General features: G+C 46.7%; 1 protein-coding gene and 1 pseudogene across 3 annotated transcripts; both read right to left on the bottom strand.

The window, feature by feature from the left end:
- Positions 1–33785: 33785 nt before the first annotated feature.
- Positions 33786–102339, bottom strand: Capn8 (calpain 8). 3 transcript variants are annotated; one of them, XM_051148056.1, is made up of 20 exons: positions 102011–102339; positions 95014–95083; positions 68749–68867; positions 68095–68228; positions 66950–67118; positions 66214–66297; positions 63622–63707; positions 61949–62023; positions 61070–61230; positions 58010–58185; positions 54410–54421; positions 52341–52552; positions 51064–51100; positions 45572–45640; positions 43173–43230; positions 41801–41865; positions 38474–38542; positions 37974–38052; positions 37323–37439; positions 33786–34414 (listed from the first exon to the last, which is right to left on the bottom strand). In XM_051148056.1, exons 1-20 carry the CDS (start codon positions 102245–102247, stop codon positions 34299–34301), a joined length of 2145 nt encoding a protein of 714 aa, XP_051004013.1. In that variant the 5' UTR covers positions 102248–102339; the 3' UTR covers positions 33786–34298. The 3 variants fall into 3 exon arrangements, with proteins under 3 accessions (XP_051004013.1, XP_051004012.1, XP_051004011.1); XM_051148055.1 differs by lacking the exons at positions 33786–34414; positions 37323–37439; positions 37974–38052; ... (6 more) ...; positions 54410–54421; positions 58010–58185 and adding an exon at positions 60214–60463 and having other exon boundaries at positions 102011–102335; XM_051148054.1 differs by lacking the exons at positions 33786–34414; positions 37323–37439; positions 37974–38052; ... (6 more) ...; positions 54410–54421; positions 58010–58185 and adding an exon at positions 60214–60452 and having other exon boundaries at positions 102011–102335.
- A 17802-nt stretch (positions 102340–120141) lies between these two features.
- LOC127191163 (guanine nucleotide-binding protein G(s) subunit alpha-like) lies at positions 120142–120590 on the bottom strand (annotated as a pseudogene).
- Between the last annotated feature and the right edge of the window lie 23589 nt (positions 120591–144179).

Raw genomic sequence — 144179 nt, 5'->3', positions numbered from 1 at the left:
GTGAATTAGAAGTTCCTCTGAGGGCTGGTTAGCTGGGTGGTCCCTCCCATGGTCCTACTCCTTGAGTTAATTCCTTCTGTTTGTAGATGCCTGTGCTTTTCAGAACATTCACCTCTACTCCAGACGGCTCTGATGTCAATCACCCTGCTTCCAGGCTGGGAAACCCCAGGTACCATACCTGCTCTGCCTCTTGCCCTGCCCTTTCCCACTCCTCTCTGGTGATGCTAAGACTCCTGCTGGGTTCACTCAGGCAGCCCTTTGCAGAAGAATTGCAGGTTCGGGTCTGCTTCCAGCAAACCTAAGACACTGGAAAGACAGTGCCTGTCACATGTTAGGTATGCAGGTCAAGAAAGTCAATGTGATCACCATTCCTACAAGAGCCAGTACATTGTTAGGCCTGCTGCAGATGTGCTAATGTTTACAGCTTCATTCACCACCCCTGACCCTGAGTGGCTCACTCAAGCCAGGAAGTTCATTGGTAAAAGGTCCATGAGACTTCATCCATAGTGGCTCCACTGTGGGAACTCTGCCCTGATGGTTCTAAGGAGCCTTGAGTTCATCTTTATGGTAAATATTCTGCAAGAAGAAAAATAAACTCCTGAAACCCTGTGTCTGCAAACAGAATTGATCACACAAATAAACAACCGACTATGTCTGGAGGGTTCCTCCCCCCCCCCCCCCCCCCCCCCGCCAAACTGTCCACTCTTCCAACCCAGAGTCCCTGTCTCTTCCCTCACACAGCTCTGGAGATGACTCTATTCCAGTTTAATTCCTTAGCGTTTAGAGCACAGGGTGAGGGTCCAGGTCAGCTTTGGTTCTACAGTCTACAATGGGAGAGGCAGCCACAGCACGGCTGTTGCATATGAGCCTGAGACTGTCCTCCCTTGTTTTCTGTTGCTGTGACAAACACTAACTTAGAGCAACTTGGAGAGGAAACGGTTTTGTTTACAGGTTGTATGTAGCCCATAATCAGGGGAGGCCAGACCAGGAACCTGGAAGCAAGACCTGCCGAGGAGGCTGCTGGGGACACTGCCTACGGTGTTATTCATCAGGGCTTATTCAGCTTGCTTTCCTCATACAATCCAGGATCACCTACTCAGGGTTCACACTGCCCACAGTGGGCAATACCCTCTCACATCCTTCATTAATCAAGAAAATACCCCCACAGGCTTACCCACTGGCCCAATCTGGTGGAGGCATTTTCTTAAGTGAGGTTCTATTTTTCCAAGGGACCCCAGTTTCTGTCAAATTGACAAGAAAATAGCCAACAAGGGGTGCTATGGGGGTTCTGTGTGTACCCTGAGCTTGGCTCATACTGTACCTAAGTACATTTTGAAATAATTGCTATAGAACCATAAAGACAGGAAAACAGGATGCTGATGTGTGTGTGTGGTGGGGGAGGGGAGGTGACAGTGTTTTAGAGAAGCGAGGTGATTATGATTGGGTAGTGATGAGTGCATATTCATGTCACTGAACTGTATGAACACTTTCAAATGGTTAATAGCCAATAAGGAGAGAGAGAGAGACAGAAAGAGAGACAGGGAGAGAGACAGAGAGACAGAGACAGACAGACACACACACACACAATAATAAGCCAAAGGCAGGGCTGCTTTGATGTCACAGGCCTTGTCACAGGGCCAGACATCTTCCCAGTGTCCTATCCCAGTACCCTAAAGGCACTGATCTCAGACCTGATCACTCTACAGCAGGGAAGGGAGAAGGACCAGCCTTGAGGATCTGGGGTTTCTGCCACCTGTTTCCCAAACTCCACATTCCAGAGGAAACGAAACTTCCCAAAGGAAGCTGTGGCGGGGGGCGAGGGGGTGAAAAGGAAAAGATCCAGGCTCAGTTTCCTGCTTTTCTCCTGAGGGCTTGGCCTGGATCAGCCTGGGTTCCGCAGGCAGATAGCAAGCAGGTATTCATCCACCCCAACAGGTCGTGAGGCTACAAAAAGCAGTGAGTTCTTGCCCTGCCCTGGATCCCAGCAGAGAGGATGATGGGAGCAAGAAGAAATGTAGCAATGGCTCAGGGTTGGAAGGACCCGATAGAGAGGTATTACAGGCAGAGTGGAAGAGCTTCCACGGAAAGCTGCCTGGAGGAGGCAGCCCCCACTGAGGGTCCAGGCAGGAGTTGAAATTCTTGGTGAGTGGGTTAGAAAGCAGTAGGCGTGCGGGTCAGCAAGGGGTCTACAAAAGCCATCTCGTGCTCTGTTACTAACTTCCCTTTCCCCCACTTTCTGGGAGTCCTGCTGACAGCTAGACAAGTTACACAAAGACCCTTCCCCTAAGACCTACCCACTTAAGGATTCACCAACCCCATGTTTCTTAAACTGACTGAGGGAAAATTAACCATCTCCTGGGGGAAGCCAAGCCACTAGTGCCGTGAAAACTGTGCCCTTGCTTGCCTTTGTGAGCGGAGCTGCTGAAGCAGGAACACACGGTGGCCATGAACAACGCTGGGCGCCTTTGTTTCTCAGACAAGTAGTTTCCTGAGAGACCAGAGCGTGCTACTTTCAGTAAACATACCACCCGCATCCTCAGAGCAACGTCCTGCCATAGACACTTCAATTCCATGCAGTCATGCAGCAACCACTGTTACTCCCCGAAAGGACACAGATAATACTGTTGCCAAGTCATGCAGGGTGTGGCCAGAGGGAGGGCCATGTTCCAGGTCAGAAGCTGGCTTCTCGGTGGATGAGTTTAGGCATTCACCGGCATTGGTTTGGTTTCTCCAGGAGTGGGCTTTATAGCCAGAAACTAGCCAACTGAAAAGCAAACACTCAGAGGACACAGCCCCAAAAGCCAAACAAGAGAGGCCAGAAGCAGATTGAGGAATGCAGGGAGGACAGACAGATAGACATTCACGGCCAATGAGAGACCTCCCTCTGCAGCAACAAATAGGGAAATTCCTATGTCTCCTTTCTTTTCCATAGACAGTCTACTGTGGTTTCCTTTGTGGTGGAAAGCAAATTCCCCTTTTCTAGGGACTTCAGAGTGCTTGCCAGATATCAGACCTGATAAGTAGCTGCTGGGTAAATAAATGAACAAGACGTGGACTCCTCTCCTCTCTTTTCCTCAGAAGAGGTAGCCATCATGTCTGGGCACACAGCATCGAGGGCTGGGCAAGGCAGGTGCCTGGGATTTCATGGTGAACAAAATGACAGTGGTCATGGCTACCCTTGACTCAGGACTAAATGAAATGGCTGCCCGGGGCTGTGGCTTCCTTGTTGACAGTGTGGCAGTCCTGATGCTCTTTGGTAAACGTTGAATTTACAAGGGATGAGGACGCGACCTGTAAACTGAAGGGCGCATCCCACAGTGGGGGGATTCTCACCTTGATTTTGCCTGGTCCAGGGCGTTGTTCATGTGTACAGTTGAAAAGAGAATTCTACGGATGCATCGTCATCTGTGCTTTGCCAGGCAGGTAGACACGGTGCTAGGTACCACCCTGCCTCCAGCCTGCCCTGACCATGCGGTGCAAGCGTCCTGTCTCTAGGATTTTGCACATACATTTAATCAACCATTTTCGCTGCTTGGCAAATATTTCACCTCAGGTGCCTTGCTCGGCTTCTTCTAGAGCACCCGTGTGCTCCTCCACGGCTGACAGCTGAGGACGAGCAGGTTCAGTAAGATTAATGGCCGGGAGCAGAATGCGGTGTAAACACTCCTTCCCACTTAAACGCCAGAAAACCCTACGAGGTAGTGTTGGTAGAACTCCCATTTTAAAGATGAGCAGACTGAAAAAGAGTTAAACCATGCACCAAGCCCAGCCACTGAGTAAATTAATGAGGGAAAAAAAAGTGGCACAAAGAAAGACCATCGAAGTCACTGGACGGGGGAGAGGCTGGAGAGCCACGTGCATGGACTGATCCCTACAGCAGAGGATGTGGACAGGGTGGGCTCCTGCGTGTCCTCCTGACTCCTCCAGAAGGAATCTTGATTGTGTCCTGCGCCATGTCCCCTGCCGTGGGCACAGCCACCCTCCCACGCAGAACTGCAGCTCTGCAGCTGATGAAGGGCTCCTGGAAGGGGAGGACAACTAATTAGTTACCAGCAAATAGAGCCGGGGCCTGATTACTCCCACTGCAGGGAGCTGGTGGCTTGTGGTAGAGACTATGTTGGCCCCAGAAAGTTCTATCCTCCATAGCTACACAGAGACAGGGATCGGAGGGGTCCCTTAAAGGCGCTCCTGGACAATCCTGTTCTCCTAGTGGCTGGATTACAAGGTGACCCACACCCACTCCCAAAGGTCCCGGCCTCACCCACCACCACTAGAGTCAGAAGCTGGGTTATCAGTCAAGGCACTGAGCTGCTCAGACCTGTTTGACTGACTCCACACCAGAAAAATTCACCTGGCATTTCTTGGGTCTCAGGAAGTGTCATCTTCACAGGACAGGGTGAATACTAGGTCCAGAGGACATCAGTTCAAGTTCAAATCCCTCTCTTTTCATTCAGCAGCTGTGTTTGACCGACCTTGGCTGTATTTTTTAACCTCTCTAAGCACTGTTTTCTTTTTCCTTTAAATTATATTTATTTATTTTCACATATGCACGTATGTCTATATGTGAGGGAGGGTGCCTATCTGCCATGGCATGTGTGTGGAGGACATAGGACACTTGTGGGAGTTGTTTCTCTTTCCCTTGTGTGGGTCCCAGAGTTGAACCCAAGCCAGGTTCCAGATACAGCCATGGTAGCATGATCTGTGATCACATAGCCCATTGACAGACCTCTGGCTATGAAAACAGAGCTGTGCTTAGAGCTAGTGACAAGGTAGGGTCCGGGAAGAGGGCCAGTCACCAAGCACAAAAGAGAACTCGGGCAGACAGCTGCCAATGCAGTTCCCACAGTGTCTCACACAGCCTGCACTATGACCTTGGGCAAAGACATCCAATCCTCCCTGTGCTGTCTCCTCATTAGAAAGCCCAAGAAAAATAGTAATTATCTGCTTCAGTCTCAGAAAGTCTTTAAATAATTAACATTTATAGGACAGCTTTGAATTCCTTAGATATGAGCTGTGGTGAAAATATTATTATTGTTTTTAAAAAAATAATATATCTCCAATCCCAGGCTACTGTGGAAAGGTCTGTTATCTTCCCCCTGTGGGTAGCTGTTTGCAAGTTGATTAATTAAAACTCAGTTTTTCTGACTTTTTAATTTAGATGTTAATAAATTCAATAATTTGATCCATTTGCTGTTCTAGATAAGGTCCTTTGGGAATAACTTCTCATTTATGACAGTGACCCAGTGAGGAAGCTCTTAAGCTGTACTATAAATGCTTTAGATACAAAATAGCAAAAATGGGAGTATGACTATGGCAGTCCCACAGGTCCCCAAGGATCCAGACCCTCCCAGCTCAACCATCACCAGTGAGACAAAGTGAGATTTCCGGAAGGAATGTGATGCATGTTTTGTCTGGTTTTTCTGTTTAATTTCTCAACCCAACCATTCACATTTAATTGACTTTGCCTCAATCTTTATTCAAAGGAAAGGAGTTACAGAGGGAAGCAGCTTCAGTTCTGTCTCTTCCCCTTTCTCTGGGCTAGTTCTTCTTTCAGGAGCAAAAGGCAGGCCTTGTGAAAGAGAGAGTCAAGTCTGACTGTTGTGTGGAGAGAGATACCTGGGTGCCCGGAGTGGGTAAAGACTCGGGGAAGGGGTATGCATCTGTCATGTCCAGGATACCTAACTGTAGCCCCAGGCCCAGCAGCCAACTCAGGACTAGCTTAGTCATGGGACCAGCTAGCAACTCAGATTCCTATCAGACATCTTATTACAGGACACACATTTTCTCAAAGACCCCAATTTCCTTCAGAGAGGACTCCAGCTCTCCTCGATATGTGCCTGTTGCTACAGTTTTTATCTTAAATTTCTCCCGGAAAGCACACGTGTTAAAACTTGGTCCCCTCTCCCCTTGGTGTTGGTGGAAGGCTGTTGAACATTTAAGAGGCTCCAGTGGGAGGTCTTTCATGCTGCTACTCCCTGGGTCCAAAGTGACAGTGCTCCTCCGATACCTCCAAAAATGAGGGCCAAAATAAACAATTCTTTCTTCAAGCTGTGTAGCTAAGGTATTTGTCAGAATAGAGAAAAGCCAGTCAACACAACCATTCTGGTTTAAAACCTGTCCGAAGTTGGGAGCTTTAGCTTTTCCTCCAGAGGACCCGCATTAGATCCCTAGCAGCCACATGGTGCTTGAGGCCATCTGTGACTCCAGTTTCAAGGGATCCAATGACCTCCTTTAGCCTCTGAGGACACCAGGCATGAATGTGGTGCATAGATATCCGTGTAGGAAGAACACCCATACACATAAAAGTAAGTAAGTAAGCCTTAGACTAGACTTTCATCCCTGTGTTCCAGCCTGTCTTCCTCCACACCAGCCTGCTCTTCCCATCCTGTTGACTGGACACTGCAGCCCAGCTGCCCAGAGATGGCACTGGCCAGTGAGTAGAACTTCCTGGGGAGGGGGGACCTATGTTGGCTAGAGCTTCCAAGTTGTTAATTATGATGGGGGAAAGAAGGATTTAATTTGCATCGTGGTTTCCACATTCAGTTCCAGGATATATTTTTGACAGGAGTGAACTGTAACCAGAGCTCTGTAAACAAAAGGGTTAGAAGCAGATTCTGGAATCCCTGAGCAAGAGAACAGATGTGTTAGGCCAGTCCACTGATGGACCATGAGGGCCAGTCCTTAACATTCCACTTTCTAATTTTCATCTGCCACCTGCCTACTATGGAGGAGGGTTTGGGACACGTGGCCAGGTTGGGAGGCACTGAGTGATAAATTCTGCACAGGGGTTCCTTCCTCTGAGCGATGTGAGTGTGCTTCATGTTTCAGCCCTGGGGGGTTCTGGCATTTGAACACCTGGCTCCAGGTTGGCAGACCTGTTTAGGGAGTTTTGGTGGCACAGGCTTGCTGGCAGAAGTACATCACTAGGAGATTCCTGCTGTGACTGTCACATCTGCTGCTTGTTGCCATTCCTCCCCACCATGATTGGCCCATAAGCCCAAATAACCTCCCCCTTCTGTGAGTTCCCTTGGTCATGGTGCTTCATCACAGCAACAGGGAAAACAAAACAAAAAACTAACGCACGTCCCAAATACTTGTTTATATCGCATTAGATCTGTGATAACCAAGGCAACCACAAACACCCCAGAATAATGAAGACATGATAGAATCCGTATTTTACTCCCAATTTTGTCTTTGAGGATAAAAAACGTGATTGCAGACCCTGATATTCAGGTAGGTCCACAGGTGAGGCCTCCCTTTAATACTCCTATTTACAAAATCTGAAATAGCTAGAGCAATCAATGAAAAGATAAATATTCATATGGTTAGAAGATACCTGGCTTACGCAATAAGTTAATGGTAGAAATTTCTGTATGTTTACCACTTGTCAAAACAGAAGACAGAGATTCCAAAGTATTAGGAGCAATTGTTAGTTGAATGCCAATTAGAACGCTACCTCAGAAACATTTGGAGAAATCTCTGGAGAATTGTAATTTGCTTTACACGCTGTTTCTATGAATGTCTATTTTTTTTTTTTTTTTTTTACAATAAGAGTGGGGTGGGCTGTAAATTATGAGTATACCATGGCTTCGTGAATTTTCTGCAGGGCCTGACAGGAGCATTTCCTGTCTTCTTCAGATGCTGATCTCCCTGGAAGATTCTGTTTCCTGCATTTATTGCTTCTCTCTTAGTATGGAATATCCTAACTGAATAGCCTTGAACAATAAAGATATTGATCACCTGTCCCATCAAGAAGTCTGCAGACAGCAAGTGCTCAGCTTGCTTAATTTCATGTGATGAAATCACCAAGGGCCAGCTGCCTTATGCTCCTCTCTGCTGTCCGCAGCATCAGTGGGGAATCCTGCAAAGTGGAAGATGGGTGTGAACCCCCAGGCTAAAAATTAAGGCACCTGAGAACCAGCAGGAGCCGGTGCTGACTCGGCCACACCTCAGTTTCCCAGGGAGTTATTTCTGACTTTGGTGGAGAAGTCTCCTCAGATCAAGAACCAGGCCTTATTTTCCTAGTAGCTGGTGATGCTGAACCGGAAGCATTTCCAGGTCTGCTTCTTGTTCACAAGCGATTCCAGAGACCGACTTGCCCAGGCAGGAGAAGCCCAGAGATCCCTGCAGAAGAGCTCCAACACACCAAAGCTGACCCCACGGAGATAAGAGCCTTGACCTCAGATCTGGAAATAGAAGGGCTTTGTTAGCGGCGTTGCGGGGACATGGAGGAGACTGCTCTGAAGTTAAAACAGGTGCTTCGCACAGGCCCTTTGCAAGAGCTAAATCCAAATGGCTTTCAAAAGGAGAGAACAGTAGTTCAGAGGCAAGTTAGTCAGAGAGCCTCCTCTCCCGCAGAGACACAAAGATAAGGGACACTCCCTTGCCCCTCAAGATGTCCGTAGGGGTTCGCCAAAAAACGGCTCAGCCTCTCCAACTTGCAGTGGTTAAAAGTCTCGTTTAACTGAGGAGCCCTGTGGCCTTTGACAAGCATTCTTCCCCGTGCACTTCCAACATCTTCCAAGAAGCCAGAGAGACGGTGGGTCTTCACCAGGAACCTCGTCAAAGGAGGAGATCAAAAAGGAGTTTTTGTCCTCCACACTCTTGGGTAAATGTCCGGGGGCGGCAGGGGGCCGGGGGGGGGGGATGGGGGGAGGCGCGAGGTGTGCCCCTGGGGGGGGGGGCAGCAGACTATTTGAGCTGAAGGGATTAAAATGATAGTTGCTTTAAATCCAAGGAACCCGAAGCCTCAGAGAGACACACACAGGTTCTGCGGCTCATAGGAGACTCGAAGGAGCCCACTCTCCACTCCTAATTAGCTGCATCATCTTAGGCAGGTTGATAAGCAAGCGTTTGAAACCCAGGCTCTTCAGCAGTAAAACGGAAGGAATAGCGTTGAGTACGCGGGGCTGCTGAGAGCATCAGACCAGAAGAGGTGTGTCCAGGTGGTACTTCCGGGAACTGGAAGTCTGTGCAGCTCCTCCCCTCGTGTATTTCCCTTGAGGGTCCCTGGGGCGGCAGGGATCTTGGCGCATTCATCCGTGCCTGTGTGAGTTCTCTCTTCTTTCCCTAGTGCAACTTAGGGCGAAGAGCTAGGCAAGGCTTTCCACCTATGAATGCTGACTTTCAGACAGTGACATCAGCCAGGCTCTGGATATGGGGTGGGGTGTCGTGTAGACCCCTTTGAGGACACATGGCTGCCCCATTCCACCCTGTTCCTCCCACCTGCTTTCTTTGAGCTATCCATTCTTTGTCACTATAAAGAGGCCACATGGTGAATACTGTTTGGGATTCATTTTCCATCGCTTCTTTCCAGTCACACACTGGACCTGCCCTGAAAAGGCTATGTGACTGCTTCCAGATTCAGTCATTGTTTGATCAGTTCTGGCCCTCCACACAAAGGCCACCACCTCTAACTCCCTCAGAGGATCTGAATGAACCACACCATGGTTCCAAAGGTGCTGCTCAATTTCTCTCTGGTCCTAAGTAGAACACTGGGTCTCAGCAATAGAGTTTATTCACAACATATATGAGACCCTGGCTTTAATCCACAGCACTACCAAAACTCAAGAATAAACAAGTAAAGCAAGGGCCCACATGGACCATTCTAGAAGACTGCTCTTGGGGCCCTAGAGAGGAATCCTTCTGTCCTGGTCCTCTGGGTTCCTGCTACCTCTATGGTCATCCTGCAGATTTTCTGAAAATCTTCTCTCTGAACTGGAAGTGTGCCCTGCAGAGGAAGGAAGCTTCACACACAGGTAGAGACATCCAGGGCCTGTGGGAAACTCTGGGGTGGCAGCTTGGATTCCCGCTCATCCCGTGGCACCATGGCAAGCAGCATTCGCCTCCATGTCTTCAGAGTTTGATGTGAAGATGTGATCGCCTCATGAGAGGCTTGTAAGAAACATCCGAACAGCCATTGTATTCCTAAGGTATTCACAAAGTGCCACACAAGTAAGTCTACACACTAGTGATCACCATGTGTATAAAATCCTGTGGGCGGCAGGGAGAAGACTGGCTACAAGCGGAGCCTTGCGTCTCCGTGCCAGGAAGATGAAGCCCCGGGAGTGAGATGGCTGCAGTGTGCTGTGAATTAAATGTCAGCCAAGGCTTTGTCCCGTTCTTCATGCCCCATCACCACATGCAGGCAGCGAGACATGCATAGATGTGTCCTGAAAGCCACCAGCAGCTAAATCCACTTCAGATAGTCAAATAACCCTAATGTGGGGCATTCATGGAGACTTTGATTCTACTGGCTGCTACCTTTAAGTATTCTGAAAAGTGAAGAGAATAAGGCTTGAACATTAATTTTCAATCACGTCTTTGGTTGTTAAGTTCTCACTCACTGGTTACCAAGAGAGACTTCTAAAGGAGGCCTCTGCCTTCACCTTACATCACAGGGTTTAGGTTAACTAGATGTCATTTGCAGCCAGGCGTGTGGTACACACTTATACTCCCAGCGCTCGAGAGGCCAAGGCAGGAGGATCTGTAGGTGAGGGCCAGCCAGGGTAGTACAGTCAGAACAGTCAGAATCTTCGAACAAACAAACAGGCCGGTCATGCTGGTGCATGCCCTTAATCCCAGAACTCAGGAGGCAGAGGCAGGCGGATATCTGCGAGTTCGAGGCCAGCCTGGTCTACAAAAAGAGTCCAGAGAAACCAAGACTACACAGAGAAACCCTGTCTCGAAAAAACAAACGAATGAACAAAAAAAAATAATCACACAAAGAAAAACAAAAAGAGGGCGTTCATAAAGATAGTTCAAAGCCCCTCCACTCCTAATACACATCTACACACACACACATACACACACATGCACATGCACACACACATGCGCGCACTTCCATTTTTAATAGAATAATGTTGAAACAGCTTTATTCTAGGAGGGGAAAATCAGTAGCATGTGATTGTGTAAAGCCACACAGTCTTAGGTGGCAACTTAAATATTGTATCTCTGAGCTGAAAGCAGAGGTAACACAAAGTGCCATTCTGATGTCACAAGAAAAATAAATGGACCATCCTGTACCAATAAAGTTAAAAACTTAGATGAATTCAATCATTTGCTAAACGATTTAATTTACTCCCAGAAACAAAGAGTGGGCTTCTGGGTTAGGGCAGCATGTGGTAAAGCATATCTACTATTCTTCTCTTCATAAATATCATTAAGGCTATATCAGAGATTTTTTTTAATTTAAAATTTAAAAAAGCTGGAAAAGATAAACATATGGTGACCAAGTTAAAAGTCCTGAGAGAATGGAATCTGTGGGTCTCTGTGCACTGTTTCACATGCACCCAGGCACAGCTGTCCTGCCCTGTTCCCCCCAGACACCCTCCCTCTGGGGACCATGGTTGAAAGACATGTGAGGGCGGCATCTCACTGTGATCCTGGCCAGTTGGGTCTGCCGTCCCCGTGAGAGAGCTGGATGTCCACCTCTCTCTGCAGGTGATCTCCACACCCAGAGCACCGACAGAGTGACCCTGCGCATTCTTACCAAGTCTCTGACCAGGAACCTTCTGCTTCTTTGCTCATTCCCTGTGACAATGGCATATTGTCCCTTCTACGGGCAGAATGGGGTCAAAGAGGGTGCCAGAACTGTCTCACCCTCATTATAGCAATGTCAACCCCAGTGCCCTGTGTTCCTTTCTTCCTTGGCAGAAATGTCAGACAAATTGATGCTCAAAGCATCAAAACATCTCTGGCATCTCCCAACACACACACACACACACACACACACACACACACACACAGAGAGAGAGAGAGAGAGAGAGAGAGAGAGAGAGAGAGAGAGAGAGAGAGAGAGAGACTAACACAGAGAGAGACACACACAAACACTAACACACAGAGAGAGACAAACACCAAGCACACACACTCAGAGAGAGAGGCCGAGACAGAGACATACACAAACACTAACACACACAGAGAGAAACACACACACACAAATATATACACATAGACACACAAACACTAACACACATAGAGATACACACAAACATACACACATACAGACACACACAAACACTAACATACACACACCGGGTGGCGGAGGGGAAGACGCATCAGCTAAACCTCTCACTCTGTGTTTCAGGTTCTACTGTTGGCTCTTTCTACTCAGGCAAGTCCTGACTTTTAAATCTTCTACAAAAAATAGACAATATTTAATTTGTAATTAATTTGTGATCGCACTTGATAGCTTCGATGTAAATGATTCGCTCCTCACACACAGTATTTAAGAAGTGTAATCAAACCTTCTCTGAAACATTTTAAATTCTCATTTCAAGCAGAGCACTCAGCCACTGACCCCTTCAGCAACCTTCTCTTCCACTGGACTCGGTTCTGAGAAACTGAGCCAAGGGCCTAGCAGAAGTCACCTGTATTTACCATGGCAAAGAAACTTGTCATATGGTCCAGAGTAAGTGCCTTCTGCTGTCAAGAAGGCAGAAAGAGAATGTAGGCTTCATAGGATGAGCACCTTCCCAGGCTCTCTGAGCCTTACTTGTAATACTGAGAAGAGGGAATGCTCCAGAGTATGTTGTGTGTCTGTCCCCAGTCCTAGGCTGAATGCTCACATATGTGTCCACCCAGTTCACAACACCCCAGGTCAGCAGATGCCACTGGTATCCACTTTACAAATGACAAAAATTCTTTCTCTTTCTGCTACCACTAATATTTCCTTTCTATCAAGCTCGAGAGAGCCAGGCTTTTACTCAGCCTAAGAAAGAGGTTTTGTTTTTGTTTTGTTTTGTTTTGTTGTACCTTCCCTGCACCTCTGCCCTTCATTCCTTGGGTCAGGCTGCAGACTTCCAGCCAAGGTGAATCAAAATCCCAGGGACTCAATGCTCTCTGGCCAAGGGTATCAGGACCAAAGACCAAGGGACACTCTGGCCATGTCAGGCACACCTTCCAGTCAAGCTTATCCTAACATTTTTGGTTTGGTGAAGGCTCAATTTTTTTTAACAAATATATTTTATTACGAACTTATTAACTGAGCATACATCACGTATAACTCAACTAACTGAAACAATAGAAGAGGATTAAAGAACACAATAACAAAACCATAAGGATATCAAATCTGAGGAATGATTCTTCTGGCATAATCAGCAGGATTTCTTCTGCTGGAACCTGGAGTAACCAGAACCCGGAACCTCAGCAGGAGCCTGGAGGCCCAAAGCCTTCCCTTGAGCGGTTCTCTCTAGGAGCGACTGGAAATGGAGCCATGAACAGCCAAAACTATCCCAAGTCTCCAAAGGCCCCCTCTCCAGTTCCAGGCTCACTTATATACCTCCTCCCACAGTCTGTTCATGGATCTTTTCAGCTGGCAACAATCAAGCTCCCACACGAGGTGTTTCGTCTTCTAGTGGATTAACCTCACCTGTTCTCTCATAAGACCGTTCCCCATCCCACACTTGGGATCATAACAAAAACAGGGTTATCTCTCCTTCATCTCCCCATTTCTATCTAATACAATAAGCTATATACAACAAAATAAGAATTATCTATTAAGTCAACATTTACAAGGACCAATCCATTTGTCATTAACAATTTTTAAGAAATTATTCTACTATCTGTCCTATGTTACTGATTGTTATCCTAATGTCTAAAATTTTTCCTTTTTTGTTTTTGTTTTTAACTAAACTTATATCAATACTGTGCCTATCTAGTCTTCAACCCCATCAGAGACCCCAGAAGGAAAAACTATCTAATATGAAGGAAGTGCAGGCAAGCAACTTCCAAAAGTATTGACAGGACAGAGAGCTGACTGTCTGTACAGTCACAAGTTCCTCTCCATTGTCAGGGCATCCAGTCTTTAGCCAGTTGGCCAAAGGCATCTGATAGACTGCTTCTGGACTGTCAGAAGTTTCTTTCCATCGTAGGTGTGTCCCACCTTCAGCCAGCCAGCCCAAAGCATCTCACAGTCTGCTCTGAAGCAGGAATCCTGAAGGACTGGCCCACCTAATCTCTGCAAGGCTGGGCAGCCAATTTTTCAGTATCAGGCTTCATCATTGTGGATGGTCACTCTGTCATCAGCAGTAGAGATAAGCAAAGTTCATTAGACCAGTGGCTATCTGCCACTATCGTTTCTTGATCCCCGCATAGACTTGGAGGTGCTGTCGGGAACGGATGTGTCTCTCTGTCAAAACAGCCCTTTATTATTAAATGCCATTTTCTGTGGCTCTCTGAAGTGTTTGATGACCATCTACCTATCTACTCTATCCATCATCTATCTATTCTTTTGAAAACATATACAAAAACTAAATAAAACTTATTTTATAATTAAGTAATTTAATATCTAGAGTAAGATTTATAAGTGACCACCTACCAATTTCTGTCTCTGACCATCCTGAACAAGTTATAACAGTTAATTTTTTACCTTTTCAAATAAGTTGTACATGTATAATACATTAAATAAATGTTGAACAAAATGATCTTAAGTTTCTACCAACAGTTTGGTTAATGTTACTGAAAAGAGATTGCTGAACCTCAATTGTGCTGGCTCCTGGACTCTGTAAAAAGAGAGACCATCATGACCTATGGGGTAAAGATTGCCCTTCTAGGTTGGTTATTAACTCAACCATACCAAGGCAGCCTTTTCTGGTCCTTTTTGGGCACACAGCAACATCTCAGATGTCTGTGTGCTATAGTTACAAATCCAGTCACAGATAAGTCACTGCCCCTTATGGTACCCACATGCTTTACAAAAGACATCTCCATCATTAGTTCTATAGCTCCAGATCCACTGCAGCCTGTATCATTTACCCACAGCCACACACCTGAGCCCCAAACTCACCAACTCCAACCGTTATGGCAGACTGTGCTCTTTCTATCTGACTCCATGGTGTCCAGCTTCTATCCATCTCAACTCTCGTCTCTGTTTCCTTTTTGGTCATTGGCTAACATTCCCTTACTCCTCACATTACTCCCCTAAAGATTCCCAGCCCTCCATATGGACCCCCCTCCAAACCTAGACTGGGAAGAAGACATGGGCTTCTACAACAGAGAAAGGAATAGTACAGGGTAGACTTTGGGCAACTGCCAATCTTTACAACATGTGACTTGTTGACCCCACATTTTATCCCAAAAACAGATGACAGCACCCCCGTGAGATCGCATAAAAGACCAAGTTATTGCGAGTGAAGAGTAGAAGCTGGAAAAGAAAAGGAGACAGCAAGACACAGAAACTAAAATTCAAGAGCAAAATGTGCTGTATAAATTCTTCATTAGGTGTAAGCCATCATGACATCTCTAACGTCCCCTGTACATAGAGGGAAAGAGAGCCTTGGAGCTTACAGGAGGCTGCCATTGCCATTTTCAGCTGGAGTAAAGAAATGACCAGAAATTGACCAGCTCATCATAAGCACTACTAAGAGGTGGAAGGAAAGGTGTGAAATCCAATGTCATATTTAGACTCTGAGAACTAACTCCACTGTCAACTAGGGACACGGCCTCTTCCTGAATTCCTGGTCCATCGGCATCCAACAGTTGTCATGGTCACCATGGTCAAATGGAAAGGACAGAGCTCTTTATTGAAACATAGAGTTGGCGAGGTTTGAGTCAGTGGGCAAATGGCTATATTTGCAACAGCTCTTGGGCTAGTGATGAAGCTGGCTTTTCGTGGGCTGTGGGGTTGCTTTAAATAAAAGTGATTGACCTCTCCCAAATGAAGCACAAAGAGAACAGATGGCCAGTGTGGTCCTGTCTCTCCTGAGACTGAGGGAAGCAAGCTCTGGCTGTCATTCTATCCTGGAGGCAGAACCCGATTCACCTCCCACTCAAGGCAAATCCAACAGGCTGAGGAAGAGAAAGCCCTCCAAGATGCCCTTCCCTCCTGTTCCCTGCTTCACCTCAAAGGTAGGTAGACAGCTAATGGGCTCATCATCTGGGGAGGTAGCATTAGCCTCGCCATTACATCTTGCTAAATAAGTCACTTTCAACTAATTACCTGGAATTTCTAGTTGCTCTAGAAAGGATGGGTTTCAAAGCACTGAGTAGAGATGAGCTTACTCCCTCTCACAAAGGATTGCTGCTGGAGGCCTCAGTACACCGGAACAAGCAAGTCTGAGGAAGATCCAGCCTGCCATGAGCAACATGACTCAGGGAATATGGCTGACCTCACATGCAAGATCCTCCTCAGCCTAAGTGAGCAGTGAGGGCAGATAGCTTCCTCATTGCTTTGCCCTTTGCTCCTCTAGGGCTCCTGTGGGAAAACTGTCAATTAGCATGTCAATCCTTTCCCTCTGGACCCAAGAGTGTCCAAGGATAACAGAAAGGATGCTCTGAGCAGAGGGACATAGCTCTCAGAGTGAGCCCTAAATAGGACAACGAGCTGAAGGGTGCTGTGCCAGGGCAATGGGTAGGATGATTAGAGCAGGGTGGACAGCCACAAGCTTGATGTCTACCCTCTCCTTGATCTCACTAAGCCTCGGTACCTCTAAGCACCAGAAACTAAATTCCATGGACTGTCTGCTCTATTCTGGGGACTGATATGAACACAGGGGACACTGGCATCATCCTGACCACCCAACTTTATGAACTCGCTGCAGTTCTTATTTTTAGATAAGAAAACACAGGGACAGTGTGGATGGTTTGAATGAAACAGCCCCCATAGGCTTATAGGGAATGGCATTATTTGAAAGGCATAGGAGGTGTGATTTTGTTGGGGGAAAGTGTGTCGCTGGTGGTGGGCTTTAAGGTTTCATATCCTCAAGCCAGGTCCAGTGACTCATCTTCCAGCACCTGCCTATCTGGATGTAGAACTCTCAGCTCCTTCTCCAGCATCATGTCTGCCTGTGTGCCACCAGATTGCTGCCGTGATGTTAGTGGACTAAGCTATCCCCCAATTCACTGTTTTTCTTATAAGGGTTGCTATGGTCATGGTTTCTCTTCACAGCAATAGGACACTGACTAAGATAGAAGTTGGAACCAGGAGTTGGGTGTTGCTGTGATAGGCCTGACTGTGCTCCTGTTTGGAGGAATGTGGACTTTGGGACTTTGGATTAGGAAATCAGTGGAAGTCTTTAAGTCGGGCTTAATGGACCATATTTGTAGAGGATAGAAGACAGTGTGCTGAGGGCTATTTGAACTGTGGGGGCATGGCCCAAGAGGTTTCAGAGGAGAAGAATATTTGTATGTGGCCTGCAGACTGATCTTGTGATATTTTGGCAAAGAATGTAGCAGCTTTCTGCCTTGTCCAAAAAATCTGCCTGAGGCTAAATTGAAGAGTCATGGATCAACAGCTTTGGTAGAGGAGATTTCAAGACAGCCTAGTATTGACTGTGTCCTGTGGTTATTGGTGGTCACTCTTATGCAGATCTATAATGAAAAGGAGCAAGCTGAGCAAGGAAAAGTACAGAATGTACATTTTGGGGAGAAAGGGGGAGCAAGGAAGTTTAATGGAGCTAAGCCCTGTGCTCAAGGAGACAAACAGATTAAAGAAAATCTTGATGCTAAATGGAATAAACAGACTGATAATGACCTAAGAACAAGATCCAACCCAGCTAAGCTTGTGAGTAGGAATTAAAGAAAATCTTAAGGCTAGGCTTGTTTCACATCCCTTTAATCCCAGACTTTGGATCCAAGACCAGCCTGGTTACAGGACAGCTAAGCTTAGGCAGTGAAGGAAACCACTTAACACAGAAATTTGGTAATTGAACAAGGAGGCCATGTTCCAGCCCCTCTAAGTAGCATAACTTGTGTTTCTGACTTTAGAGTCAAGGATACAATAAAAAAAGAGGAGTTGTGGACTCTCCCTCCACAACTAAGGAAAGCCACTGAAGCCAGGTATGTGGCAGAAGTGTCCCTGCATGGAACCCCAGAAAGACCATTATATGAAACTGAGAAGGTGAGGCCTGGATTTCACTGGAGACTCCAAGATGTTGAAAACGCCAAAGCTGTGGGACATCTGCCAAGGAAAGATGCTAACAGGGAGTAGAACCAGCCTGAGAGAAAGAAGGTAAACCCAAGGCCTGTGTGTGCTGGGCACAACGTCCTCACGGCGCGGTGCATTCCATACATTTGCAAGTTGGTCTCTAACGATTCCACAGGCAAAACAAAACAAAACAGAATTCATGGATGCTGGATTCAAAACTAAATAACCAGTACCCCTGAAGTGCATAAGGGAGCCACATCCACATGAAGGGGCGCCAAGAGCCTGGGAAGAGAAGAAGGAGCACAGGATGGGGTGGTATACCATGAGTCTGTACACCACTTGTTCCAAGGGCAGACAGCGTTGGTACATAAACACATCTCGAGGCATATCCCTGAAGCAGGTACTCTCCAATTTTGGTCTGATTGGAGAAAAAGCAGGGCATACAGAAAGCGGACAAGCATCTTAAACCCACAAAGGAAGTGATACCAGGACGTGGGGCCCAGAAAGACTCAACTCTGTCCCCAAAAGCTCAAACAGGATCAGGGAGAAGAGAAAATGAGCTCAGGGCAGCTGGACCTGGTCCCCTGGTGAAAGAGACTAATGATGGGAGTTCCGAGAGAGGCAGTTAAAGAGAGAGTGGCCCGGGGATGCCAGGGCATGCAGAACTCAGTGGAAAGTAAATGCTGAGGTAAGACAGCAGAGGGGATAGTCCTTCAGACTGCAGAGGCCTGCCTTCCAGAAGCCTGGCCACATACAGGAGACTTCTGGATGCTTCCATGAAAGGTCTTGCCCCATTCCAGACTTCAGGGAAGTCTGCCTTCTCTGGGCCAGGAGAAACAGGCTGATAACCTGAGTTGCAGCTATGGGAAGGAAAAAATGTTAGAAGAAGGAAAGTTGACAAGGCGCCGTGTTGAGCTAGCCCTGAGGATGAGGAAAAGAAATAATCAAAGATGGCCACACGTTGTGGCAGGTTGGTAGTATTAAGAGGTATCTCAGATGGGGGAACAAAAAGAGGACTAGGTTCAGCTAGGGACATGGAAAATCCCATCCCATTCCCACAAACCCTTTCTGTCTTGTCAAATCTTCTCTTTCTTCCAGGCTGAAGAACAACAATTAGGGGCTTTCAAAGGTAGATTAAAACTTAAGAGCATAAAACAGAAAGGGGCAGGAAATGACGTGGTGATGGGAGTGTGTCAAGGAGCCTGACAACAGAAGCCTGAGCTGGTCTGGTCTGTGAGTTACTTCTCTTCCTGCTGCAGCTTGGGAGAGGAGGGGTGTATTTTGGTTAATGGTTTGAGGGGATTTAATCTGTAATGGCAAGGAAGGCATGACAGCAGGTGGCTCCATGGCAGCGGGTGGCTCCCTGGCAGCGGGTGGCTCCGTGGCAGCAGTGGCTCCGTGGCAGCAGGCGGCCCCGTGGCAGCAGGGCCAGGAGGCTGCTTGCTCACATCTCCCGCAATGAGAAAGTAAGGAAGGGAGAACACTGATGCTCAGCTGGTGTTCTCATTACCCCGCTTTGATTTGGTCCCCAGCAAACAATCAGGATGGCTCTTCTTCAGAGAGTTCATCTTTTTTTTTTTTTTTTTTTTTCTGGATATGCCCTCAAGACCTCACTGATGGAGTTGGCATGGATACTAACTATCACTGAAAAGCAGAGAGAAGCTGAAGGCTAGGAAAATCATGATGGAGAAAAATGAGGCTGAATACGGCCCTGGCAGCTCACAGTGGGGCAGTCACCCACGGGTAAATGGGCTCAACAAATAACTCTGGAAGGGGTGAGCGAGAAATGGAGGCAAGGGTGGTAAGAAAGTGGTGACCCAGGGTTCCCAAGGTCACACACGGAAAATAAGAATTTCTGTCCCCACTGGAGTACTAAAAATGCAAATATTTTGAGTTATTAAAACATAATTTATATACCTCAGATTATTATGCCTGCATTCTTCAGGTTATTTCTCTTCTAATGAACTAAAATAAAGTCTGTATCATCATGTTATAATCACAGATTACTGAAATATTAAAAATTCTCAGTTAATAGCAGGTCCACCCTTCAGTTGTTCCAGCTGAAAGCATTGCCGTCCTATTATTCCTCTGTATTCAGCATGGCAGGAGGCGTTAACCAGTTCTCCTTCACAAGCATGTCCAGAGTCTGACCCTATCTCAACAGGTACAGACTGTCCCCTCCCATTGTCCCCTTTCACCTGGGTTGTGACCTCAGCCTCCTCCCAGTGTCTCTGCTACTCCTCAACTCATTTCTCAAGTCACGAGGCAGCCCATGCGGATAAAGGACAAACGGAGCTTTGTCTCTCTAGCTTAACCCCTCCAAAGACTTCTGCCTTTGCCTCTTTGTGCTGTGACAAAGCACGTGGAACAAAGTAATTTATTATAGAAACTTCTCATGGAGGCTAAAAACTCCAAGACCACAACATCAAGCAAGCTTAGTGTCTGGTGAGGGCTTTCCTGCAGTGTCCTCCCATGGTGGGAAGACACAAAGCCATTCACAAGGGCACAGCCTATGGCTTCGACACTCTCCCAAAGGTCTTCATCTCAAGTAGCACCATAAGGAGATTTCGGTTTCCACGTGAATTCTGACAGGACATTCGACCATTCGTTGCTCTGTCATTCAAACCAGAGCAAAGGCCGGAGATGATCTTGCTCCCTGTCCCCATTTCCCTCTTTACTGTTCTTCAGACTTGCTACACCGGTGGTTCTTATGCTGCCTCAGCCTGCAGCACTCGTCTGAACAGCAAGCAGCAGATTCCTTCTGTTTTTCACATCTTTATTCAAATGCCATCATCTCAAGAGTTACCTTTCCAGAACTTTCCATTTAAAAGAGAACACACACACACACACACACTCCTTATCTTCTTTCCCACCCATGTTTTATTTCTCTTCTGATGTGACGTGGTGTGGTATGGTGGTGTGTGTGTGTATGTGTGTATGTGTGTGTGTGTGTGTGAGAGAGAGAGAGAGAGAGAGAGACAGAGACAGAGACAGAGACAGAGAGACAGAGAGAGAAACGCATTTGCTGTCTGTTCCCAAAACTTGAATGTGACTCTCCAGAGACAGGGCCTCTGGGGCTAGAAATTGCCTAACACCCTGGCAGCAGATTGAATTTCAAACTCAGTGAGAGGCACTGACTCCTGAAGCCTCTGCTGAGATGGAACTCCACCACAGGAGACCTGGCTGCACATGAGGCTGTCAGTAGGGGACACTAGCAACAGTGAAATTCACTGCAACTTCCTCAGGAATTTGCAGCTCCCACCTCCTTCCCACCGCCTCCTTAGCTGCATAGCTGCTCCTCCTCAAGTGGCTCCTTAGGGGCCTGACGTTCAACTTACTGGGATCTTCCCGATGTGTTTCTAAGTTTTAGTAACCCAGGCGATGGCCGGGCAGTGGTGTGTGCCTGTGCTCCCAGCTAACCAGGAGCAACGCTGCACTGTAGACCACATAGCAAGACCCAGTCAACAGGAATATTTGCAACCTCGTGCCTTTGTTCATGGACCTTCCTGCAGCAGGTACCTCCGTGCAACCTCGAAGCTCTAATTATATCCATTCGGCTTCTACTTATAGCTTCCCAGCCCGTTTACATGTATTCTATTCCGTTTCTTCTATGCAAATAACTGCTGTGGTTTCTGCCCCTTTCAAAGGACAGGGAGGAGGCAGCCCACACTCAGGATGTCACCCACCGCTTTCCTGCCTAAGCTTCTGCCAGGAGCCTGGGTCTAGAAGATCAGCTATGGCTCCCCTGGTCTTCAGTCTCCACTGTTCTCTGGAGACCCATCCAAGCCCTGAGACAAAGCTGGGGTTCCCCCACGCCCTCAGGCCTCCTTGCCTATGTGTCCTTCTGCATTCTTTTCATTGCTTGAGCCTACTTTTTTTGAAATCTCTCGCCCCTGGGGACACATCCCAAACCAGGCTCCCACCGTATTCTATTCATGGCCCTGTTGCCTAGAATCTGTCCTGGCACACAGTAGGCACTCAGTAATGCTGAGTTTATGAGCTTCAGTAAGGTCCCCGGGCCTAATAAACACTTGATAGCCCAGATGTTACCATATGACACGAAACTCCTCGTTTTTGTATGCTGTCCAAACTGGTGTAAATTAAAAAGAAAAGACAAAAAAAATTCAGGAGGCAGTGAAAAGAAAAAACAAAAACCAGAGAGAAGCCCAGAGTCTCTGCTTTAATCACCACCGTGCAAATTGGGACTTTCAGATGTGAAGACACGCCGGTCCCCAGTGAGTCTCCTTCCTCCTAATGCTGGGCTATAATTATGTTTGCATTGAGTCTGCATGTTATTATTTACATTTCTGTGCTGACGTTTGCACATTTGGCACCGTTCCCCAGGAAGCCTTCCTGTCTGAGCCCAGAGGGTGATGCTGAGGTCCTCAGGGGGATGACGCCTGGCTCCAGGGCTAGAAGGGTTGCCTCAGCCCGGGGTCTTCTTCCCTGGCTCCATGTTTGTCTCCTCTCCTCTCTCGCCCGCCCTGGCCCCCTTCTCTTACCCTCCCCACCCTCAACATGGTACCACCTATTAGTATCATGTGCGCAGTAGATATGGACCAGTTATACCTGCCCTTGCTTCCCCCTGTGTAATTAGGAAGTGCATTGCTGTGCAGTTCAGAAATTAATTAGCAGGAAATGCGTCGGGAATGCAGGTAGAAGGTAGATGTGGGAACCCACTGTGCTCCATCAGCCATGCAGCTGGGTTGCTTTCTAGCTCCTGGGGACCCTTTCTAATACATACTCTATAAAGGAGCACTACTTGGCCCACTGAGTTACTGGGGGGTGCTCTCCTGCTCGCCCGCAGTGGGTGGGAGGGAGCAACTGTAAACACAAGCTGGCCACACATCAAGGGACTTCCGCCCCGTTGACTGACAGCAACTATAAAAGGTGTTTCTCAGCTACACGGAAGGCTCCTGGGGTTCTAGCCAAGGTAATAGAGGCGTAGGTTGGGGGAAGGGGGGAGGAGGGAGGGACAGACATGACCAAGCAACCTGAGGCTTCGAGAGTCCTGAAGTGGCTGCAATAACTTTGCACTGATGGAGAGGGGAAATACCAGGTGGTTTAGCATAGGTTAGTCCGTGCACAAAGACAGGCCTAAGGGGGAAGCAGTTGCTTTCTGGTCCAAGCTGTGCAGCTGGACTACAGCGGCAAGCCCAGAGACTCCTAGACACTGTGAGTCCTCCGGAAGCATGGGAATTTCCAAGCAGACATGTCATTCTGGCCCCTTACCTTCCCTGTGCTGTTCTTCCTTACGGAATACAGTCCCTCTCACCATTGTTTCAAACGTACCTATGAATGCTTGAGGTTACTGAATGAAGTCCCATCTATCAGCTTTCTGCCTATCCTGCGTGAAGCTAGCCTCCCTTTCTATTGGCTGTCCTTTTCTGTACCTTCCTACAGTGCGGGTGTTAATGACTGCCACTCCTGTACCAGTGTCTCCCCCCACTGGATGGTGGACATACTTGTCCTGTGAACCTCCCTGGGCAAAGGCTGAGCCTGACACACATGGCCGCTGTTTAAGAAGCAATTATTGATTGAATGGTTGAGGTGATGACTGGCTTCTTCTGCTCCAGGAGACCTGGAGGAGATGGAACTGGGAACAGAAGTTGGAGGTGGGGTAGGCAAGTCCAAGGTGCAGAACAACAGTGGTAGCCATGTCTGAGAAGAAACTCCTCAACAGCCCTCTCATGAGCTAAGGGGACTCGGACAGGATGGTTTGGACTGGAATTTGAACCGCAGGTCATGGCTCGCATCTTACTCCACTCAACAAGCCTGAGATGAAGTGACCCCGCAGCACTGTAGGAACGTCCTGAAGCATTCCCTTCCGCCCCCTCTCTTAGCTGCCATTCCCTCCAGAGCACGCAGACACTGCTGAGCCTTAGCAGTGCTCCTCCAGAGCCTCAGATGGGATCGGGGGTCGGGGGAGATGGAGGGGAAGGACGCAGGACACAGGGCAGGGACAGCTCTGCCTGTGCCACTCATAGGAGCATTTGATGAGACACCAGCCAAGAAGCCTGCTGAACCACAGGCTCCTCAGGCTTGGAATTAACTGTGAAAGGCAGGCAAGCCTCAAAATCAGCGGGAGACGGAAGCTCTACTGCTAGGCAGCAGCAACAACTGAGCTCTCAAGGCCGGCATCTTAGGGCCCGAGCTTCCTGGCTGTGTCCACAGACCCATAAAGCATGTGTCTGTTATTGGCCCATTTCACAGACAAAAAGGCACAAAACGAATGGCAAGATGTGGCATGTCTGCTTGGATAAGTTTGACTCAATGAAGGAATTCGTCACAGGAAATTTCAGCCCAGGGAGAACCTTTTGGGCTCCTTTGCTTTGCTTCCACATGCCGAATAGTCCACTGTTTTTTATTATGTCCCTTCCTGTGTGTCCTCTGATAGCCAGCCTTGTGCGCTCTGGCCTCGGAGATGACTGCAGCATACAAGCAGTGGGGGGAGTACGGCTTCTGGGCTTTCATGTTTATAGTGCTGGAGATGCAACCCATACCCAAGCATGGTAGCGAGGTGAGCATGCCACCCTGAACGCTACCCAGCTCAGGCTTTTCTTGTCTGAAAGCTTGGAGAGAGAGAGAGAGAGAGAGAGAGAGAGAGAGAGAGAGAGAGAGAGAGAGAGAGAGAGAGAGAGAGAGTGTGTGTGTAGGGGAGTGCAAAAGGTAGGGTGGAAAGAGGGGTTTTTAGAAGCCAGGAAAGACATTCTCCTAGCAGGACCTCTTTTTCTTCCCTGGGAGACCCTCAGAGAAAGAAAGACTGAGAAAGGGAGACTGAGAGTGCATGCTAGCCAAGGGCTTTTACCCCCGGATAGTCCCTAGTCATTAGGTCCAGGAGACAGAGGCCCCCTGCGGGCATAGGCAGGCTTGGACAGCGTCCCTGTCAAAGTGAAAATGAGACACCCTTTCCCACTCTGCTGTGCCCTGTAAAGCACACTGCATGGCCCTGGGGGGCAGATAGAACCCTGTGTGAGATTTAATTAGACCGAGAAACAAACATGTAGAACAAATTCGCATCACCAGGCTTCTCTTTTAAAACTCCAGTTATTCCTTCCTCAGTCGATGGCGCGGAGAAAGGAAGATGGCTGCAGATCAGTATCCGAGTCTGCGATAGTACGGGACGCACATGCTACAATGCAAAGACTCAAAGAAGATCGGTAACAAGGAGGACCCAAAGGAGGATTCTTACATCTCACTCAGAAAAGGGAGATAGAGAAGAAGGAAGCAGTGGCTGAAGAGAGAGCACAAGGTAGGAGAGGGAGAGCAGAGAGGAGGGTGGCAATCAGACCTGAAGAGAGCGGGGACAGGAGGACAGAAGGCCTGGAGATAAAAGAGGAGCTATGGGTGGGGGCATCTCTGTGACCAGCTGGAGATGTAAGTCAGGATAGGCTTCTGGGAGGATATGAGGGGGACTCTAGCTGAGACTCCTAGTAACAGGGGCCATAGAAACTGAAGAGGACACCCTCTAACTAGACAAGCCTTCTAGTGGAGCGAGAAGAACACCAGCTCACAGAAACTTTGATCCAAAATTCACCTTACCTACAAGTCGTGCAGAGATAAAGATAGAGCAGAGATGGAGGGAATGTCCAACCAATGCCTGGCCCAACCCAAGACCCATCCTATGGAAGAAAGCCAACCCTTGACACTATTAATACTCTGCTATGCTTGCAGACGGGAGCCTAGCAGAGCTGTCCATCCGAATAAGCCAACTATAAAAATGAAATAGATGTTGACATCAATCAATGAAATTTGAATGGCGATTGGTTGCTAAACATCATTAAAGGGTTATCATTAATTTTGCTGTGTGGGACCAAGGGCTCTGGCTGTATAATAAAGTGTCTTTTCACAGGGATGTGGACGATAAAGTAGGAAGTCAGCTACCTGGCATGATAGCTGACTTTTAACCTTAGCAAGAATGTCTTCAAAACTAGGAAAAAAGCAGATATGGCAAAATATTAAAACTTGTTCAGTGTATTTGGTAATATATGCAACATTGGTACACTGCTGTTTCAATTTTATTTATATTAGACTTGTATAAATGTAAGAATGATGGCATTTTATACGCTCTAATTGCTTCTACAGAAAGTATTGTGTAGAGAGTTGGTGGAACACACGCATCATCCTGGCACTTGGGGTTTGGAGGGGGGATGCATGAGTGAGGTCGAAGCCACTTTGGCTACAGGGGGAGATCTTGCCTCAAAAGAAATGTCTAGGGATGCAAGCAACGAGAGCACTTGCCCAGCATGAGGAACCATCCCAAGAAACCATAAATAAAGGGAAGAAGAGGGGGGAGAGGAGGGAGGCAGAGGGTAACAGGAAGAGGAAGAGGAGAGTGAGAAGAGAGGGAGGAAGGGAGATGGCTTGGTGGCATAACAGAGCAGGAGCCTGTCCAGAGAGAGGCTTTGAAGCATTGAGTTTGATTTCTGGCATCATAAAAGTATTGAATTTGCAAAGAATAAGTTTACGTTTGTGTGTGTGTGTGTGTGTGTGTGTGTGTGTGTGTGTGTGTGTGTGTGTGTGTGTGTGTGTGTGTTTACACAGTATCCAGTAACTCAAGAGCCTCTTGCATCCTACTACACTACAATTGAACTGTGTCCCAATGCTTCCTTTACTTTTAATTGCCACTGCAGGTCTTGAACTTATGATCTCCTGCCTCGTCCTCCTCAGTAGATGGAATTACAGGCCTGCACCAGCAGTCTTGGCAGAATATAATTGTTTGAAGTATCAGTAGTTGGCAGTTAATTGCAGGCTCTTGTAGTCCCCAGATCTGACACAGAAAGCAGAGACACTTCCTCAGCTTTAAATAGCCCTATGGAGGGGACAGTGCCTGTGCTTTGTTTCCACTCCTCCATAAGGCTCTCCTTGGTAACTTGTGAACCAAGACAGGCCTCCTCAAGTTGTGAGGAGCCAACATCTGTCTACACAAAATGCAAACTCCTCATTATCACCTTGTCCCCCGCTGGTGAGCCATCCTTCTCCATGCAGCTGCCATCAGCATACAGTTACTGTGCTCATTGCCAGAGACCTAAAGCCCTGGCAGGAAGCCCAGCTAGCCACCAAACAGACACTTCTCTCTGTCCTTGCTCTCTTAGTTGGTCCATACAGCAATGCTGTAGAAGCCACAGTTCAGTAACAGCAGATATTTATCCCTCACAGTTCTGGAGTCTGGGAAGTCCACGGTGATGGTGCTGGCAGATTTGGTGTCTGGTGAGAATGTACGTCCTGTCTCCTAGAGATCTGACTTTCTACTCCCCTCACATGGTGGGTGAAACCAGGGAGCTCTCTGGGGTCTCCTTATGAGACCGCCAAACCCAGTGTGTATGTTGCACAGTCACGCTAAAATTAGTTCTAATAATGCTACATCTAATAAATGAATTTGGGGAGGAGACACAGACTCTAGTCTGTAGCATCTGTTATGCTATTGACGCACTAAAGAATAAAGTAACGATGACAGGTAAGTCCCCTTAAATGAGTCCTGTGGATGCAGAAGATGCGGCCACTCCCCATCTGTTTCTCGAGTCATCAGGTCACCCACATCTCTGACTAGAGTACACGATTAAGGTACAGAAGGGACATAGACAACTCATCTATGACTCAAGACTCTTGCGGGAGGAGAGTAGACAGACAGTGGACTAGGAGGACAGCCGTGTCCTGGGGCAGAGCTACAAGTGCGTGGGACTCACAAGAATTGCAACATGTAAAGATGATGGACCCCTGAGGACCCCGTCAGAAAAAAGTCAAGCCGGTTAGGCCTGGCTAAGCAGAGACTGTGCAGCTGACTGAACAAAGAAGGTTTGTCCCAGAGGCACACTGAAGAGCAACTGGCATTGAAGGGAGCCAGGAGCCAGAGAGGGACCACCCAAGTGAGGTGGAGAACCTCCTGGCCAGTTGAATTGGATATAGGTGCAACTCTGCAGAGCCAGCCTGGCAGAACCTCCCATGGCTCGTAGGTGGACTGTGTCTGATTCTCCTCAGCCTCATTTCAAGCTGCTTCTCTGGTTATAGACGTAATTACAATAAGCTCTGCCTGGGCCCGAGGATGTGAGGAGAAGCCAGCTCATAAGACTGTGATGTTTTGCTGCTATGAAATTACACAGAATCCAAGGTGCACTGGAAATGCCTCCCACCTAAATGCCAGCTTCGCAGTTCCTGAAGGGCTCCATTGAGTCTGGGGTTCATGTGTGGCCTTTGCTTCTTCCTGTTAGCTAATGAGTAATAAACTGTGCCTGTAAGAAGTGAAGTAAATGGCTGAGTGACACAGGAGGATTAGTTACAGCAAGGACAGGCAACCCCACCCCCCCCAACCCTGATGTCCCTCCAAGCTGAGTTCAGCACCCACTAAATTGCTTTGCTCTCCTCATGGGATGTGGGGGGAATCCAGGAGCTCTCAGAAAATAAGTGCACAGATCAAAAACCTATTGGTTTGCAGGTCAGCCCACGAGGACACAACTTCGTCTGCTTCTGGCATTGGGGGTGGAATGGCGAGAGAAGCACTCATCAGGAATCCTGCAGGTATCACATATGCCCTTGACGCATGTCGACTGTATCCAGGCTGGGCTCCTGGTGCTGTAAACTCCTGAATCATCTGTGTGGGACCAGTGAAAACCCATCCTCACTGGCAAGGATGTCATCTCATTTATTTCCCTCTGTGTGCCAGGCACGGCACTAAGCTCTGGGGGTGGGATGAGGACGGGGGACCAGGAAAACACCATTTCTGCACCCACAGACTATCCAGCGGGAACATGCAGGGCCAGCAGGACAACATGCTAATTCCATAGCGTGGCATGGGCTCTGATGGGGACATGTAGGATGCTGTGGAGGCAATATGTTTCCTGAGGTGCAGGAGGCTTTTGAGTGGATATGGGTATAGCCCTCAATGGCCCACAGCTTAGACTTGGTTCCCAAGATGGTGCGTTGAGAGGGTGGTAGAAACTGTAGGAGGCAAGGTCTTAGGAGAGACCCTTAAGGGTGTGTCTTTAAAGGGGATCTGGAACTCCCCCAGTGCCCTCCCTCTCTGTTTCCTGGCATATGACGTAACTTGTAACTCCATTGCATGTTCCTGCCACCACATGCCGCTGCCGCTGGGAGCCTAAAAGTATGAGACTGCCTGATCTTGGATAAGAACCTCCAAACTACAAAGAAAATAAATTTTTTTCTTTATAAATATATTGTCTCGGTATTTCATTATAGTGACAGAAAGCCAGCTAAAGCAAGGAGCAAGGGAGCGGCCATGCCTAAGAGCAACATTTCTAATGCCTTCATCTGGGAGAAGAGCAGAGAAAGGAAGCCTGCAGCAAGCTCTCGAGAGTTATAGCACTGGGATCCTCAGCCCGTGCCGTGGTGGGATGTAAGACATCAAAGCAAATGCCACTTTTATAATGAGACGGTTTTATTACCAATCCATTCCCCAAAGTAAGTGAAGCCTTCAGGCTTAAAACAAAACACTCACAAGTTGATTATAATGCAGCCACGTAAAACTACGGCACATTTTCTAAACAGTCTACACACTTAGTAGATTCCATACATTGAGCTCAGAATTTTGACCTATTTCCAGTCTAGAGATACATGGTGTGGCTGTCTCCCACAGCACTGCACAATGACAGAAAACCATAGCTCTGGATTGGGGACTTAGTCACAAGGAAGACATGAGGAGATGCCACCGTGCACTGCTGCCAGGGCATCTGAGCACAGGCCTTCAGATGATACCAACAGTAGTCAACACTGTTGTCTTAGCTTGCTTTCTATGACTGTGTGAGACACCATGACCAAAAATAACTTAGGGAGGACAGGTTTATTTCACTTTACAGCTTACAGTCCACCATGAAAGGAAGTCAGGACAGGAACTCAAAGCAGGAACTGATGAAAGCAGAGGCCGTAGGAGGACACTACTTCCTGTCTTGCTCTCCAAGACTCACTCATCTTGATTTCTTACACAGCCTGGGACCACCTGCCCAGAATGGCACTGTGCACAATGACCAGACCCTCCCATGTCAAACATTAATGAAGAAAATGCCCACAGGCCAGTCTGATGGAGTCACTACCTCAGTTGAGGTTCCCTCTTCCCACGTAACTCTAGTTTGTGTGCAGACGTCACTAATCAGCACACTGAACCCTAATCAACTTGACATATAAACATATCATTATTAAACCATAACCTTTTCTTACTTGTTTATCCCCAATATTTCTAGCTAATACCACAATATAAAATATAATCTAACTTTAAAATCTAAAGTTTGTTTTAAAACAATCTTTAAAAAGTTGAAATACTTTTTAACAGTTAAGTCTCTTTAAAACATCCAAAATCTCTTAATTGTGGACTCCCTCACAATCTAAAAATAGAAGGAAGAACCAGGGAACAGTTATAATCAGATCAAATAGAAAATCAAGCCTCAATGATAGTGGTCTCTTATTAACCACAGCTGATTTTCCAGCTTCAGCTAACTAGCTTTGCTTGTTCCGGTATAGCAAATATTTCACTTCAGTGTTGTTGGTCTTTTATTAATATAGCTTATTCTTGACTCTAAGTTTTCCAGCAATCACAAATTCTTAACTAAAAATGTTAGCTGGACACCATGGCACATGTCTGTAATGCCAGCACTTAGAGAAGGCAAAGGTAGGAGGATTTCTCTGTGAGTTCAAGGCCAGCCTAGTCTAAAAACAGAGTCCAGGACCACCAAGGCTACACAGAGAAACCCTCTGGGGGGGGGGGGTGTTATACAAACAACCCTGATAGGACCTTTGCTTCCTGCTGAAACTTCACTAGTCAGGCCTCTATTGTCTGCATTTCTCTCAGTATTCTCTCCCAAACCCCACAGGACATCCCAGTAAGCCATGAGCGCTAACGGCTCTTCTAGCCCAGGTCACACGCATTCCATAACCCTCCCTCAAAACAACATAGTGAGGTCTCTCACCACAACAGCCCCACTCTGTAAGACTAGTTTCCACCCTACTCTGCTTTCTATTGCTCTGATAAGCATCATGCCCCAAAGCAACTTAAGAAGGAAGGGACTTATTTGAGCTTACAGTTTACAGTCAATCCCGAAGGGGAGTCAGGGCAGGAACCTGGAGGCAGGAACCGAAACAGTAGCCATGAAGGAACGCTGCTGACTGGCTCGCCTTCCTTCCATGGCTTACTCAGTCAGTTTTCTTACATCACCCAGGACCACCTCCCCAGGCGTGGCACCTTATCCTGATGATGCACTGCTAGCTGAAATAAACCCAGTCTTCCCCAAGATGCTTTCTGTCGTGGTGTTTATCACAGCCACACACAGTGTAGTAGTACAACCCTCCACAGGTTCATGTTTGCACATCCGGTCACCTGTCTGGTGCTGCTCCCTTCTCCTTTCTTTCAGTGCTGGGGAGCTCTCCTACATGCCAGGTAACATGAGTTATCATCTCAGGGGTTTTCTTACTTTGCAGTTCTTCTGTTTTATCATCTGAGTAGTTGGGGTTTCAGGCCTGTACCATCGGGAATCCATGGCACTGTTTTGAGAGCTGTGGAACCTTTAGGATGTGGGCCTTGGCTAGGAGAAAGAGTCACATTGGGCAGGCCTTTGAAGGCCACATGCTTCCGGTTCCAGACTGTTTGTCCCGTTTCCTTTCTGATGCTGGTGTGAGGAGCCCAGGTCATGTGTCCCCATCACTGCAAACTCTGTTGCGTCTTATCCACAAGAATGGATGGACACTTGTGGCATCATGAGCCAAATAAAGCTTTTCTCTTTAAGTTGCTGTCAGGGATCTTGCGGTAGTTTTGAGAAAAGCCACTGTGGGCCACTGCTGTGATAAGCCTGACCACGTGGTTCTCAGGCTGCTGGAACTGGTTTGTAGGTGACATTTGGAAGAATCTAGAAATGCAGGGTAGAGAGTGGCTAGGATGGTTTAAGTTCTGCTAAATGGCAGGTCCTGGTGGAAGCGGAAGATGAGAATGCCGGCAGGAAATGGGCAGTAAGGGTTGTGTTCCACATGGATGTGAAGACCTCAGCGGGATCAGAACTCAAGGTTAGTCATACATCCTGCCCCAGCATCTGGGTTGACATTACCCATGTTGTGGGTTCGTTTATTTGGTAGAGGAGATATCAAGCCAGAATGGCAAGGTTATCACTGGCTGTTTTTAGCCAGATTTACAGCGAGAGCCACTAAGAGCAAAGAGTAGACCCAAGGATTTGTTTAAGTATTCAGCAAAGGATTCCGAATAGAGTTAGAGCAAGGAGGAGCCAAGTGAATGCTGCAGGCAAGGCCATGGTAGTCGTAAAAGACAAATCAAGGGCTTTGCCTTGGTTCAAGAGCAAAAGGGCCTCAAGGCAAGGATCCCACCTATGGGAGGCTGGAGGGCATAAGCAGTCACTTGGAAGACTTGCAGTTGAAATGAGAGTGCCTACAAAAAAGAGTGCCTGAAGGGCTGCTCAGGAGCTGTGTCGGCAGGCCAGGCCTTTTGGGTGTGCAGAACCCACTGCAGCCACAGCCTTTGGAATCCTGGCTACATCCTCAGAGGGAAGCAATTGGTGTTGCCTGTGGGGTGCTGTGTTTTCAAGCACAAAGCATGCAAGTGGTGGAGATCCACCACTTTGCTATTAGATCCAGAGGAAAGTCTAAGGCCAGGAAACGTGTAGCAGGGTTGTGTTCCCCACAAGGACCCCCTGACTGGGGGTGTAATGGAGCTGAGATTTCAGTGGAGACTCCATCCAGGATACAGGAAACACCAAGAGCAGGTGACATAGGCTCTTAAAAGCAGTTGTTAGAGGTAGCCCTAAAAACAGCTCAGAGTACTACAGGCAGCAGGGATGAAAAGAGGAGGGGCTACCCCAGCCCCTTGAAGCTCAAATGAAGTTCATCATATGCCAGACACTGAGCTAAGTGATTTAGGGTTTTCCCTGCTTGTCCCTGGTCTTGCTTTGGTCTAATCTTACTGGCCTCTCATTCCTCCCTCTGTGCTATTGTATATTTTTGTAGAAGTTCAAAGCTCAGACGTTGCCTCAAGTCTCAGGAGAAATGTTAAAACTTTGAACAGCGTTGGGACTACTGTGACTACACAATCTTTTGAAATTGGACCGAATGTATTTTGTATTATGAGATGGTGTGAACTTCGGGTGCCAGGGGCAGAGTATTTTGATTTGAGTGTGAAATGTAAAGCTCATGTATGAATGTCTAGTCTGCAGCTTGTGGCAATATTTTAAGGAAAGTTATAGAACCTTTGTGAGATGGACAGGCTAGTGGATGTGAGTCACCAGGGAGGTTCCATCTGCTTCCGGTGCTGGCTGATTTGTTGGGCTTCCTGTCTATGGCCTTGCTGTATGGAGCTCCCACTATGCTTTCCCTGCTGGGACAGTCTAGAACCTTCTGACATTGTGAACCAAAATAAGCCCTTTCCCCCCTTGAATTGCCTCCATCATATTTTTCAGCACTGTGAAAAGAAACTAGCGCACCGCTCCCCTCCCCACCAAGTCTGGAAGATTTGACATCAGTGTGAAAGCTTACTGGTGGGTCACCGCACTTCCCGGTTATAACCCTACAAGGAACACGCATCAAACACGCCTTCTAGAAACAGAAGACTAACACAGGAGTCAAGGTGCGCATGAGTGTTGTTTCCCTTACACTTCGTTTGAAGGCTGTTTGGAATGCACAGCGCTACCCTGCTGTAGTGGCTTAAACAAAATGCTCCCCAGTGTCCCAGGCATTTGAATGCTTAGTCCCTGGTGGGTGGCACTGTTTTGGTAGGTTTCAGGGGTGTAACCTTTCCGGAGAATGTACATCACTGGGGGTGGGCTTTGAGCGCTTAAACCCTGTTTGTGGTTCAAGATGTGAACCCTCGGCTTCCTGCTCCAGCCGCCACAGCGTCACGCCATCATCGTTGACTCTTTCTGGAGCCACAAGCCCAAATCAGCTTGTTCTCTAAGTTGCCTTGGTCACGCTGCTTCATCACCAGAAAAGTAACTAATGCATCAGCAGACAGCCCTGTGTTCACTTGTAAGCAAAACTCACCTGAACTGCACTAGCCCTCTAGCTGCTTTTCCGCTAAGAACATTCTGTCTCTAAGGAGAGAAGCGATGGTATTCCCTACGTCCAGCCCGTGCCCTTTCTTGGAGGAGCTGAAACTCTACCTCTTTCTCCCAAGAACTCTCAGAAGCAGCCCAGCTCCCAGCAGGTCTCCCCTCCAAGAAACTATCCATCTTCTCAGCCTTCTGGCAGCTTACAGTCCTATCTTTTCCCATAGCATGAAAAGCCCAGGTTGCCCCTCGCGGTTACACATCTCTAGAGGAAGGCAGACACCACGCTGGCCCACAACTTTAATTGATTGCTTTCCTTCTGCTGGGCCCTGGGATCAGCTCAAATAGCTCATAGTTCTGTGCTGCTGAGAGATCTGGGGCTCCCCAGCCAGCTCTGTTGGGAAAGGCCAGTATCTCAGGAACAATGATTAGCTGGAACAATGCGACAATCAGTCAGTAAATACCACTTGAGGATACATGTTCATAAGATTGCAAAGAGACAAGCAGGAGGCAGTGAGTTGCTGATGTCCAAAACACCAGGTCAGACCAGCACACAGCACAGCCACTGCAAAAGAGGAGACAAATTAGTGCATAGCTCCTAGGGAGTCTGTTGTGGCTCTGGCCACAGATCTCCTCCTTCATGTATCACCACTTGTTACAGATCCGTCTTGCAGCAAGTGCCTGCCTCACTCACTCACTCATAGGAATCCATTAACAAAGTCCCTAACTCCCAACACAGAATACTATAGAAAATGTGCCCTAAGAAAGAAAACCCAAAAGGAACCTCCAAAAGTAGGTGAGTACAGTGGGCCTTGCCTTTCTGTGAGTTCCACATCCATGATTTAACCAAGGGTAGATTAAAAATATTCAGGAAAAGAATGGAATCTATGTTGAATATGACCAAATTTATTTCCCTGTCACTCACTCCCTAATCAAGACAGTGAAACAGCTCTTTACCCAGCATCAGCACTATTATATTATATTTAGCATATTATACTAGGCATTATATTTATATTGCTTATATTTATTATCTTAGGCATCACAACTAGTCTAGAGAGGATTTAGAGTGAGTAAGAGGATGTACCTAGGTCCTATGCAAACAGTATGCCATTTTATACAAAGGTCTGGTGCATCCAAGTATCTTAGAAAGGTTCTGGGATAAAGCCCAGCAAAGGACAATTATTCATATACATATATATTCTTACAGACATACATATATCCTTACGTATGTGTTCTTGTATCCTTATGTCTATATTTTTACATATGTATATATACCCCTACATTCATATTTATATTTCACACATATGGATAAACATTCCATATGTATGTGTAGATATTCCTACATTTATATCTGTATGTGCATATACTCCTGCATATGCAATTTATTTTAGGTCATACACGAGTACCCATGTGTCTATAGGAACCCACAGATGTGCTCCAAAGGAAGTATTTTCTGTATCATAGAAAGTAATCAATACCACTTCCATTCACAAGAAGAATAAAAAGCAGTTGGACTCAGAACATGTCAGGATGGTAATAACCATCCTCTAACACGGTAGGACAGTGATAACCCAGTCCTCTCCTCTAACACGGCAGGACAGTGATAACCCAGTCCTCTAACATGGCAGGACAGTGATAACCCAGGCCTCTAACATGGCAGGAGGGTGATAACCCAGTCCTCTAACATGGCAGTAGGGTGATAACCCAGTCCTCTAACATGGCAGGAGGGTGATAACCCAGTCCTCTAACATGGCAGGAGGGTGATAACCCAGTCCTCTAACATGGCAGGAGGGTGATAACCCAGTCCTCTAACATGGCAGGAGGGTGATAACCCAGTCCTCTAACATGGCAGGAGGGTGATAACCCAGTCCTCTAACATGGCAGGAGGGTGATAACCCAGGCCTCTAACTCCGCTGCCTCAGAAGCAGGTGATAGGCCAATACTGCCTCCTCCCTTGGACCCTTGAGCCAAGTCCACACTTTCTGTTCCCCCTGTCCTGTGACAGGGCAGCCAGTGACAGACTCTCTTATGCCCCTTACAGGCAGTGACTAGCACTTTGTGCGTAAAGCATGATGTGTCTTATGCAGAGTCACATTTATTTTACACCTTCATTCTACTTTGCAGGAAATTCAATTTTGGTTTCCAGTGCCCTCCTATATGTCAATTCAGATATCCCAGAAGTCAGGCCTACTTTCCCCACCCCACCAGACACACATGCACATACAAGTCCATCCCAATTAACAAAAGTTTGCATCTTTGAAATGATTTTAGATACAGCTATATAACTTTATCTTTAAGATAAAGGAAGAGGTGAAGAAGCAAGAGGAAGCACCTGATTAAATTCTTTAATTACTTGATTTAAATGTTTGACTGACTTCTTAAGATACTATCTATTCCTTCTCCTGGTGTCCAGCACAGGATGTGCAGGGGATTTCCATGGCAACGAGCTTCTTGGTAGGAAGATACACAGCATAGCACTATCCTGCCCAGGGATTTCAAAGTTCTGTCTATGAGGAGTTCCTCAAACCAAGGGCCATTTACCTCAGCCAGGGAAAGCTGGACAATGCCATTCTGGTCCTTATCCAAAAGCCTGAAAAGTTCTGAAACACAAGAGAAGGAAGGAAATTAGTCAGGTCTGTTCCCGGGCTTTGGAGCATCAGAGAGAGAGCTGCCTCTGTTCAGAGCATGCCAAGATGCAACTCTTTCTGTTGCCCATTTCTTTCCCGTACCCTGCCCACTCCAGCTCTCATCCAACCCTGGGACCAGCTATCAGGGTAGGCTTTCCTGGTAGCAGATGTCTCCCAGCCTGAATGGATGAGCTAAGTTGTTAGCAGAGACGGCCTCTGGAGCTGCACCCTCAGAAGATCAGTCAAGAAGCTGGCCGTTTGGGGTGAGAGGGCTGAAAATGGTGCAGCCCCTCTCCTCTATCTCTAGCCCACTGATAATTTGCTCCTAAGACTTCCTATTTTGCCCTCACCCAGTGGAGGGAAGATCTACCTTAAAAAGACATCCCACTGATTATAAGATAAGAGCACCCCACTGCCTAAGGTGAAAGGAATACAGCTATCGCCTTTTAGGGAGAACCCACTCTCTTCCTGGAAGGTGGCACAGCCTCTCAAATGACCCTCATGGTGGCATACAGGTGACTAAACACTAGAAGCTCATAACACAGGAGCCCTAAGAGATTCAGCACGTTGGCCTAGCGACTTGGTATAACCCAGTCAGGATGGCAGAGCTCCAGATCTCCAAGGAAAGGCAGCCTTGGCCCTTGGGTATGACCAGCTCACACACTCGTAAGCCCTAAAGTGTCTAATCCCCTCCCCCTCTGAGTACCACAGTTACACAAATCTCATCCGTACTTTCTTAGTCCCCAGGCTCCAAAGGCACTGTCAGGCCTCACCTCCTGGCCTGTCCCCTTCAATGCTCTGTGTCTCTGAAGAAAAGAAGTGGGGCTAAAGAAAACTGAGGCTTACTGAACAGGGTCTCCAGGCGGATCATACAAGCCACAAATCCATCAAAGTCAACGCCAAGCCTGCTGCATGCATAGCGCAGTGCAATGGCCTGCTGCACCTGGTTGTTGAGAGTGAAACCTGGGGGCCAAGAGAGACCGTGTCACGGGTTGTGTAGCCGTCTTAGCGTTTTCCTGATAGACTTCAAGGGGCTGACGGTCACAGGGGCCCTCCTTGATCCTGTGTAAGTCTCTAAATCAGAACTAGTCTTCCTTTCCCGGGAAGTCCCGGGAGATGCCCTGCCAACAAGTCTCTCCACTTTTAGGGATGTCTCACTGGCCCCTTCCCTGGTCCAATACCAGCTCAGTGCTGGGGTAGTCATGGCTACACAACCACAGTAAGTGAAAGTAGAACGGGCAAGGGGCTTTGTGTCTGTGTTCCTCTGCAGAGCCCTGCACCTTGTGACTGCTGTCACTGCCTCGCTAACAGGCAGAGAACCAAACCCTGAGCATCTCCTCCCTCATAGGAAGGGTCCTCAGCAAGGCTTTGTCGTCACACTGGCATCCAATGTAAGAAAGCTCTCAGGAATGACCTTGGCCCCAACCGTCAAGAGAACAACTATTTCCAGTGGGCACATCTGAGTCCTAAGACCTCTTCTACAGGATGGGTCCTCACCTGCTTTCGTGAGGGCTGTCCTCATCTCATGGGCATCAATGGTCCCCACATGGTTGTGGTCCAGTTCCTGGTAGATCTCCTGAAGCCAGAGAAATTCCATGTGAGAACAGCTTAGCCCTAGCACTGACAATCTCCTCTCAGTCTACTCCTCTCTTGGGAAGCCAAGGACGCACTCAAGAGAGATTGTATTGACGTCCCCAAAGAAGTTTCAGAACAGATAGAAATGGGGCTAAGTGTCAGAGTAGTGCTTTGTCCTCTGAACGGGCCTTTTCCTGTAGGGAGTTCTGGCTCCTTTCTGAATGGTGCACCCATGTTTGGATGGTTTTGGCCAGAGTCTGGTCAGACAGACTAGGATCTAGAATATCCCAGAAACAAGTGTTGTAGAAGATCAGAAGGAAGGAAAGGGGCCAGGTCCCAAACAAATGCCCTTCTCTCCAAAGAGAGAGACAGAGAGGAAGGGAGCAAGGAGAGAGATGGGGAGGGGCAGGGGGAGAAGTTACCAGATACTTGTGAATCTTCAGCCAGAGTGTCTTGAACTCCATGGGTCCCAGGCTTCCAGTCCCATCGCTCTAAAGCTTGTTAAAGGACAATGTGGACAAGTCCTCAGTGAGTTTCTTCCTCTTGTGAGCCCACATGAGTGCCTGAAGCCATAGTAAACCTTTCCTGTCTGCAGCAGACACCATGGGGTGACGGTGGGAAGCAAACTCAAACTAAAATTAAAAGGTCCAATACTCATTGCAGAGGAAGGGTACAGAAGTAGGAACAAGAAACCAACCTTCGGCAGCCTAAAACCTCCTAGTGCCAACACAAATGGGCATTGTAACCTCGTTATCCTGGGTGGCAGTGGATGGAGCTGTATGGCCTTTATACTCACTTCCAGACTAAAATTTCTATGATTGGTTCAACTTCTTGTTCAAACCATGTTAGTCTTGTCAGAATGTCAAAAATAATCACCCGGTGTGGTAACCACAGCGTCTTCTCAAAGGCCATAAGAAAACCAGAAGAAGCATGCTTGTTGGGGAGGTCTTGAGGGATTTTCTATATCCGACCTCTCTTCTTCCATGAGTACTTACTGGGTACTGAGCTAGAGATGGGTGTTTGGTGTTAAATTATGCTTACCCTCATGAATCTCAGTCTCTTTTCTCACCAGTCACAACAAATTAATAAACCCAAGAGTGCAAAACTTTCCAGTCTAGAATCTGAAGTGACTGTCAAAGGCCCATGAGATAAAGGCTCAGTCCCCAGAGTGGCACTTTTGGGAGGTGGTGGGACATGACAGGTCATCAGAGGCATGACCCTGAAGAGGATGCTGGACCCTGTCCCTTCCTTACCCACCGTCCCTCTCTCCCTCACACACACACTTCCTGGACACCATGAAGTAGGAGGCTCTTCTCATTTCCACCTTTATATCTGCCTCATCATAGGTCAAAACAGCCAAAATCACACACACCCAGATAAGTGCTCATCATCTCAAGTATTCTGTTAAAATTGTGGGATGCTGACTGACATCCCCATCCTTTCAGAGCATCCGGTCTCAGGCTGTATTTCTGATTGGCACTGAAGGATGTTGGCTGGACTACAGCTCACATCCTTTCTACAACACAGACAGCTAGTCTCCGCAGAGTGTGGGCTCAGGGAAATCGCACCCCCGAGGGGTGGCACTTTCTATGCTTGCATCTCATTTCACTGCCATAACGGCTGCACAAACCAGGCGTTCTTATCCCATTCTCCACGATAAGACCCCAACTGTTCAAGCATTTAGTAACTTCTCTAAATGTATAAACTTCATTAGTAATAAATATAAAATTTGAACCTTTGCTTGTTCCAAAATCCAGATAGACCTGTTGAGTCAGGGCCTCCAGGACTGGAATGTAAGCAATGGCATTTTCAAGTTTCCATGGGTGAGGGAACCCTGACAGGCGCCCTGGCACATGAATCAGTATGCTACTGGAAGCACCGCCTGCTGTAGGATTCCATGGATTCAGATGATGTCCCCAATAGGCAGACTTACATAGGTAGACAACCTAGCAGTGGCTGCCATGGAATGGAGGTCATGCAAATAAAGAGCGACTGCTAATATGAGTGCAGGATTTGGGTGGGGAGAGGGGGAGCGGTGTGTGTGTGACCAAAGTGTCCTAAACCAAATGGTGATGGCTACACATCTCCAACCCTAACCAGATCCACGGAATGAACTGTGCATCCTGACTAAGCATATTTTTGACACATAAACTACATCTTAATAGATGTCCTTTTCCTAAATCTTCACAGGCACCTTCACTGCACATAGAAATTAAAGCACTACTCCATACTGGAGCAAAGACTCCAAAAGAAGACAAAGTCTTTATCCTTCGTAGCAATAGGAGATACAGGGCTGCTAGGACCAATGGTGGGTAATTACAACAAAATCTGTGTCTGAATTGAAATCAACAGAAAACTCTGATGAGAATGTTTCCGAAATCAAGTTCTGGTTCACAGCATAGTGAGTCGAACTTAGTTTTCTGTGAGGACGAGTTGAACTGCTAACCATACACACATGGAAGGACACAGGGCAGAAGAGCTCCAGCACTATTCAGCTAGTGCCCACTTGGGGCTCTGGGGTCACTAGACAGCACCACCTCTCCATCACTAATGCAGCAATTGGCACACACTCCATGACCATGACTCTGCACAACCCCTGCCATGTGCGAAGGACAGTCCCTCTTCCTGGCCTTCCTAAAGATGGTGAAGGGGTCCTGTAGTAAAGTTGCCAGATCTCATCAAGAACAAGGCCCTAAGAACTGAGGAGGGCCTTCCTAGGTTAAAGAATTATCCCTCACCACCACTAGGTAGAGAAGGTCACCCTGGACCGGTCCCAGGCAAAGCTTAAGGAAATGCTGTCAAGCCTCCAGCACCCTGTACCTTTCTCTAGAATGACCCTGACATGTAGGACGCCCTTTCTCTACCCTTCATGACAACTCCACCGCATCTATAATAGGTTTCATGTTTATGAACCCCAAATCCATGTGTAGAAATCTAACCCCAGTGTGAGGGTAGCAAGAAATGGGGCCTCTGGAAAGTAACTGGGTTACAAAGGAGGAACGCTTCATGAATGCCATTGTGCTGTTGTAAATGGTAATTCCAAAGAAATCTCTTTCCACCTTGTGAAGTTACAGCCAGGAGCCCAGAGACAAACGCTCAGGCAGATAGACAGGTCTGCCATTTCTTGGCCTAGCTTTCCCAGCATCTCAAACTGTAAGAAATGTCTATTATTTATAAGCCACACAGTCTAAGGGCTTGTGTAATACTATTCTGGAAAACACTGGAAAGACTGTTCTTCCATAGGAGATGGGGGTTAAATCAGGTCACAGAGAACAAATAGGTTTTCTCTTGGATTATAATCGTAAGCTATAGATAGTGTATGTCCAAGGACCATAATAAGTGTCTGAAACAAAGATCATTTAATGACAGGGAGCGCCAAGGAGGGGGTTAGATAAGCAGGGGGGGGACACTCTGGTCAGCACAGTGTGGAGGAAGAAGGGGGACAAATGTCCCACGTATTATCTCTAAATTCAGGTATGGAATATCTTGGGGGGTTTTTTTTTTATGGATAAATGGGAGATAGTTTCACATGTGGTAAAGACAGTCAACAAAAATGATACACTTTTCTTTAAAACTCAAAACACAATCCATGGCGCACGCTCAGTAAATAGGTTTCCTTCTTTTTTTTTTTTTTTTTTTTTTTCATTTTCTCCCCTGTCCTCCCTCCTTCCTGAAAAAAAAAGGGGGGGGGCAGGAGTTAGAAGAGTCTGTAAAATAGAAAAAAAAATGATGTGACATTTAAAGGATACATCCAGCAGGCTGATCATTTCTCTGCAAGTGTTGATGTTGAAGCCATCAAATTTCATATCTGTTCCTAAATATTTTAAAAGAAAAGAAGGTGGGAGCCAGCATTGTTTGAAGACAGAGAAAATAAATGATCTAGACAGGAGGAAGCCATCAAAGAGAGTACAGTTTCCATGGAAAAGATGAGAGCACCATGGGAGCTCAGGACAGATACCCCCAGCCTCCAGATACCCCGGGATATGGTGTTGACCAACACTGGCATTGATCGTCAACCTCTGAACCTCAGCTTTGGTACCCAGAGATTTATGTTCCGTCATCAAAGGGAAGCGTCCAAGAACTAGTTGAGCATTGCAATAAGGTAGGGGAGGCTTTGTTACCAGGATATTGGTGTGAGGCCATCCTACCCTCCACCCTCACCCCAGCCCTCTTGGCTTTCCCTGTCACTATATGATCTAGCCAAGAACAATCCCCCCTGGCAGATGTTGCTATCATCTTCATTTTATAAACAGGGATGCTGATGCCCAGGGAGCTTATACAGTTTGCTCAGAGTCAGGGAACAGAGCTGGGACTTCATCACTTGCTACTTGGCTCCATAGAAACCTCTCTCTACCTTCACTTGAGAGCCAAAACAGGTGTTAAAGACCCTGTAGCCCCCTCCTCCACTTTGTTCTGAGCTTTAGAAGGAGCGAGAGCAGAGCGTAGAAGGGCTATGCTAAGCTATGGCAGAGCTCTGAGTCCCAGGACACTGCTCAGGGCCCTGTCTGTCTCTGGGCTAGCATGAGAGCCCATCACCCAAGCAGCTGAAGGACTTAACCCTGCCCATACCTAGACCACAACAGAAGGTAGCTAACTCCATGCTGGCCCTGAGGACACTGAGACATGAAGTGGGGGTACAATGTCCTCCTAGGGGGACAGTTTGACACTTGGGCAGTCCATGCTTACAGAAGTCTAAGGCTTTGAGTAACTGAGCACAGGCAAGGACAGGCAGAGTCACATGCGGTGCAGTAGGGGATCTTCAGGCAATGCTAATTTCATAGGAAAGTATCACATAAATCAAGCACAGCCCAGCTTTCTTTCTTTCAAGACTTACAAATAATTGCATTTGGTGTCAGGATTCTTGGTCCTGCAGGGTCTGCTTGCTTGCCAGTGTGGATCTCACCTCTCCCAGTGCCATCTCCTCCCCAGCCTCTTCTATCTGCCAGATACGGCCTCACTGCCCAGTCAGGATCTCTAAAGTCAGAGGCAGCCTGAACCCCTCCTCTCTACCTGAGGTGTTTCTAGCCAACCTCTGCCTGCCCACTCTTAGTCCCGCCTCTCACCTCTCACCACAGGAGGGTGCCTGTGGGCTCCCTGAATAGGCCCCAGGGGAAAACTCACGTTTAGAAAACACTCCATTCAGGGCCCTCTTGAGCTGATTGGCACTGATCTCAGAATCCTAGAACAAGCCCAAAAGTGAATTGTTTCAGACTCAACAAGCTGTTTCATGGCACTCAGGGGGAGCTCCCTCCCCAGGCAGACTCCAGCTCCACTGGCCCAGTGATTTTTCAAAGCGGGAGGTAGGTATCTTTAGAAACTCAACTTCCCCATTTCCTCTGAGGCCCAACAGCCTGGAAGGTCACCGGAGGGTTAGTAAGAGAGAGCGAGAGCTGGTGAAGGCACGAGCTTGGCACCAAACTCCACAGATGGCTGCCAGCCCAGCCTCTGGCTGTGTTTCATGGGCTTGCTTAGTCGGAGAACAGAGTGTGACAAGTAGCAACAGTGGGAACTAGCGCTGATATACCACACGCCCTACGTGCAGCAAAACCGCAACCACGCTACAGTTAAAGAGCCGTGACTGTAGAAACTGCCAATCGCTGCGCACAGGCACACACAAATGTGTACACACACAGTGTCGTCTGTCATTATGCTGTCATGGCTTGGGGTCACAGACACCAAGTGCCAGATTTCCCATGTGTGGGGGGCTGCTGCTATTACACGCAGGAACACATTTTAGGCTGGGGTTCAGGCTCAGGGATTGAAGCATCCTATGTGTATTTGGTGTGAACGCTGAGCCAGAGAGAAGACGCATGCCTGAACTCCCAGACAGAAGATACACCTAAGGCAGGGAGAGGTGTAGTAGAAGCAATGGGCTGGGAGCTGGCTTCCAATCTGGACTCTGCCCATTTTTCATGCTGTGACCTTAGTCCAATCACTCTGGACCGCCTAGACTCCCCCCACACAGGCCCCAGCATCAGAAAGGTTAAGATCAAAGCTGCACAAAGCAATGTCTCGGGGCGGCCTCCCCAGAATATATGTTTTAATGTAACACCAGAGAACCCTCTGGAAAACCTCTGGGTAGAAAGGCTCCGTCATCTACCAGGAAATAAATGGGGTGCTCAGAGTCCATATTGGACCTGGGCTGCGACCTTCATTTGGCCTTGTGAGCTTGGACCAGCTCCTTAATCCTCCGTCATTTTATCAGCAGAGGGAGGGGATGGTGGCCTGTGTGCCTGTCCCTTCCCCCTCAGGAGAGGGGAATGTAAGAGAAGCTTGGGAAGAAATCTACAGACAATAGTGTTTCTTCTCTAGTGTTTTCAATGTGCTAAATAAAACATGGTCCCTTGGCAGCTGAGGAAACAAGCCTCTGTTGGGAAACGCACTGGCCTGAGCCACGGGGTAAAGCAAATTGGTGTATTCTGCGGGAATATGCTGGACAGTGGCAACACACAGGGGCTGCTTGTGGGTTTGTCTTGCTTTGTTACGTTGTTACAAGGCTTCTTTCCTGGCATATTTTGTTTTTCCATTCCTCCTTCATATTCATTCCCTCCCTCCCTCCCCCCTCCTTGTCTCTCCTCCTTTGGTTTTTTGGTTTGGTTTGGTTTGGTTTGGTTTTCCGAGACAGGGTCTCTCTGTGTACCCTTGGCTGTCCTACACTCACTTTGTAGACCAGGCTGGCCTGGAACTCACAGTGATTCGCCTACTTCTGCCTCCCTGAGGGCTGGGATTAAAGCACTTCATGACCCACCATGGGTCCTCAATCACTATGGGGCCAGTAGGGACACGCTGAATCTTTGGTGAGTTCAGATTTATGACCTCTAACTGACTGGGGCTAAAATGAACTCTGGACATCAGGGCAGAGGAAGAAAGAATGAGAGACAGCTGTATATACCCTGATCACACTCAAACACACACACACACACACACACACACACACACACACACACACACACACTCTCTGTCTCTCTCTGTCTCTCTCTCTCTCTCTCTCTCTCTCTCTCTCTCTCTCTCTCTCTCTCTCTCTCTCTCTCTCTCTCTTCTCATTCCATTCCACAGGGCAGGTGTTGCTGGTCTCCGAAGTCAGTGGGCCAGGTTGTGTCTTCAATCCCTGGGCAGGTTAACAGAGTGACCTCCTGCTGTGGCTGGGCAGTTCCACTTCTGAAGGCTTTCGATTTAGAGAGGTCACACCACCCTGGCTTTCTAGCCAGAGGCCCCGTCTGATGGGACCAATTTACTAACTGAAAGGCTTTTGGCAAGACCCTAAGATTGAACTTTTCTATTTTCTCAAGTCAGTCAATGCAGGAAGAAAAGTGGCCTCCGGACAATAGTTACTCTCTCTTCCAGAAACACAGGAAACACCTGCCAGCCTCAGACAGGATGAAGTGACAAGAGACAGGCACAGGCTGGAAACTCAGAGAATGCTTCTTCACCCTCCTATAGACCCAAGGGAGTGCACGCAAACATGACATGAGCCGTGAGCCTGCTGCTGTCCAGCCTGGAAGCACCTGCCCTCCGCTCACCTTGCCTGCAAACTCCTCAAACAGGCTCCAGAAATGTCCATCCTCTCGATCCACCTCACAGGGCTGTGGCTGAAAGAGAGGGCAGTGACGACGTTAGAGCAGGAATTGTGGGGTGAAATATGGAGAATCCCCATTAGCATCTACTGTGAGTCTGTGTTCGGGCCTGGCTTTGGGCTAAGTGAAGACATATGGTGCTTGGGAGGTGTGGCCTTGCTGGAGGGTGTGTCCCTGGAGATAGGCTTTGGGATTAAAAAAAAAAAAAACTCATTCCAGGTGTGTTTCTGCCCTCTTGCTTGGACTTGCATTTGAAAATGAGAGCTCTCAGCCTCCTATTCCTGCTACTCTGCCTGCTATTAGCTGCTAGGCCTCGCTGTCGTGATGACGTCTTAACTCTCTGGAACCATAAGCCGGGACAAACTGTCTTAACTCTCTGGAACCGTAACCCCGGACAAACTCATCCGTAAGTTGCCTTGGTCACGGTGTAACTAACACAGCTGGCAAGGAATAGAGCCACCCAGGGGGTTGGCAATCCGGCAGGGTGCCATGTCAGATGCAGAGCTCCTTTGTGTGCTCTGCACCCCTGAATTTCTCCTCTTAGGACCTATTTTAATGTCGATTGTCTATATGTGTGGGGAGGGGATGTGCGCATGTGAGCACAGGTGCCCATAGCGGCCAGAGGCATTGGATACCCAGGAGCTGGGGTTACAGGCAGTTGTGAGCTGCCCTACCTGGGTCCTGGGAACCACACTTGGTTCACTCTCAACCGATGGACCGTCTCTCCAGGCCCTCCAAGCCTCGCATGCTGGGTTTCAACCCTGAATCTCTTTAAGAACAACAAAAACAAATGCAGGGAAATCTCAGGCTGGGTCTGCCACCTCCCAGGAGGCTGAACTCCAGAAATCATATGAAAACACATAGGGCTGTTTGTGTATGTTTTCCTAGATTTTGCAGGGCCTCCAAAAAAAAAAAGAGAGTGAAAAGTATTTAATCAGCCTGGTAGATACAGTGGATCTAAAAACCAGACTGGAGCTGACATACAAATCGGCTGCTTACTGGAGCTAGTCTCTCGGCACGCTTAGCATCCACTTCCTAATGCTAATATTAAACTACCTAAGACTGTTTCATAGGCTCATGTTGAAAAGCAAATGAGAGCTAACGTGTGCCATCCTATGAGTGCCTTTACCCGAATACTTTGAAAATGATCTCCGGCTGTCATCACCAGAGAGAATGGAGAAGAGGAAGCTGCCCAGATAGCCCGAAGAGTTTCCAGGAACCAGGTTGATTTCGTCCAAAACCATTGCTAGGATAAGCACACAAAGCCCAGGGTAGCCTAATGATGCTGTAATCGGAAGTCATGGTGGTAGGAGTGGTATTTTCCTTACTTACTGCCCGTGAGGCTCATTAAGAGAATCATCTCACTTAGTGGGACCATGCTGTGAGGTCGGCGCATTAGTAAACACTATTCACATATGGGGAAATTGAGGTTTAGAGAATTAAGGAACAACGCAGAAAGTGGGGGAGTGGGTTGCTAGAAAGATGGTAACAGCCAGAGCAAAGTGGCATCTTCTAGACATGAGAAGGCTGGTGCATTCATGAACTCGCAGTAGCTATGGCTACGGAGACAAGCCTGCACAAGATGGAGCCAGTCAGCTTGCCAGTATGGGTAGGCAAGAGGCACATGAGACCCTTCCCCCAACTGAAGAGCTTTGGGCAGGTGCTGATGGAGAGAAGGTTGAGTTTCTTCAGCTGTGGGGCCATGGTAGAGTGCCCGTGCTTCAGTGTCCGGCCCTCCTCCCACATGCGTGTGTTGTACTAATTGTGCTAATTGTACAACTGCACTAGTTGGACTCGGTGGGTTATGAAGGAGGGGGAGTAGGAAGAGGAGAAAAAGAATGAAGCCGAGGTTGGGGAAGGTTGGAGAGGGGAAATGGGTGTGGTTATAATCTAAATATGTTGCTAAGGAATACAGAATTAACACGCACACACACACGTAAATAGTAAGTGGCAGGCCAGGATCATGAAGCTAATATGTGAAGGAACCAAGATACAGACACCCCCACACCCCCACCTGTGCCTCCTTCCATCCTCTGGTGTGACAACCAGAGATTGCTGAGTGAACGAACAACCCATGACTTGGCAATTTGTACACCCACTCTGGAAGGCTGTGAGACTTCCTGTATCGTATATCCTGTGCTCTCAACCGCCTCTTTCCTTATCTCTACCACAAGGCCACTGACACATACCATCACATACAAGGCCACTGACACATACCATCACATACAAGGCCACTGACACATACCATCACATACAAGGCCACTGACACATACCATCACATACAAGGCCACTGACACATACCATCACATACAAGATGCACAGATCCGGAACCACACATTCCTTCTTTAGAGGAAAAAGTGATATTTGTCACACATGCAATTTAAGTTGGTTTGTTTTTTTTTTTGTTGTTTTTTTTTTTTTTTCAGAAGAGAAAGACGTCATATTGTTCATGCAGTGTACTGTAAAATCTAGTGGCAAGCCCGCAGATTCTAGGGCGGATATGATATTCTATTATTCTAGGGAGAAAAGGTGTGAAATTGTATTTTAAAGGTCAGAGCCAAACTCAAAGAAAGAATAAGCAGGCTACCAAGATGAGACTTGATAGTCTATGACCATATAGTGGGGGAGGAGGTCCCCCTCAGTCATAGACCTAGGGGAGGGGAATAGGGTGAAAGTGGGAGGGAAGGAGGGAGCGAGGGAGGGAGGGAGGGAAGGAGGGAGGAATGAATGGGAGGATATAAGTGATGGGATAACAATTTAGTTGTAATCTGAATAAATTAATACAACTAAAATTAAATTAAAAAAAAAAAAGTCAGAGCCAAGTAAGCCGGTACACCCTTGAATCCCAGCCCCTGCAAGGCATAGGCAAGAGGGATGAGCACTCAAAGCCAGCCTGTGCTACATAGGAACACTGTGTCTCAGACACATCCACAGCAAGCCAGTGTACACATACAGACAGTGCTGTCTGCAGCAGGCAGTCTGCCCGTGAGGGGGAACCATAGCACTGGGCGTGGGAACCTTGATACCCAAGGAGTGGGGAGGATATATTTATACAGTGAGAACGTACCGCCAACGTGTTCGTTCGCTCACCTGGCGAATTGGAGGCTGTCCTAGGTCTATGAGTTGATGGGGTGGTGAGCAAGATTCTGCCCTTATCGCAAACAATGTGTTGCTGAAGGAGTGTCTACTGTCCTGGTAGGGTGTACGTAGAACGCGTGGCAACGATGTGGCAGCCAGAGGACGGCAAGGAAGGAGTGATGACATCATCTTAGCAGCCCTGCCCGAAGGCATACATCTGCACCCCGGGAGTTGCTGGTTCACAGTGTGTCTCCCTCACTCCAAGCAAGGCAGTCAGGCCCTTTAAAATGTCTATCAGTGACTTGGAGGTGAGGGCACAGGAGTTCCAGGAGGCCAAAGCTCTGCCTATTTCCTGTAAATTCCTGAGTTCAACAAAGGCAATACCGCTGCTGTGTGTGTGCTGTGCATACATTGGGGGTATGGTATGCGTATTTGTGTGGCAAGTGCAAATGCATGTGAGTAGTGTGTGTGTGTGTGTGTGCGTGCGTGTGTGTGTGATAAATCTGCTTATGTGCACATTATACACGCAGGGTTTGTGTAATGTTATGATGGCTATGTATGAAATACAGTATATATGATAGTGTGATAGTACGTATGGGTAGAGCGTATGTGGAAGTGTACATTCTGTACGGTAGGTATGTGTGAGAATGCATGTGTGATATGTTTTATGATAGGTATACGGTAAAAAGCATGCATTGTTACATGTGTATAACATGTATATAGCATGCATGTATGGTGTATGTATGTGGTGATTATGTGGCGTGTGTGGTACATGAGTGTGGTTGCTTTATGGTGGTATAGTACGCACATGTGGCATGTTTTATGGTAGGAATGTGATGAAGAATGGTGAATGCACATGTATGTGTATAAAGTTTGCTGTGTGTGTGGTGTGTTGAGTACATATGTTGGGACAGAAGTGACCATATGAGAGAATCAGAGTTTCTGTGAGTTGGAATATGCTGGAAATCCCAGACTCCCCTATACGGCTCCATTGCTACTCTGGAGGTCACAGAAGGCTCTCTTCCTGAAGGCTAGCACGTTACCAAGCTATGGGCCAAATTCAGCAGCCTGTGAACTTGTAGCCCATGTTGTAATTGGTGCATGTATTGTGTGTGTACATGTGTGACATGATCACGGGATGGCCAAGGCCGAACCATGAGCAGAAGAGACTTTGTGTTACTCTGGGGCTTTGGAAAACCCTAAGACCATGGGTGATGGAGACAGGGAGCCCCATGATAACTAGGATTGCACTTCTGCCAGCCTGGGTCAGTAGGGTGTGGAGTCAGTTTTAAGTCATTTAGCAGAAACCAAAACAGTTTTGTAATTCTGTACAGTCGACACCAACACACTGTGGCTCATCTATTATTCCTGTGCCCCCACAGTGAGAATAAGCCCCTTGGGAGCGGTGAGGCTGAGCCACCATCTGCAGGTAATGCTCAATTACCAAGAGTCAAGCCCAGGAGGGGCCTGGCACTGCAGGGAGGGGGCTAACAAGTGGGGCTGCACACACTAGGCGCAGTCACACTGAATAGAGACTGAAGTAAGATAAAGCAGATGACAGGGCAATCCCTGCCAGATGAACTCGTACCCAAGCCCCAGGTAGATGGATCCTCAGGTGGTGTGTTCCCACTCAACTGTAGAAACATGAACTTACATGTTTGATTATTTCCAATAATAAAACATGTCTATCCCACTGCTGTTCCTGCCAGGACAGCAAGCTCAGCCACTAGAGGGCACTTTGAGTAGCAGCTGCATACAGATACTCGGTCCATTTGGGCGAACAGCAGAGGAATGCAGTATAGTGAAAACTTCCGAGGGGGGTTGTGGGTCAGGCAGTAATGGGGAAAGGATTCCTTTAAGGGGTTCAGCCATGCCGTGGTAGTGGAAGTGTACGGGGGGTGTCTGGAACTTCCAGCATGTTCTGGAAGTTCAGTCACCTGTGGCATGTGAAGATATCCCACACCCCTGGGTCCTTCCCCATGGAACAGAATGATCACACACACACACACACACACACACACACACACACACACACACCATGTGGAGTGAACAAGAAACTGAACTCCTGCTTCAAATCCTGCACATTTCTTTGTGTGTATGCATATGCACATGTACATGTTCATGTACATGAGTGCATGCCTGTGGAGGGTACCTGTACACATATGTGATTGTGTGTGTGTGTGTGTGTGTGTGTGTGTGTGTGTGTATAGACTAGTGGACAGCTTCTGGTGTCATTCCTTAGACACTATAGTACTACGTCTCAGAGAAATAAAATGTTAAAAGGACTGTGTCAAATCGACAAGAAACTCGAATGCCTGCTATGCAGTAGTGTGAGAGATTGGCACAATAGGATTGCATACCTCATGTGGGTTTCCAGCTACGGCATCCCCAATTTCCCTGAAATCCAGACAGAAATGAATTAAACATGAAAAAGCCAGTTCAGATAACGGCTGGGTTTTTTTTTTTTTTTTTAAGGGAGAATTTCTTATTATGGGGGGTTTGATACCCAGGATTTTTAGTGCCTGCTCAAAAATATTGTATGACTGAACCCCTAAAAGGAACCCTTCCCCATTACTCCCCAACCCACAGCCCACCCTGAGATTTTCATGAGGTAAGGGCTTCCCTGCTCTCCCACAGGTTCTAGGATGCTGAACACAGTCAGCTCTGAGACACTGCCCCATTCACCCCAGTGGCTACTCTCCTCTCATGACTGAAGACCTCACTGCCAGAGCCTCATAGAGAGCGTGGAGCATGAGGGGTGAGTACATGGCAGGGGATACACAGTGTGTGTGTGTGTGTGTGTGTGTGTGTGTGTGTGTGTGGTAAGGATTTGTGGCATGACATATGTGTATGTGGTGCACATGGCACGTGGTACGTGAGACGTGTATATAGTTTCTGGGTGTCTATGTGGATACTCTGTGTACGATGTGTAGTGAGTAAGCGTAGTGGGTGTGTGTGTGTGTGTGTGTGTTATGTATCAGGGGTGTGTGTGCATACTGTGGTATGTGGTCTTGAAATGTATGCTGTGTGTTATGTGTGTAGTGTGTGTGTGTGCATGTCATGTGTGTATATGTGATGGAGTATATATAATGTGTGTGTTTTGTGTGCTGTAATCGATGCATGTATTGTGTGTGTACATGATACATGTGGCGTGCACGCTATACATATATGTACGCCTATAGTGTATATATGCTATGTACATACATTATATATAGTGGAAGGTTATAGATGCACACATTTAGTATGTATGACTAGTGTATTTCACACATGTATATACTATGTAGGTGGTGTGTGGTGTATATAATTGGTTTGCGTGTGTATGGCATATGTACTGAGGATGTGGGTAGTGTGTGCACACCCCTGGCCCAGATCTCATGAGCCTCACTGCTGTTGTTAGTGGCCTTTCTCCCCAGCCTTGATTTTTCTGCATGAGGAAATTCCTAGTCACATAGATCAAAACGGAGGCAGCAAGAGGCACACCTAGGGAGGGTCCCTGGGAGGTGTCATGCTTTCCAGACTTCCTCTAGAAGCATCAATCAAGATCTAGGGGCAGACCGCTCAGCAACGGGTGCCTCCCCATGCTGCACCACCACCTGTGGCCTGACTCAGAAAGCATCTCCCCACAAAGCAGACATACAGAGCCTTGGCTTTTTTCTCTGAGAACACCCTCAAGCAGAAGTCACCGTCCTTGAAGGGCTCAAAGGTGGACGGCACCACCAGGTACTGTCCTGGGGGGAGTCGGATCCTGCTGGACACCTCCCGAAGGTTCATGTAGGTGCTGGAGCGGGCAGAGGGCTGGTGGCCCAGGAAGAAGTCCTGGCCCAGGTGAGCATCCGTGTGACTCTCCAGCTGCACAAAGCAATGGACAGAGTCAGTTTCTCCTTGGAGCTCAGCCTGACCCTGATTTGGGATTGTTCACTGGAGCTAATCTCTAAGAAGCTGGAGGCTTTCGGTTCAGTCATGAGCTAGCTCACTGTGTCTCAACCATCAAGTGGATTTAGGGTGCCTACTGGGTGTCAAGCCCGATGAGGCTGTGGCCTTAATTGTGTGATGTTGGCCATCTCCTATGCCCTCTAGGCCTCCCCAGTTAAATGAAGGGCAGGACTCAGGGTATCTAGGGTGGGCCTTGCATAGTCTCCTTCATAATCCCAGAAGCAGCACTCCACAGCTGTCTCTGCAGGAAGAATGGCATTGACTCTCACAGCCCAGAGTAGAGGCTGAAGATGGAAATTTCAACCCTGGTCCTCAAGCAAAGCAGTCCGTGAGGTGACTAAAGCGACCATTCTCTGCAGAAGACAGACAGAGGAGACAGCTATCCGGGCCTGACTCTGGGTCCCTCCTGGCTTCATAGGAATCAGGACTCTGCTTCTGCAGAGAGGATGAGATAATCCTATGAATTTGCTGCAAGGCTGCTGTGTGACACGGGTTAATTACTGACTGCAGAGTGCTCCAGAATCACAGGTGCTGGCGTTGTTAGCACTGTATTTAACCCTCCCCAGAGCCCTGTATCTTTACAATCAATCTTTATACGATGCCTGTGACAGATGCAAGTGCAGGCAAGCTGCAAAAGCTGAAACATCCACCCTGGAGTGGTCAGTGTCCACGCATGCTCACCAGACCTTCCCTGGGTCTCAGTTCTGCTGATCGGGGGAAGGAAGTAGGACCACCTGTCCCTCTGTCACTGCCCTGGCTAGGACTCCTCAGGGATCCTCCCAGGTGGCAACTGGGGCAGCCATGGTGCTTGGGATTCCCTCTGAAAATGTTTACTCAGGTTCAGTTTCCATTCTTTATAGTGAACGTAGTGTGCACCAAACCATGCACCCTGGCTCTCCCCTCCATGATAAATAGCGTGAATCTGTGATCCAAGGGCAGAGAGGACCAGTAGTCTGCAACCTGGAAACACAGCCTGGTGCCTATGCCTATGAATCTGGCCTCTGTTGCTCTACCTACACCCCTGGTCAAGCTGAGAACCTGGGAGAAGAAAAGAGGCTGCAGCCTGGGACCCCACTGCATCATTAGTGCAACTGACTCCAGGTCAAAGCCCAGCTGTGGCTACACATTGGAGTCAAGGGGTGTCTATAAACCTACCATGCCTGTACTCTGCTGGCTCCAAGATGCAGCTATAACTTGCTTGGATGTAGTCTGTACATTAAGATTTTTAAGGCTCCCTAGGCTGCAGCTGAGATGATGCTTGGCCAGCAGACTCTGAGGAGGGGGGGCTTGCTTTGTGCTGACTGTGCTTTCCTGTGGGGCCATGCAAGTCCCCTCTCAGGAATCTTCAACTAGCTGAGGTATGTGATCCAGGGGAGCAAGACCCAGGAGGTCAAAGGCACCTCAAACTGTAAGGGCGCTGCTGATAGGATTCCCTAAGCCAGCTGTGAACGACTGAAGAGCGTGAGACAGGTTGGAGCAGAGAGGCTGGAGTCGGCACTTCCCTTTCTAATTAGCCATCAGGACATTTGTTTCTGCTGGCCAGACAGGAAGGAACCTACAGCATGCTGCAATCACCTTATTGAAACCAGGCCACCATGCACACAGGGGCAAGGGTCACCCCTGCTCCCTTCCTGAAGGGCCTGACAGGTGGGGTATAAGCTTGTTTTCACTGCCTCTCAAGAGAGCCTGTTTCCACTGCAGGAAGGAGCCAAAGGCAGCCATGCCCCTTCTTACCAGATGAAGACTGCCTCTGTCCAGGCAATACTCACGTACCTCCTTGGGAATCTGTAGAGCAAAAGACAGGAAGAGGTCACCTGAGAACTCACTCCCTTCGCGCATCTCTCCCTACACCTTGCAGACAGATCAGACACACAGGGAAGGAGTTCGTACTAAAATCAAAGTGTGGTGGGCATTGCTGAACTGGGAGGTGATCAGTGGACTCAAGGCCATATGCAGGCTGCTGAGCCCTAGAAATCTGGGGTGGGCTCCTACCCTTTACTTTGTTTCTAATTGTGTAATCTACCAGGCTCTCCCAAATACTTCAGAAGTAATAACATTTGAGTTTAAATTGAAGAGACTTCCTACACTGGCCTGTCAGATCAAACAGTTGGCTGGGAAAAAAAAATTCCGCTCAACCTGAGTCATAATTGATCTTGTCTTTGGTCATAGTGACCCAAATTGGGCCTGTAGGAGACTCCTCCAGGGTTTTTAATCCGGAACTAAAGAAAAGGCCCCTTCCTTTATGCTGGTAATGACATAGGCAATGTAGAAAGCTAGACTGGGCGAATGGCACTGGCGTCAGAGGAATGACAGCATCCTAACGGCCTCTGACCCCCTCGTCCCGAGCATCCTTTGCCTTGGCTTCATGAGATGGTGAATTCTTTGTCACCAGCACAGCTGCAGCTCTCTCGGGCACAACTGAAGAAGCGCACTATGGAGATGAGCTCTCAAACCCAGAGAGGGAGCCCTGTTATGCCCAGCCCTCCTGTGCCAGGCTAGAAAAGAGGACTCCGATCCTCCTGTGTCCTCCTCCTGCTGCCACTGCCCCTCAGGCTGTTTAAACCAGAAGAGCATCCTGGCTGTTCAGGCTCATTGCACAACTGCCTCCCTTCCATCCTGAGGGGAAGTAAGGGTGTCTGGCATCCTCTCAGCAGAGCCACTGTGGCCAAGGGACACTGGCACACCTCTAGTTTGGAGTTAAAAACACAATCAGTGGCACAGAGGCCTCCCCACCCCTGCCACGAGCTTTCCTAATTACCTTGGCTAACTTTCCCTCAACAACCTGGATGCTTCTGGCAATATGCTCTAAATCCACCTGGCCCCGAGTCTCCTGGGCCAGACAGGAACAGCCACTGCCCACACAGTGACTGGAAGGGCAGCCATCTGTGGAATGCCAGACCAGGAGTGAGTGGCAGGAGGAGGGCTCTTTAGCCTTCGGAATGCCTGGCGGCTTCTCCTGGCCACAGGTTTTCAACCTCAGGCTAGAGTCCTGTTTCAGATTGTTACAGGCAGAGAAGGCAGACAAAGGGGTGAAAATATGATATTCCTACTAGCCAAGCTATGCCCCACACTTTAGTTGCTCCCTGTAGCCCAGCTAATCCCCACATCCCAGCTCCTCCCCTCGCCCAGGCTGCTCCCCTTTACTCCAGTTGCTTCCTACATCCATCTCTTCAATTTAACTTTAAAACTGATCTGTTCACAGACTGTAAGCTGTAAATTATATGCCTCAAGCGACAAGAAGTAGGACCACAGATCACACACCCTGGAGTATTTTATTAACAGCTATAATTTGATACATGAAACTGACGTGCTGTGTGTATTATTTATTGATGCAAGCACCACACTATACACAGCTATTGGGGAAAAAAATGCTTTGTTGATCTGGCACAATGAGGGAGGCCTGAAGGATGAAGCACTGGCCACCGCCCCTGTGTGTTCACCCTGTAATTGCACCTGCCAACTGTGGGTTCTTTAAAACAGCCCCTAAATTTTAAGCTGTCAGGGAATACACGGCATCCCTTAAGGCTAGAATGTGCTTTCTTTTCCACCTTTGAAATATAGGACATCTTTTGAAGACCTGATCAAAGTCTCCACCCTCACCATGAAGAGCCCAGATCACTATGGTGGTACCACCATCACAGATCCCTCCTGCCTGTCACCAGCTGCATGTGCTGAGTTTCCATGCCTGATTGTGAGCGCCCTGAGGACAGGAGCTGTGTGCTGTTCCCTGGTGTTCCCAGCTTCTACATTGCACAGAGTAGGCACTCAGGCAAGTTTGCTGGGTTGGGATATGCATGCATCTAGATGGATATGGATTGGGCTGTTACCTCTGTAGGCAGTGGGGATAGGTTTGCAGTATTTATGTCTAGACAGAGCTAAGTCTAAGTAACAAGGTGCTTAGTTACTTTCAGTTCTTTTCTCTTGCTATTAAGTAGCAATTATTTTCCAATCTTCATTCTTCCAGTTACACACACACACACACACACACACACACACACACACACACACACGCACACACACGCACATGCACACGCACATTGTTAGTGTTGATTGCTAACTTGATAGACGGAGAATCACTTGGCAGATAGGACTGTGGACTTGTGGAAGATTACTAATTGAGGTAGAAGAGCCATCCACTGTTGCTGACACCATTCCTATCTGGGATCTTAGAATGTGTAAGTGCAGAAAGGGAGCTGGCTAGTGTGTAGGGACCGCCCTCCTTGTGTTTGCACACACAGTGTGACCAGCTGCCTCGAGGCCCCGCTCCCTCGACTTCTTCCTTCCATAGTGCATTATGGGATGATCTGTAAGATAAACCCTTCCTTAAGTTGTTTTGGTCGGGATATTTGACCATAGTCATAGGAAAGGAAACACACACACCATGCACACGCGCACACACACACACACACACACACACACACACACACACACACACACACACACACACCTGAAACCCTAAGTTTAAGAATAATAAATAGGGCTGAAGGAGGATGATATGGTATGAGCTTGGGAACGGAATTTTTCCTTGTTACAAAATATATTACTTCTTATTACAATGCTTATTTTATGTGCATTAATTTCTACTCATATGTTGGCCCTCCAAACAGCTCTGGGCCTTCCTGATTAGAACTGTATTTCCACCAAGAAATTTATCTGTAATAAAAACCATACCCAGAACCAAACAAACAAAAACTGTCCCCCTGTAGGATGCAGTGTATGGAGTCTTTGCTTGAGTAAAGAAGGGGACTGCAGCACGGTCCTGCCGAGATGGTCAAGACCTGAAGACTTGACTTACTGTATCTGGGAAATGAAGTCTACAGGAGGGTAGTTACTGGAGAATCCTGGCACTCTGAGCCAGGGACTGACCCCTGAGACAAGAACCAACTGTGTTCCTCAATCCACAGACTCTAGAACCAAACCAGGTTGTGTGGTTCTCTCAGCCAAGCTAGGGCCTTTTGTGTTCTAAGTGTCTCCCTGTGGCAGGGAGAAGGGACTGGGTACATTTGGCTTCTGTATCCAACCACCTTCCACAACTCTGAAGTTTCTTTGCCCCTCATGCTCTGGGCTCCTGTCCCTAGAGATGCCTCTTCTTGGATAAGAGCCTAATACACGCATTTACACTGAGTTCTCACTGACAGGCAATGTAATCAATTGCATGTATCGGTGTTAACAGAAGAAATTCCAACCACAGGGATGAATAACTATAGGACCCAGGACTCAGTACTCAGGAAGAGCTCTAGGATGTAAGAGAAGACAGACAACGTCTTATTGAGAGTACTTGAACAATAAGAAAGAAGTGCTCCGATTACTGACCAAAGCATTCCAATCAAAGACATCAGTACACTGTGACAGAGGAACCAGACTTAGTGTTACCTGGTAGATGGCGTAGCCTATGCTCAGCATGCCCTGGCCGATCCTCTTTTGACGCCTGCGATTCTTCTGCATCAGACCCAGGAGCACTGTACAGCAGGGTTCACTGGTGCCCTCCTCCTGGTCCTCATCCACCTTGTCCAAGTGGATTTTAAACTGGGGATTGGTCCAGTAAGTGGCTGGAAATCATCCAGGGATGGTGGTCCAACAGGGGTGAGGAGATGAAGAAGGAAAAATAAAAAAGAAAGACCCTCCATCATCCCAGTGAAAGATTAACGCTGGCCAGACTGCCTGGCACAGCAGAACAGGAAATAGGTCCTCCCACCTCCCTGTCCCACCCCCCAGCTAACCACTTAGAATGTCTGTCTTGTCTGAGTGGCAAACTCTGTGATCCTGTCATCCCAGGCTGCTCTGGACTGCCCCCAGGAAGCAATATCTTGCCTGCCTGGAAGTCTCTCTTTCTATTTTGTTCTTAGCTGAAGACTCTGCCTGGAAGGGATGCTCTAGGGAGATGTGTATCTCTGGGATGGATGAAGATAGAGTTCCAGATGAACCAAGGAAGCCTCTGCCTGAGAGCCAGAAAGCCACCGGACTGCCATGTGCTCCAGGAGAAGCCCCCACTTTGAATTTCAACCCCATGTGGCCCTGAGACCTATGCTCTGTCCCTCAGCCCAAGGAGCTTCCTGTGGTGCTCAGGGTTGCAGCATACTGAGGAGGAGACACATGCCCTTCCAGACAAGCCATTTAACAACGTAGGAGAAATCACAGTGTCATTAGGCACTCCTGCTGCACCACCTTTGGATGCTTTAAAAAGGCTTTCCTGAGCCCGGGGTTGGGGGAGTCAGGTGGCTAAGTGGGTAGAGGGTCTTGCTGTGCAAGCAAGAGGACCTGAGTTTAGATCCGTGTCAAAATGTCAGTGTGGCTATGCATCTGCCTGTAAATCCAGTGCTGTTGGGGAAGAGAAACAGGGGGATTGCTGGCCTTGCTGGCATAGCTCCAGGATCAGTGAGAGAGCCTGTCCCAAAGGAATAAGACACAGGATGATAGAGCCAGGTGGTAAGCAATACAGCTAGACACCTGATGTCTTCTGCAAGTGCACACACACACACGCACGCACGCACGTACGCACAAACCATCACCCCATACACACCCATGACACCTTTAGTCCAAAACACCTTTTGAAAAAGAACTCCTAACTTAGTAGCTACCCAAGCTGGACACAGGGACATTTAAGGGACCAGCCACAGACGCACAACCGTTCTATGACGGAGCTGACCAAGAGTATAATTGAAGAAGACGGGCCTGACAGATCCCACCATGCTAGGTGTTCAATTGGAAAGGAGTGTTTGTTGTAGGGAGAGGAACGGTTGTGGGTGTTTTCACAATCTCTACACGATGCTGCAATTCTATAAACCGGCACAGCATTCACATAGGTCCAAGGCTCATTCATTATTTCCTGCCCTAACAATGGGAGTACTTATTCAGTCTCTCTTTCCCAGAACCTCCATCTCTAGATTTTTTTTTTCACTCAAGGCACAGGTGTATATAGATTTTAAGATCATGTGTCTGTGGATTCCAGGGGAGACAGAAAATTTGGTAATTGTCTGTACTTACTTCATTACCAAGAGGCAAGAACAATCCATTTCCTCCTGACAGCTAGCTGGCAGCACAGACGGGATTATGATTTGATGTGTGCACATACCTTGGGCACCCCCTATGGTTCTGAGCTTCCAGAGTGAGCCACGTGAATTTCCTATGTCTTTTCTGAGAGCTTGTTAATGGCGAGCATATTTTAATTTCTCCCAAATGTAGCATTGCCGCAATCCCTACATTTTTTGTTTACTCCTTAACAGTACTAGAGGAAGAGAATGGGCCATAAAAATAATACATCCCATTTGTATAACACTGCACAGTTTACAAAGCGCTTCCCCGTGCACTCCGAGTTACAATGCTCACTGGGCCCCGGTGAGTCGGAAGGTGGGAATTATGAACTGTGGTGAGCACTGAGGAACTGATGTTCTAGAAAAAGGGATGTCCCCCAGGTCTCACAGTCATCAAGCTGACTGATGAGGGCAGGCCACCAGCTCCCCCTTCAGGTCTGTCAGCAGCTGCTCTCTGCAGCCAGATGAAGATGGATGGGAATGGAAGTAGGACCTTGTGCTCCCAGTCTGTGCCCACATCAGGGTGGGGGTAGGGGTAGGGGGTTACAATGCTGCTATTTCTACAGCATGCAGTGCTCTGACTGGAGAGAGAGTGGCTGCCCCTGGCTCCTGCACAGAGATGCAGAGTCAATCAACACAAATCAACAGAGCCACAGCAAGCCAGAGAAGCGTGAAGGTAAGGGAACTAGCAAGCAGGGTGCGCATTTTTCTTTCCTTTGTTTCTCCTGAGAGCTGTGGGGTCATTTCTCGGTTGTTTCTTCAGCCGCTGCCTCTGTGGACTCGACCTAGGAGGAGCCTTACACAAGGACATGTTAGTCATCTTGTAGAAACCAAGGAGGCCACCCTCACCTAGAGCAAGGTGAGGAACCAGAGGTAAGTCAGGGGTGGTGGTTTATAGAAGGACAGCTCCACCAGGGATAGCTCCCTGATGACCCCCCACAGAATGGAATATGACCCACACATAGCGCGTGTATGTCCATCTGTGACCCCCACAGCCTTACCCCTTAACTCTAACTCGGGTAATACAAAGCAAAGTGGCTGCCCTTCTGAGTGCAGCCCACAAGCAGTAGATTGTCTTCTGGTGTCATTAACTACTCTGTCCCCAAGATCAGTGGGGTGGTGTCAGCCACCTGCACTGGGTAGGGAAGGCACAAGCTCAACAGAAGAGCAGGAGGCCTTAGTGAGGTAGGGAGGGGGCCTGTCGAGGGGAGGCTGAAGCAAGGATGAGCTGAAGCGAGGCCTCAGATGGACAGCTGCAAAGCCACTGTCCACCCTTGCCGGCCTGACCTCTGAGCCAGAAGAGAAACAGGGTATCAGCTCCAAGGGCATTAATTATCCAGAGATCCATGTTAAAAGCCACGAAGCCTGGGGGGGGGGGGGAGGAAGAGCCGGGCGGCCTTACCTGGGTAGTTCTGGCAGCCCCCAGCTGTGGAGCCTCGTGTCCAGCGGCCGTTGAAGAGCACCAGGTTCCATTTGTGCACCTCTTCAGTGCTCAGAGAGTCCAGGGACAGGTTGCATATCTCCAGTCGGGAGAACTGCTTCAAGAAATCCAGAAAGGACATCCTGAAGAACAGAAGAACCAGAGGAGAGTGAGTCAAGTGGGCTGGACTGGAAGAGAGCTTAAAGGCCCAGGAAAGAGCTCTGTCTTCCAACAGCTGTGCGCTGACGGAATTCCCTTCCTACAGTCCAGTGACACAAACAAGAAGAGCTACAGTCCCCATGTATCACTGTGGTCAGTGTCTCAACTCCTAGAGAGTTTCCCTCCTGCACCTACCAGCCACGCAGAGTTCGAACCACCAGCCAGAGGAAACCTCAGGAGAAGATGCAAATGCAGCCCTCACCTCTCCGCTGGATGACAGCTAGGGCCACCAGATGCCCATTCCTGAGGAAATCCTCCTCCACAATATCCAGTGTGGAAATGTCCTCTAAGACATTCTATCTTCTGCAGAATGTGACCCCGCCCAACAAAGTAAAGAACCCTGTTTTGACTATAAGCTAGGCCTTAGTATTGGATTTGCGGGGAGGGGGAGAGATGTTGCATTGCTTTAGGCTCACAACAGGCAGACAGGCTGCTGGCCAGGCCGTGTTTTAAACACACGGAGCTGGGCTCCGATGCTTTAGGCATGAGACCAGAGGAAGAATAAGACTAGGGGAAGGGGCAGAGAAAAATAAAAGCCCTTGTATTAGGAATCTTGTAACACCCCTGGAAGTCCTGAAGACTGGCCCTCCTCTGTGCCTTGGGATGGGCTGAGACTCAGGGGACAGCCCTTCAGCGTCTCACCAGAACTCGCCATCCTCTGCTCTCTTGTCCAGCTCTTCCTTCTTCTGAGGATCTATGGAATTCCACTCAGGTGCACTTGTGGAGGGAAGAAAATGAGCCAGAGGTGGTCATTCCTGCGATGCAAGCTGTTTACCCCAGCTAGATGTCCCCCAAAGGACCACTAATGGGATGCACCTCCATCAAAGGAAAGGAAAGGAGAGAGACACGGGGCCTGGTGTGATGTGCTGGGGAATAAAGTCAAGGACAACGACTCCTGCAGGGGTGGCCTGGGCGCGCAGCAGAAATGTGATGGCTTTATTCTAATTTTCACTCTCTGGGTAAGTTTTACATTCCAATTAAGACTCACAGACCTCTGGCTGTAAGAATAAGAAGGTCCTGTCACAAGAAAGGCGTGTAGCCCTGTATCCATTAGTACCCTGTCACTCTCATCCTCTGTCAGACTGGGGCCCAGCCAGCTCTGGGTACACGGACACTGTCCACTTCCTACATCTACAGCTTTGATTATCAGGCCCAGTTTTATAAAAATCTCCATGAAGTAATGTCACACATTGTCCTGCTGGTGGCCTTTCTGTGACAACATCCATGTGCTTTGCTCAGGTGCCATCTACAGCTGCCTGACCTTTAGAGCTTTGTATTTTCCCGAAATACATGTGCAATATCTAGATAAGTGAACGGTGTTAGTATCAATCCTACAAACAAACAAAAGATCTTCCCTGAGCACGCTCAGCAAAACCCCCACTTCTCCCTCCCCAGCCGAGAGGACAGCCAGGCCCAGCCTCTCCCTCCTCCCCATTCCCCCCACCCCCTCCTGGCTTCTAAGTGCGTGGAGACCAGCAGCAGCATTTTGGGGTTTCTTCAAGTCATCAGAACAGTCATTCAATCAGTGGCGAGTCCCACAGTTGAGAGTTCTACAACTAATCTAATCTCCCAGTTGGCTTGATTTTTGTTGCTGTCATTGTCAGTTGAAACCTCTAAAGAACACAGCTGGAGGCTGGCTGAGTTTAGACTTGTCACTTCAGAGTTTCAGTGTCCTAGTTCTCCAACTTCTAGTGGATGAACAATAGCCCAAGATGCTCTCTGGCTGGCTGAAGACATAGGGGACATGGATCCCAGAGTTCAGCTATCCCAAGACCTCACCTCCTCTGACTGACTCCTCTCATCTGGCGACAGGCAGCCCAAAGGCTGACCTATCAGCCAGGGGTCAACACCTAGTCATGAACTCACGGTGTGAGGGGCACTCCCATCCATCACAACCTGGGTGTGCCATGGCTCCCAGGATCAAAGTTCTCACGACATCTTTGGTACCTCTTGGTACTGAAGAAGCAGTGTTTATGGCAAGGAAATATCAGATTGTAAGTGATTGACTTGACCTTGTAGCCCCAAGTGGGGTAGGCAGGGAATAGGTAAGCCTTCAGCACTAGACAAAAATCCCATGAAGGCGCCAAAGTTTCAAATGCCAGAGCAGAAATCCATAATCAAAAACGTCAGCGAAGGGGTTTCCACTCTGCTGTTCCCATCCTAGAACCATGGAATGCTCCTTCCGCAGCAGGCTGTGTAATCTACAGAGAGTAATTGCTGTGCAACCCACTGGGTCTCAGGAGGTGTGGGTGTGTCTTACACAACACCTTTGTCCAGGGATGGGTGAACACTGGGAGAGAGGGAGAGAGACCTACTTATCACTCCAGGCTCCCGACCACTCCACTTCACCCCACGGGTTCCTCAACCTGATGAGCTTCTCTGGGCGGCCATGGAAATCCACCTGCAGAGATCACACACAAAGGCAAATCGCCACACTCCTACTGTCTGAGTGTATGTTGGCACCCAGGGCTTTCGGCGTTTCAAATGTCGCTAAAAGACCACACTTTCATTTTCTTCCCATGCTTCTTTGTTTTGCTTAGTTGTTTGTGTAACTCTGGGTGTCCCGGAACTCTCTCTGTAGACCAGGCTGGCCTCAAACTCAGAGATTTGCCTGCCTCTGCCTCCTGAGTGCTGGCATTACAGGCATGCGCCATCAAGCACTTCCATGCTTGTTTTTAAGCTTTAGTCAAGTGTTTTGTTATTGTTGTTGTTTTCACAAGAGAATGAAGAGTAAATCTACTTCAAAAAACAACTATATATCTAATTAAACTCAGTTTTAAATTCTTGGAGTTGATTAAGTTGGAGCTTATTCTGAATAACAGGGACAGAATTCTAATAAGTGTCCCCTAAACAAAACCAATATTATACAAGTTGACATTTATCTATTTATTTATTTATTTTTGGTTTTTCAAGATAGGATTTCTCTATGTAACCTTGGCTGTCCTGGAACTTACTCTGTAGACCAGGATGGCCTCAAACTCAGAGAAATCTGCCTGTCTTTGCCTTCTATGTGCTGGGATTAAAGGCATTCACCACCACAACCCGGGCAAACATTTTTTAATTGCCTACCACCAGATTAGGCACAGTGCTAAGCATTTCAAACGCACAACTGCTGTATTTAAACTTCACAGTTTGACTTCAAAAATATGAGACTCAGAAAAGCTCAGCTATTCAAGATTACCTGGTTAGTTGTATAGCTAGCCCTTCCTGGAGAAAACTCATAAGACTTAGGAAGTAAATGAAACTTAGAGTCCCAGGAAGTTCCTGAAAGCTACAAGATTCACAAAGCCCCTCCCTGCAGTTATAAAAAGCAATAGACAGTTGCTGGGCAAGCAGAGATTCTTCAATGAGTGCTGCCTCCAAGTCATGCAAGGAGCTCCGGGGGATGCACTTTTCATGTGTTACCACCCTTGCTGGATTTCTGGTGATGCAGCTGCATTTAAGTCATCCACACTCCTGTAAGTAACCCCAAATATAACCCCTGGTTCACTGTTGCAGGTGTGGTTGGTCTGTCGCTGGTGCCTTCTCCAGGATGAGTAAATGTTTGCTTATGTCTCTCCAGAAGAAGGGTAGGATCCCAGCAGATTATCTCCAAAGCCTAACTGTATAAATGCCCTTAGAAACTTGTGGTGAATTTTTGTTACTGCTGTCATGGGGTTTGCAGGTGGAACTCTCAAAAGACTAAAACATGAAAAAAAAAAAAAAAAAGACTAAAACATGAGATGGGGTTGACATCTCTCTTCCGAGCCTGAGTTCAGTCTTCTGGTGTGAGATCTCATTCTCTCGGGACTGGGTTAGTTGCTGTTAGAAAGCAGATCCAGCCTGTCTGGTTTGTATCTTTTCTGTGCCCATTTACACTCCTACTTGGTGCTGTTAGGAAGAAGCATGTAAGCTACCCAGTATTAGACTTGCCAGGCTCCAAATGCATGAGATAAAAAACAAAAAGCCTATTTCACCCAGAATCAGGTATTGGGTTATAGTAACTGCTTAGTAAACTACTACTTAGTAAACACACAAATACGGTCCCCCATGCACCCCTGCACACATGCTGATACTCGCATATACACATAAACATGTCAGTCTATTAGTCTTTCTCCTCATCATTTCTATCATGTGCTAGCCCTGATTTTCCTCATACAGATTCTATTCATGTTTATGGAGCTGTCTTGAAGAATACCACATTTGGTAGAGAGACGTGTAGTAACTGTTGTCACCACTGCAATAAGCAGCAAGAGATGGAGTGCTGGTGTGTGGCTGTTTCTGCATTCACCACTGGAAAACTCAAAGAAAAATTTCATTTCTCAGTTGTAGTACTGTCTAGATTGATATATTTTGCCTTAGCCATATCATATCCACTTATATCTATGCTTTTAACCATAAACCAAACCATTCAAATCCTATTGTGACAGAGTTAGACCATATGAAATAAAATCATGACTGTTCTAGGTCATACTGGGGCCAGAGAATGAGGAAGATCTATGTGCCTTCTCATTATTAAATATTATCCTGAACCCTAGAGTAGAAACTGTGTCTTCTTTGAGGGTCTCCTGTGGTTTTATGCTGCTTTGCCTGCATAAACATCTGTTTGGGATGTGTGCAGAATCCAACTGAATGTCCCTATAACTTTTCTGACCACACATCAGGAAAGAGTTATAGTCCTTTAAAACCAGAGAGCTAGAGTTCAGGGAGTCTCAGATGCTGTCCTCTGAGAAGCTAAGAGTTGGGGAGCCCTGCAGTGAACACAGGTTAACTGCACATCTGTCCAGGACTCTGAATCCAGAGAGAAAATTGCCCTGTTCACGCTGGAAAGCACAAAGCCAACTCAAAACCCCTCAGTGTCCTATCCCTCAGCCTTCTCCTGAGGATACCCCAGACTTCTGCTGTCATTTGTATTAACCCCTTCCTACCTCTTCAACTCCAGTAACGGAGTATGCATGGCCCTTAACCAGCTTTTGCCTGGTGGTGGCTTCTGCTTCGGCTGCGCTTGAGACCTGGGTCAAGGAGAAAATCCAATCAGAAAGGCTGACCCTGACCTTATTGGAGCCAGCACTACACTGCTTTCTAAAAGTACAGCACCACAGCCAGGGATCACCCAGGTAGGAAGAGTGCATGGGTGGCCATGAGCCACAGGCACAGAGACCCATCTCTAGTGAACTGGCAGGCACTGAGTGGCTGTTAAGCCTGCAATGCTACTCAGCGCATAGTCATGCTGCCTCAAAACAAAGCAAACAAACCGAACTACCCAGGATGACAGCCAAAGAGGAAAAGAGACAACATGGACGGATGGATAAAATCCAGCCCTTGGGCTGGTGGTGTCCAGATCTGATCGCTCAGGCCACATTGGTGACCCATACAGCCAGCCTTCCTGTCAGGGCTGGACCCTCCACTTTTCTTCGTGAATCTCCAAGTTCATCAAATATCGTCAGCTGCCATGTTTGTTTTCCCAAAGACAGAGCTGATGAAGCAAAATGATGGTAGTAGCATCTAGGGCCCAGGGGACGGAGCTGTGCTCTAGGGATGAGTCCAGCCGTACTAAAGAGGCTCCGACAGTTACCAGCAAGACCAGCCCTAGCTCCCACCCGCCGGTTCCTGTAAATCAGTGTGCCGCCAGACAAAAGAGACAAGAAGAGTGTGGAGGCTCACATCAATGGAGCAGCCCAGCAGAGAGCCTGCGCAGAGGGCCTTCCGGATGATGTTGTACAGGTTGCCTGGAGGCTTCCTCAAGTCGTAAAACTCAGAGATGCCACCTGTGAAATCCTCAAACCCCTCAATTGTGGAGCCTCCAGTAAGAGCTTCATAGGAACCATTGAGCCTGTTTGAAAAGAAAAAAAAAAAAAAAAGCACCATCCACAGTCATAAGCAACCCCAATAAGGGAACCACTGGCCATGGAAGGGGACAAGGCCAGGACACAGGCTAAAGACCCAGCGACAGACTTGGGCCGGTTTTGACAAGGAGTCTAGAACACACAGAGACTACTGCTTCAGACAGACACCCTAAGATTTCAGATCCTCAGGCAACCCTTCTTCACCCCACTCCCCTTCACAACCAAGGGTAGCCCTTCTAGAATTGGCCTTGACTGCTCAGGTTTCTGGGTTGTTCAGGCACAGACAGGAATGGGAAACTCTCCCTTGAAGCAGGGGAGCATCTGCTAAGGATTGCCATAACAGAACTGAAGTTACTGGGCTGTCAGAATAGAGTGACAGCAAACAAGACTAATTCAAAGAACCCTAAAGTAGCCTCTGAGCTTTGAGTGTCAATCAGGAAAAGTGGCACCCAAGGAATGAGCAGAAACTGTTGAGTTTGGTAGCTAAAAACATTTCTTCTTCTTCTTCTTCTTCTTCTTCTTCTTCTTCTTCTTCTTCTTCTTCTTCTTCTTCATTGTCATCATCATCATTATTTAAAGCATTCATGATGCTCTAAGATCTTACCTTGGAGCCTTAGAGAGGAAGAGATAACAGCAAGAGAGATACTCTTATGAGACAGAGCTGGGGTCTTTAACATGTATGTATGCGTGTATGTATGTATGTATGTATGTATCTTATTTATGTCTGTGATATTGGGATTTGAACTAGGCTCTTATACATGCTAGGCACGCACTCTATCACTAAGCTACATCCCTAGCCACAGAGGTGAGATCTTAAACTCTCAGCTCAAATTTCCATTTCTCTTCAGAGGGGGGCTTTCTGTATAGTCTGTGGATGTCTGGATGCTGGCCCACCGAGTGGAAGGGCAAGAAGAGCCTTCAGGGCGGCTCCTGGGTCTTCTGGTCCCTTACCATCCCACTTACTTGGCATAAGCTTTCTCCAGCAGAGCACTCCAGAATTCATTGCCCTCTTCTGAGTGTAGAAAGAGCAGCTGTCCATTCTTGGTGGGGAGCCTGTCGTCGATGACCACCTCCACCCACTCTCCGTACTGCCAGAACTAGGGATGGGAAGACAAAACACTGATCACATGCAGACGCAGACAGAGCTCCTGGATGGGGCTTCTGGGGTCAGTAAACAAGTCTCCAATATTTGTGAGCCTTAACAGCCTAGAGAGAAGGATTTGAACCCCATCCACGCATAGGAAATGCCCCAGGCATCTAGAGGCATTTACTCTTTCTTTGAGTCTATAAGGAGAAGCTTGCTCAACATCATCCAGGGAGCCAAAGTGGGTAACTCAGACTCCCGTCTCCTGCTCCTTAGTCCAGAGTGATTCCCTCATGGCCCCGTGGCCCTGTGGCCCTGTGGCCTGGTGGCCTGGCGGAAGAAGGGAAGGGAATGGAGATGACTGGATGGATGTCTAAAGGGAAGGTTCTCAAACCAGAGCGTGCACCCAAATCCCCAGCGGGATAGTCTAACATCTTTAACTTGGCCTCACTCCCAGCATTTCTGACTCCGCAGATCTGGAGTAATATCTAAGATACAAAAGTAATGGAAAATATCAAGAAAAGGCCTAATACCTGGAAATGAAAAATGCCTGCATAGTTCTTCTGGAAGCTCTGGTCCCTGGGAACCACTCTGTAGAGCAGCTTCTCACTCAAGGTGAGGGAGGCAATGGCCGCCAGAAGCCAACAGTCTCCTGGAAGGAATCAGAGGAGACATTTACTGATCAGGCCAGGCCCCTCACTGACCCCATCACACCAGCACTTGTGTCTCTTGTAGACTACTCTCTTCCACTGTAACACAATTCCTGAGACGAGGGGTTATGTCTAAACAACAGGAATGCATTTATCACAGTTCGAGAAGCCGGCAGAATTGGTGTTGGAGAGAGCCACCCGCTGCTTCCACTTCTCTGCCTGATGCATGACAGAAAAGTGAATTGGCAAAGGGACCCGGCTGGTGCTTAAGGCCTATCTCTTAGTATGGACATACTGGCCGTAGGATCTGTCATTGAAACTCGGAAGGACACACAGTCAGCTAAGGGCACCACACCGCCCTCCTAAGTCATGCAGGTGGGGTCTCTGCTGGCTGAAGGGCACACACATTCAGCTTGTGAGGCCTCGCTGAGAGGCTTTCGCTCAGGCATGAAAACTGTCTGCTCATCCTTACTGCTGTGCCTCCCTTGTATGCTGACCACCTCACGGTTCCTAGGCTCCCAACCGGTGGAATGGAAACAGAAATGTCATCACCCTGACTAAGTTTGGTTGGGAAAACCCTTGAACCTATTCAGCCAGGACATAAGGCATGCAAATGAGTAAGTGAGTGATCAATCCTTTCCACTATGGCCTGGGGTAATGCCAGTTGATTCTGTATTATCTGTGTGGAGTGCGATGGTCTTTTTATGTTTCAGAGTTCACTGTGAGAGCCTTGGGTTCAATACCCTTGAGATACTGATTAGCATGAAATCATCATAATTTGAAGCAGAAGAAATGAAAGTCGAGAGAGGTTAAACATCCCAGGGCTTGGTGTTGGTCACTTCGAACAGCTGAGTAAATGTGAAAGCAAATAGAAAACTCCCTTCTGTGTGAGACAGACCACTCAGACCCCTGAAAACCACCTCCTGAGACAGCATCACTGACTCCCGGTGACATCAAATGATGAGCCCCAGGCTCTGGGCACCTGCTTTAACCTCCTGAGCTGGAGAGACTGGTGTCTTGGAAGCTGGAGAATGCTGCTCATGCCTGTGTAGATGCTTGTGCCCTGTAGAGTATGAGGGCACAATGCCCTTGGTGTCCCCCACACTGTGTAAAACAGTATGCCATCTTACTGGCCAACCTCACCTCTTTCCAGCTTCACTGAGGATCCCAGGCCCCAAGAGTCTAGGATTTACTGAAGCAGTCTTGGTTTCTCTTATTCATGTGGCTCTTCTAGTTCTAATTCCCCCTTGTGTGCTCCGGGCATCAGTGTCCCCATATGAAAAGTAAGAACGTCCCAACCTTAGCCAGAGAAGCCCCTTTCTGCAGTGGGCACAAGTACAGACTCAGTGAGTCAAAGTGCGGAGACTAAGTGACTGCTGAGTGTTCAGCCCTAAGTGGGATATATATATCAGTCCTTCCCCCAGGAAGGCTCCGCAAATATTGTGGGAGGCAGAGATCAAAGACTATACAAGGCAGGAGGTAGGTTAGAGCGCTGTAAAATGCTTCCAGACGTGGTGTGGCCACTGCACTTATGATGTCACAGCAGCTCTGGTTCCTGCACAGGACCTGGACAAAGCCAAGGCAATGAGAACGTCAGCAGTTCAGCAGAAAGTACCAGCTAGACACGGTGGGTTATAATTGCTCAAGAAGAGAGGAAGGGAGGGAGGGAGGGAGGGAGGGAGGCAGGGAGGAAGAGAAGGAGGAGGAAAAAGAAGGAAGGAAGGAAAGGAGGGAGGGAGGGAGAAAAAAAGGAGGAGTCTAAAGAGATGGCTCAGCAGTTGAGAGCACTCGCTGCTCAGAAGACCCAGGTTTGGTTTTCAGCACCCACATGGTGTCTTACAACACTCCTTAACTCCAGTTCCAGGGATTTTATGCCCTCTTCTGATACACACACACACACACACACACACACACACACACACACACACACACACACACACGCACACACACACACGCACACACGCACGCACACGCACATGTACACACAGTGCACGCAAATACATGCAAGCAAAAAACACATATATGTAAAATAAAATAAATCTTTAAAAAGTGGCAGGACATGAAGGTGGGAGGGGATGTGCTGGTGGGTGTCTTGGAAGAGCGGAACACTTTGCAGTGGGGGTTCATGGATGAGATTGGGGTAGGCATGATCAAGAGACATTATGTGCATATTTGTGTCAAATAATAGATAAAAGATATTCTAATAAACAAACAAACAAATAAATATTCTTAGCCTCCCCCATGCAGTCTGAGATTAAAGGCCTGGCAACATTTAAGGACTTTCCAGGCTCATGTTTCAGCTCAATGTTCTCATCTTAACCGTGGGCATAAATAAAGTTGTTTCTGCAGCCTAGGAGTGAATTGAATGCACTTGTTTCTCCACTCTCAGACTGCGTGAGCATGTAGTCAGTAAACTACGACCCAGGACCCACCTCTGAGGGTCTAGCAACACCAGGAAAAGCTCCATCCCAATTTCACGCCAGCCTTTCTCAAAACACAGAGGCTCAAAACTATATCCCAAATGAATTTTTAGACACACACACACAGAGAAAGACAGACAGACAGACAGACAGACAGACAGACAGAGACAGAGAGAGACAGAGAGACAGAGAGACAGAGACAGAGAGATAGACACACACACACACACACACACACACACACACACACACACACACACACGCATGCAATGCACACATGCACACCTACTTTTCTATCCCTCAGATGATTACAGGGATTCAAGATGAAGTTCAAGGTGAAACGAGAGCTGGAGCTTGATGGCTGCACTGGGCTGGGCTGCTTCTTACCACAGAAGACGCAGCAGGGTGGTACCTCATTGAACAAGCAACTCCCCAAGAGTGGAAAAAGAAAACAGACCCTGCCTCCAAGTTACCGTCCCCCCCCCCCCAGCCCCAGCTCAGTTTCTTTCTATGAACTCATTTATAATGTCATTTCTATGCCTTTCTTTGCTTAGGAACAAAATAAAAACCTTTCACACAGTGGCTCTGCCGTATCTGCCTGGTCTCTCAGCCGCTGTGAGTTTAGGCTCCAGGCAAAGTTGGAAAGCACAAAGTGAACCCCAATGGCTTTTCCTGACTGATCTTTTCTTGGCATGTATGTATGTATGTATTTATATATGTATGTATGGTGCTTCCTGCCAGTTGAGTCTTCACCCTCCACACTAACCCTGCCTTAGGGTCTACTCAGATGGCACCTCTTTTGTCCCTTTTTCTGGAGACATCAGTTATCCCTCTCAGCTGATTATAGAACACAAGCTGGACCTCCAAGTCCACTGACACGGAGGCTCCATGGTGGCATGTCCCTTGTCATCATCCCTGATGAGCCCCACATCCCTCCCTGCATAGGACTTCTAGCCCCTACCAAGGCCATCTGGTAGTCAGTCTCTTGTCCCTGTCCCTTTCTGATTTCTCCCTGCCGAGAAGAAACATGGAATCTCTCCTGGTAGCATCCCAGCAGCTAAGAAATATTAGAGTACCCAGTGAATTTCTGACAAAGAAAAACATATAAGCAAATGACCAAAGGAATTTGTGAGTCGCATTTCTGTCCCTTTGGGAGTCAGCAATGGCACCTTGCATACATTTGCATCTGATGATCCCTGATCTGGGCTGACTGGAACAGGGCCACGCATCGAACCTCACAGACCTCACAGATGACACCTGCATCACACCAAGACGCTTGGCTCCTCAAAGCTCTGTGGCAAAAGAAGATAGTGGGTGAGAAGGGCACAGTCCCCAGGCAAGGGACACAATGACTGCTCTGTGAGGTCTGAAGTGGGTGACTTCTCAAGGAAATCAGAAATGCTACTCAGGCCTCCTTAAACGGGTGACTCCAGCTCCCTTCTGGTGTGGAGATTCTCACTGCCAGTCTAAGCTGCTGCAACACCCCACAACAAGTACTTCATAGACACTAATGTAAGGCAGTCCAAAAAAGAGTTTAATATCTATCTATCATCCATCTATCTATCTATCTCTATCTCTATCTCCTGATATTTTATAGGGTCCACCAAGCTGCTGCAGTAATCACACAGAGATCCAAAGAAAGGCCATAGGTGTAGACATTTGGAACCCTGCCAATTACTACATGAAGTGTGTGTGGACCCTCTTGACAAGGATGGTTTTTCTAAAGTGCCCAAATAAATGTGCTTCCTTTCAAAGGTACTCTTAAAATGACAGGCATTTACTCTCCTGCTTAAAACATCTCAGACACTTGTTTGAGGGAACTACCTCAAAGCCATGGCACCTCGATCTTTGAACATAGTTTTGATTTCCAGAAGCAGTCGTGAAGCTTTGGGGTTCATGTTTGTTGGCAAATGAGGTAGACCAGGAAGCTGGGAGCTGTCCCCACAGGCAAATCTCTTATCTCTAGTCACCTTCCAGCTAGTGGTCACCACAGGTTAGCAGTCCCAGGAGTTTAAGTTTGAAGTGGGACTTTGATAATAGCACCTGTTTTTCCTGATGAAGTGTGGCAGATTTGCCTACCAGAATTCTTCTGCCCTCCGCCCATCTCCTATCTGCTGACCTAGGAAGTCTGCCTTATGCCTGGAGATACGGAGGCATCTCATAAGCCTCAGGCTACAGTGTGGGATGAAAGTCAACATATTGGGAGAGCAGAACAGAAACCCAGTGTGTGTCTGGGTTTCTAAGAGCTAGCACAGAGCCACCCACCTCCAAACTCCTGTCACAGCAGACGTATCAGCTCCTCACCCCCACTTGTTTAAGGCATGGTTAGGTTCAATGATGCTTGCAGCCAACCTTTTCCTGATACACTAACAGTGTGATTAGTGTGCCTTATGAATTGGTTCTCAAAGAAGCTGCTAAGGCAGTTCTTTACAGTATCAGTATGAGGGCTAGTTGAACTATGCACATTACTCTGTATACTGGTTGGGCTGCCTGTGTTCTGGGGATGCTGGCTGGGTAGTTTGATCTCCACAAGGCATCATAGACTATGGAATTACAGAGAGTAACATTTGCATGGTACTCAGTCAACTCAAACAGGGAGGAGGGACATGCTGAGAAAGCCCTAGCACTCCTGGAACCCCAACAAACATGGCTATGCTTGGGGAGACAAGAAGAAGGCTTTTGTGAGAGACTGGGATAGGTTTAATTGCCAGTGTAACCCTGATATAACCATCTGGAAAGAGAGGCTTGGTGAAGAGCTGTCTAGATCGGGTTGGTCTTTAGACACACCTGTAAGGTGGGTGGGAGAGGGTTTTGATTATGGTAATTGATGTGGGATGGCACCATGCTATCCTTCGTGAGAGGGAAGAAAGCAAGCAGAGCACAGAATCGTACGTTCCTTCTGTCTGAGTTCTTGATGGTGGACGTAACCAGCTGCTTCGAGTGTCTGTCTTGACATCCAACCATAATGGACCAGAACCTGGAATTGTAACCAAATAAGCCTTTTCTTCCCTAAAGATACTTTTGTTGGCATATTTTGCCACAATGATGGGAAATGAAACTAAGACAGGGATATTGGCATCTCTTTCTTACTATAAAAAAATACCTGAGCCTGGGTGATTTATAAAGGAAAGGACTATAGTCAGCTCATGGTTCTTGCAGTCTGGGACATCTAAGAGCATGACACTGGTGAACCGTCTCTTGCTGTTTCAACTCATGGCAACAAGCAGGAGGCAAGTGGATGCATGCAGAGGAGAGGGAGGAAGCCCCGTGTCCTGTGATGGCTAACTCGCTGTGCAGAAAAAAAAAAAAATCACCAATCCCTCTAAATGACCTCATTGCCTGAATGACCTCACCTCTCCCAAACCATCACAATTCAAGAGTCTCGGTGGGGACGGACTTTCCAAACTACAGCAATTGGAAAGAATTGTTCTGAGCCCAGACGATGTGGGGAGGGAGAGAGAGGCACAGAGACAAAGATACAAACTACAGACTGAGAGACAAAAAGAAAAGTATACACAGAGTACCATGTGTTGTCAAGGAGATGAGGATGTGAAAGTGGAATTTGGGCGGAGGAGTCTGGGATTCCCCTGGCCCAGCTGAGCAAGACTAACAGATAAGACAAGCAAACTGAAGAGCCTGTCCTCTTTATCCAAGGTAGAGAGTGAGCTAGGTCTTTTGTGAACGGCAGGCACACACAGGACACTAAAGAGCACACTGGAGACAGCCTTTCCCACAGGTGTCTCTATTTAGTAAGGGAGTGGGTGTCTGAAGAAGCTTGGGAAGGGGCAGGCCTGCGCCCGTGCAATGCACATAAACTCATGCAAGGACCTACACATAAAAAATGATTTAAAAAAAAAAGATAAAGTTCTCATGTCAAAAAAAAAAAAAAAAAACACACATCCACCCAGGTGTGACACGTTTTAATGAGACTTACTGGAGGTAGAGTCAATGGGGAGGGACACTGGTTGTTGACAGCTTTGGGTTTCAGGAAGATTGGGACTCTGAATAAGAAATCCCACTAGAGGCTGAGGGCGCTTCTTTGAAAACGCCAGCGGGAAAGAGATTGACTTTAGTGAAAGGATAGAAGTCCCTTAATGGGAATACAGCATAAGATGTAGGTATGGCTCCTGGCTCTGCCATTCCCTAGCTATGTGGACCCAAAAAGAGACAGCACCTCCCTGAGGCTCGCTCATCATCTACACACTAGGAGCATTACTAATCCCCACTGGGATGGGTGCTAAGCCATCAAATGGGATATGTAACAGCTAGAACTCAGGATGTGGCTAGTAAATTATAGCTTGTTAAATTTAAATTCCTTCCAGGAAAAAAAAAGGCTAAGATGTAGCTGCTAGAGTCAGGGCAAGAGGCAAAACTATCCCAGTGTGGCATCTGGGCAACCAAAGGAGGAGGGCGTGGAGTAGGCAGGTTAGCAGCAGAGTAGCGTTTGCACACAAATTTGAGATGATAAAGACTGAAAACTGACCGTTGCATTCTAGCAATACGGAGACCATGGTGACAGTAGCAGAGGCATTTGCTGTTTTATTCATGTTCTATGCATCTAGCTGCTCAGGAGGTTGAGGGAGAAGGACTGGTTGCTGGAGACTAGCTTGGACCGTTTAGCAAGAGCCTCTCTCAAAACACAAAGAAACAAATGATAAATGAACAAATAAATTAAAGCCTGCATCTGTCAATAGCCACGTTATTATAAGATATAGGTAGCAAGAGCGCAAGCCTAAGGGAATCTCTCAACACTAGATAGAGTAGAGATGCTTCTAGACTGTAGGTGGATGAAAAGGAGGCGCGAAGGTAAACATTGGAACCCAGTAGGAGGACCTTCCTCACCATAGAAAGTGCAGTGACTGGGGGAGAAATGATATTAAGACCCAGATGGTTTAAAGAGGAAGCCCACATCCAGAGTCCGTATGCCCAGCTGCCAACTCGGAAATCTGGAGGCAGAGAAAAATGGTAATGAAGATGGTATCATGGTGCCTGAGTCAAGGGGAAAAGAAGGGCAGGTCCATCATCCCTCTGCAGAGGCTATGGAGTGGCCCCAGGGGTCAGGCACCTGATGAAGAGCTGACGTCCCACATGGGTAGAACTTATGGGCACTCAGGTGGGGCTGGTTCATGTCTATTGGACCATGATGAACCAGGAAAGAGTATGCAAGATACCATCACCTCTTCAGAGGTCACCAAGGACCCAGAACACAGCCCAAGGCTGCACAAAAGCCGTCTGGTCCTGCTTCATTGCCAAGTCATTTTTGCCTTCACTGTATCCAGTTACCATCTTGGGGAGTAACAAGACTTTAAGAAGAGAGGCACCACTTGTCTTAGCCCATCTGTGACATTCAAACAAAATGCTACCTATTAGGTGGTTTGTGGACACCACCAATCTGTTTCTCACAGTTCTGCAAGCGGGAAGGCCAAGACCAAGGTGTTGGCAGACTCGGTATCGTTCCTGAGAGCCCTCTTCCTGGTTCACAGATGAAGGATTTCTTACCACATCCTGACATCCATGGAAGAGAGAAGAGACCTGGCCACAGGCTCTGTGATAAGGGCACTAATCCTGTTCATAAGGGCCTCACTCTCACGATTTAGCCATATCCTTACATCCTTAGCTCCTAATATCACCACACCGGATGTTGAGATTTAACGTGAATTTTAAAGGGACAAAGAACCCATCCATCCAGATGGAATAACTGAAGAAGGACTCTGTATTCCCAAGAGACAAGGCCCTTAAGCAGGAGCCATGATACCTTTGATTGGCTGGTGTCTACTTCCCTCCCTTCCACTCACTGTCACTGGCAGTGGGGGCACCCGAGCAAGCTGAAAATAGGTGAGAAAACCACAGTCTCTCTGATTACACATTCAAATGTAAAGCAAAGATTTTGACCCCACTAACAAATGCTTGTTTCTTTCTAAAATCGTCTTCAATATTTTATCACAGCTGAGGCACCCTTTGCCTACTCTTCCTCCACAAAACTGCTCAGAATGTTTTTGTGCGCAGGGCACTAATTTAGCTTGCCACTTCCCTGCTCAGCAACCACGGAAGCACCCTTCCTCCTCCCCCCAACCCCCACCCCACTCCCACCCCCACCCCAGTGGCGAGCATGCCTTTTCAAAACCACAGCATTTCATGCATGCCATTTTGGCTGCTTAAAGCACACATACGCTTTTGGCTGCTCTTGCTTTTATTGACAATTTCTGTCTCTCTGCCTAGACCAGAAGGTGGCCAGAAGTAGATGGTCGGCTCTAGGCTCCACCCAGCCCCACAGGATCCATCCCATCCCTTCAGGATGAACCTGTCAGAGGTGATTTGAACATGCTTACTTTGGCCACCAAGGCAGTCCTACAGTTTAGCCCATTTTGCAGAAGGTTTCTCCAACAGAGAAGCCCAAAGCGGCATGAGTCAATGCTGTGGGAGACTAGACGCAGGCTTAGAGCAGAGCTTCTCTCTTGGTGAGTGGCACTCCTATGATAGCCACAGTGTAATGAGCTAGAGTGGGGTTCCCAGCCACGGTACAGCTGGCATCATGGAGTGATGTTGTGGTGGTGGTGGTGGAAGCCATCCTGATTGTTGAACAGTGTACTTGACTAATGGGTGCTAATAGCAGCTCCCCTGTGTGACAAGCAAAAACACAGAGAGAAAGAAAGAGACAGAGGGGGGGGGAGAGAGAGACAGAGACAGAGAGAGACACACAGACAGGTACACACAGACAGAGACAGAGTAAGACAGAGACAGACAGACAGACAGACAGACAGACAGACAGACAGAGCTTAAAGTCTGAGGAAAGCTTCCCCACACTGGAAGGAGGATGGGCAGAATGATTTCCCTCCACAGCTCTATACAACTGCCTAATGTAAATGTCACCAGTGGGGTTTCCTGAGACCCACGTTCTGCTTGCCCTTGCTTTCCTCATGTCTGCCTTTCTCTGCTTAAAGAAAATTGTATCGGTTAGAGGAAGTCCCTGCCTTGTCCCTCCCTCTGGCATCCACACCAACAGCGGGTTGCATCTCACCCAACCTTCCACCGCCCATTCCTCTGGAAACTCTCAGTGGTCTCTCCGATCCTCCAGCATTTGGGTGGCTGTTCTCTTGGCTTCCAGCGGACCCTTCAATCCATACAATAGTGTCACCCTGGGCTCTGTTCAAACAACAGAGACTCCAACTTTCACTCCTGTGAACAGAGACATGCTAGATATTTCTGACCTCACCCCCCCGAACCTGGCCCCTCCTCTGAGGTCTCTCTTCACATTTGCCCTCTCCCTGGGTCAGCCTGGTAGCATCTGGCTCGGATTCAGTGCTAGCCTTTGTCATCTCCATGAGACATGCCAACTCTGAGATAACTGTCACCTGCTCCCTAAGACATATCACCACCATAGCTTAGCCATGCAGATTGGCCTGGGGCAGTCACTGAACTGTGATCCTCAGAATTTTCATCTGTAAAATGGGTCTGTGTCCCACACCTTATTGTACAGGGTCAGGATCTTGATTCTAAGTATCAAGTATCTTGATACTAAATATAAAATATCTTAATACTAAGATATATATGTATGTAAGTAAGTAAATATATTATAAAATATATAAAATGATCTATTCTTTTTCAGGTAAAAAGTATATATGCTTTCCATATATTTTTTTCTATCAGTGAATACATAATTTATGAAATTTATGTTAAAATTATGTTATATGTTACATATATTATAGCAGATATAAGAACATATGTTGTTTTTCAAGCGCCACAGATTACATATTTGAATGTGTCCCCTAAGATTATAATGGAAGTGAAAATTCCCTCATCTAGTAACCCTGAAGCCATTGTCACCTAGTGCAACTCACAACACCTGTTTGTGGAAGCTGGCCCGTCTTATGAAAGGTTAGCATGTTTAATGACATACAAAACATACTATTTAATAATAACAAGTGACTATGTTTGGGTTTGTATATTTACTATACTGTAAAATTTTTTTATCATTAGAGTAAACTCCTACTTATAGAATTTATTGTAAACTTAATCCCATGTTACCCCAGCAGCAGCTTTACACGTCTGCATTTACCACATCTCCTAATGGCATCAAGGCATTACTCAGACCAGTGGCTTGTAAGTACACAGCACTGTCCTATCAGCAGATGTCTCAAAATCTGCCTCCATCATTAGATGGTATATGACTATACATCCCTAGCTGAATAGAGAGGGCATCTATGTAGATGACAGAACACAAGTTGCATGAACCAGGAAGCATGATATTTATAGAGCCCGTGCTGTGATTAGGCTTCCTCAACATTTTTCTCCTTGACTCTGGCTGCCAAGACAGCTCCAAAGAAAAGTGAGGGAGAGTTGTGAGGTGGTTTTGTTTTCCAGAGCAGGGACAAAGCAGCTAGATAGGCTGAAGTGTGCAAAAGACCAAGGCCCCTTCGCCTCTGCTCCAGCTGGCTCTCAGAGAAAGCCTACGTGGAAAGGTGGAAGCCTGCTTGGACCAGAGCAGCTCCCTGGGTTAGAAAAGTAATGATCCATGAGACAGAACTTCCTAGCTGATTCCCCAGAAACCCCCGCAGCCTCAAAAGAAAAAGGACAGCAGATTACTACTTAATGTCAGCAAAGAGCACAGGCAGAAGGCCCCATGGGGGAGCATAGGGGGACGGCAAACCACTCACACCTCAGCAGCCAGCTGCCCACCTACTCACTCAACACCATCTTGAGAGGAAAGGGCAGAGGGGCACTGGCCCCAAAGAGACCAAGTTATGCAGGAAATACGATTTCAGTTATTGAATTGGACAGAATCATAAACCAGATCGGAGTGAATTTAGTTTCCCCCTTCTCCAGCCAGGGCTCATGGGAAGATCAAAGCGGTTTGAGATGTCAGACGTGTCCCTGTGCCCAATCCAGGGACTGACGGGGAAATCTTTGGCCTCCCCGTATCCAGGGCAAGCAGTATTTTCAGGGTGTTGTGAAATCATGGTGGGGGTGGGGGAGGTGTCTGCCAGAGTCTGAGGATCTCTTTACCTTCCCTGAGGGGACAATATGGGGAAAATATATGCTCCTGTTAGCCCCTCACTGGGGCTCTTCTTTAAGTGGGTCACCCTGTCACCACCCACCTGCTGAGTCAGCTTCACAATGCCCTTTCCCTGCATGTCCTGTCAGCCTGCAGAAAACATCCTTAGAATTAATGCCCCTTGCGTATCTCAAAGTCTCCCATGTGCCATAAATCCTGCTGAAGTCCATTCTGAATGGGGAACCCTAAAGGTTCCCCCTCCCAAGAAATTCCTGCAAAATAAAAATGAGGAAAACTCATTCTAAGCTAAGTCCTTCACCCTCCAGCAGTTCTTTCGCTCACAGATGCCTCCCTTCACTGCCGGAGTGAACCAGGGCAGGACAGTGCTTTCCTGTGCTTATGTGCTTTGAACAGCTAGACTGCAGATTTGATACCCACTTGCAGATGAATAAAGCTGTGGCCCTGGCCAACCAACTGATCTCCAAGACCAACCAGTGTCCAGACAGGAGATGAGCTTGCTGCCTCTCCCATACCCCATAGGGCCATTTGAACTAGATGCCCAGCACCACTGCACAAAGGGAACCCAAGATGGCAGGCCTGGCTCCTCCTCTCTGCCTCCACCACATAGCTCTACAGCCACAGCCTCTCCTCACCTCCGCTTTCCTTTGCTTCTAGAACACACCCTCTCCCCATCCTAATTAACACTGAGCTCACCCGGCCACCTACCTCATGTAATACCATCTACTTACTTGGCAGGAACGTGAAACAGTCAGAACCTTTTAGAGTTATTAGGAAGATAAGGATGAGGTAAGATGTGTGGAGTACCTCGCTTGATGCCTGACACATGGGCGGTCCTCAATAAACATACGCATTATTCCTTATTATCACTCAACAATTAACCCAAACATGGGGAGTTGCAAAGTATGAAATCAGCAGGCGTCTATGGAGTGCCTGCTGCCTGTAAGTAAACAAAACCGATAATGATGGGGGTCTCCCTGAGTCACCCCAGTTTGATACAGGAAGCAAAGCTACAGACTGACTCCCACCCACCAGTGCCTTCCCCCCCCCGCCCCGCCCCAGTCAGTCCCCTCCCTCTAACAAACACTGCCACTCCAGGTGTTGCCAGTCTCAGCCTGGGAGCCATGCTGATTGCTCTGCCCTCACCTTCCCCATGGCCAGCTGTCAGATGCTTTTGATTTTGTCCTGAATGCCTCTAGAATCCCATCTTCCCAGACCTCCACTCATAATGAAACTCTGAGGGGCCCATTTCTCTAAATGCTCAAGATATAGACACTATAAGTTAAGAAAATTGCAATGATGATCATACCACAGAAATACAGTCAAACATCCACTCCCACTTGACACTCGTACCTCCCCTAACCACCGACCAAGCCAGCACACCTGCAAATGTGAGACCAGTAGGTAACAAAATGACAGCCATGGTTTGAATGTTCCTGTGTCCTTCAACATGTGTGTGGAACTTACCCCCACCTTGGAGCTTACTCACAGGAAACCAAATCATGGGAGGTCGGCCCTCACAAATGGATTTAGCTACCCAAGAGTTGACAGGGCTTGCCACATTCTTGCCCTTTTGCCTGTTGGCACGTCACCCCTTCCAAGAGTACACAGCAACAGAACACCATCTTGGAGGTGGAGACACGGAATCTGCCTCATCTTGATGTGGACCGTTCAGCCGCACGCATTTCTGTGATTTGCGGCTTACCCAGCCTGCGGTATTTTGTTACAGTAGCGCAGATAGATTAAGATAGTGGCACTGGATGACTTGCTACATTTGCAGAACTGGGTGAGGTGACTCTGCCATTGGCCGCAGAATTGAGTTGCAGCCAAGGAAAAGAAACCTCAGCAGCTGCAGGCAGGACAGGCCCCTGGGGAGGGGAGTAGTTTGAGTGCTAAGGGGTAAAGGAAGATCTTGGAAGGGCTCAGAGTCTCCAGTGCTTTCCAGATCTTGCTTTGGCAGTCCAAAGGAGGCACTAAGAGTGCTGTGCACTTGTCTTGGGCTGCAGTTATTTCCTAGGTATGCTGAGCTGTGAGAAAATGTTTCAGAATCTCTTGTATCATTTGTCAAAACAGTGCGCTGATCACATCTTTTTAAAGAAATGGCTACAGACTGAGGGCTTCTGGTTTACTCTACAGTTCGTCCACATACCCGTGATTATCTGAAAGTAGCAAAGGTTTCTCATATTGCAGCTGTGTCCTGCCTAGGTTCCCGTTCGCCACACTCCACATCTGGATGCACACTCTTCTACTCAAAATCCTTGTGGTTCCCCCATTATCCTTAGGAATAATGTCCAGAATTTTTCAAATTCTCCACACAGCATCAGGCCCTGGCGTGATCTGGCCACTGTGTGGCCTCTGCACTTGTTACTCCTGTTTGCCCTACCCCACCTCATCTTTGCAGATCCTTCTTAACCACATGCTCTTTGGGGTGAGAGGGCTTTATTCTGATTGCTGCAGCCAGGAACTGTTTCCCCATGTCCACCCAGGCCAGAAGAGGAGAGACAGGGCCTGTCTCATTCCTGTTTCCTAGCATGAGAAAGGGTCTTACTACACAGTCAAATGAGTGAAAGAACCCTGAACATTCTTCCTGCCTCTGACAAGTCAGGGCATCTGGTAAGACCTTGCCCCTTAGAAGCATCTCACACCAACCTGGACCTACCACCAGCTGCCACTGCAAGTAAAGGGTCTAGCGTGGCTTTCTAGGGTACCATGCAGATCCCATGGCTGCATTACAGCAAGATATCCTTGATCTACCATACAAAAGAAGATGTGCTCAACTATGTACAGGGTAGCTTTATTCATAATAGCCAGAACCTGGAAACAACCTAGGTGTCCCTCAACTGAGGAGTGGATAAAGAAACTGTGGTACATGTATACAATGGAATACTACTCAGCTATTAAAAATAAGGAAACCCTGAATGGATCGAATCGACCATCCTGAGTGAGGTAACCCAGACCCAGAAGGTCATGCATGGTATATGCTCACTTATAAGTAGATTTTAGCCCAACATAGATATCCTCTGAGAGACTCCACCCAGAGGGGGATTGGGGCAGATGCTGGGACTCACTGCTGGACTCTGGGTGGAGTGCTGAAAGTGGTGAGTAAGAATGGGGGCATGGAAGGACCCAGAGGGTTCAGGAGCCCCACAGGGAGACTGTTAAGGCCAGCAGATCTGGACCCAGGGGGCCCTGCACAAACTGATGCACCAACCAGGGCCAATGCCTGCAGAGAACCTAGACTCCCTGTTCAGATGCAGCCAATGGGCAGCTCACTCTCCAGAGGGACTGCCTCAGACATGAACTCTGGTGCTCCTGCTCTGATCACTTCCCCCTTGATGGGGAGGCCCAGGGGCACACAGAGGAAGGGGAAGCAGGCTATCCGGATGAGACCTGATAGACTGTGGTCATGTGGTGTGGGAGGAGGACCTCTTCCATCAGAGGTCTAAGGGAGGGGAGTAGGGAGGGAGGGTGGGAACAGGAAGATACAAGCGAGGGGTAACAATCAGGATATAATCTGTATAAATTATAATAAATTTAAATTTAAAAAAAGAAGTAAGTTGAGAGTCAATTCTATGTTTTGTACTTGTCCAGAAATCCTCAAGGGCCCAGTGCCATGTCCTCCATGGGAGATGGGATACTGAGCTCACCCTGGGCAGAGAGCTACTTTCAAAAATCAGCCTTGAGTCCTCCTGATGTTTTTCTGAGTGGTGGCCGCCTACTCCCTTATAGCAACTATAATTTTTATGTCCTCAAAATAACTCTTTCCGGCTGTACTACATATAATAATAACATGCACTAAATAATCCACTTCTGCTGCCCCACAGGTCGCCTTGCACCTCCACTCCTGGTTCCCATGGTGACTCAGGAAAGGCTCTCGGTCCTGACAGCAGATCCATGGTAGTGTGGGGCGGCTCGGCATGGAGGACAGCTATAATACACAATGGCATTTGCCCAAGGACAGTTCTGAGCCTGGGGCCCTCTGCTTCCAGGAGCTGTAGGGCACCCTAGACTTAATGTAGTCACAGAAAAAGGGAAGAAAACCAGAAAGGGGTAGCAGGCCATGCGTGAATGCATGGACATGATGTTTTATTTACTAATTTATCAGTGGGGAAGAAAAGGCAGAGGGAGAGGAAAGAGGATGCTCAGAGTTGCACAGGAAGCTCTGTAGACCAACTCTCATCTAATCCGAGCTATTGTTGAAGAAATTAGACTCTCTGGCATGGAACCATTCAGGGAGTTCCTGTTCCTCGCCCTAAATCAGACCTTTAATGCTATTGAGAGAGAAAGAATTTCTTAGGAGATTATAGAAATGAAACTCACTCACCAGAGCAGGAACATTATTAGGTAAATACATTTGGGGCTTATGTAAATACATCACAAAGTGCCTAGCTTGCTTGCTGTGTTTAATTATAATGCCCTTTGAAATTAAAAGCAAAAAAGCAAAATGCTGTAAGACAGGTGTAAAGGGGAAATACTGAATTCTAAGAGAAACATTGGAAAAGGTGGTGCTAAAATTCAGGGCATTGCACCAGCTAAAGCCAGGGACAGCTTTGCTTAAAGTCCCCTCCAAAGCTGGCTGGAAAGTCAGTGATGTGGGAGAGGGGGCTGTGCAGCTTCAAGGGGACATGTGGGTCCTTAAAGTATATCACATGTTAAACCCAGGGTAGCACAGAGTCTCTGCGGAAAGTGAGGACGGCTTTCCAACAGCAAGCAAGTCTGAGATCAAAATGTAGGAGAGCATTACAGATGGAAAACAAGGCGTTTTTAGACTAAGCAAACATCCTGACCACAGTTCATAAGAGCAGAGAGAATGCAGGAGAGAGGACAAAAACTAAACCCTGACGGGGAAGGTAGGGGGCCCCTGCCGAAGCAGCATTGTCACCCAAAAGCCACTAGAGACTTCCTCTATAAACTCATTTCACAAGAGCAGCTACTCTCAGCCAAGTCATAACTCCTGGCCCTAAGTATATGTGCCAAAGAAAAATCTTTGACATCATGCATGGTACATTTTAGTGAGAAAAACAAATAATGAATAATACGCCCGGTGGTGATAAATGCCATAAAGAAAATACAGCGGGGGGCAGGGGGTGGGGGCGGGGAGATAACGGGAGATGGAGGCTGCTTTAATGGTAACTTCAGCTCAGGCTCCAGCTGGGAGAGGCCTTCCGTCTTATTTCTCCCGTTTGCCCCAGTCCCCACTTCTCCCTCCAGTTACCTGCTCTGGCCTACTCTACTCGCTTATGGAGCCCCTCTGGGTTCTGGGGGGTGTCACAGTTCCTGGAGTTGGTCCTTCTTTAGACAACCCCCATCTCTGGCTCCCCAGGACCCAGGCGAGAAGGAGATGCTGAACGCAGGCAGAGAACAGATGACAAACAAATGAGACAAAGAGGGATGAGTACAAAAGACCAGCTTGACGGGCTGACTCTTGCACTGTTCCAAGTCCTGGACAAACAGTTCTTGATACAGACAAAGGCACGGAAGAACTCTAAGACTGCCCTCGGGGTGGGCAACCCCTGGGTGTGCATCTTAATAAGCAGAAGCTTCTGCCAGAGGAGCAGCCATCCCAGAATCAGGGGCCAAGGCTGGGACAGCGGATTGATGCAGGACAGTTCCTAGGTCGTACAGCCAGGGAACAAATCCTATGCCTGCAGCAATCCTATAGGACCCCTTGAATCACATGGGAGAGGGAAAAAACAAAGATGCAGAGCTGGGGAGGATCCCCTGAAATAGCTAGTGTTTGAGGGGGAGATAGAAGTGCCTCCCACGCATCCCCCGCAAAGCAAAGGGAACCCGGCTGCAACTTTACAGTATAAATGTGTGAAGAGAGGGAGTTGGTGGGAAGCAGAGGCTGACCTACAGGGAGGCCCCGCGCAGTTTCTGGGGGCTGATAACAGATAGGTAACACAGCCAAAGATCACCAGGAACACCAGAGATGGCAGTCAAGAAGTGATAGAAAGGGACAGGGCAAGAGAAAGCATCCCCAAAAAGAATGATGTCCTGGACAGCTTGTGGAATGGTGTCTGCTCTCGTGTGTCCGACTGGCAGCCTTGTGGAAGAAGGCCACAACTGTGTGATCTCCTATGAGCAAGTGGCATGGTATCATTGTCAGGGTGGGGACCAGGCTCTGTGGGTCCTGCTTTGGGTCCTTGGACAGTGGGAGCTTGTGTCTCAATAAGTGACAGTATGCATCTCCGAGCTACAGCCCAGATGTAATCACTGGGGCTTCCAATAAAGCTCCAAAGCCCCCTAAGTGTGAAGGACCTGAGGCCTCACCCACGCTGCCCAACCCCAGCCTGCATATCCACCTTTTCCTGTTCAGCAGCAGCCCCAGTTTCTGAGAGCTGAGACATTGAGGTGCTCCGTCAGCTTCACTGTCTTGAGGTGGTCCAGAGCCTCCTATAACTATGCTCTTTCTCCAGCCATGTACCTTGGCCTGGCATCTGAGGTAGGGGTTCCTGAAGCACCAGGGAGTGCAGCCATCATGGTTGGCCAATGATGACAACTTCCTCTCTGCATTTCCAAATGACTCCCTCAAAATGTGAGCCACAGGTGGGAAAGCAAGCACCTGTGCTTCCAGTGGGACCTGTGGGGTATATTAACACAACACAGATGGGTTTCAGGCTCTGAGCCCTCTGCAAAGGGATCAGCCACACTGTGGGATATGGCTTGTGGATCCAAAGTCAGGGTGCTCAGCAAAGGCTGAGCCTAAAAGGAAAAGCCTGCTACCTGGGCCTACACACCACCTCCTCCTGGGGTGAAGAGAATGTCTCCCTGGAGACTAAGAGGCACACATTTTACAGTCAAGAACTATTCTAGATAAGCATAAAATCAGAATACACTAAATTTTAAAAGGAAAAGAAAAAAAAAAAACCTCCCCACAAATTTTCACCTAGAGAAGTGGACTGGTATATTGTAAGGGGCCTTCACCTTGTCTGTGACGTGACCCCCATGGCAGCTCAGTGAAGCCAGAAGTTTGATCTCAGAATAATGCGTCTAAATGCATAGAATAATTAGTAGTGTACAAGCCCAATTCTACTAGAAATTATCACTTTTTTTTTGAAGTTACAATGTGTGTACCTCATTCATGTATATCTTTTGAAAAAATATGGAGACGTGCCTAAGGAATGTGATAGGGACAAAATATTGGACAGAAGTAACATTTGACGTAATTGTTCCATGATATAAAATAGCAAGTGGCTAGGGCTGCCACCCTGGCTTTTCAGCACTCTGTCAGGCCTACAGGAAGGAAGGAAGTGAGGGCTAACAGAACTGAGCATATAATGTAGGATTTTTCCATGTTCTTGAATAATAGCCAATGTGATTATCTTTTAGTAACTCGCCTGTCAAACCCACATCAAATGCTAATGCTTGTCCTCAGCACCTTTGCTCAGAATAGAAAGGTAAAGGTCACGGTGGAACACAGAACATGCGTGTATTGGAGAGTAAAGAGCAGAAAGGGACGACAGCAAAAGGAAGATAAGACCCCATCAGAATCAAACTTACCAGCGTCCCACTCACCCACCTGGGCCTCATGGAACTGGCCTCTGCTGTTCTTCCTGCCTCCCAGAGGCCTGCCCCTGTGCTCTCTAGAATCAAGGAGCCGATTTAGTCCTTTGTGCTTGCAGAAGCTTCCCCAGTTGCTCATTAAAAGTAAGCATCCGGACCTAGTGAATTGATCTGCTTCGCCCCAGTCCTGGGAGGATGGTACAGATCAGAAGATGTCTTAAGGTTGCTGACACTACTCTCAATTACTGTCGAGTGCACATGCCCGTTTTCTGCTCCAGGAGTCCAAGGCCCTGTTCCGTGGGGGAGTGCTGGCACACAGAAGAAAATCAATGCTGGGGGCTACATCTGAGACGGTGATGAGTTTAGGTCATCGCTATCGGGTTTTCGTTTATCTTTAGAGACATGAAATGTTCCACTCATTCCCTTTTTGAAACATGAATACAGAATACAAAACTCTATTCAATAAATGCAACAAAGATGAATAAGACATCAGTTCCACAGAGGCAAAAAGAAAACTCAGGTCAATAGAGAAGGGGAGAGAGGGGAAGTGAGCATATCCAGCCACAAGCACACCAGGTACATGACAGTGAAAAATAAAGGGGAGAGGCAAGATATCAATGATAGAGTACTTATGTGCTGTGCAGGGGTGGGGGAGGGGCCTGGCTGAGTCCCCTAACTGAAAAGAAAAGGCAAGGAGGAAGGTTGTGTGGGGGTGGGGAGAAGGTAAGTAGGCAGATAGGGAGAGAGACAGTGATACAAAAGATTTATATTTTGGATAAACATTACAATATGTTATTCAGAAAGTTTGCTGACTCTTCTCCACATTCTGGAAGGTCTTGGTCCATATTTGTTCAAGGAGAAAAAAACCTGCCATTCTTCTGAGGGCAGCAAGCTCCCAGAATCCCATTTCCCAGGGATGAAGTCCTTTGCCTTGGTGAGTGCATGCCTCCTGTGTTACTCAGGCCCATTAGGAACTAAGGGCCTCTGAGTCCTTTGTTTTCCCACAGTCATAGACACTAAGGATACCAAGTGTTAGTTTCCTAACCATGTTTACCTGGTGGTTTAATTATGACTGTAAAAATGGTAGAGAGGACACCCATCAGCCTTCCCTGAAGGCCCAGGTCTACAGAGGTGAGCTGAAAGTGTCTTGGCTAGTGACCGACCCAGAGAGAGAATGGGAGCCCCAGGAAAGCAATGAAAATAAGCAGGAAAGATGGTGAATTGGAGGAAAGAAGCCAGGCCCCTGGACTCAGAGAGCAGGCATGACTTGGCAGCAGAAAAGCCCAAACTGGGCCAGACCCCTGTCTCTACACCATGCATTTACAGGTCACAATGTGCTTTTTACACCATCTACCAAGAGCCACTGCCCAATTCAGTTGGAAAGTCCTTCCTGTGGTCTGTAGAGTGCTCACAATCCTAACAGTGAGCCCAGGGCTCAGGTTGGGTTGGCTATAAGGACCCTTATCCTTCCGTCTGCAGCAGCTAACCCAATGTGTGGGTGACAGTCCAACCCGTACATCCGAGGCCTCCTATGACATCTCTAAAACTGAAGCTACTGAGGAGAAATCTGACCAGTAGTGGTCAGATTTCCCACCATATGGAGCTTCTCTTCCACAGAAGAGATAACAATCAACTCATAGCCGAGAAAAAAGATGGCCAGAAAACATGCTGGGAGCATTTGGACCCATGGATTCCAGTTCCACCAATGCCTGCCAAGCAATCTCCTATCCGTGAGCCAGTTTATTCCCCATTTTTCCTTAGGGCAGTTGAGAAGGACATCTAAAGGCAGCCACAAAATGAGTCCTGATATTTAGAGTCCCAATAGGATGCCTTCCCCTCTGTCCCAGTTTCCTGGTAAGTGAAGGCTTTCGTGGGACATGCCCCTTGGGCTAGTATGCAGATATAAGTGAGTATATACCATTTGATTCTTTCTGCTTCTGGGTTAACTCACTCATTATGATCATTTCTAGCTCAATCCATTTATCCACAAATTTCGGGAATTCCTTGTTTTTAATAGCTGAGTAGTATTCCATAGTGTATATGTACCACAGTTTCTTTATCCACTCTTCTACTGAGGGACAGTTGAGTGGAGAGTGTGATATGACTTTCTCACGCACTATGGTGCCTCACATTTGACCATGTCCCCTGGAGGGGGAGACCTGGTGGCACTCAGAGGAAGGACAGCAGGTAGCCAAGAAGAGACTTGATACCCTATGAGAATATATAGGGGGAGGTAATCCCCCTCAGGAACAGTCATAGGGGAGGGGAATAATGGGAAAATGAGGGGGGGAGGAATGGGAGGATACAAGGGATGGGATAAATATTGAGATGTAACAAGAATAAATTAATAAAAAAAAATGAGTCCTCATACACGAAGATGACTTGTCGTGTGAAAGCCACTAAGCTCAGTGCCACAGATGCTCTGGGACATGCGCTGGCCAAAATGCAAGGACAGAGGAGGAAACACCATGATGGAACACTAGAAGACTAGGGTAGGGACAAAGGAACGTTGAGACACAACAGTGGGCTGCTGTGATGGAACAAATGAGGACCATAGAGCACTGTGAGGAGATAGTGGAACACTGTGATGGGGCCGCAGAACACTATCATGGAATATCATACAGGGAAGATACAACAGTGTGGTACACTCTTACAACGTTGTGAGAGTTCACGGGAAGCATTACATTTTGAGCCTAGAGCACCGTGTTTGGAACAATGGAGTGCTGATATGAAACAGTGGGACTGTGGCAGACAGTAGAGCACCATGATGGGGCATGGAACACTCTGATGGGACAGGGTAGCATCACAGAGGGAGAGCTGGTCATTGTGATGGACCATGGAGCATAGCAATTAGATAGGAGAACACTGGGATGATACAGTGGAATATTGTGTCAAGACAGTGGAGCTTTGTAATAATGTTTTGATGTACAGTGGAACTTTCTAATAGTCAGTGAAGCATTTTGATTGGATGGTGAAGCATTGTGATGGGACAGTAGAACTGGGAAGTGGAGAATTGCAGTGGGACAGATGTCCACTGTGATAGGAAAATGCAGTGGACCATTGTGATGAAACAGTGCAGTATTAGGATGAACAGTGGACCACTGTGATGGCACAGTAGTGCATTGGGAAAGGACAATGGGGCACTATTTGGACAATGGAACACTATGACAAGACAATGGAGCATCATAATGGGTCAGAACATTGTGATGAGATGAGTACACCTCGTGATAGAATAATAGGGCACTGTGATAATTCAGTGGAGCGTTGTGGTAGGTCAGGAGAGCAAAGCATTGTGATGGGACACTGGAGCACTGTGATAGGGCAGTGGAGCACTGGGGTGGCAAGGAGAGCAGTGGATTGAGACAATAGAACATTGTGAGTAGAAAGTAAGAGACTATGATGGGATAATAAAGCATGGTGATGGAACAGTGGAGCACTGTGATGAGATCATGGAGTAGTATTATAGACAGTAGACACTTTGATAGGGCAGTGGAGCACTATGATGGGGCAGTGGAATACTCTGCTAGGGCAGTGGAACACTCTGCTAAGGTGGTGGAGCACTCTGCTAGAGCAGTGGAGAACTCTGATGGGGCAGTGGAGCACTCTGCTAGGGCAGTAGAGCACTCTGATGGGGCTGTGGAGCACTCTGCTAAGACAGTGGAGCATTCTGATGGGGTGGTAGAGCACTCTGATGGGGCAGTGGAGCACTATCATGGGGCAGTGGAGCATTGTGAAGAAGATAATGAGGGATTTTATAGAAGAATGGAGCACTCTAATGGGAGGGTCAGTGGAGGACTGTTACAACGCTCAAGTATTGTTTTGAGATACTGCAACATTTTGGTTTTTAAATGTGTTTACTGAAAATTATCACAATAATTCTATCAAAAAAAGTACCATTTTCAGCTAGGTGTTTTTGTCCACACTTATAATCCCTGCACTCAGAGGAATCTGGGGCACAAGGCTCATGAGTACATGGCCACCAGGCTTGTAGGATGAGTGTACGGCTTGTCTGTGCAGCTTAGTAATACCCTATCTTAAAATGAATTTTAGAAGGAGGGGGAGCCGCAGTATAATTTACTGGTACCACTGCTGTCTGACATGCCCAAAGCCCTAGGTTCAATCCCCAGTGCAACAGAAATAAATAAATTACCTCTTTTTAGTATATAGATCAAACATTTTAAAATTGTAGAGAAAGAATGCTAGCAACAACCCCAGTGCCAATGCTGGACTCTGGAGTGTCAACAAGTTTATTAAGCAAGTGTTACCCTCTGCCATGCCCAAATCAGCAAGTGCTGGGTCAAGCTTATAGCCCTCAGGAAGATGAGCTACATCCACTGAGGAATCTTGTCTCATTGTTCAGGACTGACCCTGACTCCACTCTCACAGGCCACAAGAGCTGTGGTTGCTCAGCCACTGGTAGCAGCCTTGGCTATAAACCACCTGCTTTTCTGTTTATTAAATACAATCTTGATAAACAGGGACCCAGGTACCTGTCCTGCTCAGGTGCTCAATGGCCCCCTTTTCCAGCTCTGTTCATTAAAATCCACCACCGCAGTGGCAGCTTCACTTGTTTTGATGTGAGCAGGAATCAGAACCAGTCGGGTTCATTTCCTGCACTTCCACCTCAGGTCTCCATCCACCACACATTTCTCCATGGTAACGCTCCAGCCCCTTCTGGAAGCCCTCAAATCTCCCTGCTTAACAGTAATCAAAGGACAATCCCACCAAGTCAATCAATGAAAAAACTCTCATTAACTGCCTTTCCCAAAGTTAAAAGGTCTCTAACAAGGAGCCATTAAAGGCAGACATTCAAAGTTGTGTTTCCCTGGGCTGTGTGCTAAATTAGGCTAACTGTTTAGCTTCAAGGAAAAGGGCAGCGTGTCCTCACCCAGGGCAGGCAAAAGGTCAGCTCATTCACCCCTCTGGGAGCCTCATGCCAAGGCTAGGGAGATGCAGGGTGTCAGTTCCTGGGAGTGGGGCACTCTTGTGTGGCACCCCAATTGTACTTTCTGCTTTGTAGTCATGCTGCCTGGGTTCGGACTAAGCTATTTGCTGTACTCATTAAAGGACAGTATATTGAAAGCATTTAAAATCAAATGCCCTGCAATTTTCCAAGTCATGGTGGTTTCCCACAGGCTGAGAAAAAAGGTCTTTCCAGACTGGAACAAGGAGAGAGTAAGAAACAAGAGGAAGGGTGGAAAAACATGCTAAGAAACCAAAGGTCAAGGGGTTGATGTCAGGGGGTGGGGGTTGGGGGTGAGGAAGAGGGTTGGGGGGTTGCTTATTTTCATCAAGTAGTTCGCCCCACCCCCTTCTTGCTTTCATCTCTAAACTGTGTTTTGTAGCTGTCCACTAACTAGGTAACAAGGCAGTATGGAAGCCTAGCAATAAACTTGCTTATTTAAAGCAGGATCCCAAATGTGCCATAAACCCTATTAAATTTTGTCACACTCTCTGTAGACTCTCCCATCAGGAAGGCTCTGGGGTTAGGAGGGCTGGAGGTCAGCAGAGCAAGTCTGGTATCAAGGACAGTGTATGCTTTTTCCTTTTTTAAGAGACATAAACATTTGAAATATTATTTACATAATGGAATTGTGGAGCCACGCAGTGTGGAGAGTGGCGCATTTGTTGTTTGTTTTCTGGTAGCAGTGGGGATTAAACTCAGGGCCTCCTGCATGCTAAGCACAAAATCTACCACTGAGCCCCAGCCCCAGCCCTCAGAATAATATTTCTGAATGTTCTTTCCATATTAAGAAGATATAGTCACACAAGCTCCTGGTCACTTATTCATACGAGCCAATCTTTATTTTGCTTTTATAGAAACAAGGCAACAGTTGTACCTAGTTTGTGTTTAAACCATTAAGAACTGTTTAAAACTTACCAGGCGTGGTGGCACATGCCTTTAATCCCAGCACTTGGGAGGCAGAGGCAGGCAGATCTCTGTGAGTTCGTAGGCCAGCCTGGTCTACAAAGGGAGTCCAGGACAGACAGTGCTGTTACACAGAGAAGCCCTGTCTCAAAAAAACAAACAAACAAACAAACAAAAAACTGTTCAAAACTTGATACATTTTTAAGTAAATTTTGCTCCCTAACAATATTCTGACTTTAAAAAAAAAAAAAGGTCCTTCTGGGGATGTTCCTCAGTGGACAGAGGGCTGGCCTAACACACAAAGGCCATGGTTCGATCCCCAGTTCCACCTATAATGGAGTGGTGGGCATGGCACACAGACACTCCAGAGATGGAGGCCAGTGGGTGACTTCTTCCTCAGCCTCAGCCTCAACCAGTCCAAGGCCCACTCAGGAGAAACGTCACCCCATTGAGAAAAATTCCCCTAGGTATGTCTCTATGTGTGCCATCAGTATATTTAACCTCTGGTGAAAAAATGTACAAAGTCAATGGTAATTCTCCTTGAAAATGAAATACAAACTTTGTAACCGCCAAAATGAATTGTTGCCGTGATTTGTCAAACTCTCTTGACTGGTAAACCTAGTTTGTTTACTTATTATTGTGGCTGTTGGGAATTGAACCAGGGCCTCTTTTACTCTAGCATGACCTCTGCAGCTGAGCTACACCCCTGAGAGCCTAAAACATGCAAAACAAAAGTAAATTTATTTCCCAAATTGAGCTGCCGCTGCCTTGAAGAGAACATGAGACTTGGGGAAATGGTGTACTTTCCCAGGAGGTTGTTTATCTGTCCTTGTTGCTCTGTTTTGAAGACTGAACCCATGGCCTCGCCCTGGCTTGGTACCCAGTCCTCCACGAATCCTCACACACTAGAAGGAGGCTCTTGATTCCAAGGTCACCGGTCTGTGAAAGGCTGCTTGGCTGGAAAGATAACATCATGTTTTCCTAATAAGGATGGGGGTGTCCCCTCTGCTGTAATTACACAGACAAGGCCGGTCCCCAGGAAGCTCTGCCTGCTTAGGGACAGCTAAGGAAAACATCCCAGGTTTTTTTCTACAGTAAGTATGTAATCCTGGGTCATCACTCTAACATGAAAAAAGTTCAGTGAGCTGGCAGAAAATGGCTGGCTAAGGGAAGCCAAAAGGTACTCACGACACTGAGACCCACCCAGAGCACAGCCCGCCACAAGAACAGAAGTCCGTATGTGCACAACTGGGTTGGCCAGGTCAAACAGCTTAATCTGACATTGCTCATTCCTCAAGCTTGCCTGCCCTCGCCCTAAATAAATAGGCCTCAACCCAGTTACTCACCCAGATCTCCTTGGCGGATGTCTGTGCGTGTGGCTCCACCAACAATAAACTGAGGGTTGGGGCACAATTCCTGAAAGTAGTTTAGGAGAAAACACAAGTCAGTCAGAAGTTGCTGTTCAGTGATGGAGGCAGGAGGGGCAGAAACATCAGCGCAGAATTCAGACCCGGAAGAAGCCAGCAGGTTGTGTACTGCTACACTCACATGATTTTTACTCCTCTGGCAGGTCATTAAGACCAGAGAAGGGAGGACACCAGAGTCACACGGGACACAGGACAAAAGCTGGTGCCCAGAGCCCTTTTAATGACCAGAATTTTGATCGTGTATGGTGCATGTGGCTATGGTGTGTGAAAAGGCTAAAGGGTGTGGTGTGGTAGGAGAAAGGCTAAGGCTGAGATACAGACACAATGAGATATGACCCTGCCCATCTAAACAACACTGCTCTTTACTCAGATGGCCAATTAGAGAGGGCTGTTTGCCAAAAAGGCAATGCACCCTGTGGACGCTCCTTAAGCACGTGACTAAGACGGGAGGATCTTGTCGCTGATGGGATCCTGAAGGTGACAGGGAGGAAGTTAGGAATCAAAGATGAGGTGGCAGGGAGTATCATTTCTAGACAGGAGACTTCAGGTCTGATCAGCCTCCACTTGGCATCTGCTCAAATGTGAAGGAGGGACCTAGACCAGGAAGGAGGGACCAGGATGCTTGCTATCAGCCTTTTTCCTTTGTCTACCCAGGAAGGACCCACTGGGCCCCATTCTGTTATGGTGTCACAGCAGGCAGGGGAGAGGGAAAGATGGTGAGGTGAAGGAGACAAAAAGGTAAAACGCCAGCCTCTAAGTGCTTTGGGTTTACACAGGCAAACCACGCTGACATTATTATTAGGAAACAGAGAAAAAGGACTAGTGCATATTAAAAGTCCAGTGGGAATTCTGGCTGACCAGTTGGCCACATGGAGACACGATGGCTGTCTGCTAGAAAAGTGGGCGCTTGTATAGTCTGCAGAGGGGTGACCAAAGAAGACAGCTAGACTGGGCACAAGACAGACTATAAAGGGGAAAGGGTGGGACCTCAAGGGACCAAAGGGAACTAGGGCTATATTTACTAAGAGGCATTTAATGGATGGGTTGCATGACAGCAACAGCTGGCAGCACAGAGTGAGAGTCACTACTTATTCCACAGACATGAGGAAATGATAGGACCACCTTGACGAAGAAGCAAGAGAGTGAGCCAAGTGAAAAGGGCAGAGCCCAGGTGGAGCTGTGAACAGGGAGTCTGAGATCCTACTATGGGAGATGGAACCTTCTGGAAGGCAGTCCTATAGGTCTATATGCACCTGTCAGCTCCTGCCATCATACCCAGAAACAGCCCCTCTCTCCTAACATCTCACTGTCCTACGCCAAGTATTATTTTTTATTTATATTTTTATTGAGAAAGTAACTGTTCCTGCTGGACAGAATTCCAACAGTAAACAATAAAATTAAAATCTTTTGGCTCTTTATACTTAACATTTCTAATACATCCTTCTAAAAACTGTCTTTGACAGAAAGTACGTGTGTGTGTGTGTGTGTGTGTGTGTGTGTGTGTGTGTGTGTGTGTCCGTGTCCTAGTCAACTTTCTATCACTATAACAATATACCAGAGATAATCAACTTACAAATAAGAAAAGTTGTCAGGCATGGTAGTACATACCCATAATCCCAGCACTTGGAAGAATAAAGCAAGAAGATCAATATTTTGAAGGTATATATTAAAGACTTTATTTAGAGGAGGCAGGGAAAAAGAGAGGGGGGGAAGGAGGAGGAAGAGGAGGAGAAAAGGAAATCTCACTTGAGGCCACATCTTTGGAGGTTCATCCAAGATCAGTTCCACTATTTGGAGGTCTGTGATGAGGCAGACAACATGGTAAGAATGTGCAGTAGAAGAGGCCTGATTGCTTTGTGCCAGCTAAGAGGAAAAGAGAGAGGGAGAAACGAGGCAGAGTCCTAACTCTGCCCTCAGAGAAACACTCAGTGACTGCGAAGCACACAGTCTAACTGCCTTATCGTATAGCCCAAATGTGCTACAGGGTGGACCTTCTGGGAAAGGCACGGTGCAAACTATAGCGCACTCTCTCTCTCTCTCTGTCTCTCTGTCTCTGTCTGTCTGTCTGTCTGTCTGTCTGTCTGTCTGTCTGTCTGTCTCTCTCTCTCTCTCTCTCTCTCTCTCTCTCTCTCTCTCTCTCTCTCTGTGTGTGTATGTGTGTATGATCACATGTACCTTTTTCATCTTTCATTAGAACAAAGAGAATTCTACAGTTGCATTAAAAGTAGCAGGAATCATTCAGCCAATCCTCCAGTGAGGGAGATGTAATTTTTGTTCTGTTTTGTTTTCATCTTTTGCAGTCTCTGGTGGCAAGTGAAAGGAGGACATGGCGGGCCAGAGAGATGGCTGGGCAGGTAAAGGCACCTGGCACCAGGCCTGACAACCTGAGTTCAATTCCTGCGGACTCATATGGGGGAAGGAGAGAACCAACTCCTCCCTCTGGCCTTCACATGTGATGAGACACTGGTATACACACACACACACACACACACACACACACATACATAACCACCACTACCCACACCAAACACACAGACATGCCACCTACACACCAAACACACACACCACACACCACACACACACATACCACACACACACACATCACATATCACACACTCACACATCACATACCATATGCTACACACACACACACACATCACACACCACATACCATACAAACACATATACACACCACATACCACACACACACACACCACCATCACCACCACAACCACACCACACCACACCACACCACACCACACTTCACTACTACATTAAAATATAAAAGCTGTAGCTACAGTACTGCTCTCGGGTGCGCAAGAGCTCCCATCCTCTGGGCCATTATTTCCTGACAACTAAAAGGTGAAGAAATTTGAAAAAACTAATTTAAAAGTAACAGAGTGGAAATTTTTTTAATTTAAATTTTGCCTGTAAAAAGAAGGAGGTTAGCTACAGAACTGAAGGAAAGAAAGTACACTGAATGGGAGTTTGAAAAAGTCTCTATTTTTAAACAATTCTTGAGAAAAGAATTGATCCATCCCCTGCTACTGTTATTCTGCTAAACAGACCTGGTACCAAACCGCCTTTACACTTGTATCTCTGTCCCACAGATTCTCGCAGCGGGGTGGTGGTTAATACAGAAACTCAAAATCAGTCAAGCTACAGAAACTAAGTGTCACTGGAGTGCTCAGCCACAAATGGGACAACGGTACCACACTTCCCTCCCCGCAAGACTCAGGGGCCATCTCAGAAGAGTGTATGAGCTGGGGTCTGGGAGGACCAGAGCAAAACAGTGTGACATAACAGGACCGCTGCACTCAGGAACTCATGACGTTGGGGCAGGGCAGGAAGGTGGAGGGTGGCGTCCAGAAGGTACAGGGAGGGGTTGGGGTGAACATGATCAAAATCCATTGTAAGCAGCTATAAAACTCTCAAATAATTAATAAAAGTATATTTTAAATTCATCCTTCCATCACTCCCATGAAACCTACCTTGTTAACAGCTCCATAAAACCGGTCTCCTGTGTCACCAGTAACCCCAGAATGAGCTAACCCATCTTACTGGGTGTACCTTAACATTTGCTGCCTTTGGCTCACTCCCCGCCTAAAAGCCTTCCTCTATGCTGTGTGTCTTCACTGGCTCTTGAATTTCATGTCTGTCAATATACTGCCTCAGTTTCCCCTGTGGCCTCCTGCTTTCTCGCTTTAGGAATCCAGGAACCCCTGGGATTGGTCCTCGGCCTCTATTCTGGCCCCGTTTCATGTGTTATTTCATATATCCCTTGTATCTTCCTGAGCAACGTATTGGGTAATGGCTCAAACTCAACTCCTAACTGTAGATGATGCTGATGCTTCCAAAGTGACTCCCTGCCCTGTCTGCTCAATTCTGTCACAATGTTCATGTGGCAGAAGCAAAGCAGCTAAGCTCTGCTACAATCTTAGGTTTGGGTAAGAAGAGAGGATTTTGGCAAAGGCTACAGCTTAAAATGCTACTTGTGGGTAAGCGGGTAGAATGTTCATCTTCATGTGTGCTACTCACTAATTATAATGCAAAATGTCCCCACTCAGATAAAAATAGCCATGACTTATATTAACATGGGTCCTTCAAGGGTCGCAGAAAGTCCCCAGCTTCACAAACTCACAGGGAGATAAGACCTCTGCAGGATGCAATAACTTATCTCATGCCTTCTCCCCACTAAACCTCAGGGCAGAAGTACAGAATAAACAGGCAGCTCAAGAGATTTAAAAGTTGGAGACTCTATCAATAAAAAAATAAAAAAGAAAAAAAAAGATGGAGACTCTGCAGAGAGGCAGGCCCTCTTGCCTACATTTCTGGACTGCTTTTCTTCTTCTTCTTCTTCTTCTTCTTCTTCTTCTTCTTCTTCTTCTTCTTCTTCTTCTTCTTCTTTTTCTTCTTCTTTTTTCTTCTCTTCTTCTTTCTGCTTCTTTTCTTCTTCTTTCTCTTCTTCTTCTTCTCGTCTTCTTCTTCTTCTTCTTTCTTCTTCTCTTTCTTTCTTTCTTCTTTCTTCTTTCTTCTTCTTCTTCTTCTTTTCTCTTTCTTTCTTCTCTTCTTCTCTTCTTCTTCTTCTTCTTCTTCTTCTTTCTTTCTTCGTCTCTTCTTCTCTCTTCTTCTTCTTCTTCTTTCTTCTTCTTTCTTCTTCTCTTCTTTCTTCTTCTTCTTTCTTCTTCTTCTTCTCTTCTTCTTCTTTTCTCTTTCTTCTTCTCTTCTTCTTCTTCTTCTTCTTCTTCTCTCTTCTTTCTTTCTTCTTCTTCTTCTTCTTCTTCTTCTTCTTCTTCTTCTTCTTTAGCACCAGTCACATGTGTTCAGGGTGATGATTCCTGGCCATCAAGTAATGACCCCAAGAAATCCTCAACACAAACAACCCAAGCCCTGTACCAGCCTCTGATCAATAGGAAGACAGTAAACAGTAGTAGTCCCTACTTCCTGTAAGGAAATAAGGTAGGAAGTGCTGTAAAAGCACACAGTCTCAGACGTGATGGCCACTCAGAAACATTGCTCTCCAGGACAGTGTGCCTGGTGCTCTTGGTTTGGCAGTTGGGAGGGCTCTGAGTGATCCTGTCCAAAAGCCCAGCGATGTCACTGTCCTCACCTGACACCCAAGCCCATGTTCTTCACCACAGCGTCTCTCCGTTGTCTGCCTATTCTCCACCCCCTCCTTAACTAGCTAAAACTCCTCAAGGCTCCTCTCTGCACAAGACAAGAGCACAGCAAATCATGGCTGAATTCCAAAGCTACTAATCCAAGTAGCAACATCTAAAGAAAGAATAGAAGCTCCAAGCTGGGCCTACTACCACCCACTTTCCTACAATTCAACCCCTCCACGTGTCTCCTTACTGGAGCCCTTTTTATGTGCCTGTCATGGATTCACTATTGACTATATATTTCTCCTGAAGATCAATAAACTGCTTAATTACCAAAAGGTGGAAAAGGACACTTCAGACAGAAAAGAGTATTGACCAGGATGCGCTAAGTCCATTCACCCCAGGCATTATGTACACCACAGGGGCTTGCGATGGACATGGCGGCAGGGAGCTAAGAGCACTGGGAATAAACACAGGCAGCCAGTTCCCCATAGGAGGGTTGCTACTCTTGCTACACATAAGCAGAAGATCCTTGAGGGATTCCAACAGAAAGTTCATCTTGAGAACCCAAGTGAGCTCTTGCAAGCCTCATGTAGACAAATATGTCTTCCGTTCCTTTCCTTAAGACAAGAACCTAAGTGGACCTTCTCCTTAGAAGCCTATGTTCCTCCTGGGTGTATATCCAAGAGGATCACAGTCACCTAGGATAGTGGCACCTGAACACCCATGTTTACTGTAGCACTAGTCACAGTAGCCATGTTATTGAATCTACTGGATACCCATCCTCAGATGAATGAACAAAAAAAATGTATACTTATATGGGATTATATATGTGCAAGTACAATGGAGTATCATTCACTATAAAGAAAAAAATCATATCACTTGTAGGGAAATGGACAGAAGCAAAAATCATCATTTTACATGAGATGAGCCCAACTCACAAAGATAAATATTACATATTTTCTCTTTTATGTGGTGCTTGAGGAAGTGTGGCTATCGAGATATAGATAAGGAAACGAAACACCTTAATTTGTAGAATGGCTGGATGAAAAAAAAAAAAAGTGGCAGTCCCCAAACTAAAGAAAGAGTTATCCTCAAAGTAGCAAATCAACCAACAAAACAAAAAGCAGATAGATCCATTGAGAAATGAGCAAAAGGTTTCAACAGTAATTTCGCTAAAGGACACAGCAGTGATCTATAAGCAAGCAGAAGAAAAGATACAGCATCCATTATCATGGGGGAGATGCAAATCAAGACCACAGTGTGACCACACCCACACCCTTTAGGATGCCTTTCACCTTTCCTCTCTATTCTCCAGCCGGTGGAGCCTTCCATGACCTCTCAGCAGCGATGCTATCACAGTTTGCCTATAGCTGACTGTATCTAACCATAGCTGACTGTATCTAACCTTGGTTTGTTCCCTGGGTGTGCTGGCCTGGGGGACACTATGCAATCCTAACAACCATGCATTCTGTGCCTCTTACACGTAGGGCAATTACACTCTGAGATTTATTTCTAGTTCTCGTAACAACACTGAAATGCAATGGTTCTGGCGGCAGCATTCTAAGGGTGGAAAACCTGAGGCTGAGAGAGATGTGGCCTTGGGCCACATCAGCAAAGCCGCTGATGAGATCTAACTGGTCCAGCTTCAAGGCCTGTGCACGCTCTTCCTTAGGAATAATTTTAGAAAGTGATGCAAGGGCCAGAACTGTGGGATCTGAGAACAGAATCCACACCCACCATGCCACCTACTTCAACCCTTGACCAGATGTGACAACCCTCTACCCTGTGTGACACTCAAAATTGTGCCTTACCGTGGGTCGCTTCCATACGATGCCTTGGGTTTGTGGGGAGCCTGGTCCAAGATCCCTGTAGCCCAAAGCTGACGGACATGCTGGGAATTCTGGGTCTTTAAATAGGACCCCTGAGTTCAAGCATTGCTTTCTCAGCGTCTCAAAGTCCTGGCCCAAATACTTCACAGCATTCTGGTTAGAGCCAAGGCCCTCAGCTGCTGCACGTTGCTTGGATAGTCCAGCTGCCAGGGCTGCCATGGCCTGGCTGTGAGTCCAGTAGGGTAGACTGGGAAGCAGGGCTTCTGTATCCTCACAGACATCTGTCCAATGAGGCTGTTGCCCTATAAAGCAGTGTGCAGGGAGGTGGGGCATGTAAACTTTTTACCTGAGGGAGGCTCTGCTCCAAAGGGACATGAGTCATAAACAGGATCAAATATGTACCCAATGTGCAGGTGAATTTGCCCCACCTTCTCCTGCTGGTTCACAGACCATTCAGTTGCCACAGGCAGAGGCTATGAGAAGTCTCCAGAAGCTGGATAGGGCAAGAATGGGTTCTCCCCTAGAGCTTCTGTGAGGAGTGGCCCTGCCCACATCTTGCTCAGCTTCCATGTGGATGCTAGGAATCAAACCCAGGTCCTTCGGAAGACTAGCCAATACTCTTAACCTTTGAGTCATCTCTCCAGCCCCAATTTCTGCTCTTTTCAGTAACTGCATGTGTGTTCATCTATTACAGAAGACACAGGCAACCAACACAGTGTGACAATAATTCTCTGGACCACTTACAACATAGTCTCCCTAGTAGCCTGCATCATCACCACTGTCTCTAAGAGAGTTCTGGGGGCAGCTGTAAGCTGCCTCAGTGTATAGAGGGCTTGCCACACGAGGAGGACAATCTATATTCAGAGGTAGAGACAGGAGGATAAGAGGTCCAGGGTCATCTGGGCTACATACTGAGTTCAAATCCAGTCTAGGTTGCATGGACCTTGTCTCTAAAATTAAATAAAACAAAATATTAAACAGTTGTGACTCAGTAGCTTTATAAGAAGCAGAAGTAAGACTCAAGAACTCACAGTCATTCGACCATCATGTTGCAGACAATGAAACAAGGGTCTACACTGGACTCTCTGAACCCGATGGACTCTGAGGCCCACAACTCTTCATGCTCGGCTCGTGCTAATGGTAACCCATGTGTTCAGCCCTCAGCTAGGTGCTTCTGAGCATGAAAAAGAAACAAAAACAAAAAACAGTTCCCCATGATCCATCACAAATACAAGGTCATGATGACCTTCAGGGGCGCAAGTCAGCTATCTGGAAGGTTCGACTCCCCCCACCCCCTCCCCCGTGCCTTGTGGGGGCGGTTCCCCTTTTATTCCCTCCACACTCCTTTCCCTTTGAATCAAAACTCGCTCACTGTTTGGCTCATTGAGTATTCAGTTAAATGCTCACCCATGCACAAAGCTGACCTATCCTTTCTTTATACCAGGGCCCCAGCTCCATACCATCCCCTGGGATTCCTGGAACAGTGAAGATTCTAGAAGCCCTGCAGCCCTAATTGGGGGTGGTGGTACTTATTCTTATTCCTGATTCTATTGCCTGGTTACTTAAAGTCCATACTGCATCACAAGGAACAACGTGGTCATTTCAAACCATCTGACCATCAACAGTAAGCTAAAGAAGAGCACAGGGCTTCTGCGTGGCTAGCCAAGCACACCGGCTCTGCTCACTTGGCCACCTGGCTCCACGTCTCTTCTTCCTCCACTTTCTTCCCCAGAAGGCTTGCTTCCTGTTTATGGGACGTCATGCTTGTCCCACCTCAGGGCTTCACACATGCTGTTCCTGCCACCTGAAATGCTCTTCCGCTCTGCCGTCTGTGCCCTAGGAATGGTTTTCCACAACCACAGCCCTCAAATTTAGCCCTTCCCCCATCCTCTTTACACTACCAGATGAGTACATAGGGCCCTTCTGGGTAGGGCCTCCTGTAATCAGTGAGTTAAACCCCCTCTGCCCCGCGGGCTTTCCATTCCATGAGGACGCTTATGGTTTTTATTTGTTATTCAGTCTCTGGATCCTAGGATGCTCCCAAGAAACCCAGTAAATATTTCTTACACAAAGAAACCACATATCAAGATGTTCAGTAGATGAGTAGACATAAGCAAGATACAACAGACCTGGCAACCCCATGCACAGCCACTAGTTAATTAGTAAAGACCTCATGGGAGGGCTTTTCTGCCTGTTCCTTCCCTATGCTTCCCAGAAGCATTCCCCTCAGACTGACAAAAATGAGCAAGCCCTTCCTCCTCCAAGTGCAGAAGCCGCACAGCTGGTAATTCTGCTTCCCTGCTAGGGAGCTCCTTTGGGTCAGTCATCCCTCCTTCCTTCCCACTCCACCTTACTAATTTGTCTCACTCCTGATCCAGGTACTCAACCAAGAAGCCCTTCTTCATCAGGCAGGCAGGGCTGAGCCACTGCAAATAGAGCCCTCGTTTGCCCAGGCACGAAAAGAATGGTGAGTGGATGAGGGAGACCTTGGCTCACCATCTCCTCTCAAGCAGACAGCCTAATCCAGTCAGGCACCAACAAGGAAACAACCTATACCCAAAGTCTCTGTCCATCTGGACAGATGTCTTCCCAACCTCACTCCTGAGACAGCTGCAAGAGCCAGTGCCAGCTCCCTGCCAGGAAGCCTCAGAATCCACCTTAGAGGCAAAGAGTCTGTGCATACACCTGTCTGGTAGCCCCTACTTAATAAGAACACTTCTTGGCAAACAGCCCAAATGCATGTCAGCCAAGTCAGCCCCTGAACCTCACCCACAGACAAGCCCTCCTTGGCTACGGGGAGCCAGGCAGTATTAAACCCCCAGCAAGAGAGATGGATCACCCTGGTTGCACCCAAGGGCCCAAGTATGCTTCTCAGGCAATTAAAGTTTGCAAAGCTTCTTGTCTTGCCTAACTATAATGCTGGGAAAAGGATGGGAGAAAGCCAGCAGATTTGTCCCCTGAGCCTCCCATGTTCAGAACGCTAAGGAACGCAGGGCTTGGACTCAGTGTCGAGAGCATTTTGGGGTTCTCATACACGGCTGGCAGAGATGGAAACCAGTACAGATGTTTTGGGAAACAGTCTGGCAGTTTTGCAAAATGCCAGATGTGGGTGTTGCACGGTAACTCACAGCAGCAAGTTAGCAAGAACTGAAAGAGGATAAAAGGTGTGTGTCTGCGCAAAGCTTGTACAATGAAGAGTTCCTCATAGCAGACAGGCTGTAGAAACAAGCAGACACCATCAATGGGTGAATGGGTGAGTAGATAAAATGGAGTACATTGAGAGTGAGAACAGAATAATAGTCATAAAAATGAGTGCAGAGCCTAGGTGTGGTGGTCACACACCTGAGATCTCAGCACTCGGGAGGCAACGGCAGGGGGATTGTGAGCTCAAGGCTATCCCAGATGATCCAGCAAGGGGTGGGGGTAGCTCACACCTGTCCCTGAAGTCCATCCCCCAAGAGTGAAATAGTCCGCATGCATGAAAACTTGACGCAAATTAAATAAAACTCATCACCGAAGACACGTCACTCTCAAAGTCACTGTATTGAACCATCTAACAATCAAGTTTCAAAGTTTTCATCCTTCATGGGGGTGGGGATGACAGAGCCAAGTGGCTCACATCAAGGCAGTCCCACAGCAAGGATGGCTGACTGCTAGGTTTTCCCTTCTGTCCCACCCATTTTCTGGGCTCCCAGCCTCCTTAAATATGAGGTCATCCATATTCAAAGCAGGTTTTTTTTCCCCCTTAGTGAGCAGTCTCTGGAAATGCCTTCACACACCCAGAATGCTTTATTCATCTCTGAGGTATTCCTCAATCCAATCATGTTGACGTCAAGACTAACCGTCCTGTCCAGTTACATGAGACTTTCAAAGCTGGTAAAGCCACGTAGACAGAAAGTGACTGCCAGGAACTGGAAAGATGGGGAAGTGGAACTGACTGCTACAAGGTGCACAGCTTCTTTTTGCAGGGATGGACTTGGCTAGAGGTGATGGCTGTACAACTAAGAGTCACGCTTTAAGTGTGCGTCTGAAAACAATGATGTTGCTCATGTTGCGTGGGCCATATCTCAATACACAATCTAAATAGAGCTGAGTATTGTGACTCATGCCTGGACTGTCAGCGCTCAGAAGGCTAAAGCAGCCTGGGGTACAGAGTGAATCTGATACCAGACTAGGTGACATCATAATGAAGGTGGGGCTGTGAGGAGGAAAGAAGGACAAAGGAGGGAGAAGGGTATGAAGGAGAGAGGGAGGAAAATATTACTTAAAGGAAGACTTGCAGTAATATGAGTTACAAGGCTGGCTTCCCATCTGCCCAGGGCATCAAATGGCTGATTATGCAAGAGGGTACTGGGGATGTGTGCAGAACCTTCTCTAGCCACACACACACACACACACAGAGAGAGAGAGAGAGAGAGAGAGAGAGAGAGAGAGACAGACAGACAGACAGACAGACAGACAGACAGACAGACAGACAGACACAGTGAGAGCAAGCTGACCAAGTGACAGTGTCGGGTATATCCCTCAGTAGGTCTGTGAGATCACTCATGGCACTGGGGGTTATACCTCAGGCCCTCATCCCTGGCAAGAAGGGACCCAATCAAGCCCAGTTGGGAGGCTGGCTGAGATTGCCCTCTAGTGGCCAATTCAGGCCCCGGCTTAACCACTGTAGTAGCTAGCAGAAGGTGGTAAACCCTTCCATCGGGATAAACTAGGTCTGCCCAGCACTTTTACATCGATTGGCTGACCAGACTCACAGCCAGACTCATCCAAGGTCACTTGGGGAGCTAGTCAGGCCAAGTCCTCTAATTTGGAATCTTATCTTCCCACCGCTAAGACCTACAATTTTCAAGGCATCTGAATAACAGGCTTAGATGGGATGCACCATCCATCATAGCACTAGGAGGGCAGGGGAATAAAAAGACAAACAGAGCCTGTCCCTACCAAACTTCAATCATGACAAGACAGGGTGACACTCATGGGCGGAGTGATGGACTATGACGTTGACAAGTAATAAGGAAGGATTCAAGAAAGAGATGGCGTCCCAGGTGTGAAAGGGCTTCAGGGTAAGGATTTTGAAAGAAGGCAGTGAGAAACAAGTATCTGAGATGTGGGGAACAGGGCAGCAATGACAGTGAGGAAGACCCTGCACATAGCAAGACCGTAAGGAAAACCCTGCACACAGCAAGACAGTAGGAAAACCCTGCACATAGCATGACAGTGAGGAAGGCCGTGCACACAGCATGGCAGTGAGGAAAACCTTGGACACTGCACCCAGAGAGTATCTGTGATGCTTTGGAGTGCAGTGGTGGAGCAGCAAGATGAAGAGACACTGAGGGGCGCTGACAGCTATTACTGGCAAGAACATTTTCTCATAGTTAGAAGGCAGCTTCTGGAAACATGCGAGACCTGGTGGCAGCCCGAACAGAATAGTGGAAGCCGGGTTGGACAGGGAGAAACTAGTTCCCAAGCTGCCATCTCTGTAGGGCCAAGGGTGATGGGACACGGGTAAAGAGGAAGAGCAGATGTGGTCAGGGTCCTCCTATGATACTACTAGGATGTACAAATAAAATCTCTCTCTCTCTCTCTCTCTCTCTCTCTCTCTCTCTCTCTCTCTCTCTCTCTCTCTCTCCCTTCCCATCCCTCCCGCTCCCTCCATCCTTTCCTTCATTTTTTTCTCTCCTGTCTTTCCTTTTGGCACAGAGTTTCTAAAACCCCTGGACTACTTTCCCAAGCAATTAGAGATAGAAAGAGCATCTTTTATGCCAATACCAATTTTTTGATGTAAGTTCCTAACACAGAGCCCCTAAATCTCCTGTAATTTCCTGGGTGGTAAAGCATCTTTTCTTTTAACGAGGTGTCTCTGGGTGGGCTTCTGAATCAGAGATGGTCACAAAAAGAAAACAAAAAAACAAAAAAAAAAAAAAACCCTAAACAAACAAATATCAAGAAGGCTACTAGGAGCCTGAAACTTGCATTAGGGTCCCATCTTCCAGGAAGGAAAGTACTGGATTGAACTAATCTCCATCCTGGTTACAGTACGAGTTCAATGATGTGACTGGAAAGCCTCCAGGCTGTGGACCATGTGGCATGCTAGGCATGCCATCTAGCGTGGGATTAGAAGCTCCAGTCCCCTCCCCACACCCTCCATACATTCCAGGCGGCTGCTTATGAGTTGTATTCTTCTGCACTAAACTGGCTGGCACCCTAGTAAATAAACTTATCCTGAGTCGAGTCAGATATGCTATTCAAATCAATGAGATGATTGTCTTATGAGCCTTCACTTGTGACCAAGTGATACAGGGAGTGGTGACACACTCAATGTAATATAATCCCATTGCTTAAGAGACCGAGGCAGAAGGAACTTGGGTTTGAGCCCAGCCTGGGCTATATAACAAGACAAGACCTTATCTCAAAAAACATTTTTTTTTTTTCTTAGATTTGACCAAGTTAAACAGGAGTAGGCACAGTGGGTAACCAACACCAGCAGTGAGGTCTAGGAAGGGGGTAGTCTTGTAGGTCTGAACTTTCACCCCAGAGGGCTTGCAGAATCTAAGGAACAGTAAGACACATGGCTTGTATTAGAGAACTGGTTGATGTGAAGGGAACCCCAAAACCAGAGCAGGCTGTGAACAGATACAAGCAGAGGGTGCTTCCTATCTATTCCCCTCAGCATGACGATGGTCCTGTCCCCACTAGAATGACCTCACTTCCCACACACTGGGAAACCCCTTCCTAGGAAAGAAGTGACACACATCAGGAGTTTTTATCCTTTTACAAAAGGTCATAGAGTCAGGCTCTGCGAGTGTTTCAGGGCCTCAAGCCCCTCACAGCCTCCATATGCAGAATCAGGCTGTTCGCCTGGACTTGGAGGTTGTTCTTTCTGGGCACCTCATTGTCGTACTCTCCCGCCTTTAGTCTCTGATGCCAAGTGGTCACAGACATACCCGCAACTTCCTTCTCCTCCTCTTCCTCCTCCTCCTCCTCCTCCACCACCACCACCATCACTCAACTTGGCTTTTGAAACAGACTCTTTACTCTGTTGTTCAGGCTGAGCTAGAACCCACAGTATGGCTTGAGCTGACCTTGAAGTGTAGAGAATCCTCTAGCCTCCGCCATCCAAGTGCTAGAGTTACAGATATGAACTACCACATCTGGCTTCTGCTTTTCTTTTCACAATAAAGTTTCCATGAAAGCAACATGTGTATTCACCGTCCCTTCTCTACTGTCCTTCCAGGTAGATTTTTCAGTGGTCCAAGACCCCTTGGGTCCCTTGTATTATTACTCATCCAATAGCTGATTCTTAGTCTTCCTTGCATTTGACCTGCAAGTAGCTAAGTAGACATAGGCTAGTGACCTTTTCTCCTAAAGTGGCAATGGGAGGGGGTGGATTCTGAAAGAGAGACCCTAGAAGAAGCAAAAGAGATCATACCTAGAGCATAGGAAGAGAGGCTGGCCTCTGCCAGGGGCACAGCAGGCTCGAGCTACGAAGGCAGATCCAGTGGGGAGGGGGTGTGAGCACAGAGCCTGGGACACCAATTGCTTTGACTTTCTCTTGGAAATAGGCATCCAGGCCATTAAGAAAGCATGAATTTGGGGCAGTGGGAAGGTGGGGGGGGGGGGTAGGGAAGGAATAAGGGAGAGAGGCTGAGACTAAGAGAAAGAACAAGATACATAATTATAGAAGGCAGCATTTGGGGGCATTTGAGTTGGAGAGCATTACTTTAATGTGAGACTAACCCACATATGTATGATTTATCTATTACTACTCACCAGTTATCCCAAACTTAATAGTCTAGAACAGCAAACATTTATTATCTCACAATTTCTGAGGGGAATGAATTTAAGGGTGGCTCTGGCCTGGAAAGTCTTCCAAGAGGCTCCAGCTTTGGAGAAATATTGGGGACAGGAGGGGTGGGGAGGGGCTGAAGTCAATGGTTGGCATGAGTGGAATGGAAGGATCTAGAATCAAGGTGACTCACACACGTGGTCATAAGCCATATCCTTCAGTTCCTCAATGGGACTTTCTGTGGGCAGCTTTTGTGTCCTCATGACACAGGGACTGCCTTATTCCCAGTCACGTGATCCCAAAAAAAGGCAGAGCCTGAAGTGACACACAATTACTTATGACTTATTCTACTGTTAAAGCAAATGGCTGTGTCTAGCCCCCCCTCACCAGGGAGGGTTTTGCCTCTCCCCTTAAAGAGAGGTTCTAAGGGAATCTCTTTGACCTAGGCCAGTCCGTGCTGTGGGCTATGCAGGTCAGGCATGTTGTGGGCAAAAAGCTGGATTAAACAGAGTTAGGCACAAGAGCAGGATGTCAGGGACCAGAGACTGTTTGGAGCTGAGCCTCCAAAACTCAGAAGGTAGATAATTCAGATGCTTACTCACAGCTCCAGAGACAGAGCAGGACTTCTAGGTCCTGACATCACCTCTTCCCTATCAGCTAGCCTTGGCATAGGCCAAGCCTCTAGTCCAGTCCTGCTCTCAGCTAGCCTCCTGAGAGGCCCACCGCCTTTGCCCCAGCACAACTTGGACTCCCCATTGGCCTTTCAGAGCCTCCCCAGTGTCAACTCTGTCTTTCTACTAAGTAGCAGAGGATTTCTTTGTTTCTCAGCCTAAATTCCCAAGAGGGGAGATCCTAATTGTTCCAGATCATTCCTCAAACCATGCCACATGGGTCCTAGAGGTCACGGGTTGATTGCTAGTGTGTGACATGGCAGCTTTCCGGCTAAAGCCTCCAGAGCCCTTTCTCTTTCCGCATTCTGGGGGTCAGTGTGTGAATATTCCCAGCAGCCAGCCTTGCCTTTCTCTATGGAAGGTAGCACCAATGAGTAGGCAGCCAAGACCACTTTGCCAACCATCATGGAAGCCACTAGAAGCTCTGGCACTACCAACATATGCTCCTCAGAGTTCCAGGTGAAATTCTAGAAACATGAGCATGATGTGTCCCCTTTAACTGCCAGCTTTATGTGAAGATTTGTTGTTCCTGCTGTTTTAATTAGATTTGTTTGTAAGGGGAATTAAAGTGGCCAGCCATGGCGGTGCATGGACCTTTTGAACCCAGAACCCAGAGGGTAGAGGCAGGAGGCTCTCTATGAGTTTAAGACCAGCCTAGTCTACACATGGCCAGTGATACATAGTGAGACCCTGTCTCAAAGAAACCAAGCCAGCTGGGACTTCCTTGCAGCACCTCCTTTTGTGCATTTTTCCTGTGTACCTCCCCACCCCCAACACCATCAGCCATGTTCTACAGATGGGGAAATGGGACTTTATCGCAATGCCCAGCCAGAGCAGAATAAAACTTTGAACTCAAGTTTGTCTCAGCTAACACCAAGATCCGCAGATAATGTGTTGGCACTGTTTAAAGCAGTGGTGCTCAATCTTCCTACTGCTGTGACCCTTCAATGCACCATACCTCACGGTGCAGTGCCCCCCAACTATAAAATTCCTTTGTTGCTACTTTGTAACTGTAATTTTGCTACTGTTATTAATCATAGTGTAAATATCCAATATGTGGGATATGTAAATATCTATATGCAACCCCCAATGGGGTCACAGCCCACAGGTTGAGAACCACTGCTTTAAAGGGTCAGATGTCACTTTATAATATGTTGAATGTTCCCAAAGACTTGAACTATACAAAATTGCTGTCATGTCACAGACAAGATTTCTCATGGGGACTACAAGGTTCCCACTGGGAGTTCTTGGGAGAGTCACACACACACACACACACATGCCACCCCTGTAGCAAGGACTCAGGGGTAGTCTACAGAGAACACAAGGGTAGGGAGTGCTAGATCATGGAGATTCTAGTTAGCTCAAATCAGTGGTAACAAAAGTTGAAAGGTAAGGAAACCAAATTGCTCCCACTACAGCAGCTGCTGGTCTCTGCTGCCCCCTAGAACCCAGTGCTTCCAATAAGCCTGTGGGCTTGCTTATAACTGCATTGCCTCTGCGGCAACCTCACTTCTTGTCTCACTGGTGCTTTGGGAAACACCTACAAAATATATTTTAAGCGTATTTTTAAGTGACTTGGAATACTAAAAATTGATAAAGGGAAAGAATTGTGCATTTACCCTGCCTTTCCTGTGGACTGTATTTCAGAGTGTCTAAATACTTGGTAAGGGTTGGAGAGATGGCTCAGTGATTTAGAGGGCTGCTCTTGCAGAGCCCCTGAGTTCAATTCTCCACACCCACATGGCAGCTCACAACCATCTGTAACTCCAGTCCCGGGGAATCCATCACCTTCCTCTGACTTTTGTGAACACCACCACACACATGGACACAGACATAGCTGTAAGCAAAACACCCATCCACATAAAATAAATAAAATTGCCAGGTACAGAAATGCACACCTTTAATCCCAGCCCCAGGGAGGCAGAGACAAACAGATCTCTATGAGTTCAAGTCCAGCCCGGTCTACATAGTGAGTTCTAGGCCACCCAGGGCTACATAGTAATAAACAAACAAACAAATAAATGTAAATAAATATTTTAATTTAAAAATAATATGAAATTATAATTATTTCTCCTTGTGAAAAGGATTGCAACCAATCAGGGAACAGGTAACGAAGGCAACATTTTTGTAACCTTTACTGACGTAATGGACCTAGACAGCTGTCACCAAGATGCTGGCATGATCAGATAATAAGCTTTGGGATGGTAAAACAGATTGGGACAACCAAGCTTTCTTGTCTGAGCATCTGCTGTGGATACTGTTGCCCTGTAATATGTTAAAACAGCATGAGCTACCTGAGAGAAGTTCTTTCTTCTTCCCCAAAATAAGTTGAATCTAACCAAACTTCTAGGTTAACTGTCAGTGTAGAGGAACAAGAGATTAAGTGGAATTTCTCAACCCCTGCACGACTGACATTATGGTCTGCATGGTCTGCCACCAAAAATGCCAGAATAACTAACAAACCAACCTACTGGTGAAATAGAATAATTTGAAAGAGCTGACCAATAAGAAAACAGAGAGAGAGAGAGAGAGAGAGAGAGAGAGAAGGAGGAGGAGGAGGAGGAGAATATAAAATCAACAAGGCAAATAAAAAAGGAAACAGTGGGTTTAAGCACCAACAAGTCAATAGTTCCACTGAGTCTAAGTAACTGTATTTTAAAAACAAATATTTTGGGGGCAGTAGCTCAGTGGACAGCATATGCTCAAGGCCTGTTCTAGTTTCATTTGGTTGCTGTGATAAAAACACTCTACCCAATAGCAGTGTGGGGAAGTGAAAGTTTGCAGGTTTACTTCCTTTTACAGTTCTAGGTCACAGTCTGACTTGGAGGGAAATCAGGAAGGAACTCAAGACAGGAACCAGGAGGCAGGAACTATGGATGAACACTGCTTGCTAGCTTGTTCTTGGTTTGCTCTGCGGGCTTTCGTATGCAGACTAGACCCACCTGCCTAGGTAAGACACTGCCCACGGTGGGCGGGACCTGCCAATATCAATCAAGACAATCTCTCACAGGCATTGCTACAGGCCAATCTGATGGAGACAATTCTCATCTGAGGTCCCTCTTCACAGCTGACTCTAGTTTGTGTCAAATTGACAATAAAAAACTGAGCCCTAGGTTCTAGCCCCTGAACTAAAATTCACTCTTAATTAATTAATTCTTAGACCAGCTAAAAACAAGGCGTGATGCAGCTTCAGCATTAAAATGGAAGAACAGGGAAAATACACAAAGAGATACTAAGAGAAAAGGTGCTAACATCACAGAGACCACCCTGAAAGCAAACACTTGCCAGAGATAAGGAGAGCTATTTCACGACAGTGAAGGGCGGGTTCACTGTGAAGATGTAGTGACTAGTTTAATTCTGTGTATTCAACACGACCTCAGAATGCCTGAAGCAAAAGTTTGCAGGCCAAAAAGGCAAAACACAACATGTAAGCGTGAGGTCATAGTGCAATACTTTCAGTGACTGATAAAAATGAACAGAGAAAAATTCAGACAAGGGCCCAGGCAACCTGGACAGTATAGTTAACAGTGTCAGTCCGAGCCTGTAGCAAGAAACAAGATTTGGAGAGAGATTCTAAGTGCCTCTGCTTTTCCGTTCTGAGGTATAACTTGATTGTGCCCACTGTTCTCCACACATTTTCTAGAACCTGCACACTGGTTGCTTTTTGAGTTTTCATGCTATTGAAAGGTAAGCCACCTTCAGTTTTCTCTCTCATTATCTAAGTGAACAGTTTGGTGGTTTGAGGGTCAGTTTTGCCAACCTGACACAATCTACAGTCCTCCCTCCCCCGGGAGGAGAGCCTCAGCGAGGGATTGTCTACATGAAGCTGGCCTGTTGGCATGCCTGTGAAGGATTCTGTCTTACGTGGAGGGAAGGAGGAAGGCCCAGCCCAGGGTGGACAGTGGATCCCAGACTGTACAAGTGCAGATGGGGCCGAGCCTGACAAGCATGTGTGCACTCACTTCTCTCTCTCTGTTCTTGCCACTGCTTCAAGTCCTTGCCTTGGTTTTCAGAATGATGGTATAACCTGAAATTCTGAGCTAAATGAACACCTTCTCTTTTAAAAGGTTTTTTTTTGGGGGGGGTGGTCAGGCTACTTTATCAAAGCAGTGGAAACAAAGCTAGAGCTGGTGGCATTCGGTATCTGTGCGTTGTAGCACATCATCCGCCTACAGAGCTATTTCTAATCTTCCAAGAATGAAATTCTAAGCCTATGAAAAACACACAAACAAATCCTTGTCTCTCTGCCCAGCCCCCCGGCAGCCACTGTTCTACTCTGGGACTACGTTTTGACTCCGTTTCTCCTTGCTGACTATTGGGATTGCTTGTGCATACATGGGCCTTCCTGCACATGCAGGATTTGCTCTGCTGTAGAGAAAACAGGGTTGTGGAAGGAAAGAGAAAAGACAATGCACACAGTGAGGTTTGGTCCTGGGCCTCCTATGCTGATGCTTGGCAGCCACACCAAAGATCTACCCAATTCTCCCTCATCCCCAGGTGGTTTGCAGGCTACTTTCACATTCTAGACCCACATTCTAGCTTCCCAGCCTGGCAGCTTACTGTTTGCTATTCCTCATGAGCTGGTAACTCTTTAAATCTATAGACTTCAGATCCATTTTAGGTTTACAGAAACATTTAAAGAGAAAAAAATGGAATTTTGACATGCTCCCTTGCCCTCGGACTCGGTTGCTCTATTGCTACAGCGTTCATTGAACACATTGTTGGCCACAGTTTCAGTCAGGGTTCGTCTTTGGTTCTGTGCATTCTGGGTAAACGTATAACAACATGCACCCACTATCACTGCATCTACAGGGTGGCTTCCCTGCCCTAAACCTCCACCATGTGCCACTGTGCCCCCCTCTCTTCATCGCCACCAAACACAAAGCAATAATCTTTGCACTGTCTCCATAGTTTCGTCTTTTCCAGAAGGTCTTTCGATAGCAATTATATAGCCTGTGGTTTTGTCAGTCACTTAATAACATGAATTAAGCTTCCATGTCTTTTCATAAGTTGATGGCATCCTTTATTTATTTATTTTTAACTGCACAATAATACTCTAAATCAGTGGTTCTCATCCTGTGGGTCACAACCATCGGAAAACACATATTTCTAATGGTCATAGGTACCTCTAGCCATAAGTTTATTTTTATTGCTACTTTATAACTGTAATTTTGCTACTAAGTGGAGTCTCAGTTCCTAAGACCGTTGGAAATATGTGTTTCCTGATGGTCATGACCTACAGGTTGAGAACTGCTGCTCTAAAGAAATAAACTATATAAGCTGGTAGCTGGCAGGAGAAGTTCCTCCCAGCTTGTCTCCTCAATGCACCTTCTGGTCGCCTCACTGTCTCCTGTGAGGTGAGCTTCTGCCATTACACATGAGTCACCTCACCCTCTGGCAACATTTTATTTTGTCCTGATATTAACAGAGATAAGCCGGCTGTCTTCTGGTTAGTGTCTACACGCTGTACATGATATATCGTTCTTATTACTTCAGTTTCACCCTTTCTGTAGTTGATACAGATTAGCCAACCAATGGTAGGTCCCAATTCCCTAATGTTAAACCAATCCTTTATTTTTGAAAAATACCCAAAACTTTTTTTTTTTTTTTTTTGGTTTTTCAAAACAGGGTTTCCCTGTGTAGCCCTGGCTATTTTGGAACTCACTATGTACACAAGGATGACTTGAACTAGGAGATCCCCGGGCCTCTGCCTCCTTCCTGAGTGCTGGGATTAAAGGCGTGAGTCATCACCACCCAGCCAGACCAAAACTCTTGGCTGCGATGAAGCATCATCTGCCTCCCTGTATTCTGGTTGCTATTGCTCTCTGCAGAAGGCAGCAATCAAGTGACGTGGATGAGGTAGCGCTCTACAATGGGAAAAATTCTAGCCAGCCTGAGTGTAACCCTCTGCTACTCATGTCCCCAACCAATGGGGTGGCTCTTCCCCAACACACAATAGAAGAGAAGTGTAGGGACCCAGACATTTTCACCTGGTGTAGTATCTCTGGTAGACCATGTATGAACCAGTTGTGTCCCTTGGGAGTGGACAGAGATCTGCCACAGCTATTTGACTCCCTTCAGACCCAGAATGTTCCTTTCCTTTCTACCTACAGATGTTGGTCCTTAATAAACCCTGCAAACCAAACTCCAGCTCAGCGTTTACTTCTGAGGAACCAGCAGCAGAGCCTGGGGCCACGGATGACAGCCTGGGCCACAGCAGTGCAGTCCCGGGGCCCACAGGTGGCTTAGTGATCTGCTGCCAGCATGTTGAAAACATAAAGTTTTATGGCCTCATAAACAAATGGGAAGAAATGTAAGTCGGGGAAATCCCATGATCAACCACGTTAATTAAACACTTGTTGTGTTGTATAAGTGATAATTAAATGATATAATTTTTAATTTATGCTATTGCTCATATAATGTTTTTATCCTTACTATATTTTATAAGTCAAAAACGTGTGTGGTTGTGGTATATGTATGTAGGGGAGTGTGTGTGTGTGTGTGTGTGTGTGTGTGTGTTATGTAGATAGGTGTGTGTGTGTGTGTTATGTATATAGGTGTGTGTGTGTGTTATGTATATAGGTGTGTGTGTGTGTGAGTGTGTGTGTGTGTTATGTATATAGGTGTGTGTGTGTTATGTATATAGGTGTGTGTGTGTGAGTGTGTGTGTGTGTGTTATGTATATAGGTGTGTGTGTGTGTGAGTGTGTGTGTGTGTGTTATGTATATAGGTGTGTGTGTGTGTGTTATGTATATAGGTGTGTGTGTGAGTGTGTGTGTGTGTTATGTATATAGGTGTGTGTGTGTTATGTATATAGGTGTGTGTGTGTTATGTATATAGGTGTGTGTGTGTGTGTTATGTAGATAGGGGTGTGTGTGTGTGTGTTATGTATATAGGTGTGTGTGTGTGTTATGTAGATAGGGGTGTGTGTGTGTTCTGTATCTCGGTGGTGTGTGTGGTGTGTTTGTCTATAGGTGTGTGTGTGTTGTATATAGGTGTGTGTGTGTTTGTCTATAGGTGTGTGTGTGTGTGTTCTGTCGATAGGGGTGTGGTGTGTGTGATGTCTCTGTGTGTGTGTGTGTTATGTCTAGGGGGTGTGTGTGTGTGTTATGTCTCTCGGTGTGTGTGTGTGTGTTGTAGCTCGGGGTGTGTGTGTGTGAGAGTGTGTGTGTGTGTGTGTGTTATGTACATAGGTGTGTGTGTGTGTTATGTATATAGGTGTGTGTGTGTGTGTGTGAGTGTGTGAGTGTGAAGGCTTCAGTTGATGTCATGTGGCTTCCTCAATCACTGTACATCTTGCTTGTGAGACAGAGTCTCTCACTCGTTGGTTTGCTGTACTGGCTGGCCATCAAACACTGGAGACCCTGCTGCCTCCACCTCCCCAGTGCTGAGACCACAGGTGCTCACTGCTAGATTTTCTGTGGAGTCTAGGGATCCAAACTCAAGCATTTTCCCAACCATGTTGTCTCCTTAGCCTGGGGAAATTAAGGGAATAGCTTTATATTCTAGTTTTGTGATTCTCCATTTTGTTTTATTTCGTTGTGTTTTGCTTGTGACAGCATATAATGTACCATATCCCCTTTGCCTTAAACCCAAAATATTCATGGCTCAGCCACCATGCTTGGTTTGTTTTACTGATGTCAATGACACTTTGTGGGGCTGAGAGACTGACACATTTTCATTTTGCACGAGTTGTGAAATTTATATTATTAATTAATTATAACCCTGGAGTACAAGTATATTAATTTGGTTAATTCAAGAGTGCCCAGAAGAGAAGAACACTTGCCCTATCCTCTTTTTCATAAACCTTAGCATGAGTGGATTTCAGGTAGTTCTATGAAGGGTTTTTACATGTGTAAGACACTCCTAGGGAAGGCACACAACACAAGTGAAGACCATTGAGAGGGGAAATAGTGATGAAATTGGGGCAGAGTCCTAAAGGCAAATGCCAGATTGTGTCCACTTAGACTCTGTTACGTTCTGTCCCTGGGAAGGATGTAAATCATACAGCTGGCTATTTAAAACTGAGAGCAAAGCCCACAGCCCAAGTGTAAAAAAACTAAAACTTCATATGTTGCTGATACGAGGCATTAAACATTCCCTTATACCCAGAAGTGTGCTGACTCCATACACACATTTTAATTCTTGCTTACATTTAATATCTTGCTTACAACTGACTCTGGGTGGCTCAGCTCTAGAGAACCAGAATTGCTGGTTTATGTCTGGGGCTCTCCTGAGAAGTGTCAATTTCTCAGAATTTTAAAGAGAGGAAAATGATGTGGAGTTAATTAAAGTGTGCCAAGCCAGTCATTTTCCACAGGGTGTAGAACTAATGTGTCATTAGGAGATCAGCAAAGGCCAGAACACGTATAAGCTGTTGGTAAATCCAATGCATGACTCTGCAGAGCTTTTGGAAACACAACTTACTCTTAAAAAAAAAAAAAAAAAAAAAAAAAAAAAAAGGCCTTGTTTGCGTGTGAGAATAACATCCACAGTTAAGAATCTTCTAGCCAAAGACAGCAGAATAAATCAAGACAGTTTTTCCTAAACATAGATGAGATTAGATGGTACATCTAGGGCCATACCACCCTGAGTTCATCCAGTCTCCATACTATCTTGGAAGCTAAGCAAGGTCAGACTGGGCCAGTCCTTGGATGGGAGAAAGTACTTGTCAGATAAGAGAGATTTTAAAAAAAAAAAAAAAAAAAAAAAAAAAAAAAAAAAAAAAACAACCAAAGAGACCACAGAATGGACAAGACCCATGATCCCCAGTGTGCATGCTCTCTGTCTGTCTGTCTGTCCATCCGTCCGTCCGTCCATCCCCCTCTCTCTCTCTCTCTCTCTCTCTCTCTCTCTCCCCGCCTCTTTCACTGTAAACAAATATTGAACACCACTTAGTATTTATTTTCACATCCACACTGATTAGTGACTCTAAAACTACCTTCTATGTATTCTTAGATTAAATAAATAACTAAATCAAGAAGAGTAAAAGGCATGTTTCTTGTTAGAGAAAGGAACTACTGAGGTGAAAATAGCCACAGGGTGCTCATTTTTTAAAAAAGATTGATTTAGTATGTATACAATGTTGCGTTTTGCACGTACAACTGCACACCAGAAGAGGGCACCAGATCTTATTATAGATGATGTGCTCGCTGGGCATTGAACTCAGGACCTCTGGAAGAGCAGCCAGTGCTCTTTACCTCTGAGCCATCTCTCTCCAGCCCAACTTGAACTCACATAGCAAAGTATTTTTATGGCTAAACTATATTTTATTTCTTCACTCTGATAAGCATAAAATGAACTCGCATTTAATTTTGATTTTGATTTTTTAATGCTGCATAACAATATTTCATTTGTTTCATATTTCTTTATTTATTATTGCTTGTTACTGCTTTTTTTACACTTTATTTGCTGAAAGTGAGAGGGCACTTTTGTGGCCTATTTCTTTTTCCTCTGTAGGCTGCCTTAAGCTTACTAAATCTGGAACAATCAAGCAAGCTGAAGGAAAGGGCGAGGTCAGAATCGCTCTGAGGCGGGAAGAAAAGATTGTATTGTTAACAGTGCCTTATAGTGGGTCATCAACTGGTTGTACAATTATGTTTTGCTCTTAATTAGTTGTGCTTAAGGCTGAATTAAATCTGGATGGCCCCTTCTTAAAGGCACTCATTGGCGGACATGCAGTCGTGGAAAACATGGAGAATATTCTCAGTGTCCGCCGCGCAGGTAAAGTGGGGGTAGCAGAAGTGGTGCCCGGCTCCTCCAGCAGTGCTGATTCTGAGAAACTGGTTCCGGATAAAGTAGCTAACCCAGCGAGTGCGTAGGTCCCCGCCAGGTTCACGAGTTGTATCCTCAGGAGGAGCATGGCGGCCAAACTCTGCATAGTCCTCAGTCCTTGATTTCCCAGTGAGGACTTTCTCAGAGAGCAGGTCTTGCTGGAAGCGGACCACAGAGATGGTACGCAGCCATCCGCGACGTTCTTGAAGAGGTTCCGAGCCTCCTGGAGGCAGACAGGCTGGTTGTCCTCCCGGATGACCATGTTGTAGCTGCTGCCGGTCACCAGGAAGATGGTGGCGGTCACCCCGCTGAAGCGGTGGGTCCACATGCAGCATTTTCAGCAGGATCGCCCGCTTCGAACAAGTGTGAGTTGACTTTGCCCACCTGGAAGTTCTCAGACATTACACAGATCAGGATGCGGAAGCAACGCAGGTCCTGGTCGCTTGTCACATGATCATTTTGACCGTGTCCCGGGAGTATTAGGCTCGTGCAGCTGGTGCTCACCGGAGCTCACAGCAGGTACGCACTCCCTAGCCCTGCCACAGAGCCTTGGCATGCCAGCATGTCACCGTTCTCTACGTTCATCGTGCTCAGAATGTTGTGCACTCGGAACTGGTTCTCAGGGTTAGCCAGCTCCACAGAGGGCACCAGGTTGCTCTCATAGAGGCCACAGTGGTTTCAAAGGCCTTCTTCAGGTTTTTGGTTTTGGTTTGTTTTCTGTTTTTTGTTTGTTTTGTTTTGTTTTTTGATGCCCTGAACTTCGGTGGCCTTCTTAGTATCTCCATTAAATCCAATAACAAGCAGAATTCCCGTTTGCTTCACTGTTCCCCCTTTACCAGACTCTCCAGCAGCAGGCAGTGCGTGGCCTCCTCCTCCTTATGCTGGTCCTTGGCCTAAACGTCGCAGAAGCAGCCCACGCAGGGGCGGAGTGGGACGAGGCGGGGCCATGCTGCCGGTGGCTGGGCAGCAGGACACGGAGGGCAACCTCAGACAAGGAGATCTCCGGGAGGGTGGCTGCTTGGATCAAGGTAAGACTGCTCAGAGGAGAACAGGAGCCTAGTGAGCGGTCCTTGCCGCCACCTGCTGGCAGCGGGAAGAAGGTGGAAGGGGAGGGGAGGCGGAGGCGATGTCAAAGAGGTGAGGGAACCCTGCGACAGCAACCGGCCAGGATGGAATGCACAGCGGGGTCACGTACTGACCCCACCCGCGGCTCAGCAAGGGTACAGCAGGCGGCCCCCGTGGTGGTGAAAACCCTTCTCACATACCTAAATTTTTATGATTTACTTAACGAATGCAAGAACTATCCCGATGATAAAGCTGGCCCAGAGCCACAAACTGGTTGACACCGAAAAGAGCAAGAAAACTAGTAAGATCTGGCTGGGGATTTCTAAATTTGGTTTTCGTTGAGTTTTTTTCCATTTTCATTATTTTTCTTTTTAAGCTACTTGCATCTGTACTGGACTAAAAAAAAAAAAAGTCTGCGTGTTAAAATGTGATTTTACAGACTCTATGGTGAATAGCAAACCAAACAAAGGCAATTACCCGTTCTGCTGGAGAATGAAAGCATCCTTGGCTGAGCCGGCTTACTGGACACTGTCTACACACAGGGCAGAGTTCCGTCTGCCTGAGGGCCAGGGAAAGTGCATAACGGCTCAGACCCAGGTATCTCCGTGAAAGAGACAATGAATGGTTCCTCAAGAAACAGTTCATCCTAGAGCAGGCAACAGAACATGTGTAAGAAGAACCTGGAACATCTTTTCTGCTCTCCATGAATGACGAGGACATCACAGGAGGGCAGAGGACGTGGCTTGAAGGGACAGACCCTGGCAAAACCCGGGCCAAGGCGAGCATCAAACTAAATAATAATAGTGATGCATTCTAAGCCGTGAGTAAAGTGAGACTCCGTGTGTCCTTGCCTGAATAAATGGCTGGGAGGAGACCAGCTCTTTCTAGCCAGGAGAGGCCATCCAGCAAAGGAAGAGGACATCATTTAAAATTTAAAACACAAATGTATAACAGTCAGACAAGAAGCACTGATAAAGGCTGTTGCTGGGTGTCCACCAGACAAGACTACTTGGACATAGGTTTAAGAAAGTCTTTATTGGGCTGGAGAGATGGCTCAGTGGTTAAGAGTGCCGCCTGTCCTTCCAAAGGTCCTGAGTTCAATTCCCAGCAACCACATGGTGGTTCACAACCATCTGTAATGTGATCTGATGTCCTCTTCTGGCCTGAAGGTGTACATGGAGGCAGAACACTGTATACATAATAATAAATGAATAAATCTTTAAAAAAGAAAGAAAGAAAGTCTTTGTTGAGCTGTTGATGACTACAGTAGGTTTTCAGGGTGAGCTTGTAAGCGCAAAAACCATGTCCTTTGCTGACATACTTCAGTTAGCAAGAACAGTTAGCCGGAAGCAGAACCACAGAAGAAAACAAACAAACAAAGTTAGTACATATAGAGTTCCCATAACTGTGGGCTTTGATGGATAGGCCTTTGTTTTAGTTTTGGAACGTGGTGCTGTCTATGTGTCGAGTTTTACAACCTGAATGGCACTTCCACCATGGATTCAGTCAGTCGAGCTAAGGTCTCAGGACCCTGTTACAAATGCTAAAACTAAAGGTGAAAGTTTGATGAGGAAAAGAATGTGGTGTCAAAGTACTTCCCAGCCAATGATTGGTTAATCACAAAGCAGGGAATAACTTAACAGTGGAGAAACTGGCAGCCCCTGCCCTGCCTCAGTGACCAAAATTAGCATCACCAGAAATGACACAAATCGATGTTGCACGCCTCCTTAAAGTAATGTCCTACAAAGGGCACGCTGCTCCTGTGATGCTATTGCAAAAAAAAAAAAAAAAAAAAAAATCATATCACAATTTCATTCAAAAAGCAGAGAAACCCAAACTGAATATGTTGTATCAACCATACCCCATGTTTCTTAAAAATGCCATGGTCATGAGAGATAATGCAAGCCAAGAAACCTCGGTGGCTTAAAGAAGACTTAAAAGATCCGACATTCAAATGCAGTCTATGTGCCTGTGTTGGGCCATTTACCAGAGAATTACCACAGCTGTAGAAGAAATTAATGAAATGAAAATATAAAACATGCATTAGACGATAGCAATGTGTCAATGTTATGCAGCCTATCTGTAATACGCCCTCCACTATTTTAAGGGTAAACTGCCTAATGTCTGCAACCCATTCTCAGGTGTTCTAGAAACAAGGACGGACAAAGAGGCACAAATATGCAGATAACAGTGACATACGTATATTATACGCATATAATAATAGGTAATTAAATAGATGGCAAAGATACAGTAGATAGATCTATACAGTAGAATAAAGCAAAAAAAAAAAAAAGCTAACAAAAAGTAAGCAGTTGGTAAAATCTGAGCAACTGATGTACATGTAGGAGGGAGGGTTGGTACTATTTTTCCATAAGTTTGGAAGTTATTATACAAGTGTGTTTTCATTATAATGAAATGCCTGAGGCTAACTTTAGGGAAAAGAGCTTGTTTGGGCTCATAGTTCTGAAAGTGTAAAGCCTAGAGGACCCACCTTGTATGGATGACCTTCTCTTGAGAGCTTGAATGTGTAAGTGTGTGTGTGTGTGTGTGTGTGTGTGTGTGTGTGTGTGTGTGTGTGTGTTTGTGCGCGCGCGCACATGCGCGTGTGCACCTGCTCTCTCTTTTTAAGGCCACTGGAATTCAATCATGGGATCAGCCCTAATCACCACTTAATCCCAACAGTCTCATCTCTAAACAGCACAGGGGATGAAGTTCTCAGCATCTTAATGTCTTGTGGTAAGGATTACGCCATCGTGTTTTCAGCCTGCAGGTCACTCACATCACACGCAAACCACAGCCTTTGTCAAGAGAAAAGTCCTCCAAGAAAACCACAGAAAGCCTGGGTCAGCCTCCATCACAGCCTAAGCTGGGTCTTAGACAACTGCTTTGGCAGCACCCACCTAGGAGCAGCAGTCCACAATTCCCAATCGGGGAACAAGTATTGGGTCACTGTCCTCCCTTTTGGGACACTAGATAGAAAAGGGCAAGAGTGGCAAAAAGCCCCCACCACACACGGTCCATGAAAGAGGGAGGAATAGCCCCAAGTCACAGCAGAGTCACCCACACCCACTAACACTAATGGAGAAAGATCTTGCCTCTTCTGGTCCCTGATGCTCTAAATTACAGGATCTGCCTGTCCACTGAGTTTAGGACTCCCTGAGGAAGTATGGGGACACGGCAAATGGGAACCAGATCTTCAGCTGACAGCCACAGGTGACCCAGCATGTTCTCAGGAAGGAAAGAAAATACTCTCAAAGGTTAAACCTCTAGGTCCAAAACCACAGACGGTCGGGAGGAAAGGAGACTGCACTAAAAGGTGCAGAACATGCTAGAAAGGACTTTAACCTAACAAGGATAATGTGATCACAGCAAGAGAGGTAGTGACTGATGTTTTAAAAACAAAAAAAAACAAAAAACAGTCACCGGGGGAAATGTGGTCATAAGACTCCACCATAAACTGAGGAGCAATTGCTATTTGATAGCTTCTGGGAGAGGGACGGTCGGTCCTTTTTAGTGATATGACCCCTGGGAGGCTGGGAGGCAGACAACACACCAGCACCCCCAAATGTCAGTGTTGGATGAGAAGGGATGGAGAAGGTGGTAATGAGAGGAGTTGGGAGATGGAAGGTAAATGTGGTCAAACACATTGTATAAAATTCTCAAAGAATTAATAAAATTCTATTAAAATCTTTTTTTTAAAGAAAAAAAAAACAAGAGATAAAAGATTGGGTCTCTAGACATTCTGTCAGGGATGAGGGATGGTATTGTAAGGTCCCATCCTGAGTATTTGCAGGCAATCAATGGTCGTTGGGGAAGAGAGAGAAAATCATTTTCTTCAGTGGTATAACCACCAGTAAGATGCGCCAATAGGTGATAAATAAGCAATCTTTTGCCCTTTCTTCTGTTAGTAGCCTTAATTATAGTCCTTAGTTCTCCCCAAAGGAAGGGAAAGTTCTGAAGGAATGGGGACCTAACTGGAAAGAGGGGGACCAACAGACAGAGTAAGAGGGGACCAGAGAAGGTAACCAGGGGTTAATATGATCAAAATGCACTGAATACATGCATGAAAATGTCCTAATAAAGCCATGGTGCATAGCTACATGTGCACAGTGAAACCTTTTAAACAGGAAATACTAAAATATAGAGAGGGCCAGTGGGGAGTGATGACCCTGGGCCTGCCGGACATCCGACACTGCGTAAATTCATTTAGCTTCAGCCACCTGCAGCAGTGGACCCCAAAGGTGACCTGAGTGTCACCCCAACATCCCACGAAGAAATCTTCCCTCCACTCCCTTCCCTGGGAACTTGCTCCACAGCCATGTCCTGAGTGATGTGCCTGAGAACCAGCCCCCGGAGCATAGGGGAAATTAGTGCTCCGCCTTCCAGGCTCTGTAAGACATCCACCCTTCTGCTGCTTTCTCATGGCTGCTGGAACAGACGGAGTGGCTCAAGGGGTAAGGGCTCCAGTCACTCTCACTGGGTTAAGCTTAGAGTTCCTCCTGCATACAGGAGAAGTTCGTGAACTCGCCATTGCTGGTGTTCAGACACTGGCGTCCCATCCCTTGCTTCTGTTGCCCTGTCACTTCCCACCCAGACCTCCTGCCTCCCTCATAAGGACCTTTGTGGTGACACTGGGTCCACCTGAGCAGCCAGGGAGTCTCTCCCCATCTCAAGATCCTTGGCATCACTTCTTCACAGTCCCTCTTACCCTAGAAAGTAACACAGTCGGGGTTCGGAAGATTAGAGTGTGGCCATCTTCAGGAAGCTTACTCAGCCTACCACAGTCACCAAGCCTTGCCAGCCAGGATAAACCTAAAAGCAAAGTGTTGTTAGAGTCAGATTCCTTCTGTTCGTGTTATAAAATAGAGGTAAATAGACAGATAGATAATAGGTGATAGGTAGATAGATAATAGATTATAGACAGATAAGAGATATATAGATTATACATAGATAATAGATTGATTATATATAGAAAGATCTGCTATGACAGACAGATAATTGGTAAGTACGTGAATAATAGATAGACAGACAGATACCACATATTTGTGAAGGAGTCAGTTTCAGACTCCAGAGGGCTTTGAAATCAGGATATTGGGGCTGGAGAGATGGCTCAGAGGTTAAGAGTACCGTTTGTTCTTCCAGCGGTCCTGAGTTCAATTCCCAGTGACCACATGGTGTCTCACGACTATTTGTAGTGAGATCCAGTGCCTTTTTGTGGTAGGCAGGTGCACATGTGGGCAGAGTACTTTATAAATAATAAACAAATCTTTTTTAAAAATAAAAGAAATCAGGATGTCAATAAGTACACCACTGTATCGTACTAGTAGTTTTAATCACTTATGCCGAAAGGGCTTTTTAGGTATATAGGTCCTTTTGCATTGCTGAACTAAATGTTTCTTTCCTTAAAAGAACATTACTAAATTTGGCCACATGGTGGAGCCAATGAACCATCAAAGAGGCCTTCACAGCCGCCATTTTGCCCTCGCTTTCTGACTAGTTGTGACATTACCTACCCTGGATAAAGACGATTTGCATTTGTTCAGGGACTCTCAGTGGGCCTTACACTTTTCTGTATGCAAAGAAACCAACTGAGCTCCACATAAAAGTGAGGAAAGATGTTCTCTCCTGACAGCTGTCCACATGACAGAAAAAAGATGAGAGTGCTGAGTGTCATTGTGAGTGAACATAAGCTGGGGGAAGACGCAGAGCATCAGCTTATCCCTGAACTATAAGTTCTGGTTGATATGAGAATTTGAAGATGAAGACTAAAGAAATCTTTGGGGAGTCTGTTTCAGATTAGACTGCCCATTCACACAGGGGGCAGATTCTTCCTCTTTTCCTGGGAGCAGTTTTGGAGCCAACTAGAAGATCATGGAAGCCAGGTAAACCCTAGCAACTAACTATCTTGGCTTCTTGAGAATACTATGTGGATGGGATGCCTAGGGTGGTGATGGGAGTTTTGAAGAAAAAGGATTCAATGGCATGCTTCAGTGTGGTAAGACAGACTATTCTGGATCATCATAATAGGTAAAGGAACCACGGCAATGGGATTTGGGTTCAAGAAAGCTAGTGACCAAGTAGAAGGTTACACCCAACGGGCAGGGGTGGATCAGTAAGTGGAAGCCTCAGGGTAAGGGGACTGTATTAACCCAGTTATTTATAACTCAGGTACCAGTGTCATTGCTGAGGGCAAGTCCTTGGCAAAAAGCAACCCCTGGGAGGATGGGTTTGTTTTGCCCATGGTTTGAGAGGGTACACTATTTTATCCTTGTGCGGAGACATGGCGGACTGTGGCTGGCATGCTTTAGGATCTGGGCAGACTGGCAAGTGAGAATGGGCAAGGCTGGTGCTCAGTGGCCTGTCTCCTGTCTCCTGTCATCTCCTGTCTCCTGTCTCCTGTCTGTCTGTCTCCTGTCTCCTGTCTTCTGTCTCTGTGGATATCTCAAGCTTCAGCTCACAAATGGTGTCACCTACGGTAGGGCAAATGCTCCCTCCTCATTTGAACCACTCTAGAAACACTCTAGTAAGACACACCCAACCAAAGACACGCCTCATCCCCGCCCTGCACATTTCTTTTCTCTCTCTTTCTTTCTTGTGTGTGTTTCTCTGTGTAGCCTTGGCTGCCCTGGACTCACTCTGTAAACCAGGTTGGTCTCGAACTCAGCGATTCACCTGCCTCTGCCTCCTGAGTGCTGGGATTAAAGGCATGTGCCACCACCACTTGGCTGCCCTATGTGTTTCTTAATTCAATCAAGTTGACAATCAAAGCTAGCCACCATACCCGTCTAACAGAATTTTTGATGAATTCAAGTCAAGTGATTAGACCTCACCCAAAGGATAGTGGAGAGTCAGGGACCCCATTAGATACTAATGCTGAACAGAGTGAAGATGGAGGGATTCTTTCTTTGTGTGTGTGTGTGTGTGTGTGTGTGTGTGTGTGTGTGTGTGTGTGTGTGTCACAGGACAATTCGAAAGAATCTGTTCCCTTCTTCCACCATGTTGCTCCAGGACAGTGGTTTTCAACCTATAGGTTACGACCCCTCTGGGAGTTGCAAGTACCTTTTACAGGGGTTGCATATCAGATATTTATATTATGATTCATTAACAGTAGCAGGATTACAGTTATGAAGTAGCAACAAAAATAAGTTTATGGTTGGGGGTCACCACACTTGAGGAACTGTATACAAGGGTCACAGCATTAGGAAGGTTGAGAACCACTGCTCCAGGCACTGAGCTGAAGTTGTCAGGCATAGCAGCGAGCACCTTTAAGGTCTTGCTGGCCTGAGGACAGGCACATTCTTGACCAGGTTACTTAGAGGCCAGAGCTGAGGTAGACAGGGGTCAGGTGGTGTAAGACCACATAAGGGCAGTAGGTGTGCGGACCTGTGGCAGTGTGATAAGTGTGGCAGAAGAGGGATCACAATAGATCCACGGCATGCCAAGGGCAGGGAAGAGGCATCTCTGTGGCAAAGCTCTGGTCAGGAATCATCTCCCACATGCCCAGCCAGGCTGATCACCCTCCCACCCCGCAGACCTGGGAAGGACTTGGTTTACATCTTGTAAAGAGGTATGGTACATCAGTACCCATCTTAAATGCAGGACATGAGCCAGTAGCAGCCCATCCCAGCCAACATCAGTGGCACTGACATAGAGATGCCAACAGTCTTTGCCTTAGGAAAGCTCCATGCCTCTCTCTTCCATTCAATAAACCTTGTAGAGAACGTTCCAAGTGCCAGGCACTCTGCCAAAACCATAGGCGTCCACAAGAAGGACAAAGGCTCATAGTGCATAGTACAGTAAAGCTAGAAGTCAATGCAAGAGTAATTAGAAAAACTAAACAGTGATATGAGAGCAAGACAGCACTTTCAACAAACAATGAACCTTTGAAGAAATCAATAGAGACTAGTCCCAGAGCTTGAAAGCCCCAAGCCAGAGATCAGCAGAGTAGACCATCCCCTAGAGCCATCTATATGCTGCAAGGTCCACTGCTGACATCAGAGAACTCTGAGGCACCAGCAGAACACTCCGTATCACCGGCTGCATCTCTCCAGTAGTTAATGACTGCATGGAGGGCTTTGAGAGCATGAAGCTGCGCAGGCTCTCCCATGTAGTTGCTTCCTCCACTCTCAATGCACTTGAGAGACACTTGGCTAGAGCATCACCCATGCCAGGGGGTACAAACTGGGGAGACTTGGAAGAGTAGAAGAACCTGTTTGGCCCACAGACTACAAAGCCAAGGGTAGCTAGCCAGTAAAGCTCCATGGATACAAAGAAGGGAGCAACTGATGTTAAGATAGCTCTGACAAACACCAGACAGGCTTACAAGTATTTCGAGTTTATCTTATTGGGGTTTTGTTTTGTATTTCTCCTTCTTACATTTGTTCTTAGTTACCTTTCTATTGCTGTGAAGAGATACTACACCCAAAGCAATTTATAGAAGAAAGCGGTTTTTTTTGTTTTGTTTTGTTTTGTTTTGTTTTGGGGGCTTTCAGATCCATGACCATCATGGCAGGAAGCATGGCAGCAGGCAAGCATGCTGCTGAAGCATTAGCCAAGAGTTTACATCCTTAACCAAAAGTAGGAGGGAGAGAGAGAGCCAACCAGGAATGGCAAGGGCTTTTGAAATCACCCTGAGTGGCACACCTCCTCTAACAAGGCCACAGCTCCTAATCCTTCCCAAAAAGTGCCACCAACAGGGACCAAACATTCAAATTCATGAATCTATAAGGGTCATTCTCATTCAAGTCACCAAATTATGCTACCCGGCCCTATTATAACGCAAAATGTATCTAGTTCAACTTCAAAAGTCCCCATAGTCTTCCACAGTTGCAACATAGTTTAAAAATCCAAAGTCTCCTTTGAGACTCAAAGCAATCTCTTAATTGTCATCCCATGCAAAATGGAAATCAAATTATGCACTTCCAACATAGAGTGGCACTGATTGTACATTACCATTCCAAAAGAGAGAAGATGGGCATAGTAAGGAAATGCTGGACCAAAGCAAGCCTGAGACCCAGCAGGGAAAACTCCACATCGTGTAATTCCATGTCTGATGCCAAAGGGCTCAGATGGCTCTCCCCTTCTGGCTTTGCCGACTGCAACACACCACTCTCTCTTGGGCTGATTCCACTCCCTGTCTGCAGCTCTCCCTGGCAGATAACCCACAACTCTGGCATTTCCAACATTTTGGGGTCTCCAACACAATCCAGGCTTCACTTTTACAACATAAAAGCATCAGATGGGTCCTGATACAATACTCCATTTTCAACTATGGACAGGTCACCCAAACTACACCATAGATGCAATGGGCTTGAATGACATCTACAGAATATTTCTTCAAATGGATATGGAATACACATTCTTCTCAACCCACGCAACATTTCCTAAAATAGACCACATCCAAGGGTACCATATAAGTTTTAACAAATACGAAAGAACCTAATACTTTTTTTTATATATAACAAATAAATAGCATGAGAAACCACAGTAACAGCATAAGTGCTTGGAGACTGAAGAATACACTCTGAAATGGACAATGTGTCATTAAAAATATTAACAAGAATTGTTTTAAATTCTTAGGATCAAATTAAAATGAAAGCATGACTTGTCAGAACCTCAGGGAAATAGCTAAGGCAATTCCAAGAGGACAATTTATAGTCATCAGTGCTTATTTTAAGAAAATCAGAGAAGTCACAAATATATAACTAAATGAGGTATCTCTAGATTTTAGAAAAACAATACCAAGCAAAACCCAAAAGCAGTGGACAACAAGAAATAAAAATAAATGACAGCAAAAATTGATGAAATAGAAACTAAAAGAACAAATAATAGTGGTGGGGGGTTGACAACATAAACATGGTTGCCAATTAGTTAACAAATCTAACCCAAAGAAATGGAGAAGATCCAAATTAATAAAATTAGAATAAAGAGGAATATTACAATAGATCCCTGTGAAATCCAGAAGAGCATTAGGGAATATTTTAGAAACTTATATTCCAAATGAACTGGAACATCTAGAAAAAAAATGGACAAATTCCTGGACATATGTTACATACCAAAATTAAACCATGACACTAGGAACAACTTAAACAGATCCATAGCAAATGACAAGCCTGAGAATTTCCTAAGAAACTAAAGCCCAGGACTGAATGGATTCAGTGCTGAATGCTACCAAGCTCTTAAAGAAGAGGTAATAGCAACATGCCTCGAACTGTCCCATCAAACAGAACAAAAGAGACAGTACCAAACTCATCCGACAAAGCCAGCATTACGTGAAACAAAGGTCAGATAAAGACACAACACACACACACACAAAAAAAAAAAAAAAAAAAAAAAAAAAAAAAAAAAAACACTACTGGCCAATAAATGCCCTTGTTGAACAAAGATACAAAAATCCTCAGGAAAATACTTAACAGCAGTTAAGAAGATCATGCACTATGACCAAGTTAGTCTCATCCCAAGGATACAAGAATGATTCGACACAAGCCAATAAATGTAATAAAACACATGGCCATACTTAAGGGCAGAAATCACAGGTCCATCCCAGTATATGCAGAGAATGACTGTGAGGTTCAGCATCTGTAGTGGCTACTTCTATTGTTGGGATCAAACGCCTGATAAAAGCAACTGGAAGAAGAAAGGGTTTGTTTGGGTTCAGAGTTCAAGGACACAGTGCGCACAGCTGGGAAGTCATGGTAACAAGAGTGTGAGACATCACAGGCACTCACATTGCATCCGAAACCAAGAGGCAATGAGAGATGAATGCTGGGTACTTGCTCACTTTCTCCTTTTTACTCATCCTGGGACACACCAGCTTTTGGGATAGTGGTGCCATCCATATTCAAGGTGGGTCTTCTCTACTCAGGTAAACACCTTTATAGACACCACCCAGAAATGTGTTTCCACGGTGGTTCTTAAGAATGGTCTTTTGTGTATCATGTTGTCTGCAAATTGATAATTTGACATCTTCCTTTCCTGTCTGTACCTCTCTTGTCTTTTCCTCTCGTCTTTACCATTCTCATTCTGCTTTATAAGTTTTCCCTCCTTTAATATGACATTGGCTATAAGTTTGCTGTGAGTGTGGCCTTTATTATGTCAGAGCATGTGCTTCCTACTCCTTTGAGACTCTTATCATGAAAGGGTGCTAGAAAGGTTAATCCTGGCAATCATACCAAGAGTGTAGGTTGAAGAAAAGACAGCCCCTTCACAAATGGGAGCACTGGATAGCCACCGTGGAGTGATAAAACTATCTCTCACCTGACACAAAAATAAATTCAAAATAAACCAAAGACCTTGATGTAAGATGTTAAAATTTGAAACCATGGAACAAGTCATGCTTAAAGATTCAGGTATAAGCAAGGATTTTCTGAAAAGGACTCTACTAGCTCAGGGAGGAAATAATAAGAATTGTCAAATGGGGTTGAATCAACCAAAAAGGTTTCTGCACAGCAAAGTAGCCAATTAACTTGGTGAAGAGAGCCTACAGGATGGGAGACAATTGCCACCTGACAAATAATTAATATCCAGACTCTATAAAGAACACAAAAAATAAGATACAAAATCTAATCAATCAATAGACAGATTAAATGGGTAGACAGTCCCCAAGGCTGATGTAAAATGTCCAATAAACATAGAAAACATATTTGGTATCCTTAGCCAGCAGGTAAATTTACATAGACTCCATCTCACTATAGTCAGAATGGCTGTCATCAAGAAAAGAAACAATAGGCTGCTGTAAGAATATAAATTAGTGAATCCACTATGAGAATCAATCAGTGTTGAAGTTCCTTTTAAAAAAAGAAAACCTACTGTGTAATCCATCTAAATGAAGCCTAGGGAAATGTGAGCTTACAGTCGAGCCCTGAACTCCATGGTTGTCACTGCACCATTCACAGCAGCCAGATGACAGAGCTGGCCTAGGAGCGTGTCCATTAGTTGGTGGATGAACCAAGAAAATGTGCTGCCTTTACACAGGGAGTATTGTCCAGCCAGAAGGAGTGAAATTGTACTGCTTTCTGGTAAATGGCGAAGCTAGCGATCGTTGTGTTGGCAAAATAGGCTGGTCTCTCCCTTCCCCCACCCTCCTTCCTCTCTATAATAATAATAATAATAATAATAATAATAATAATAATAGTAATAATAGTAATAATAGTAATAATAATATACTATTATTATTATTATAAATGAAAGTAGGGAATACAGAACAAAGGGGAGGAAATAGAGAGGAAAGGGCATAAGAGAAGCAAGGTGGGGGGGTGACTGTTATCGAAGTCCATTATGTGACTATGTGAGGATGTGACAATGAAATCAATTGTTTTGTATAATTAATGCTTGCTAATAAAGAGTTAATTCCAAAGGAAAAAGAATAAAAGATACAGAAGGGGAACCTACAGACTAGTGGACAATTGGGCAGATATTTGTGGCACCAAGGGACGTATAAAAAGAGCGAAGGGGGCTGGAGAGGTAGCCCTGTGGTTAAGAGCACTTACTGTGCACCCACCTAAAACATAGGAGTGGTCCTGCGCACACCTGTAGCTGCAGCGCGGAGGGGGGTAGGGACAGGAGAAAACCTAGGGTTTGCTGTCTGGCTGCCTAGCTGACAAATGGGCTGAGTTCCAGGTTCAACAAAAGAGCTGGCTTCAATAGAACAAGGCAGAAAGTAGTCCAGAGAGACACCCAGTGCCCTCCTTTGGCCCCGGTGAGAGATGCATGCAGCCCTCCACACACATAAATGAAAATAATAAAAAACAATGAATAGAATTAAACTTCACAGTGCTAAGAGAACAGCTTCACTCATCCACAACTGGGCCTCCTGAGTCCACAGCTGGGGAGACTCATGGGCGAGCTCCTGTCCCAGTCCTGGTGTGACTTGCAGTTCAATTAGTTCCAAGTCTACTCTAGGCACTCCCTCTGAACATGAGTCAGGAGGCTGAGGCCTCCCTGCAGAACCTGCCCAGGACCGCTTGGGCATCAGACACACCCTCAGTCCATTCAGCCTGGGCACAGCTCTTTCCTAGGAGTTTGGAAATCCCAGCTCCTGCTGGCTGGACCCTAGCTGAGCTGTCAGCCTTCCCTGCTCAGCCACAAGCAGTGGATTAGGTGAGTGGAAAGATCCTGCCCTCCAGTTCCCCTCAGAATCTCTGCTTTTGTGAATATTGAGGAATCTGCTGTGAGTCAGGAGCTGCAGGGACACATAGCTGAGCGTGACTCAGTCCCAGGCTAGGTTCTGAAGTTCTTCCCAGAATATGCCCTTTTTTGGCCCCAGGCAGGGTTTCCCTCATCTCTCTTAGGTGCTGATGGGCAAAGCCACAAACAGCCTCCGAAGGGCGCTCCAGCTCACAGGCTGCCTCTTCAGAAAGGCTGGGTACAAGGAAAGTCTTCAAGTCCTGCATAAGGATGAAGGGGCGCCACTGAACCCCCACTCAGGGGTTAAGCTAAACTTCTGGTGAACGGATAACCCCAAGTCCGCAGAAATATCTCCTCCTTGTGTGAGGAGGGGATAGAAAGAAGGAGAAAGAAAGGAGGAAAGGGAGAAGAGGGGAGGAAAAGAGGAAGGGAGACGGGAGGGGCAAGGGAGAGGGGACAGGAAGAGAAGAAGTCTCCCCCAGCGGAAGCATCCCCATTATCCTAGCTGTGTTCACAAGCGGGGCCCCTGGGATGGGGAGTTAAAAGCACAATGCAGGAGGGTTTTGAGACAGAAAAGGTAAAGTGTCCTACACAAAGGCACAAGCGGCAGGAATGGGGCGGGTGGGGGTGCCTAAAACCCGGGGGAGACTGGAAGAGAGAAGGGTCTGCTGTCAGGAGGAGGGCGAGAGTGTCTGGCAGCCACAGAAGTGACCAGCGACACCCAGCCCTGCAGTCTGCAGCAAGACCTTTGCTTCTCCCTGTGAGTGATGCAAGCGCCCCACATCCCACATCCAGGGCGGCAGTGGCCAGCTGCAGCCGGTCTTCACAGTCCAGAGCCACAACTCCCTGGCAGCATAGTTCTGAGGAAGCAATCGAATCTCTAGAAGCCTGCATTTTCTCTTCCAAGGCGGCTCCAGCCAGTGACAGCAGCACAAGGGTTCTAGACTAGCCATTTCGGCCCAGGCAAGCAAATCTCTACAACCATCTGGGTGGCTGAGCCTTCCTCGGAGCTACACTGTATTCTAAGAGTCTGTCCTTTTTTTTTTTTTCTCCCCCACCCATCCTCTCTCTCTCTCTCTCTCTCCTCTCTCTCTCATCTCCCTCTCCTCTCTCTCTCTCTCTCTCTCTCTCTCTCTCCCTCTCTCTCCTCCTCTCTCTCGCTCTCTCTCCATCTCTCTCTCCTCTCTCTCCCTCTCCTCTCTCTCTTCCCCTCTCTCTCTCTCCCTCCTCTCTCTCTCCCTCTCCCTCTCTCTCCTCTCCTCCCTCGCTCTCTCTCCCTCCCTCCTCTCTCTCTCTCTCCCTCCCTCCCTCTCTCTCTCCTCTCCTCCTCCCTCCTCTCTCTCTCTCTCTCTCTCTCTCTCTCTCTCTCTCTCTCTCTCTCTCTCTCTCTCTCTCTCCCTCCCCTCCATTGCTCTTGTAAGATCTTCCCTGTGGTCTGAAGGCTTCCCCTACTTCCTGCTCTCTGTATTTTCACAGTTGGTACCCCCAAAGCCTCTTGCATCTTCTGTTGTTTTGTTTCTGAGACAGTATCTTCCAGGCTGGCCTCAAACTCAAAGCAACACCCCCTGCCTCGGACTCCAAAGTCTTGCGATTACAGGAGTGAATCACCGTGCCCAGCTCTCCTGTAACTCTTCCAGATTGTTTTCTGTTGCTGTGATACAAATGATAACCAAAAGCAACTTGAAGGAAGTAAAGCTCTATTTGGCTTAGAGCTCACAGTCCCGTGGAGAGAAGCCAAGGTAAGAACTCAAGGCAGAAACTGAGGAACTAGCTTGCTTCCTCTGGTCTTCTCAGCGCCCCACCCCCCTTCTCTCCTTCCCTCCCTCCCCCTCCCTCCTTCCCTCCTTCCCTCTCCTTCTCCCTCCCCCCCACCTCTGCTGTCCAGAACTCAATCTGTAGACCAGGCTGGCCTACTCACAGAAGTACACCTGCCTGAACCACAATTGCAACCACAATCTCTAACTTCCTGGGTTTTGTTTTTTGTTTTTTTCTGAAAGGAGCATTGTGCCTGGAGAACACAAATGGGTACACTTAGTTAAACATGATTCTTTGCTATAGAGCTATCAGAGTCCTTAACATATAAACAGCATATGGTTCATCAAGAGGCAAATTGAGGCCTCTAAAATCACTTGGCCATGAAATACATTACATAGCCACATGCAGACAAAGACCACCCACAAACATCTCATGAAACTTGGGTTGCTTTACAAAGTCAGATTGCAAACCCAAACAGTTGAGCTAGAACACCTCTAAAGTTCCATGCAACACTGGTTTCTGTGACGCAGATCTCCCATTGTAAAGCATCCCTGGTGAGTATGGCACAGCCAGGGCCACATTCTGCAGAGAGGAAACCCAAGCCCATCTCTGCATTGTGCCAGTAACCTGAGCTATATATGTGAGCCTTCCCCCACCTGACAGTTACCAAGCACTTGGTCAGCACTTTGGATGTCATGGTCCCTCTTTCACAGACAGAGAAACTGAGGCCTAAGAAGGTAAAGACACCGTCTCAGATCCATAGTCAAGCAAATTCTTAGTGTGGTCACTGTGACACTCTCTACTTGATGGATGGATAGATACCAAAGGGCCCATTGATGAGGGCAGGGACTAGAGGGGTATTCGAAATCAAAGCCCTAGAATAAATGAGGCTACAGCAATAATTCTATGTCACTAAGGTAGGTCAATAACAGCAAGAAAGGAACACCTGACCCCAGAGAGACCACAGGCGAAAGCAGAGGGCACTTATGAACCATGGCTTAAATATCTGTCATAGTTATGTCATGTCTTGCTCCTGCTGCCACTTGCTGCCATGCCTCCCCACCAAGATGGACCCTGATCCTTCTGCAGCCATAAGCCCCAATAAACTCCTCCTTCTGTAAGTTGCCTTGGTCATGGTGTTTTATCATGCCAACAGGAAAGAAACTGGCACATTTGGTCACTGGGAGCATATACCTTAAGGGACTATTGGGACCACAGCCTCTCCTGCCTGTCTCTCTGTCTCTTTGTCTGTCTGTCTCTGCCTGCTTTTCTCTCTCTCTCTCTCTCTCCTCGTCTCCCATCTTTCCTTTTTCTCTCTCTCTTACCCTTCTTCCTCTCTCTCTCCGCTCTTTTCTCTTTCTCCTTCCCCCTCCTCTCTCTTTCTTTTTTCTCTCTCTCCTCCCTCTCTTCTCTCTATCCTTTCTTTGTCTTTTCCCCTTGCTTTTCTCTCCTCATCTGTTTCTTCTCTTCTTCTTCTTCATCTCTCTCGCCTCTCTCTCTCCTCTCATTTCCTTTTTATTCATGCTTTTTCCTTTTTACTCTCTCCGCTTTCTTACTTCTTTTCTTTTTTTCTCTCTCGCCTCCTTTTTCGTTTCTTCTCCTCTCCTTTTTCTCTTGTTCTTTCTCTCTCTCCCTTTTTCTCCCTTTCTTTTCTCATCCTCTCCTCTTTCTTTTTCTCTCTCATCCTCATCCTCTCTCTGTTTTCTCTCCTCTCCTCACTCTCCTCTCTCTCTCGCTTTTCCTTTCACTCCATCTCCTCCTGCTTTTTTCTCCTTTCTTTTCTTTCTTCTCAATTCTTTTCTCTCTCGCTCTCCTCCCTCACTTTTTTCTCTCTCTCTCTCTCTCATCTCCTTCTCTCCTGTTTTTTCCTTCCCCTTTCTCTCTCCTTTCCTTCTTCATCTCTCTCTCCCGCCTCTTCTCTCTCTCCTCCTTTCTCTTTCTCTCTACTCTCTTTCCTCGATTCTCTCTTCTCCTCCCTTTTTTTCTCTCGCTTTTTCTCTTCTTCTCTCTCCTCACTCTCCCTCTCTGTCCTCTCTCTCTTCCTCTCTTCCTCTCTCTCTCCTCTTTTCTCTCTCTCTTCCTCTCATCCCTTCTCTCCTCTTTTCTCTCGATCTCTTCTCTCTCTCTGCTCTCTCTCTCCTCTCAGTTTCTTCACAACCCTCGTCCTTCTGATCCTCCGCTCTCTTTCCCCTCTCTCTCTCTCCGTCAGGGAAAACAAAAAATAAAAAAACGAATGACCCATCCCTCTCTCTTCTTTTTTTTTTTTCTCTTTCTCTCTCTCTCATCTCCTCTTTTTTTCTTTTCTTTCTTGTATCTTTCTTTTTTTTTCCTCTTTCCCTCTCTTCCTCTTCTTTTTCCTTTTCTCTCTCCTTTTTTCTTTTATCTTTTCTTCTCTCTTTCCTCCTTCTTTTTTTTCTCTCTCTCATCTCTCTCTCTTTTTTTTTTGTCTTTTTTTCTCTCTCTCCTCCCAAGTCTTTTTCTTCTCTCCTCGCCCTCTCTTTGTTTTTTTCTCTTTCTCCCTCTTTCCTTCCTTTGCTCCCTCCCTTTCCTTTTCTTCTCGTTGCCTTTTTTTTTTCTTTTTTCTCTTCTCTCTCTCCTTTTTTCGTCTTGTTTCTTTTTTCCTTTTTTTTTATTTCTCTCTTTTCTCTTCTTTTCTTTTTTTCTTGTTTCTCTTTTCCTTCGCTTTTTTCGTTTCCTCTCATTTTTCCCTTTTTTTTTTTTCTCTCCTCCTCTCCCCTCCTCGCGTTGTTTCTTCTCCTTTTTCTTTTTTTGTGTTCTTTTCTTTTCTTTTCCCTTTTATCTTTTTTCTCTTTTTTTTTTTTTTTCTTTTGTTCTTTTTTTTTTTTTTTTTTCTTTTCGTTCGTCTTTTTTCCTTTCTTTCTTTCTTCTGTCTTTCTTCTCTTTTCTCTTTTTCCTCTTTTCTCTTCTTTCTTTTCTCTTTTCGTTTTTTTTTTTTCTATCTCTCCTTTTTTTTTTTTCTTTCTTCTTTTTCTCTCTTTTTTTCCTTTTCCTTTTTTTATCTCTCTCTTTGATTTTTTTCTCGGTCTCTTTGTTCTCTGTTTTTCTTGTCTCCTCGTTTTCTTTTTGTTCCTTTTTTCTTTCTCTTTTTGTTTCGCTCTATCTTTCTTATTTTTTCTCTCTTTTTCCTTTGATCTCCCTTTTTTCTCTCTCTCCTTTTTTCCCTTTGTGTTTCCTTTTCCTCTCTCACTTTTTTACCTTTCTTTTCTTTGCCTTTGGTTTTTTTTCTCTCTCCTCTCTGCTCCTTGTTTCTTGTCTTTTTTTTTTTTTCTCTCTCCCCTCTTTTTTTTCTCGCCTCCTCTCTTTTCTTGCTTTGTTCTTTTCCTCTCTCTTTCTTGTTCTCTCTTTTCTCTTTCTCTCTCATCTCCTTTTCTCTTTCGTTGTTCTCTCTTTTCTTTCTCTTTCTCTTTTTTTCTTTTTTCTTCGTTTTTTTTCTCTCGTGTTCTGTTTTTTTCTCTCTCGTCCATCTCCCGCCTCTCCTCTCATCTCCCTCTTCTTTTTCCTCTTTCTTTTGTTTTTTTATCTCTCTCTCTTTTCTCTCTCGTTTCTTTCTCTTTTTGCGCCCTCCTCTTTCCTTTTTCTCCCTCAATCCATCTGTCTTGCCTCCCTCCTCTCCTTTCTTTCTCCCCTTCCTCTTTTTCCCTTCCCTCACCCTACTCTTCGTTTTCCCTCTTCTCTTCTCTACTTCTCTTTTTCCTCTCTCTCTTTCCTCTATCCTCTTTTCCCTCTCCTCCCTTCCTTTCTTCGCTCTCTGACTATTTCCTTCCTCTCTCCGCTTTTTATTCCTCTCCTCCTCTTTCTCTCTCCGTTCTCCCCTTCCTCTCCCTCTCTTTCGCTCCTTTTTTTTTTTTCCTCTCTTCCCTCTCTCTCTTTCTCTCCTCCCCTCTAATTTTCTGCTTTTTCTGTTTTCCTCATCTCCCACCTTTCTTTTTTTTTCATTCCTCTTCTTTGTCCTTCCTTTACCTCTCTATCTTCCTTATTTTCTTTCTTCTTCTCTCTCTTTCTACTCTCTTTCTTGCTCTCTTGCCTGTTTCTCCTCGTTTTCTCTCTCTCTCCCCGCCCTCGACTCCTTGCTTCCGCTCTCCTCTTTCTGCTTTTCCCCTCTCTCTCTCTTCTCTCTCTCTTCTTCTCTTCTTTTATTCTCTCCTCCGTTTTCTGTTTGCTTCTCTGCTCGCTTTTTTCTCTCTTCTTGTCTATTTCCCTTTTTCCTCTCTTCTTTTCTCTCGGTTTTCTTTTCTCCCCTTGTCTTTCTCTCTCCCCTCTTTCTTTTTTCGGCTTTTTTCTTCTTTCTTTTTTTCTCTATTTTCGTCTCTCCTCCCTCTTTTCTCTCGCTTCTCTCCCTCCTCTCTCTTCTTTTTGTTCCGCTCTTCTCTCTTCTATCTCTCTTCTCTCATCCTTTTCTTTTCTCTCTCCTCTCGCTTTCTCTTCCCCTCTTCTCTCACTACCCTCTTTCTCGCTCTTCTATCCTCTCCTTTTTTTTCTTCTTTCCTTTCTTCTTTCTTTTTTCTTTTCGCTTCTCTTTGTTTCTCTCTCTTCTCCTTTGCACTTCGTTTTTCTCATCTCCCTTTTTCTCTCTCTTCTCTTTCTCTCTCTTCCTTTGTTTCTTTCTCTCTCTCCTCTTCTTCTCTCTCGGCCCCTCTGCCTCTTCTTTTCCGTCTTCTCCTTTCTTTTTGTCGTCTCCTCTCCGCTCCTCTCTCCAATCGCCTCATGCGTTTCCCTCTCTACCTCTTCTCTTCTTTTTCCCCCTTTGCCGTTTTCTCTTTCTCTCTTTTCTCTCCTTTCGCTCTCCTCCTCTCTCTCTCGCTCCTCTCTCTCCTCTCTCTTTTTCTCTCTCTCTCTCTCTTTTTCTTCTCTCTCTTCTCTCCCCATTTTCCCGCTCTCCTTCTCTATCTCTCCGCTCTTTTCATCTCTCTCTTCCTCCTCTGTTTCTCGCATCCTTTTCTCTACCAGTTTCTGTCGTCGCGTTTTTTCCTCTCTTCTCCGGCTTTGTCTCTCTTCTTTTTCGCTCTCTCCCTCCCCCTCTGTTTTTTACCTCCTTTTCGCTCTCTTTTCATGCATCGCTTTTCTTTCTTTTTTCTTTTTTCTCGCTCTCTCTTTCTTTTTTTTTTTCGTTTTTTCGTCCTTTTTCTCTCCTCTTCTCTTTCTCTCTCCTCTCTCTTTTTCTCTCTCCTTTTTCTCTCTCGCTCTCTCAGTCCTCTTTCCTTCTCTCATCTTTCCCCTCCTCTGTTCCTTTTTTTTCTTCTTCTCCTCCTCCTCTCCACCCTCTTCCCTTTCTTTTCCTCTCTATTCTCTCTCTCTCTCTCTCCCTCTCCCTTTTCCGCTCCTCCCTCCTCTCGTTCCGTTCTCATTTCCTGCTTTTCTCTCTACTCCTCTCTTTTTCTCTCTCTTCTCTCTCTCGCTAGCTCCTCATCTCTCCTCCCTTGCTTCTCTCTCTCTCTTTCCTCTCTCCCGCTTTTTCTCTCTCTCACTTTTTTTCTTTCGCTTCTTTCTTCTTCGCTCTTCTTCTCTTTCTCCTCTCCCTCTCTTTCTTTGTTCTCTCTTCTTTTCTTTCTTTCTTTTTTTTTTTTTCTTTTTCTCTCTCTCCCGTTTTTCCAGGTTTTTCCTTTTCTCTCTCTTTATTTCTCTCTCATTTTTTCTTCTTTTTCTTACTCTTTCTCTCTCCTTTCTCGTTTTCCCTTCTTGTCTTTCTTTTTATCGTTCTTTTCGCGTTTTTTTTTTTTTTTTCCATTTTTCCGTCTCCTCATTGTTTCTGTCGCCTTTCGTTTCCTTCTCTTTCCTTTCTTCTTTTTTTCATTCTTTCTTTTTTTCTCTCTTTTTTCTTTCTTTTCTAGCTCTCATCCTCTTCTTCCTCTTCAGAACCTCCTCTCTCTCTCTCTCTATTTCTCTCTGCTGGTTTTCTCTCCTCTCTTTCTTTTCCTCTCTTTTCCGTTCCCTTTCCTTCTTTTCTTCCTTCTTTCCCTCTCACTTTTCCTCTCTCCTTTCTTATTTTCTTTCGTCTTCTTCTTCTTTTCTCTCTCCTTCTCATTTCTTTTCTTTTTTTTTATTCTCTCTCTCTTCCGTTCTCATCTCTCATTCTCTTCTCTCCTTTCTTTTTTCGTTTTTGCTCTTTTCTCTCCCTCCGTCATCTTCCTTTTCTTTCTTTTCCTTTTCTCTTCCCGTTCTCGGTTTTTCATTTTCCTTTTTCCCTTCTCGTCTCATCTCCCTCCCCTCTTTTTTTTTTCCTTTTCTTTTTCTTTTCTTTCTCTTTTTCTCTCTCTATTTTCTTCTTCCTACTCCCTCTCTTCCTCTTCCTTTTCTCTCTCTCCTCCTCTGTTTTCTCTTCTCTCTCTTCGCTTTTTTTCTCCCATTTCCTCTTCTTCTCTTTTTTTTTTTTTTTTCTCTCGGCTTTCTCTCTCTCTCTCTCCTTTTTTTTGTTTTCTTCTCACTTTCTCTCCTTCTCTCCTTCTTCTTTCTCTCTTCCTCTTTTATTTTCTCGTCCTCCATCTGCTCTACTCTCTCTCTCGTCGCTCCTATCTCCCTCTCTCTCCGCTGGTTATTCGTTCGTCTTCGCTCTCTTTCTCCTCTCTCCTCTCGCCTCGCTTTCTCTCTCTCTCCTCTCGCGCCCTCTCTCTCGCTCTCTCCCTTTCTTTTCCCCTCTCTCTCCTCTCTCGCCCCCTCTCTCCCGTTTTTTCTCTTTTCTTTTTCTCTCCATCTCTTTCTCTCTCTTCTCCTTTCTTTTTTCCTTTCTCTTTCTCTCCTTTTTTTCTCTCTTTTTTTTTCTTCTTTATGTCTTTCCTTTTCTCTCTCTCTCTCTCTCTCTTTGCTTTTTCTTTGCTTTTTTTTCCTTTCTTTTTCCTCTCTTCCTATCTCTCTCTTTTCCCCTTTTCCTTCTTTCTTTTTTTCTTCTGCCTGTTTTTCTTTTCTTTTCTTTTCTTCCCCCTCCAACTTTTTTTCTTTCTCGCTCCAAATCCCTCCCTTGCTTTTCTCTTTTCTTCTTATTCTCGCTCTCTCTTTCCTCGCTCTCTCACCTCTGTCGCTCTCTCTTTCTTTTTCTTGTTTCCCCTTTCTCTTCGTTTTTTCTTTTTCTCTCCGCCTCACTCTCTATCTCTCTCTTTTCCCTCGTCTCCTCTCCCTCCTTTTTGCTCTTTCTTCTTTTTCTCTCTCTCATCGGCCTCTCTCTCGTCTTTTTTCTGTTAGTCTGCTTTTCTCTCGTACTCTGCTTTTTTTTTTCCCTTTTTCTTTTCCTTTTCTTCTCTCTCTCCGCCCTGCTTTTCAGTCCTCTCTTCTGTCTCTTTTCTTTTTGTTCTATCGTTCTTTTTTGTTGCCTCGTTCATTTCTCGCTTTCTTCTCTCGTCTCTTTTTCTTTTTTCGTTGTCTTTTTCTTTTCTCCGTCTTTTTCTCCTTCTCATCTGCCTTGGTTTTCTTACTCCTCTTTTCGCTTTTTTTCCTTCGTCCTTTTCTTTTCTTTTTCTCCTTCGACTCTTTTCCGATCTTTCTTTTTTTCTTTCTCTTTTTCTTTCTCTTTTTTTTCCTCTCTTTTCTTTCTTTTTTCTTTTCTTTTTTTTCTCTTTTTTTTTTGTTCTTCTCTCCTTCTCTCTCATCTGTTCTTTCTCTCTTCCTCCTTTCTCTCTGCTCTCCCTCTTTCTTCTCTTCCGTCTCTTTTCCCTTCTTCCCTTTTTTTTCCTTTTCTCTCTCCCTTCTCTTTTCCTTTTCTCTCTCTTTCTTCTCTCCTTTTTTCCTCTCTCCGCTCTCCTCAACTCTCCTCCTCCTTTCTTTTCGCTTTTCCGCTCTCGCCTTTTCTTTTTTTTTCCTGTTTTTTCTTCTTCTTTTTTTCCTCTCGCTTCTCTTTCTTTTCGCCTCTCTCTCCCTCCGCGCCTTTTTTTTTCTTTTCTTCTTTTGTTTTTTTGTTTTCCTATCCTCTTTTTTTCTTTCCTCTCTCCTTTTTCCTCTTTCCTGTCTTTCTTCGTTTTTTTTC

Source organism: Acomys russatus, chromosome 6, assembly GCF_903995435.1.
Source record: "Acomys russatus chromosome 6, mAcoRus1.1, whole genome shotgun sequence".
Lineage (NCBI taxonomy): Eukaryota > Metazoa > Chordata > Mammalia > Rodentia > Muridae > Acomys > Acomys russatus.
The sequence above is the reverse complement of the archived record's forward strand: the minus strand, read 5'-3'. Positions and strand labels throughout refer to the sequence as shown.

Excerpts from the sequence above, each read along its gene's own strand:
- Capn8 (XM_051148056.1), bottom strand. The coding sequence starts at position 102,247 with ATGGCAGCCCTGGCAGCTGGACTATCCAAGCAACGTGCAGCAGCTGAG. Across the intron at positions 68,229-68,748 it reads CAGGCATTTTTCATTTCCAG|TTCTGGCAGTACGGAGAGTG; the intron begins GTATTAGGCCTT and ends TCCCATCCCTAG. Across the intron at positions 37,440-37,973 it reads GACAGCCCTCACGAAAGCAG|GTTTCACTCTCAACAACCAG; the intron begins GTGAGGACCCAT and ends CTTGGCCCCCAG.